Source organism: Protopterus annectens, chromosome 12.part0 (assembly GCF_019279795.1).
Source record: "Protopterus annectens isolate FY-2018-M chromosome 12.part0, PAN1.0, whole genome shotgun sequence".
Classification (NCBI taxonomy): Eukaryota; Metazoa; Chordata; order Ceratodontiformes; family Protopteridae; genus Protopterus; species Protopterus annectens.
Genome location: NC_056746.1, coordinates 1,394,432,725 through 1,394,576,903, shown reverse-complemented (window position 1 = coordinate 1,394,576,903; position 144,179 = coordinate 1,394,432,725). Strand labels below are relative to the sequence as shown.

At 40.2% G+C, this 144,179-nt stretch overlaps 1 long non-coding RNA gene across 2 annotated transcripts; it reads right to left on the bottom strand.

Annotated features, from left to right (window-relative positions):
- Positions 1 to 51,093: 51,093 nt before the first annotated feature.
- Positions 51,094 to 113,675, bottom strand: LOC122817235. Of its 2 annotated transcripts, XR_006367172.1 has the most exons (3): positions 111,549 to 113,675; positions 111,163 to 111,372; positions 51,094 to 51,848 (listed from the first exon to the last, which is right to left on the bottom strand). It is a non-coding gene; the product is annotated as an uncharacterized LOC122817235 (long non-coding RNA). The 2 variants fall into 2 exon arrangements; XR_006367171.1 differs by having other exon boundaries at positions 111,163 to 113,675.
- Between the last annotated feature and the right edge of the window lie 30,504 nt (positions 113,676 to 144,179).

Genomic DNA, 144,179 nt, shown 5'->3' with positions numbered 1-144,179 from the left:
TCTGAAGTGGGTTCCTCACTGTGCCATTGTTACATTGGTCATTAGAAATTGCATCAGTGCTACTTAACAAAGTGAGTCAAAGCTTACAGGTTGCCAGAATACATGCAGCGATACAGAGACTGGTAGCATGAGTCAAGATTCCAGAAGCAGATGTACACGAAAATGATTCCTCTACAGCCATTAGTTGCATTGCCCACTGTAGCACCCTGACATATAGACAAGACAAAGGAATGCTAAATACTGTCACAACCACTGGCCACAGTAGATGCAACACAGTGCAAGACATCACCCATCTCTGAAATGCTAGTCAAGATGCCAGCTTTCTTATTTCAAGGGATCTCCACTGGGGGTGGAACAGTGAAGAGCATCTGGAATCATTCATAAGAATACATGTACAAAGACGGAAGCATGAAGGACATCTGCTAACAATAACTAGTCATTGAAACAATTCCTAGTAATTAATAACTGGGCAAAGCTCAGCTAAGGCCAAACACAGTCACTCCTGGGTGTGGACTGTCATCAACTAATGATCTAAGTATTAGAAACCAGAAGAACATTCTCTTGTAGAGCCCACTCCACAGTTGAGAGACTTGGAGTAGAACAAAGATTGCATTAGTTCACCTGGCTTCTAAGGCAGTTCATTTTACTAGACATTATTCCACTGAATTTATAATCTTATCTACATTTTAATTAATGTTTTTATATTTCAGTTTTATCTGCAGTATGATTAGACTTTAAGCATGTAAACTAATTTGACATAAAGTAACACTTTGTAATCAAAATTGATACCCCCCCCAAAGCAAAGTACAAGATCCTCCCATACAGTTTCCACACTGACACACCAGCCAACATCTATCATGTCCAGGGACACCATCCAAAATCCCTACAGAAACAGGGGCATTAGATACTGAAAAAGTAACCACAGAAAACTTCATATAGGTTATGACAGGTGATACAACTGAATCCAGTACTGGTCTGAAATTCAAACTTTTTAGAGAGAATGAGGACATGGGATTTAGTTATCATTCATTGCCCTACCATAGACACTACTCCAAGAAGGACTACACCAGCAGACCCAGCGCCACAGATTCCTCTTGCACTGGGGAGTACTCAGCCATTTCATTACATGGATTTTATCAATAATATCTAATACCAATTTGCCCTATGTAATGACTATTCAGGCTGGGGTGAACCCAGACACTCTGTCTGCCACAGACTGCTGTAGACCATAGTCAGGAGTGTTTTGGGGAGGCTTGGAAAATGGAGCCAGTGGGAGCCATGTTAACTAACACTTGTCTGGTCTCCTTGGACATGAGAAGGTTTCCTCTTCTTGTGGAAGTAGGCAGGTCTAGAATAAGATGTAGAAGGAAGAAAATTCCTTTCATAACAATCAAGCCCTCCTCTAGAGAAGGTTCACTGAAAAGAACCACCTAGACATACGAAACATTCAGGATGCCTGGAGAAGCTCTTTATGGAAGCAGAAGTCTTAATAAAGTTGTCTTCTACATGTAACTGCAAAACATATTCTAGTCAAGGAATCCATACCATCAAAGATACATTGAGCATCACATCCCATAATGATAAATTTCTTCATCCTTCCTTCTTATTAGATGTCAAGAATTCTAGGAATTATTTTGTAGAGCTTGTTCTACAAGGCTTCCAGTAATGCTCACATCACCTGAATTCATATCCCAGCTGCTTGGACATCAGAGCCAAAGATGGCAGTTACTTGTGTCACAGCTGTCTGACCTGTACCTAAGACTGTAGTACATAGGCATTAGAACTCATTGGGCAATCTGATCTTGCAGTTTCCTGCAGAAAGAACAGGACAGGACAGGATTTACACTGCCTGCCAGTGATCTCTGAATGATTTTGAACTTACAGCAACAATAAAAAAAAATGTATGAATATTAACAGTTCTGGAGTCCAGGGGTACATATATGATGTTGAAAATTCTATAATGAATATTATTGACTATTGTGGTATCTCCATGGAAGAAGTTAGAACAGATATAGTATTTTGTAAATTAAACTGAACAATATATGTAATCCTACCAGTTAATTTCCTAGCCCTTGTTTTAGTTAAATTTCTGAAATCCTCTGATAGTAGCTTGCTAATGGCTGATGCCATAAAGAAAATAAATCAGTTCAATGGTGCAGATATTCCTATTTATCCAGATTTTCCTCCAGATGTGATGAGCAATCACAGATCATTCAGTACAGTTAAAAGAGTTTTATGGCAGAAAAAGATTAACTCTACTTGTGTGTTTCTGTGAAGCTTCATGTTCACGTTAAAGAAATGTAATTAGCCTTCAACTCATCACAAGCTGTTTCAGAGGTAGCTGCTTTGGGTGTATATTCATGATGTCAGGTGACTCACAACTCACCTGACATTGTAGCTATCTCTGAAACCTGGCTAAAACCTCACATAAGTGACTCTGAATTCCTTCTCCCCAGATTTCAATCACTTTAATCCGACCTCCTAAACACTCAAGGTGGCGCTATAGCACTAATCTACTCCAACCAGCTGTCCTTTACTCCATATCCTAATCCCATCCTTTCTTTCAATAATGCTGAACTTGTAGTAGGCCTTCTAAAAATTAACAATCATAAAAGCATCTGCTTAATTTCCCTCTATATTCCTCCAGGTAACAACACCAACACCCTGGAAGACATCCTCTCCTGGGTCTCCTCAAATATTAAACTGGAAACCTACATATTGGGTGATGTAAATATAGACTGGAACAAAGTCAACAACCCTAACCCCACCATGTCAATCAATATATTTAACTACACTCAACTTACTAACACCATCACTAGACCCAACAAAACCAACCCCAGGCTCCATACTAGACTGGATCCTAGTATCTCACCCCAATAAAGTCATGCAATCTGGTGTCATACCAGACTCATTAGAAGACCACCTCCCTGCCTTCACCCATCAAGCTTCCCTCACCTCCCCACACTCCCACCACTTCATCCACACTCGGAACCTCTCTAACTTTAACCCTACTACTTTCTCTGATTCATTTAGGAATACCAATTGGAACCCCTTGAAAACTCTTCCATTAGACTCAGCCGTTGACTTTTTCAATTCAACTTTCTTAAATGTCCTTAACTCCCTAGCTCCAGTAAGAACAAAAAGAGTAAAAACTAAGACCACCCCATGGCTTACCAAAGACACCAAAAAGATTATGCTACAAAGAGATAAAACCTGGAAAACATACCTCCAAACTAAACAACCAGACAATTTTCTTAAATACAAACAGCTAAGAAACCTTGCCAAAAAACAAGTTATCAAAGATAAAAAGTCCTATTACATCTAAATGCAAACAAGTCATGCAAAAAAAACCAAACAATTTTGGAACTCTATCAACTCCCTCCTTAGGCCCAGTACTAAAAACAATCCTGCCTGACACCAGCAAATCTGACCTTGAAATTGCCTCACTATTCAACACCTTCTTCACCACTTCTATTGCTGAGCTAACCAAAAACCTTTACCAACTACAACCCTCAACCCACCCCACCCAAACATCCTCTCCCTCCTCTCCCCCTACTTTCGAACTCAAACCCATCTCCACCTACCTAATAAAGTAACTACTCTCTAAACTAAAGCCTCGCTCCAATGCCCCCGACAACATTCCCTCCTCGTCCTTAAAAATATCCTCCAATAGTATTGCTCTCCCTATTAGCATCCTGATCAATAGATCCCTATTTGAATCCTATGTACCCAAACTATGGCACTCTGCATATATTCTTCCACTTCACAAGGGTGGCAAAAACTGTAACGTCACTAGTTTCTGCCCCATAGCCATCCCTTGCCCTCTCTCTAAACACCTTGAAAAATGCATCCACCTTCAGCTCTTGCCATTCCTTACCAAACACCAGCTACTCTCTCCTTCTTACATACTGTCAGTTCAGCCCATGACTCCAGTAATTTAGTATCCTCAGTTCTGCTGGACTTATCTAAAGCTTTTGATACCATCCCCCACACCCACCTTCTAAAGCATCTGTCTAATCTCAATCTCTCCCACAAAACTCTCTCCTGGTTCTCCAGCTATCTTTCCGACAGATCCCAGGCTGTCAAATGGGGACAGGGCACCTCCACCTTCCATCCTACTCCCACTGGAGTACCCCAAGGATCCATACTTGGCCCAGTGCTATTCAACATCTTTATTAACAACTTTCACAATGCCATATCCAATACTAAAATTGTGCAATATGCTGATGATTCTACTTTGATCTGCTGCACCTCCAACTTAACAGATCTCCAACTACTGACACAAACAGCCTTCTCAACTACCGAAAACTGGATGCTCCAAAATCACCTCTCATTAAATGCTAACAAAACTAAACTCCTTCTATTCTCTCCTTTTAAGCCCTCCCCTATTGATAAAAATTAATTCCAAATAACCAGCCATAACAACTCCATTTTAGAGGTCGTTCCCTCCGCCAAACTTCTTGGTGTAACCATTGATGAACACCTAAAATTTAATACTCACATCCAGCTAAACATAAAGAAAACCCACATAAAACTCAGCCTACTTTATAGAAACAACCACTTCCTCTCTACTGCTACAAGATTAACTCTCGCCACTACTTATCTCCTTCCCTTTCTACTGTATGGCCCTCTGCTTACTAATTTATCCTCCTCATTATCCTCCAAACTAGAAGTATGTTACAATGAAATCTCCAGATTTGCTATGAAAGCCAAATCTTCCTCTCATCACTGTTCCTCCCTTCATTCATTAAACTGGCTTGAACTCCATAACCAACTTGACTTTCTCCAAATCACGACTGCCTATAAACTACTATTCCAACCTACCAAGTGCCCTGTACTATCCAATATCCTACAACCATATACTCCCAATAGAACACTTAGATCTACCCACCAAAACCTAATAACCATCCATAAACCCAAGTGCCCAGCTGGTCAACTTCTGCTTTCCTTCACTTTAGCCAAAAAACGGAATGCTCTTCCCTCCACTCTTAGGACTTGTGACAACCTCGAAAACTTTAAAACTCTTATTCATTCTCACCTTTACTCGAACAGGAAATGCAACTGTACTCTTCACCCTATACCTCTCAAGGTCTCCTTCGCTTTTACTCCTGGCTAACCTGGCTCATTTGTATTTTGTATAAATAATATAATAATATACTGTAAAATTTAGCCACAAGGCCATTTGCTTGTCTTTTACACCTAAACAAAATTGTAATTGTTTCTTTATGAATGCTACCTGTTTATTAGTCAGTAATGCAAAGTTTCTTAGTAATTTTCATGTAACTATGTATTGTTGGAGCTTTTCTCCCCCTGCCTCCACTGAAAACGGGCTCCGCAAGCCCAGCGGACCTCCTCAATCATCAAACTGGAATAAATAAATAAATAAATGTGCAGTCTCTGCTCTTCCAGTCTTTCCTTACCGTTGTCAAAAGACATAATTTTTTTTTATGTCTGTGTGGTTTCTTATTTCTTTTTGTTAGCTTTCCCGGTGGATGTTTAATTTGACCAGCTCCCAGTATGCATCAAGTGAACCTTTTGCTCATATTCATAAACAATGATAAAACTGTGTGCAAATCTGAAATATTATCTGTTAATGAGAATGGTACACATTCATCTGTTAAGCAGAGAAAAGATTAATTTTTATTTCAAAAAGAGATCTTAATATTCTGTATTAATCAAAAATCCTATTTAAATGAAGATTAGATAATAATTACACAAAAGAAAAATGGGTGAATAAACACCATAATTTTTATTAGAGACATAAAATGTCCAGCCGGAGAGCTAATTATAAACAGAAAGATCTTTGTTTTCATGGTAAAAAAAACATAATATAAAGAAAAAAAGGTAACAATCAGTAATAATGGAAAGCAAACAGCTACTGGTTCTGATTAGGTGCCCTTCAACGTGGTTCTACAGTATTTGACTGACATATCAAATGGGATGCACTATTTAGATTCTACCTCTATACATCCAGGAGGAGACTGGAATCCTGTGAATCAGATAAGTCAATATTAAGTATGACAATGTCATATCTGAACAAGCATGGGATAATGTATAATATCATTGGTGAGGAAATCTTTGGAAGATATATGGAGAAGCAGGTATTAAATCAGAGCTCCTTTTCTAATATATACCTCACAAACATTAGTGTTCCACAAGAACAGACATGATTTTGTAACCTTGGATTCCTGTCAGTCAAACACTCAGGTATCATATAACTATTTCCAAATTCTGATCATTTTTATAGAATGTTAACTTTGAATACTTAGTGTACATGTCCAAGGCTGTGTTCCACAGGGCAATGGCTAGCCTGCAGAGTGGGTTCCCCCCTGCTTGTTGATGTACCACATAACTGTGGTGCTGTCTGTTTTTATTAGCAGGGGTCCTGGTGAGAGTAGGGATTTGAAAGCTGTCAGAGTGTGCTGAACAGCTAGCATTGCTTTTTGGTTGATGTGCAGATGAATTTGACTTGGGCTCCAGTGGCCCTGAATGCACTTGTCGTCCAGATGTGCCCCCCAGGCATAGTTTGATGGATCTGTGGTTAGGATCTGGGCAGCGTGGGATTGAGTAAAGGAAAGTCCCTTGTTGTGGTTGCATGCTGTTGCCCATCAAAGAAACTCTGTCCTTAGACAAGGTATGATGGTTTCCAGATCCTGAGAATGTTGGCACAAAGGTTTAAGTACCAATGAAGTTTCCTCATATACAGTTTGGCATATGGAATCAGTAGAATGCAAGAGGCCATGAATCCTCAGGCCTGCAGGATTTTCCTTGTGGATAGCTGGGGTCTGATGGCCATTTGAGTGATGTAGCCTGTCAGATAGGCTTATTTTTCTGGAGTAAGGAATGCCATCTGGGATGCTGTATCTAAGCTTGCTCCCAGGAATACAATCTTTTGACTGGGGACTAGTTTTGATTTATTTTCATTGATAGTGTACCCCAGGAAGGTTAGAGGGTTCTTTACCAATGTCAGGTGCTGCAACAGCTTTTCCTGACTGTCTGCCTGAATCAGGCAATCATCCAAATACGGGTAAATTTGAATATTTATCTGTCTGCAATAGGCAATGGCTGGAGCCAGGCATTTTGAGAAGACTCTGGGAGCAATGGATAAGCCAAAGGGAAGTGCAGAGAACTGATAATGCATAGATCCTGCCCTGAAGCGTAGGTATTTTCTGCATGAGTCCCTGATAGGGATGTGCAAATAGGCTTCTTTTAGGTCTAGGGTGGCTAACCAGGCATCTTTGGACAGCATAGGAAGAAGCTGCTGAAGGGTGAGCATTTTGAATTTTGGTACCACCAGGAAGCTGTTTAGAATGGCGAGATCTAGGATTGGGCATGAAGTGCCCTCTTTTCTGGGTACCAGAAAAAGTCTGGAATAAAACCCTTGACCTATTTCGATCTGCAGGAACAGGTTGAATTACCCTTATGGAGAGCAGGGATTGAATTTGGTTTTGTGCCTCTGCCCACTGGTTTGGAGGAAGGTCTGGGAACCCTTTTGGGGTTGGCAGTGAGTGGAAGTAAAATTTGTACCCTTGGGATAGAATGTTGAGGACTCGTCAGTCTTTGGTGATGGAGGCCCAGTTTTTTGCATGATGGGCAAGTTTTCCTCCTAGGGGCATGAGCAACTGGGCAGAGGTGAGGATTGGAGTTGAGAAGTCATTGTGAATTCTTTCTGTAAGGGGGTGGCTTAGCACTCCCTGTTTTAGAAATGGAGGCCCTCCATTGCTTAGATCTCTACATACCCTGAGACTGTAATCTGGGGGGTCTGTTTCCCTTGGGTCTAGTTTCAGATAGCCTTGAGGGGGCTGGAAAGGCCCAATGTTTTGAAGGGCAATGCCTACTGAATCTTGGTGGCTGCACTTGCAAAAATTCTTTAACTGTCTGTATAGACTTAGCTTTTTCTTCCATGTTTTTAGAACCTCTTCTGCTTTGGTGCCAAACAGATTGTCCTTGTTCAAAGGAGCGTCTAGTAATTTTGATTTGACATGGGCTGACAAGGTCTGTTCCTTAAGCCAAGCATGCCTTCTCAGTACAGAACCAGTGACTGCTGCCCTGCAAGAAGCTTCTGGGGCATCAAAGCCACATTGCAAGTTATGCTTGCTGACTTGGCTTGCAGAATGCATAAGCTCTTGTAATTCTTTATTTTCTGCACAGTCTGTAAAGGTAGATAATTTTTGCTTAATACGTTCCATAATATGCTGCTGGTATTTCAGCATCTGAAACTGGCAATTTAGTGCCCTAATGGCGAGAATTGCAGAGGTGTATACTTTTTTACCCCATCTGTCTAAAGCTCAGGAATCCCTGTCTGAAGGGGTGGGATTCTTAGCTATAGTTGCTTTTATAACTTTAGGCCCCTGGGAAATGACCTCTGGGTTAGCAGTAGGATTTGTGAAAAGAAATATGTGAGAGTCAGGGACACTGTAATACCTGACTGGTTTCCTTGGAGCAGGGGGTAAAGTATCAGGAGTTAGACTGGATTCCAGAAAGACATCATCCACAACATCCAGAACAGGAGGAATTGCTAAAGGTCTATGTTGAGGTAAATCTAAAAATTTTCTGAGTCACTTTTTGGACTGAGGATAATCCTGGCATTCCCAGTGGAAATGCTCTCAAAGTATGAAGGGTTTCACCAAAGGAAAAATCCTCTGGAGGGGAAGCAGAGGGAATGGATTCCTCTGCATCTGAATCCTCATAAGCAGATAAAGGCATGTCTTCATAATCAGAAACCTCAGAGTCATTGGACTCTGTCAGTTAAAGCTGTTGGGAACAGGTCTATTTTTCTCTTAGAAGGGGAAGGCTGGCTTCCCCTAATCAGCATAATCAGGTCTTCTGCCATTTTAAGCATTTGATTTTGTGGCAAGGAAGCAGGTGCTTGAGCTTCGGTCATCGTTTTTTTAAGCGTAGCTCGTTCACTTGACCTTAGAAACTCGGTAGTTTTAGACAGAACTGAAGACACAAAAGAAGTTGTCAGTTTGTGTTGAATATCGGTAATGCGAAGAACTTCCTCATAAGCTGGTGTCTGCACAGCGGCTCTGGACCCATCCAAGGAGAGACATCCACAGGTTCCATAGTCAAAGAAGAGTCTTGCATCATACCGGACCCTGAACAGGTGTCAGTAGCGGCCTGCAAATCCATAGAAGCGGGCATCAGGGGCTGGGAAAGATCCTCACTGCATACTGGCGAACTGTCGACTAGCTTAATGGAAGCATCATCAGTAGCTTTGAACCTGTGTGGTCTGTCTCTGTCTTTATCCTTGCATTTTTTCAGAAGATCGGTAGTCGGATGGCTTACCGAAGCCATTTTGGAATAAGGAGATCGAGAGCGAAAATATTTAGTGACAATAAGGGCCTGACGGCAAATAGTTTGGGAGTTCAACAAGGCACAAAACCAAAAGCGAGGTACGTCGTGGTCTGGGCCTAAACAGGTGACGCAGTAAGAATGGAAATCTCGGTGTGGTATTTGCTTTCCACAGGCGAGACAATTGTTAACTTTTTCTGACATCAGTTAGAGCAAGAAAAACTTAGCTTTAGAAGACTTCAGGATGATTGAATTCAGAAACGAAAACTCAGGTAGCGGCCAACTGGCACTCATGCAAACTGCTTTTGCTTCGGGCTCCTCGGCAAGAAAGACTGATGTAATGGCATCGGCTGCCTGTTTTACACCCCTGACGACCTGACGTCAGTACTGAAGTGACAGCAACTGATGCAGAAATACTAAGTCTCTGGTATTTGGGCCAACTGAGGGCTACCTGCAAGCAGATAACCCAAGTGTGATGACTGCAACAGTGAAACAAAAAGAACATCTTAAATATCTCTAGATAGATCAGCCACAATGAAAGGTTTAAATATATTTAATAATAAATAATAAAATAACAAAAATACTCAGTATATATTCACAGTGACATCAGAGTTCAGAATCACAGGAAATATTTAAAACAACACTGCAGGACAGTCTAAGATAAATAAAGAAAAACATCTAAACTATGCTTCACTATATTTCTGACTGAATCTAAGAGAATTACTATTCCCTAAGTAACTTACTTAATAGCAACGCAGATGTGGTTAATTGATCTTCTAGTTGTTGTCAGGTCCAAGATAGAATACAGAATGCTGTGTCTCACTAAGAGACTTCTTAAATTAATATCTCAAATATTACTGCTGGGATAGCTTGCAGAATGACATAATTTCTTGTCATCTAACTCTTTCCCAGGTGAAACCCCCCCAATGCTGGAAGCTAACAGTATTTAGCATCTTCCTATGAAAATACACAGACCTCGGATCTTTGGCAGATGCTAGAAGTCATAAAACAATTATATCCCTCCACATCTCAAGCCTAGTAATTAGTTCTCCGTGGACTGAAGTTAACCTCCTGTGTTTCAGTTTCCACTGTTAAAATATATACATTTCAACAGCTACAATAGTGCATGTACATTTCTGTTCTATTCCAGTAGGGCACACTGTGGATATATTTCAAGCACTTTGCAAAAATCTTTTTCAACACACGTCTGTACAAACAAGTTTGATATACACATAATATGCAGTTGTAACACAAGCAGCTTATATAAATCATGCTGATATTCATAAATGACACATAATTATTTACAAAATTCCAGATAGCTGTGCTGGCATTATCTCCCTTTATCATACTTAGTCAATACAATATGAGCAACACACAGAGAGTTTCCCATACATTGCTTAAAAGATGAGAATTTTGCACCTTCTGTACATGATAAATCAGTTAAATATTAGCAAAAGAATAGGAGAATGCCTGTTTCTTAGGCAATCACATGGACTGGTTTTAAAGTTGCAGTATTTACTTATATCACTACACGTCATTCATGGATCCTCATCATTATCTATAACAATTGAAGTTGGTGGAATGGTTGGAAGAATTTACTAAGTCATTACCTGCTTATTACTTTAACTATATATATATATATATATATATATATATATATATATATATATTTGAATGGAATAATAAAAGCTTGGAACAAAAAGAGACAATACAAACTTGATAAGACGGTTTCTTTCTAGAGTATATGCCATCATTTCAGACATAGAAAACAAAGGTAATCTAAATCTTGAGTCAGCTCAGGTAGCCCACCTGTGACCTAGAGGGTGACAGAATTAAACTGAAACAGACTATAAAGTCCAGATAAAATCAGTTTGGCTAACAGATCTAAGAGACCATCTTTCTCTGCTACCTCCCTGCAGGAGAATAAAGACACTTTTTGAAGTTGCAAACAGTTTATTCAATTAAGTAGGCAGATGGATAAGTGTTCTTGTTCTAATAGATTACATTCAACAGATCAGTTATTTAAAGACAGTAAAATACAATGGTAGGAGGTTCTGAGGTGCTGATTTGAGGAAAATCTGGGAGAAACAAGGAGCCAGTCATAGCCCCTTATCTGAATATTCCTGAAGGACCCATAATGATTTACCAGTTCAGCAGCTTGTGGAACCCCATTTTTAGTTAAAATGTTTATTTTTTTTACTTTAATTGTTAACAAACATAAAAAGGAGAATTCAAATATAACAACACACCATGAGCAACCATTATAGAACTAGATTTAAGAAAATATTTTCACCTGAGCTTCATCAGGTCCATCTAATAGAGTAGTTTACAGTTTGATTACTGAAAATGCCTGCTTTTATAAGGTTATTGACATTCCTTATTAACCTGTTTGTATCACATGTAATATGAAAGACTGTGCCTGCCTTTGTTGGGCTTATATTCTTTGAAGTACATTATGGAAACTATCACAGAACATTTTCCAGTCTGACTTGTCCTTATCAATGCTTATATGATATCACATGTAATATGACAGGATTTGCCCACTTTTCAGGAGCTCATATTTCTTGAAAGACTACTCTTCCAATTTGCCAAACAAAATTACACTGTTTGATTTTATGATGATCATACACATAATTAATGTGACTAGTCTCCATTCTTTTTCCTAATGAAGACAGATCTTTTTATATGTAGGGAAGAGTCACACTAGATGACTCCCATACTTTGAAAAATACATGCATCCAGAGAAATACCTTACAGTGGGAATAACTCACAGTGCTCATGTTTACACAGCTCATGGATGTGCCCAAGTAGGGTGATAAAGTAAGTAAAGTCTGGAACCTCAAAACTTTTTATATAGGTTTTTTTTGTGCCCATGAAGTAAAAATCCAGTAAGTTGTTAATTGCAGATTACACAAAACCTTTATAAAAATAAGTAGCTCAGATCATTTTTGTGCACAGACAAACCGTGTCTATGGTGTAGAGAATACAGCAGTGTGGAGTAGACACCTTGGATAACAATATTCACTGTACTGCAAATTACAGAAAGTTTGTTAAATGTAGGCCAAGTAGCCAGAACAACTATCTCTAGTGGTTGCAGGTTACTCACAGTGACAGGGAAGACTGGCCTGGTTTCAGAGCATGGATCTATAGTGTTTCAGTCTAGGGTGTCCACTATCAAGCATCTTCCTGGGTCTAGCAATTACCTTGCAGAAGGTGAAAAGTGTCCTTTTGGCATTTTAAAAGAATAAAGTTCCTAGCTCATATGGACAAACAGCAGAATTTTATCAAGTTTACATTGTGTAATTAGTTCCATATTTTCTTCAAATTTTACATTTTAGTGCATTCTGGAATGGAATGTTCCACAATCAATGTCTCAAGCATACATTGTGCTTACAAAAAAGTGAAAAGAAAATCAGGGTACGAGCTTTCACATTACTGCTCAATATTAATTTAGGCCATATACATCTTAAAACATGGTATGGATTCCCCCTGGAAAGAGAAAGGAAAGAAAAATAAACAGATACAGACAAGCAATAAAACATGGTATGGATTCCCCCTGGAAAGAGAAAGGAGGAAAGAAAAATAAACAGATACAGACAAGCAATAGTAATGGCTACACAAAATAAACCTTCATTAGAATTAGTATGCTGCAGCCTTATAAAATCTGAAACAATGTAAATATCTGATGTCATAAATAGGAAGCAGGTAACTGGAATGAGTTATTTTCAGTTAATTTAAATGTCTGAAGACTTCTACGATAATGCAAGGGTGCAGATAAAGTTGACTGGCGATTAATATCAGTGTATATACGCAGATATAAGAGTTAGACAGAGATGTCTCCATCAGTCACTTTGTTTATTTTGGCTATATATATATATATATATATATATATATATATATATATATATATATATACACATATACACACGCACACACACTCTCTTTTGTACTACTTACATCAAAATATGCAAGAAATAAGGGTGATAAATGATAACACTGCTGACAGTGCTTATGCTAATGAGTTGTTTTGTGTCCATGTAATTAATGCGATTATTTTCTTGAACACTGCAAGTTTTAAACATAAAAAGCCTCCCTTCACGTAGGGGGCTGCGTTTCCACACCCCCTGCTAGTTATGTATATTAATTCCAAGATCATACAATCCAAGGCGAAAGGAATATTCCCCTATCCAGGGACTGTCGATCTCATACACCTACTATTTGTATACTCAACCAAATGCAGCTGGTTATACAAATGTCAAACAAATCTCACTGTCAACCAAACCAACAGAACCTATTTATACATATACACACACATTTAGATATATTTCCTTTAAAGCTTATTTGTTTTAGTCTCACTAGCTGAGAAGAGAGTTTTAAGCCAAATGACACCTTTCTCCTTTTGTCCAGTATCTAAGTGAGCAGACATTGTATTAATTGTTTGTTCAATCTGTAAGTTTAAGGAAGAATCCTTTATTCTTTATCTAAAATATCAATTCTCAGTTTTCAATACATCCAGAACTCATGCATGGTGCACAATTCATACCCTACTGGCCCAAACCATTTTAGTGCAATAAAGCAAAAGCAATTTATACTAACATATACTACTATTCTTTATACATACAATTTGGCATAAGAAGGTTTACAATATAAGATCTTCATCTATACTTTCAGAGTAACATGTAAGTACAATACAAAGGGAGTCTAAGTCCAAATCTTCTGTTGACATACATTGTTCACTTTTTACATTTCCTTGCAAGAAGGGTTACCTCTATTACTTTTATCTTGCTTGTGCATTTATTCTGGCTTACTGTGAGCAAAGGTTGACATTTTCAAGTATTTACATCTCCCTTATTTGCACACAATGACTAGATCAGTCTTGATATCTCATTCTTGTCTAATGTATTCCTATTAATATATCTTCTTAAGGCTTGGTGCTTCCTGCCCTTGCTTCTTGCATGGTTTTTATTTTCCTGCAAGTATTGCGCCCATTTAACCCATGTATTTACAATATGTTTACTCCTGGCCAAAGTGATATCCATTTAATCTAGCTCAACTTGTTTCATTCTTTCCATAATTTCCTTCAGTTATTCTATTTTCAGGTACTTGTGTAATTTCCATTTCCTGATATTACTTTTTTTAGCTGCTAACATTGCAAGAGAGATTAAGGCCTTTATGTATCCAGGCTTTCTGGTTTCCACCCAACTAAGCATCATGGTTTCCCTAATTACACCAGCTCCTCCCCTCCTACCACCTTAACCATTTTTTGATCTCACCTTTATATTCATCTGAGTTTTCACAGTCCCAAAATATATGTTCCCATGTTCCCCTTTCCCCCGTTCTTAAATCTCTAGCATATCCCTTCAACCTGCAGGAACATCCTTTGAAGCCTAGTAGGTGTGTAAAAATATATGTAAGTATCTCCACCTCAATACTGTATATATCCTAATCTTTGCTGCTACTCTAGGAGCTAAACATACTTTTTTCCATTGATTGTGTGTGCACTCTCTTTGAAAACTTTTGGTCCACCCCCATCAAAATCTCTTCTCTTCAACTTTCCCCAAAATTTACTTCAACCTTCTTCAGTTGGACTGAATTCTCTATTCAAGGTCATAATTTTTCATTTTGATCTAGGCAGTATGGCCTGATAGTACAACTTGAGGTCTAATAAGAAAATTACACTTTCAGGAGTACCAAAAACAAAATGACTTCATAATAACAGTGATACCCTGGGTCTATAATACACAATAAGCTCCAGAGTCAGAAAATGAAAAGAATCTTTAGTAAAACAATAAATGTTAAACGCTTTTGTCCCTTTTAACTACTTACAGGATTTCATCAGAAAGTACAGTTGTGTACCTACCATAAATGTAGATGTTCGAGTGTATTCACTGTTGCAGTCATTACAATTGGGTTATCCTGCTGGCAGGCTACCCACAGTCGGCCTGAATTCCAAATTCTAGGTCTGGCATCGGTTGCTGTTGCCTCCTCCCTGATGTCAGTGCACCAGGGGTGTAAAAGATGCAGTCGACGTAATTTTCTTCAGTTTTTCCTGATGTCAGGTGCCCCTAAAATGGTAGGCTAAATTATGCCAATAAGCATGCATGCACAAAAAACTATTTTTCCTTCATCTGCAAGCAAATACACCACATAGGTTGTATAGAATAGAGAAATACAGATAAGTCCCAGCCAAGGAAAAGGGGAATGGTGGGAGGGTAACCTGGACTGCAACAGTAAATACTCTCTAACATCTACATTTATGGTAGGTACACAACTGTACTATGTTCATCATGTTTCACTGTTGCAGTCATTACAATTGGGTTGAATCCCAAAGCTAAGGTTGGGAGGCTGGTGCTAAATAGGATTAGGAGAGGCTATCAGGCCCTGCAGAACTGCAGTGGCAAATCTTGCCCTGGATTTAGAGTAGAGAGGTAAGTGATAGTGCTTTGTAAAAGTATGCACTGAACTCCAAGTTGCAGCCTCTAAGATGTCTTTGGTTGGTACTCCTCTGAGGAAGGCTGCTGAAGTGGCTGCTGCTCTGGTTGAATGTGCCCTAATGCCCTTAGGCACTAATTTTCTATGCTGTGAATAGCAGAAACAAATGCAGTGGCCTATCCACTTTGAAATAGTCTGCTTTGAGATAGGCTTTCCTTGTGATCCTGCAGCATATGCCTGTGAATGTCCAAAGAATGCAGAATTCTCTCACCCTTATTCTGTGGGTTTGGATAAAAGGTAGGCAAATTAATTGTTTGGTTAAGTCCACACTGGACACTACCTTAGGCATAAATGTAGGGTTTGTCCGCAGAGAAACTCGCGTCAGGATGGAAAATGATAATTAACTCTGAGACTCATCTGGCAGAGGTTATTGCTAGGAGCAGAGCTGTTTTCCAGGATAAGAATTTTATATCAGCTGCAGAGGCTGGTTCAAACGGAGGCAGTGTGAGTTTTTCCAAGACATAGTTGAGGTCCCATGCAGGTATTGGTGCTCTCCTTGGAGGTCTTATGTTTTTGGCCACTCGGAGGTACTGCCTTAGTAATGGATGAGAAAAAATAGGTGGTTCTGTATTGTAATGAGCTGAAATGGCAGAGGCATGAATTTTAATTGATGAAAAGGAAAGGCCTTTATCAAGCATCTCAGTTAAGTATTGCAAAATCTGAGGAATATTTGGAACAATCATGTCAAAACCTTGTGCCTGGTTCCAAACACAGAATCTCTTCCATTTTTCTGCATAAGATTTTCTGGTGCTAGGCCTCCTGGCCTCCAAAATAACATCCATCACTGCTTTAGAGAGAGGTGTGCCTTGACTGGCTACATTATCTGCCATGCTGCCAGGTTTAAGGTCCTGAGTTGGCTGTGCAGTATCGGACTGTCTTGTTGGGTCAATAAGTGAAGAATTTGAGGTAATGTCCAAGCTGGGCATTGAGATAAGCTCTTTAGGATTGGGTACCAGTGCTGGCGGGGCCAGTCTGGGGCAATCAGTATCATTTTTGATTTCTCTTGTCTGACCTTGAGGAGTACCTTGGGGAGGAGAGGCAGAGGAGGAAAGGCATATACTGTTAGGTCTTTCCAGCTGAAAGACAGAGCATCCACTTTCCATGCTTGCTTGTGATAAGTCCTTGTGCAGAATTTCTGTAGTTGGTAGTTGTGAGGGGATGCAAATAGGTCTATGTCCAGGCATCCCCAGTTCCTTGTTATCATGCTGAAGACTTGTGGATCCAATTTCCACTCGTGGGGATCCATTAGGTTTCTGCTTAGTTCATCTGCCAGAGTATTTGTCCTTCCAGGCAGGAATTGTGCTTGTAGATGTGCTTGGTACGTCAATGCTGTGTCCCACAAGTTCATGGCTAGCCTGCAGAGGGGGTAGGAATGTGTGCCTCCCTGCTTGTTTATGTACCACATGACTGTAGTATTGTCCGCCCTGATCAGTAGTTGTCCTGGATGAAGTAGATCCTTGAAGGCTGTCAGGGCGTTCTGAACAGCTAGCATCTCTTTTTGATTGATATGTAGATGCATTTGACTTGTGGACCATGAGCCCTGAATACATCTTCCTACCATATGGGCCCCCCAGGCATAATCTGATGCATCTGTTGTCAATGTCTGCCTGGCTGTGGGTAGGGTGAATGGCTGTCCCATGTTGTGGTGACAGGCTTTTGCCCACCATCGAAACTCCTGTTGCAGGCAGGGAATGAGGGTAATTATTGTTTCCAGGCTGTGGCAATGTTGAGTCCAAACACTTTTTAGATACCACTGAAGTTTCCTCATATGCAGTCTTGCATATGGAATTAGCAGAATGTAGGATGTCATGAAGCCCAAATCCTGCAGAATTTTTCTTGCAGATAACTGGATCTTTGTTGCCAACATTTTGAAATAAGTACTCAGTTGTCTGTGTTTGTCTGGCGTGAGATAAGCCATTTGGGCAGTTGTATTTAAGCTTGCACCCAGGAATATTATCTCGAGAGGGTACTAGTTTTGATTTATTTTTGTTTATTGTGTACCCTAGACCTGTTAGTTAATCTTTTTACAAATGCCAGATGCTGTAATTGAATGTCCTTGTTCTCTGCTTGAATAAGGCAGTCATCCAAGTAATGATATATTTGTATTCCTCTTTGTCTGCAAAATGCAATCACTGGTGCCAGGCATTTTGTGAAGACCCTGGGCGCAGTAGATAAGCCAAAGGGCAGTGCAGATAATTGGTAGTGCACTAAGCCAGCTATAAATCTGAGGTATCGTCTGCATGATTGTCTGATTGGGACATGCAGGCATGCCTCTTGTAGGTCTAAAGTCACAAGCCAAGCCCTCTTGCCCAGCATGGGCAGAAGCTGCTGCAGTTAACATTTTGAATTTTGGAATATCCAGGAATGTGTTTAGGATAGACAGGTCCAGTATTGGTCTCCAGGCTTTGTCCTTTCTTGGCACCAAGAATAGCCCTGAGTAGAATCCTAGTCCCTGCTCTTGCTGTGGTACTAGCTGAATAGCTCTCATGTCCATGAGGGATGAAACTTGTTTTTGTGCCTCTGCCCATTGATTGTGTGGCAGGTCTGGCATACCGTTTGGCCTTGGCAGGGTGTGAAAGTGGAACCTGTAGCCTTGTGATACAATATTTAGGACCCATTTGTCCTGGGTGATCATGTGCCAATTTTGTGAAAAAAGTGCTAGTTTTCCCCCCAAAGGGGCTGCCAGAAGATAAGTGCTTGGTGCTGGCAGGGGAAAGTCATTGAGACTGTTTCCTGTATGGCTGTGATTTTTCCTCTCCACTTTTGGAGGTAGAAGCACCCCATTGTTTAGGGGCCTGTATGAGCCTTGGGGCTGTGATCTGCCTCTGGGGCATCTGTATCTGCCTCTCTGTGGCCTGTCTGACACTGGAAAGGACCAATTCTTTGTAGGCCAGTTCCTGCTAAATCTGGGAGGCTGTACCTGCAAGTAATCCTTGACTGTTTGCACAGATTTAGCTTTGTCCTCCATTTTCTTCAACACCTCTTCTGCTTTAACACCAAACAAAGTATCATGCTGTAATGGAGCATCTAATAGTTTTGCTTTAACATAATCAGGCAGATTCTGTTCTTTTAACCAAGCATGCCTCCTAATGACAGAACCCGTAACAGCAGCCCTGCAGGAGGCCTCTAGAGAATCAAAACCACATTGCAAAGTATGCTTTCCCACTTGTTCAGCTGCATGCAATAAATCCTGCATTTCTTTGTTTTCTGCACATTCTGAATTTGTCAACATTTTCTGTTTAAGCAGTGACATAAGATATTGCTGATATTTAAGCATATGAAATTGGCAATTTAAAGCTCTTACAGCCAAGGTAGCAGAAGTATAAATCTTTTTCCCCATCTGTCCAGGGCCCTAGAATCTCTATCAGAGGGGATAGGGTTTTTTGCAGTGGAAGCCTTGACCCCTTTGGGACCTTGAGAGATAGCTTCTGGGTCAGCAGCAGGGTTTTTATAAAGAAATTTATGTGACTCAGGAACCCTGTAGTATCTGTCTGGCTTAACAGGAGCTGGTAGTAAAGAGTCTGGAGATAGACTGGACTTTGAAAATACATCATCTACAATGTCTAAAACAGGTGGGATAGCAAGGGGCCTGTGCTGAGGTAACAAAAGGAAGTGTCTGAACCTTTTCTTGGAATCGGAGTAATCTTGGCTCTCCCAGTGGAAATGCTCCCTCATACTATGCAGTGTCTCCCAAAAGAATAATCCTCAGGAGGGGAGGCTGAAGGGATAGATTCTTCAGCATCAGAATCCTCATAGGCAGGAAGAGAATATTCCTGTTCAGAAGAGGAATCAGAGGAAATGGAAACCTGATCTGAAGATTCATATTCTATCTCTTGCCTAGGCCTCTTATCAGGAGGGGGATGGGAACCCCTGATCAAAGTAATTAGGTCTTCGGCCATTTTAAGCATCTGTTTTTTAGGCATGGTGGCCTGTCCAGGAGAATGCTGTACTTGTTTCTTTGTCTTTACAGCTGCTTTAGTCTTTGCCTTTGAAGCTGAAGTAGGTTTCACATATAACTGTGTAGGCCTGAAAACACCCTCAGAAGCTGATGCCTGCTCAGCGGCTCCAGATCCATCTGAGGGATTAGTTTCTGAGTGTCCAATACCTTGAGTTTCCAGCGGCCTAGTCAGCTCCACGTGGGAGTCGGAAGCGGCCTGTGGCTCTGAGGTAGTGGGCATCAGGGGCTGCGAAAGCGCCTCACTGAGAACCAGCGACAGGCCTAGTGGAAGCCTCGTCATCGGTTTTGGACCTCGGATACCTGTCCTTTTCTTTTTCTTTGCGCTTTTTATAAACTCCGGTAGTTGGCTGTTCCGACGGCATTATATAATTGAATCTTCTGCCAAAGTAATGAAATGCAAAATCGTACCAACGCTTAATAGTGCATCGGTTAAATCTAGCACAAAACCGACAACTAGCAATGTCGTGGTCAGGGCCTAGGCAAGCAATACAGTAAGAATGAAAATCCTTATGAGGTATTTACTTCCCACAAGAAATACAATTATTAACTTTTTCTGACTTCGGTCCGGAGCAAGAAAAAAGTTTCCCCAACGGGGTACTTAGCTTTAATGAAGACTTCGGATCTGAAATTCGAATTTGAAAATCTCAGGAGTCGGTCAACCGGCACTTGCGAACTGCTTTTGCTTCGGGCACCGCGCAGCAAGAAAGACTGAAGAAAATGGCGTCGGCTGCATCTTTTATACCCCTGGCACACTGATGTCAGGGAGGAGGCGACAGCAACCGATGCCGGACCTAGACTTTGGAATTCAGGCCGACTGTGGGTAGTCTGCCAGCAGGATAACCCAATTGTAATGACTGCAACAGTGAAACACTATGAACATCAGTTAACTACTAAAACACAACTCTTATATACAGAAACTACCACAAATCAATCTCCTTTGTTAATTGATGTTTAACAATGTTAAAATAAACTTTTACAACTCTTTCCTAAAAAACAGTTAAAAACATTTCAAACACATTCTTGTTATGTAATAAATATAATACTTATAAATTTAAATCCCTTTTCTTCAAAATAGGTAATAGAGAATGAAGAACGTCACATTTATTTAACCCCGGGGGGAAAGGGAGTTTAACTTAACTATCCATTGGAATTATTTTACTTCAATATCTAATTCTTACCAACCACCACTAACATTAATAGGCACTACCTCCCGGATCCCAAACTGAAACTTATTAAACCCTTGACATGCTAAAGAATGTTTATACAAGGAATTGTTCATATTTGCCTTGGAAATGGCCTGTGTTTTTATATTCTTTTTCTAAACAATCTTTCAGTTTTTCCCAACATAATACAAACCACATTTAGCACAGATTGCAATATAAATCAAACCTTGGGGGGCACAATTCTCTTTACCTAATTGGAAGTGTCTAACAATACCTTTAACATCCACAGAATCATCTTCCAAAACATATGGGGATTGTTTATATGAACCACACCTTCTAGTACACTTCATAGCTAGAGGGGGTTTAATGTAAGTTTGTTAAATATTTTTGAAATTTCTTCCAATTTTGTGTACAAAAAGGGGTCTTTGCCCCAAAATTTCCAGAACATCTGGATTCCCTTTAAGAATTATCCAATTTTTTGCTGTAATATCCCTAACATCTTTGGACCCAAAATCATAAGGGACCACCATACTATTGGAAAAATCTTTGTTAGAAGTAGTCTCAGCCTTCTTTGGCATCATGCCTGCAGTTTTGTCACCTAGGAGGGGTTTGCACTTTGTTCCCCACCCTGATAAAACTTCATCAACCATTTTCTGCAACTTATTAACTGGGTAGCCTCTATTTTCAAACATTCCCTTAATTTTGACTATTTCTGTTTTAAAAACGTCCACCTCAGAACACATCCTAGCAACTTGGACCAACTGGCCCTTCATTTTTTTTTTCATATGCTTAGGATGATTGCTATGAAAATCCAAATAGTGATTAGAAAATGTTTCTTTTCTAAAAATTCTTGATCCAAAACAACGCCTCACCTCATTCTTCTACAGGGTAATGTCAAGATAATTAATAGAAACACTATTTGTGGTGGAAGTAAACTTAAAATATGTACAAATGCTGTTTAAACAATCTACAAAATAATAATCTCAGTGGTATCATTCCACAAAATAAAAATGTCATCCCAAAAACGATAACATGCTACCCAGTTCTTAGAATATGTGGAACAAAAAACATGCCTTTTCTCCCAGGCATAGAGAACTAAATTAGCATAAATGGGTGCACAGCTGGCATGTATAGCTACCCCTGAAATTTATAAATCAAACAAAACAGTAGCAAAGGTCTAGCTCCAAAATATCGGAAAGGCATAAAAATTAAAAGAGAATCCAATAAAGCTGAGCAGATCTATTTTAATCAGCAATGATTAAAATAGAGCTGTTCAACTTTACTGGATTCTCTTTGAACTGTTATGCCTTTCAGATATTTTGGAGCCAGACCTTTGCTACTGTTTTGTTTGATTTATATCTTTTCATGTTTCAGCAAAGGTATCCAGTGCTTTATAGGTATAATTTTGTTTTTTCAAGTTGTACCCCTGAAATTTGTTTGAAAAATTCACCCTTGAAGGTGAAAAAAATATTAACTAAAACATATTCCATAGCTGACATAACAAAATTAATCAGCTCTTCACTAAACCTTGTAAGACTCCTAACCACTTCATAAAATAAGTCTAAGCCTTCTTTATGGGGGATAGATGTGAATAAATCAAACACACTGATGGTAGAAATAGAACAAGTTTCACTGTACCAATTCATATCTAAGTAATAAAATACCAAGAATATTTTAATAAATAGGGGACCAAGTCAGTACAATTTTTAAGAATCCTATCGATAAACACCTCCAGAGAGTAAGTGGGGCTATTGTGAGCTGAAATAATACCCCTAAAAGGTGGATGTTCTATGTCTTTATGGATTTTTGGAATGCCAAAAGCGACTGGAATCAGGGGGCACTTGTTTCTCAGGAAAAGAAATAGATCTTCCAAAATAGCTCCCTGCAAAAGGGAATCTTCCAAGAAAAACTGTATTTTTCTATGAGCTAAAAGGACTTTATTCTATGAAGCTTCATGATATCTAGTAGTATAATGGAATAATAATAAAAGATTGTTATAATATATCTTATCAAATATCACTATACCCCCTCCCTTGTCCAGCTTCATCATTCTTAAGGTTTCATTTTTCCTTATTTCCTGCATTAAACTAAATTCATCCTTGGTTAAATTGAAAAATCTATTTTTGTTACAAGCCAAAGCTTGATGAAATTCTGATAAACATGCTTTTTTGTAAGCCGAAATAACAGGATGCAAAGGGGAATTAAAACCATTCTTCCTCTTCAAAGACATATCATAGCCGACCTTACCAGTTTTATATGTTATTCTTTAAACATCAGTTCAAATTTTAACTTTCTCGTGAACAACTTAAATTCAGTTATGACATCCACAACCCCCACTCTAAAAGAGGGTACAACTTTAAATCCTTTCTTAAATAGTGTAAAATGAGTTTTATCTAGTACTGTTTGTGTAATTGAAAATATTAAAATCCTGAAAAGTATTAAGTTTACAGTCATAAGCTGTTAATATTTTATTTGAAAACCTATTTCTATGATTGTAAAATATTAATTTCCTCCAAATTTTCCTTCTCCCCTGCCTTGTGCTCCCTTCAGAGTATAGGCTTGGGGTAAAAATTCTGCTTTTTCTTATTTTCAATTCTTTCCGATCTTCTAACGGGTGGATAAATGGCTGTCATATTCCCTAGCAGCTTCATTAAACATCACTCACAGCTGTATAGTCATTGTGCCAAACTTGGTCATTTCCTTCACTGGATACACGCTGCTCCCTATCTTTATGGTTCCCATGATAAGATTCAGGCAGGGGATAAACTCTATTTTTACTATATTCATTTTCATTGTGCCACCCGAGGTTTGATTTATATTGCAATCTGTGCTAAATGTGGTATGCGTTATCTGGAGAAAACTGAAAGATTGTTTAGAAAAAGAATATATGAGCACTTACATGCCATTTCCAAGGCAAATATGAACAATTCCTTGTATAAACCTTGTTTAGTATGTCAAGGGTTTAATAAATTTCAGTTTGGGATCCTGGAGGTAGTGCCTATTAATGTTAGGGGTGGTTTGTGGGAATTAGACATTGAAGTAAAAGAATTCCAATGGATTGTTAAGTTAAACTCCCTTTTCCCCAGGGTTAAATGAATATCTTTCTTTATTACCCATTTTGAAGAAAAGAGCTTTGAATTTATAAGCATTATATTTATTGAGCAATAAGAATGTGTTTGAAATGTTTTTACTGTTTTTTTTTTTTTTTTTTTTTTTTTTAGGAAAGAGTTGTAAAACTTTTTTTAACATTGTTAAGCATCAATTAACAAAGGAAACTGATTTGTGGTTATTCCTGTATACAAGTCTTGTGTTTTAGTAGTTAACTGTTCTGATGAAGTCTTGTAAATAGTTAAAACAGACAAAAGCGCTTAATGTTTATTGTTTTAATAAATATTCTTTTTATTTTTCTGGTTCTGGAGCTTATTGTGTATTATAGATTCAGGGTATCACTATTACTTTGAAGTCATTTTGTTTTTGGTACTCCTAAAAGCGTAATTGTCTTATTTGGTCTTGAGAACATTTTGCAGGTCTTTTTACAATGTTTGGGTTGGAACGTGCATTTACTTTTTATTTATTACTTATTCACCACCTACTTTGTGCTGAGTTAATGAATTCACTTTTATGGAGCGGGTCAATAAAGGTGGTGTGCATCACAATGGTTGCATTGTTAATTTTGAGCCCAGTATTGAAAGCGTGCCTGAGTCGCAGACACAGAATGGGGAATTAACACAGTTTATTGGACTTTAACACAGCGTGTTACCAGCCTGGATCAGAAATTGGAGAAACTACAATCCCTTGAGCCAGTTCAAAGGAAGGAAGTTACAAATCATTCATGTTTGAGACTTAGTAATCAAGGGGATTTCTCAGATTACAGCCAAACGCATGAAAACTCAGCAAGGCAGGGTTCACCTAGAGAGGCTGAGCAATCTACTTATACTACAGGAAATACTACCTTTATGGATTGGATTCGAAGGGAGGTTTCATTTCCAGTTGATGAAACCAAGGTTCAGCAAAGACAGGAACCAAAATCTTTCAGGACTAGTTTGGCAGAACTGGAAAAAAAGTTGTTTAAGGTATGAAACTTGCAATGTGACAATCTTTATTTAAGTAAAAGTTTAAGAAATAAGCAAGTGACCAAGGGACTAAGGATTTATAAGTTTCCAAATGCAGCGAATGTTGAACTGACTGAGATGTTTGACCAGTTTGGTTTTCAGCTTCTGTCTTTTATTATAAAAATTAATAATGCACATATTAAAGGTTTGTTAGATGATTTGGAGAAATTGAATTCAGTATTGTCAAAGATTTAATGTTTGAGTCAAATAAGTTCAAATATAAGAATCTTTTAAGAAAGTTGAGCTTAATGCTATTAATTTGAATCATAAACAGAAAAAAAATAGTTAGGGATGAAAATGAAAATAGTAAAAATAAAGTGTATCCCCTGCCTGAATCTTATCATGTGAACCATAAAGATAAGGAGCAGCATGTATCCAATGAAGGATACAACCAAGTTTGGTACAATGACTATACAGCTGTGAATGATGTTAATGAAGCTGCTAGGGAATATGACACCCATTACCCACCCCCCTTAAAAGATTGGAAGAATTGAAAATAAGAAAAAGCTGAATTTTTTACCCCAAGGCCATACTCCGAAGGGAGCACAAGGCAGGGGGAGGGGGGAAAACTTGGAGGAAATGATTATTTTACAATCACAGAAAGATGTTTTAAATAATAAAATATTAACAGCTTAAGGTAACCTTAATACTTTTCAGGATTTTAACATTTTCAATTACATAGACATGGTACTAGATGAAACTCATTTTACACTATTTAAGAAGGTATTTAAATTTGTAACCTGTTTTACAGTGGGGGTTGTGGATTCTATAACTGAATTTAAGTTGCTCATGAGAAAGTTAAATTTTCAACTGTTTATAGAACAACACAATAAAACTGGTAAGGTTGGCTATGATATGTTTTTTGAAGAGGAAGAGTTGTTTTAACCCCCCCTTTCATCCTGTTATTTCGGCTTACAAAAAAGCATGTTTATGAGAATTTCATCAAGCTTTGGCTTGTAACAAAAACAGATTTTTCATTTTAATAAAGGAATAATTTAGTTTAATCAGGAAATAAGGAAGACTGAAACCTTAAGAATCATGAAGCCGATCAAGGGAGGGGGTATAGTGATATTTAATAAGATATATTATGTTAACAATCTATTATTATTATTCTATCATACTACTAGATATCACAAAGTCTCAAAGAATGAAGTATTTTTAGCTTATAGGAAAATACAGTTTTTCTTGGAAGATTCCCATATACGGGGGGCTATTTTTGGAGATCTGTTTGATTTCCTGAGAAATGAGCACCCCCTGATTCCAGTGGCATTTGGCATTCCAAAATTCCATAAGGACATGGAACAGACACCTTTTGGGGTTATTATTTCAGCTCACAATAGCCTCACTTACTCTCTGGGGGTGTTTAACAATAGGATTCTTAAAAATTGTACTGACTTGGTCCCTTATTTACTGAAAGATTCTTGGGATTTTCTTACTAAGACAAATATTAATTGGTACAGTGAAACTTGTTCTTTTTCTACCATCGATGTGACTGATTTATTCACATCTATCCCCCATAAAGAAGGCTTAGACTTATTTTATGAAGCGGTTCAGAGCCTTACAAGGTTTAGTGAAGAGTTAATTAATTTTGTCGTGTCAGCTATGGAATATGTTTTACTCAATAATGTTTTCTCCTTAAAGGGCGAATATTTTAAAATAATTTCAGGGGTAGCTATAGGTGCCAGCTATGCACCCATTTATGCTAATTTAGTTCTCTATGCCTGGGAGAAAAATCATTCCCCCCCCCCACATATTCTAAGAACTGGGTAGCATATTATCGTTTTTTGGATATGTTTATTTTGTGGAATGACACCACCGAAACAGCTGACTATTTTGTAGACTATTTAACCAGCATTTGTACATATTTTAAGTTTACTTCCACCACAAATAGTGTTTCTATTAATTATCTTGACATTACCCTGTAGAAGGACGAGGTGAGGGGTAGTTTTGGATCTAGAATTTATAGAAAAGAAACATTTTCTAATCACTATATGGATTTTTATAGCAATTTTCCTAAACATATGAAAAATGATATTTTTAAGGGCAAGTTGGTCCGGGTTGCTAGGATGTGCTCTGAGATTGACATTTTTAAAACAGAAATAGTTGAAATTAAGGGAATGCTTGAAAATAGAGGCTACCCAGGTAATAAGTTGCAAAAAATGGTTGATTAAGTTTTATAAGGCTGGGGAAAGACGTACAAACCCTTCTTAGGTAACAAAACTGCAGGCATAATGCCAAAAATAGGTTGACACTACTACTTCTAACAAAGATTTTTCCAATAGTATGGTGGTCCCTTATGGTTTTGGGCCCAAAGAAGTTAGGGATATTATGGCAAAAATTGGATAAATTTTAAAGGGAGTCCATATGTTCTGGAAATTCTGGGGTAAAGACCCCATTTTGTACATGTGATGCTCGTGCACTGGCCCAGTAATCAAGGAGCCTCAATCCTATATCAGTGAGGGACATGCACATTGGGAGGATGACAGTTAAATGTACAATTAAGTTCAATTTCCCTTTAAAGCAAACTGAGATCACAGTCAATCTGGGGCTGGTTCCTCCCCCTCTCTCCAGGTCCCCAGTAAGACTTCCCACTGGCACAGCTATAGGGTTAAGATCTCAGCTGAGTGATCAAGCCAAAACCTCCAGCACCCTCTATGTCCAACCAGCACTTCGTGCCCCTGCACAAGTAGCTGACACACACACACTTTGAGATTTGATTTATTTGCAAATGCACAGACACTCCAGGGGAAGGCTGACACAGGTTTACTAGCTCTGCCCCCTTTTGCCCAGTCTATGAGGTAGTACCAGCTGCCACCAACCACCCTTATCAGCTACTAAAAATGCCCTTACCAAACAGTGCCCGATCTTACTGTGTAATGTTACTATTATCCAAATGGTAAGTGTGACTAAGACTTGAAGGCTATTGGAGTGGCCTATACAGTATCACCAAATACATGTGCAAGTACCCTAAGACCATACGTATCACTAACAAAACAGCCACAATTAAAAGATTTAAATATATATAATAAATAATAAAAGCACAAGACAATACTCCATAACTTAACACAATGACAGCAGAGTTCAGAATCACAGGAAATACTTTAAAACAGCATTGCGTGACAGCCTCATAAATACAGTAAACATTTAAACTAATCTTGCTGTATTTCTATCTCTAAGAGAAATCACTGTACCTAAATAACTTGTTTAGAGGTTCAGAACAAGATACAAAATGCACTGACTTTCTCTCTGAGATAGTTCTTAAGTTACTCACAAAGCATTTCTGCTGGGTCATATCAGATTACATCATTCTTGTCAATTATTTTAGTTTCCAGGCTAACAGGAACTTAAGATATAATGCCTCAGTGTCAATAATACTTATCTCTTAGAAGCTGACACTTATCTCTTAAAAACTTGCCTGGAACTAGAAATCGTAAAACCTTTAAACACCTTTTACATCTGAAACCTGCAATTACCTCTGTTTCTAGACAACAGAAAAACATTCTAGCTGTAGACATTCTGTCTTCTGCTATAGTAAACACCATTGTAAAACATTTTACTTATTTTCTCAGAGTTTGCAAGTTAACTTTGTATGTCCCAACTTCTACTATGAAAACATATCTGCATAGGCATATAGTTTAGAAACATTTCTGCTCTTTTCCATCAGAGTGCACTGTGGTTACAATCTTGAAGCTCAGTACGGAACATATAGTTTTCCTACATTTCTAAGGCAAGCATACAAATCATATTACTATTCACAAATGATATTGAATTATTTAATAAAATTCTAGCTAGCTAGGCTGGCAGCCTTCAAAGTACATAAAACTGGAAGGAATTTCAAAAATCTTTTTGAACAAACTTACACTGAACCCCCTCTAGCTTTAAAGTGTACTAGAAGGTGTGGCTCATATAAGCATTGCCCCTATGTTTTGGAAGCTGATTCTGTGGAAGTTAAAAGGTATTTCTAGACATATCAGATTAGGTAAAGGGAATTGTGCCACCAAGGTTTGATTTATATTGCAATCTGTGATACATATGGTATGTATTATGTGGGGAAAACTTAAAGATCATTTAGAAAAAGAATATATGAACACTTGCATGCCATTTCCAATGCAAATATGAACAATTCCTTGTATAAACATTCTTTAGTATGTTAAGGGTTTAATAAATTTCAGTTTGGGATCCTGGAGGTAGTGCCTATTAATGTTAGGGGTGTGTGTGTTGTCTTTTTTTTCTTTTTAGTTTAGGGAAGACAATCGACTCCTTCCTATTAATGTTAGGGGTAGTTGGCGGGAATTAGACATTGAAGTAAAATAATTCCAATGGATTGTTAAGTTAAACTCCCTTTTCCCACAGGGTTAAATGAATGTCTTTATTTATTACCTATTTTGAAGAAAATAGCTTTGAATTCATAAGCATTATATTTATTGAGTAATAATGTGTTTGAAATGTTTTTAACTGTTTTTTTAGGAAATAAATTGTAAAAGCTTATTTTAACATTGTTAAGCATCAGTTATCAAATACAATTGATTTGTGGTACTTCCTGTATATAAGGGTTGTGTTTTAGTAGTTAACTGTTCTGATGAAGTCCTGTAAATAGTTAAAAGGGATGAAAGTGCTTAACGTTTATTGTTTTAATAAAGATCCTTTTTTATTTTCTGGCTCTGGAGCTTATTGCATATCACTATTGTTTTGAAGACAACTTCAGGTCTGACAATGCAAATGCCCCACCACCACCACCACCACCATGCTACTGGGATCTCCAAGTAATCTGATCTAGTCCTGGCCTTCCTGCCTTCCTGTATAAACTCTTATAACTTTTTATTAATATTGCACCAAATCCCATCTTCTGGAATAAAGACGTATGCCTGCCTATATACAATATCAGGGGGACCAAAAACATTTTCACTTATTAAATCTTATTGTCCATATCCATGAACATTGGCCAGCTTTGTTGTAATTTGTTTAGTACTGTATGCATTGTCTCTACCTGCACTTTTTCGCTGCTTGTTGTGAATACCTCATTATCCAAATTCCTAAGTATCTCATTCTCTGATGTTCCCATGGAAAAAGGAAAACATTATATTAAATCATTGGTCAGCAGATAATTAACTGATATTGCCTTTGTTTTGGATATATTGACTTAATAACCCACTAGCTTACTGTATATCTATCAAGGATGTTAAATATTCTATTAACCTCTATTTTTGGCAGAGCTAAGTATAATATTACATTGTCTGTCAATAGGGTATTTTTGCAGTTGCATCTCACCATGTGTACCCTTACAACTCTGAATTTCTTATCTCTTCCGTTAACGGCTCCAAATATAATGCAACTTGGAGTGGTGAGAGGGGGCACTCCTGCCTGGTCCCTCCCTGCAGTTCAAATCTTTCTGTCAAGCTTCCATATTTTATTTTATTTTTTTTTTCAAAATTACCCATTCATCTGGAAAATTCAATTCTTTTAGAGTTATAAATAGAAATCCTCTCTCAGTTATAAATAGAATTTCTCTCTCAGTCCCCCACTTGCTGAATCCTTGGCCATTGGCCACATCTGCAGTGGAGAAACCAGCCACAAGGACTCAAGGGCTTTGGAAAGAAGATAGGTTACTGTAAGTGTCTAGCTACGTTTCTCTCTTAGCCTGCTACTGTAGAAAGTACCTGGCCTAAAGCAGTAATAACTGGCTCTACCCATGGCTAGTGATGGAGCTACACCATCACCCCCATCTGCTGTAAATACATTCCCCAGTTAACTTTTTCTTTTTAGTTATCAGTAAACCAAGATAAAGCTTTAGGTGAAAAAATGTAACCTAGTAGATACACTGGAATGGCCCAGTTGTAAAATAGTCAAAAAGGTACCTAAACTGCCCCTTCTTGTCTGCTTCAAACTAGGTGTGTACATAGAAAGGACCCAGCTGAAATCATGTCTATAGATTGTTTTTCCCTAATAGAATCTAATAACCCCTAACAATGTTGACACTTACCCTGCAAACTTTAGCCTGGGGAGGATCTAGCCCACTCCCTGCCCCCTATTTCCACCCACCCCCAGTACCTCTACATTTATTTTTATCCTTAACCCCACCCCTAATTGCCAGCAATTAGGCTACACCACTACTCACCCCCTCCCCCTACATACAAAACACAATCATGCTACTACCTAATATAATAACAATCCTAACCTGCATATTTATAGCTCACATTACATTCTACCAAGGCTCCACAGTCACATGCCCCAACAACTTCCACTGTACTCTCTCAACACTCTCCCTCAAACATTTACACTATAACTACACAACCCCTGCCACCAAAACCATCCTCCCAATACACACACTCCATTACCAAACACCTAACACACTCAAAAATAAATTATCCATAAGATACCATAAGCAATTGACTATGTTGTACTGGAAAATATTAGGGTTCAACCAAACACCCTAATAATGGTAGACTTGGACTACCCCACCATTAACTGGGAAAACTACTCGTGTACCAACTCTTTAGCTCAACCCTTTCTGGAATTCATAAACTCCAATGCCCTGGATCAACTTATCCACACCTCCACCTGGGCCAACAGTATCCTAGACCTAGTCATTACCAACATGAGTGACCGGTGTTCCACACCTGAAGTCAACTCCTCTTTGGTTCGATGCGACCATAAGCTAATCACCCTTAATATCCACATCCTGCCCCCACCCCCATTATGGAAACCATGGTAAAAAATTTCCCCAAAGCCAACTTCATGCTTCTTAAGGCAGAAATGGTGAACTTCATGACACCCATGCAGATGGACAATACAGTTACGACTGCTGAATCCTACACAAATGCACTCTATAAGCACTTACACGAGTGCATGGATTGTGCTATCCCAAACAGAACCAAGATGCTATCCTCCAAAAAAAGGAAGCCAATCTGGTGGTCCCCTGCCATAAACAAAATGTACAACAGAAGGAAGAAACTGTTGCAAAAGATAGTAAAATTCCTTGTGTGGAGGAGCTCCCTGGTCAGCCTTAGTAAGAAGCTGAGATCCCTTATAAGATCCTCCAAAGCTTGCTATGAAAACAAAATCACCATTAATTCTAAGGACAACCACAAAGCATTCTATAGGTATGTCAAGAATCTTGATGGCAACACCCAGATCTTCTCTGAGTTACAGCACAATGGCACAAAAATTACAGAACCAACTGATATTGCCAACATCCTGGCAGATAGGTTCAGTGCTAACTTTAAACCCCCGCCCCCTATTGCCAACATCCTGGCAGATAGGTTCAGTGCTAACTTTACCCCCTCACCCCTAAAGGGCCCATATCTATACAGGAAGAATGCAGAGTCCCTGTAATCACAACTACGCAGGTAAAAGCTGCACGCTCAAGCCAAAAACACAGCATCCATGGGACCGGACAACATCCCAGGCTGCATTTTACACGAACTTCAGAACAAACTGGCTCCCCACTTAAGCACCATGTTCAATAATAGCCTTGCATCAGGCTTTGTGCCCACTGAATGAGCACAGCAACAGTTATCCCACTCCACAAAGGGGGAGCCACCACTGATCCCAGTAACTATCGACCTATTAGCCTGACGAGCCTGCTCTGCAAGGCCATGGAATGTATCATCATGGAACTCATTAACAAAGACATTGGTAACCTTCAAAGTCTGGATCCCACCCAGTTTGGGTTTGTGAAAGGCAGATCATGCCTCCTGAACCTGATCAACTTCTTTGAGGCAGTCACCAAAACCGTAGATGAGGGTAAGGTGGTTCACATAGCCTATCTTGACCTCACCAAGGCTTTCAACACTATCCCCCATTCTGGAATTATAGCTAAACTCACTAAACTAGGTATAAATCCCTATGTCACAGGACGGGTTGCCAACTGGCTCACTGACAGAACCCATACTGTAAAAGTTGCAGACTCCAAATCTGACCTCAAAGTAGTGACAAGTGGAGTACCACAGGGTTCCGTCCTGAGACGTCTCCTGTTTGGTATCTACTTCTCTGAAGTACAGGCTAACACAGAAGGCCTCTGGCTAATGAAGTTCGCAGATGATTGCAAACTAGGAGCCATAGTCAAGTCCCCAAATGATGTTGACATCCTACAGAAGGGCCTCGCAGAGACAGATGCCTTGTGTCAGAGCCATGGCCTCAAGCTCAATGCCAAGAAGTGCAGTGTCATCCCTTTTGGTAAAAACTCTGTACCCATGAACTACCACATAGGCAGAAATCTATTTAACACTGAATGTGTCATAAGAGACCTTGGGACCCAGGTGGACAGTAGTCTCTCCTTTGATAGTCACATCGCCACAATAGTCAGGAAGTCCTTCTAAGTGGCACACCTTATCATAAAAGGGTTCTCATCCAGGAAAAAAAGAGGTCATTGTTCCTCTCTACTCGACACTCATTAGACGCATTATAGAGTACAATGCCCCTTTTGGAATGTACCTCATAAGACATCTGCAGCAGCTGGAAAGGCCACAGAAGTATCTCACAAAGAGGATTACTGGCCTCAAACAAATGTCCTACACTGACCATCTCAAAAAACTCCAGCTTTACTCCATAGCATATCACCTCCTCCGAGGTGATCTCTGCCTAACATATAAAGCTATGTCAAACCCAGAGCTGTTGGACATGCTACACCTAAAGAAATCCCAATCCATCTGGGCTTCAGGCTCTAGCGACCTAAACCTTGTCACCACAATAAACAGGACATGCTGGGGGGATAGATTCCTGTCCCAGAGACTTCCCATACTCTGGAACAGGCTACCCATCTATGTCAAGCAAGGTTCTTCATTAGCACTCTTCAAGAAAAATCTTGATGAGTGGATGGGAAATAGGAAATACATCCCGGGGATCACTTCTGCATCTCTGCTCGACAGTGGCACAGGAAAATAACTTTCCTGGGTGGCATAAGCCAGGGAATCTTGTTGGCTAGGCTTACATAGGCTCTTCAGCTGATAGCCTAGTACCTACCTACGAACCTATGTATATAAAACATACCTAAACACCCTCTATAAACTATTCCTCACTGGAGACATCCATCCAAACCCTGGTCTTCCCAAATCCAACCCAACCACAAACCCTAGTCCAAGCAACCCCCCACAACTCAACTCCTAGCCAACAAGAAAACACCAGACCTACTTATAATGTCCCTAAACATCAGAAGCATATGCTATAAAATCCAAGATCTACACGCCAGCATAAGCATATATTCCCCAGATATTCTCTTCCTAACTGAAACCTGACTCAAACCTCACATCAAAAGTGAGGAAATACTTCCACCTGAATACATCCTTCGCATAGACAGATTGTCCAAAAAAGGAGGTGGTGTAGCATTGATATTTAAACACCACCTCAATATTCAACTCCTGAACTCATCTGCCCCTCACCACAACAAAGAAGAAATCCTTTATGCCAATCTCAAACTAAACCCAAACAAAACAATCAATATCATAGGATGCTATTTCCCACCAGGGCAAAATATCATACCCGTAGAAAATCTCCTGAGCTGGGCTACTCTATCTCTACCCCAGGAAACCATCATTCTCGGTGACTTTAACATCAACTGGCTATACTGTAATAACAGTCTCCCAACCATTCACCTTAATCTCCATGGTTCACTCAACTCATTCAATCCCCTAACCGAATCAACAAAAACCCTAACAATCATACCTTACTTGACTGGATCCTAGCCAACAAAGCCCCTCACACTCTTACCTAGCAGGCTGCTTACCTGACAGTCTTAGTGACCACTCCCTCACTTTCTTAATTCGACACCACACAAACAGTCTGAAGCCCATTATCCACAGACAAATACGGAACAAGTCCAACTTCAACCCCAACGCCTTCATCTCCTCCCTGCAAAAAATTAACTGGTCACCACTAAAATACCTCAACCTAGATGAGGCTGTCCACTTCTTCAACAGTACCTTCCTCCCCATCCTAAACACCCATGCTCTTGTATGAAATGCCAAAGTCAGATCCAGACATGCCCCATGGTTACAGAAGACCAACAGAACCCTAATGAAATCCAGAGATAAGGCCTGGGAGCACTGGCGACTAACAAAAAATAACTCAGATAGGCAATCATTCCTTGAACTGCACAATAAAGCCAAAAAGCATATAAAATTAGACAAATACTTCTTCTTTAAATCCTCCCTAAACTCTACCAACCACAACCCTAAGCAATTCCGGTCCACTATTAACAATATCCTCCACCCTGGGAAGGTTGATACCTCCCAGCCATCCATTCCCCCCTCCTCCAGCAGTATTGCTGAATCCTTCAATAAACACTTCACTGAAACGATAACATCTCTAAACAAACTTCCCAACAGACCCCCAACTCCTAACCCTAACCCTCCCACTCCTCTTTTCTTCTTTACCTCAGTACCTACCTCCAACATAAAAAGACTATTATTGTCAAAACTTAAACCCACCAAACTTACAGCTGACAACCTCCCCTCTGAATACTTGAAAATTGCATCTGATACACTAGTCTACCCAATTTCAATTCTAATCAACCATTCCATAACAGAAGGCTATGTTCCCTCAATATGGAAAATATCCCACATCAATGCCCTGCACAAAGGCACCCCCTCCACTGACCTCTCCAATTACCGCCCCATTGCTATCCTCTCCCCTCTCTCCAAGATACTTGAAAAATGGATCAACACTTAGGTCTCCAACTACCTCCTAGCTAGTAATCTCCTCTCCAAAACCGAACATGGTTTCAGGCAATATCACAGCACTACCTCTGCTCTGGTCTCCTTCACCAACACTATACTTCATCACAAAAATAATGGCCTCTTCTCTACTGCTGTATTTCTAGATCTCTCAAAGGCCTTTGACATGGTATCTCATGAGCTACTACTCTCTACTCTCCTCAACCTCTCCTTCTCACAACCAGCCTGCAACTGGTTCCACAGCTATCTACATGGACACCAGAAATCAGTAATCTGGGACAATAACACATCACCTCGCCTCCCAGTTACTCTCGGAGTTCCCCAAGGGTCTATCCTTGGCCCTCTGCTATTCTCACTTTTCACTAACAACCTACATACTGCCACCACACAAGCATCTCTTATACAGTACGCAGATGACTCTACTCTCATCTGCTCTGTCCCCACTCTACCAGAACTACAACAAATCACACAGGAATCATTCTCTTCTGTAGAAAGCTGGCTTTCCAATGCTCAGCTCCTACTCAACCCAAGTAAGAGAAAACTTCTCCTGTTCCAACCTTCCCACGTCACCCAAAACACTCCCACTTCAACATTCTTGCCAAAGACAATACCCTCATCTCTCCATCAGAACACACACAATTACTTGGTGTGGAAATAGACAATAAACTTAGATTTGACACCCACATATCTCTCACAATAAAAAAAGTTCACAAGAAACTTGGTGCATTATATCAAAGCCACCAATTCCTAACCAAGGCGGCTAGAATCTCCATAGTCAATTCCCAGCTAATCTCCACCCTACTCTATGCACCCCCCATACTTACCAACCTTAGACAGACCTACACAAGTTGGATGCTTGTTACAACAAAATTGCTAAAGTTGCCACTAGAACCTCCTACCGCAGCTATCATTGTATCTCCCTTAAAGAACTAAACTGGCTAGAACTCCCACAACTCCTTCACTTTAATCAACTCACCCTCACTCATAAACATATTAACCACCCCCTTAACATCCCTTCCCTTCAAACCCTTCTCCAACCCTCTCACTCCACTAGGCCCTTAAGATCAAGCAAAAAAATCAACTCACTGTTATCAAACCCAAAAACTCAGCAGGAGAAGCCATATTTTCATGTACCATATCTAAACTTTGGAACAATCTTCCACCCTCTGTAACTACTCTACCTTCCAGCAGCCTTTTCAAGACTGCACTCAAATTCCACTTAAATTTGCACTGGCTTTGTCCTTGTTCTAATCCAGACTTACCCCCCCACCTAGACTCTTAACCCAACTATACTATTGCCACTACTAACCACAGTCAGAAATAGCTAGTTGTCTTTACATACTTTAACATCTTGTCTGACAACTTTGTTACTAATATTATAAATGACAAGAAACTATTTTAACTTGCAACTTTTTCTGTATATACTGTTGATAAACAATATCTTGTTACTGTATTAAAGCCAACAACCTGTAATGTTGTTTACTATTGCTGCAACTTTGCATCTTTATCATGCACATGATGTAGAGCTTTTCTCCCTGGGCATCTGCTGAAAAAAAAACCTGCATCCAGTCGGAATTTCCTGGTAAATAAATAAAATAAAATAAATCCTCATCTAGTCCTGCCAAATGCCTTCTCTGCATCCTTTTGCAATATAGGTTCATAGGTTAGTACTAGACTATCAGCCCTAGGGCCTATACAAGCCTAGCCATAACAATTCCCTGGCTACTTCTTCCCACACTATTTACTTCCCTGGACCCCTGTCTAGCAGGGCGACTGACGTGATCCCCAGGTTGAATTCCTTTTCTCCCATCCAATCATCAAGATTCCTTTTGAAGAGGGTCAAACAGGTGCTCTGCTTGACATGTATGGGCAGTCTATTCCAGAGTCTGGGGAGTCTCTGGGTCAGGAACGTATCCCTCCAGCATGTTTTGTTTATTGTGATGACAAGATTTAGATCCATGGAGCTTGTAGCTCTGAGGGATTGGGATTTCTTTAAGTGTAGCATGTCCAACAGCTCTGGGTTTGACATGGCCTTGTATGTTAAGTAGAGATCTCCTCTGAGTAGACAATATGCGACAGAGTATAGCTGGAGTTTTTTAAGGCAGTCAGCGTAGGGCATCTGCTTTAGGGCTGTGATTCTCTTAGTGAGGTATTTCTGCAGCCTTTCCAGTTGCTGCAGATGTCTTGAAAGGTACATACCAAAAGGGGTGTTGTATTCTATAATGGGTCTAATGAGGGATGAGTACAGTGGGACAATGACCTCCTCTTTTCTGGATGAAAAGCCCTTAGTGATGAGGTGTGCAACATAGAAGGATTTCCTAACTGTTGTGGTGATGTGGTTATCGAAGGTGAGACCACTGTCCACCTGTGTCCCCAAGTCTCTTATCATACTTTCGGTGTTTAGTGAAGTGCCACATATGTGGTAATTCAGGGGTACATGTTTTTTCCCAAAGGGGATAACTATACATTTCTTGGCAGTGAGATTGAGCCCATGGCTCTGGCACCAAGCATCTGTTTCTGTAAGGCCCTTTTGTAGAGTATCCACATCATTTGGGGATTCAATAATGGCTCCCAGTTTGCAGTCATCTGCGAACTTTGTTAGCCAGAGTCCCTTAGTGTTGGCCTGTACTTCAGAGAAGTAGATGCCAAACAAGAGCGGTCCCAGGACTGAACCCTGAGGTACTCCACTTGTCACTTGTCTGGAGCTGGATTTGGAATCGGTTACTTTTACAGTGTGGGTTCTGTCAGTAAGCCAGTTGGCAACCCATCGAGTGACATAGGGAGTAAAGTCCAACTTAGTAAGTCTATCTATGATTTCAGAGTGGGAGATGGTGTCAAAGGCCTTGGCGAGGTCCAGATAGGCTGTGTGGACTGCCTTACCCTCATCCACAGTTCTGGAGACTGATTTGAAGAAGAGAATCAGGTTCAGGAGACAAGATCGGCCCTTCACAAACCCAAACTGGGTGGGGTCCAATGTTTGAAGGCTGCCAATGTCTTTGTTTACAAGTTCCATGATAATATGTCCCATGGCCTTGCAGATCAGGTTCGTAAGACTGATGGGGCGGTAGTTCCTGGGATCCAAGGTGGATCCCCCCTTGTGGAGTGGGATAACTGTAGCTGTGCACCATTCAGTGAGCATGAAGCCTGAGGTGAGGCTATGATTACACATGACACTTAGGTGAAGTGCCAGTTCATTTTGTAGTTCATGTAATACACAGCTCGGGATGTCATCTGGTCCCATGGATGCTGTATTCTTAGCTTGGGAGAGTGCATTTTTTTACCTTTGTGGCCGTTATTACTGGAATTTGGCAATCTTCTGGTATTGAGATGGGCCATTTAGGGGGTGTGAGGGGGTGAAGTTGGCACTGAATTGATCTGCCAGGATATTGGCAATATCCTTGGGATCAGTATATTTAATGCCATTCTGTTGTAGCTGAGAGCAGATCTGAGCATTGCCATTTAGATTCTTGACATAGTTATAGAATACCTTGTGGTTGCCTTTGGAATCTTTGGCAATTTTACTTTCATAACTAGCTTTGGAGGATTTTATGAGGGATCTCAGATTTTTACTGAGGCTGGTAAGGGAGTTTTTTGCATCCTGGGATTTTCCTATTTTCTGCAACAGTTTCTTCCTTCTGTTGTAAAGTTTGTTTATGGCAGGGGACCACCAGATTGGCTTCCTTTTTTTGGAGGAGAGCATCTTGGTTCTATTTAGGATGGCATGATTCATGCATGAGTGAATGTGCTCGTACATTGCCTTAGTGTAGGATTCAGCAGTTGAACGTTCAGTTCCCGTCTGTGTGGGTGACATGAAGTTTGTCACCTCTGACTTGAGTAGCATGAAGTTGGCTTTGGAGAAGCTTTTTATGGAGGTTTTCTTACTGGGGGGTGGGGGTGGGATGTGGATGTTAAGGGTGAATAGCTTATGGTCAGACCTGACCAACGAGGGGGTGACCAAAGGTGTGGAGCATTGATTTCCCATGTTGGTAATGACCAGGTCTAGGATATTGGAGCCCCTGGTGGAACTATGGATTAGTTGAACCAGGGTGTTGGAATTTATGAATTCCAAGAACCATTGGGCAAAGGTGTTGGTACATGAGTAGTTTTCCCAGTTAATGGCAGGGTAGTTGAAATTACCCAGTGTTAGGGTGTTTGGTTGTATCTTAATATTTTCCAGTATGTTTAGAAAGGTGTAGTGAGAATCTTGGGGCATGGTGGGGGATCTGTGGCAAGCTACAATTTGGATTATAGTTTTACCTAGTGTTAGTTGCATCTGGAGAATTTCAGATGCATTATGTTGGGCAACTAGCCTGGTGATGTGAATATCTTTGGTGAATATGGACACTCCTCCACCTTTAGTGTTTCGGTCCTGGTTTGGTGGCTGAAAAGTATGGTAAGAGTTGTAGCCTGATATTGCAGGGGTGCTCTCTGGAGCCTTGAACCAGGTTCTCAGTTACTGCACAGATATCGATGTTCTCCATTTTTAGGAGTGCCTCGAGAGAGTGCATTTTGAGGTTTAGACTTCTAGCATTGAGTAGCATTACCTTCAGAATTTGCATGCTTGTACCTGTTACAATGGTGGTTTTGTCCTTTGAACTTTGCCTAAAAAAGGCACTATAGGGGTGGCAAGAGTCTTAGCCAATAACCTGAATCTCAGGGGCTTATCACTATATTAATATCACATGCATTCCCTGTATGTGGGGAACACATGGGGAGCTACAATGGTCACTGCTGGCTATTCTTTTCATTATTCCCACCAGCCTTTTCACTATAATTGCCACAACAACCCTATACTCACAGTTAAAATCTAATATGGTCCTATAAAAACCACTCCTGTCATTTTTTATGTTAATCTGTCATCACTTTCTTTCCTTTTATGTACAATTATTTTATGTTAATCTGTGACTGTGTTTCCTTTTATGTACAATTGTATTCTATATTATTGATGTACCTGAATTCTCTATTGCAGCTTTTCTCCCTGGGACTCCGCTAAAAAGGGGCTTTGCTCAGCTGGACTTCCCTGGAAAGCAAAAGCAAGTACAATAAATAAATAAATAAATAAATAAAATCTCACATATTGTACTTCTGCAGAATGGCAGTTATTAGCAAATACAGTAGTAAGTGAAAAACACTTAATGCTTCATGTGTTCCTGACGATCATGTCTTACTGACACTTAAATGCATGTGTTTTAACATAAGGGATATGAATTAGTAATGGTACTGTTTAAGCTCTGCTGTTTCATGCAGTTGCTAATAGCATTCAATTAATGGAAGAGTTAGTTACGCATGACAATGATTAAAATACATAACTACTGTTTTAAACTTAATAATTTACCTTTTAGTGACTGTCACACTGCAAATCTATTCCAACTCTATAAACAACTACAAGAAACACTAGTGCTTTTTCCTGCTAATGATCACCCCTCCCTCTATTACACTACATGCAGTTAAGTGTCAGCTTTATGTTCTAATGACTGTCGTGCCTTACCAAAACTTCATTTAATTGTATACATTGATGTTGGGATCATTACCAAAACAACATATATTTAAGGATCTACTGCATTTGGTCGAATTTCATTTGGTCGAAAATGATTTCAGGCAGCCCACTTCACTGAAAGCTCATTTGACTGAAAGCCCATTTGATCGAATTACATTTGGTCAAAAATGGAATATAGCCCCTGCCCCAGTGCAGTGCGACCCTGGAGTGAGAATATAAAGTAAGGGGGATGTGGGGGCATAACCCCCCCACATAATTTCAGTTTACGTACTATTATATACATGTGAATCCATTAAAAATACATTGAATATATAACGTCAGTAAAAACTAGTTGCAAAATGTGGGGGTTATGCCCCCCATACCCCCTAACTTTATATTCTCACTTCAAGGTTGCACTGCAGTGGGTCAGGGGCTATAGTCCATTTTCAACCAAATTTAATTTGACCAAATGGGCTTTCAGTCAAATGAGCTTTCAGTGAAGTGGGCTGCCTGAAATCATTTTCATCCAAATGTAATTCGACTAAAAGCAGCAGACCCCTATTTAAATACTACCATTTTGTGCATTTTTTCCATCACAGTAGTTACAAAGTACTGGTTTTCATTTAATACTTTATGTTTTAATGTCTGTCATGCTTACAGTCTCTCATTTGCTTTAACTTCTACACTTATCCATGGGTCAGTCGATGTTGACAGATTGTTGGATTCAAATTTGTCCCCTGATTTTTCCACGAGACTGACCTATACATAAGTATATTCAGTAAGTGATAATGCACTGGCAAAATTTGCCATATCTGCTTGCTAAAGCACAAATGCTCCTGTCACAAAAAGATGTCAGGGCACTGTTTCATGGCAAGGCCTGCCTCAACAGCACCTGTTTAACATCCGCTACACAAACATGTTGCTGATGTCACAATGATGTACATCTGGGAGGTCGTCTTTTATGGCACTAATGGCAAAAAAAAAATCGCCATTATTATCGGTATCGAGGGGAAGGGTTGGCTTTATATTATTATCCCATAGCTGGCCTAACTTATTTATTATTGTCTGTTAACCCCAATGGCAGTTGTGGATCTAAGGTTTGGGGCTGGGCATTTGAATTCAACAGTACTCGATATATGGTCAACAGCTACACTGGCTGTATGGTGAAGTAATGCTTTTTTAATAGAGTGGATGATTATGTTTGGTCACACAAAGTCCAGAATACTGCTTAGAAGTTGTGTACTGAGTCTGGTCATTACAGTCATTTGCCATTTACAGCATTCATTTCACACTGCCATCCAAGACTTGCAGAACTTTCTTCCTCACAGCATATAAATAATTTTGTTTTAGACTGCAGATTATGCATTGGTCAAAGAGGTTGTATAACTGAGGTGGCATTCACAGGCACAGAAGGTGCTTGAAAAGTCACCCATGGGAGATTCTTGGGTATGCAACACAGTACCAACATATGTTCTATATTTTAATCATGCCACAGGCACCTGGACAATACAGAGAATTGGTAGGGGTATTGTAATCAGCACAATGTACCCTCTGGTGTAATTACGCATTATGCATTAAAGTGGCAGAGAGTGTTAAACATGATGCTTGGGGAGCATGGAAATGCAGTACTAAGTGCCTTCAGCGTAATCAGGTGCATATCATTACATGGAAGTAGGTCTGTTGGAAAAAAGGTTGATGTTGCACATCATGGAATGTCAAAAAAATTCTTAAAAAAATAAACTGCATTTTTCTACAGGACAGCAAGCCACCACTAAACACCCACGTACCTCTAAATATGCAAAGTCCAAGACTGCATTACAACAAGGATAAAGAAAAAGTTCCTCAGCATGTCATGTGATCTTGCTCTAGCCATAGAAAAAGTTTTCAACAAAACACAGGAATTAATGAAATATACTTGATTACAATTTCTTCAAAAATCTAATTGACAACAACTGCGTTACCCATCTCAACATGTGCCATACTGTCATGGGGACGACAGTGTTAAAATTATGCCTAGGTTGCACAGTAATGCAACATTAGTACTGTCCAATGTAATTAAGCACCCTAAGATGCATTCTATGTTGTCCCATTTGAATATAACTTGACTGCGTATACAAGCTTTAAGGATGACTGACACCTGCAGAACAAAACGGTAACCCTTGTTGAAGAGGGAGGCAAGTCTCTCACATCCCAGTAAGGGATTTCTCTCTCTGTGCCTCTTACTTTAATACCTTCCAATGGTACACTGCATTAGGGAAAGTAAGTATAGTTACATAAATATCTTAGCCATTTTTTCAGTGTCTATATCATAACATCAGCAGCTTAGGTTGTCGAATCCAAAATCATCGACACCTAAGCGTCAAAAGCTAAAAACAGCAAACAGCCAAATCATTGAATTCTTTCATAGGGAAAGAATTCACTTGGTCATTCGCAAACAAAATAAACAAACACACCCAAACATAGTGGGGGGGGCCTCACACCCCCCATGTGGGTGCTGTGCCCCACCCCTAACTTAATAAACCAACTCTGAGACCACTCTACAATGGGGCAAGGGCAAATCCCCAAGAACGGCCATGGGAATTCTTTCCCGAGGAAAGAATTTGATGATGTGGCCATTCGCTATTTTAACCGTTCAACACTTGGGTGTCAATGAATACGCATTTGACAACCTTAGCTGTTGACAAATCAATAGGAAACCATTTTTGACATGTTACATTACACAACAGACTCAGAAACTCAGGGTGGGAGGTTGGATGTTAATCCTGCTGCTAAAGTGCACAGTACTACAGTAGTATATATTCTACAGGGTAACAATTCACCATATGATCACAGCTGTGAGGCTGTTAAACATGATGCTTAGGGTGAGTAACACTACATACCCTACAGTATAATTATTCAAGATGCTCCCATGGAGCAACAGAATTTTAAATACAATGGATATAAAAAGTTTACATACCCCTGTTAAAATGCCAGGTTTTTGTGATATAAAAAATTGAGACCACAATAAATCATTTCAAAACTTTTCCCACCTTTAATGTAACCTATAACCTGTACAATGCAATTGAAAAATAAATCTGTTAGGGGAAAAATATAAGAAATAAAAACTTAAATAAGCTGGTTGCATAAGTATGCACACCCTTAAACTAATACTTTGTTGAAGCAACTTTTGATTTAATTACAGCATTCAGTCTTCTTGGGTACATACCTGCCATCAATTAAAGAGACCGATTAACCCCAAATAAAGTTCAGCTGACCTAGTAGGATTTTCCTGACATTTACTCAGTTGCCTGCTATAGCAAAAGCCATGGTTCGCAGAGAGCTTATAAAGCATCAAAGAGATCTCATTGTTGAAAGGTATCAGTCAGGAGAAGGGTACAAAAAAATTTCCACAGCATTGCATATACCATGGAACACAGTGAAGACAGTCATCAAAAAGTGGAGAAAATATAGGAACTGCAGGAATTTCTGGCAAGTACTGGTTGTGTACTACGTGACAACAATCTCCCGCATTTTCCATATGTCTGGGCTATGGGGTAGGGTTGCAAGATGGAAGCCTTTTCTTACACAGAAAATCATCCAAGCCCAGCTAAAAATTGCAAAACAATGCATCAAGTCTCTCAAAAGCATGTGGAAAAATGTGTTATGGTCTGATGATACCAAGGATGAACTTTCTGGCCACAATTCCAAAAGGTACGTTTAGCATAAAAACAACAATTTACATCACCAAAAGAACACCATCCCCACGGTGAAGCATGGTGATGGTAGTATTATGCTTTGGGGTTACTTTTTGTCAGCTGGAACTGGGGCTTTAGTCAAGGTGGAGGGAATTATGAACAGTTCCAAATACCAGTCACTTTTGGCCCAAAACCTTCAGGCATCTGCTAGAAAGATGAAGAGTAATTTCACCTTTCAACATGACAATGACCCAAGCATACATCCAAATCAACAAAAGAATAGCTTCACCAGAAGAAAATTAAAGTTTTGGAATGGCTAAGCCAGAGCCCAGACATAAATCCAATAGAAAATCTGTGGGATGACCTGAAGAGGGCTGTATGAAAGAGATGCCCTCGCAATCTGACAGCTTTGGAGCGCTTTTGCAAGGAAGAGTGGGCAAATATTGCCAAGTCAAGATGTGCCATGCTGATAGACTCTTACCCAAGAAGACTGAATGCTGTAATTAAATCAAAAGGTGCTTCAACAAAGTATTAGTTTAAGGGTGTGCACACTTATGCAACCAGCTTATCGTATGTTTTTTATTTTTTATATTTTTTTCTCCTAACAGATTTGTTTGTTTTTCAATTGAATTGTACAGGTTATAGGTCACATTAAAGGTGGGAAAAGTTTTGAAATGATTTATTGTGGTCTCATTTTTATATCACAAAAATCTGGCATTTTAACAGGGGTGTCTAAAGGTTTTATATCCACTGTATGATGCTTATGGTTGTACACTGGTGCACCACTCTGCACCCTAAATTCATAGAGCATAAAAGTTGGACCACATGTGGTTTAGTAAGAGCATAAGGATGCAGAGAAATAGCACTATATACATTCCATTTACATGGTATATCCCAAACATCTTGTATCAGAGGCACATGGGATATATACAAATGATCTTTATGAACAGCAGGTGTTTCAGCTAATTGGCAATTCTGAATGCTCATGACTTGTTTTGTCATTCTAATGGACAATTTCAGGCCAATAAAGCCAAACTCCACTAGCTGTGGATATGCATATTTCGGCTTTGTTATGACCTCATCAGCACAGCGCAAGCAGAGTGTTTGACTAAGCATTAAAAACACAGGGCTGTTATACCCAGCTGATGTCTATTATCATTAGGGTCACTGCAAAAATATCCCAAACAACAAACTAAAACAATGAGCGAGAAGGTCACTGAAAAAACAATCAGTAAAAACAAAATGAAAAATCCAACAAAGCTTGAACTTCCAATAGGTGACCTCTCAAACCTCTTGTATCAGAGGCACATGGGATATATGCAAATGATCCTTATGAACATCAGGTGTTTCAGCTAATTGGAAGTTCTAGCTTTGCTGGCGTTTTCATTTTGTTTTTACTGATTGTTTTTTCAGTGACCTTCTCACTCATTGTTTGTTTGGATATTTTTGCAGTGACCCTAATGATAATGGACATCAGCTGGGTATAACAGCCCTGTGTTTCTAATGCTTAGTTAAACACTCTGCTTGTGGTGTGCCGATGAGGTCATAACAAGACCAAAATATACATATCCACAGTTAGTGGAGTTTGGCTTTATTGGCCAGAAAATGTCCATTAAAATGATGAAACAAGTCATGGGCATTCAGAATTGCCAATTAGCTGAAATACCTGATGATTTGAGAGGTCACTTATTGGAAGTTCTAGCTTTGTTTTTACTGATGGGTTTTTCAGTGACCTTCTCACTCATTGTTTTAATTTACATGGTACATTAAATATTCAAAGATCAGCACAACAGTACCCTCATGTTGACCATGAAGCAGCATGTGCAGTTGACAGTAATTCACCGTACCTGACCACACAGCTTCATATATAATGGATTAGTAACTTTATGTTGCATTCAGCAGCAGCCCTGCATGTCACGGATAATAAGGTCACAACACCTGCATGGACAGCTTCACATCCGAGGGTCAGCACAGCAGTCCCACTGTCTACCACAGAAATTAATGGCACAGTACCTGTCGACATAGTTTCACATTACAGCATTAACATTATTGTGAACTGCACACTAACACTGTGTATCACAGCCATTAATCACACAGTACCTGTCCACATAGTTTAACAAGACAAGAGTAACATTTTATTTATTTTACATTTGTTTACCAGGAAGGTCCGACTGGACACAGGTCCATTTTCAGTGGAGGCCTGGGGAGAAAAGCTCCAAAATGATAAGCACTGAAATACAATACAAGACCATATAATAAAATTAAAATACAATGTAATACATGGGAGAGAAGTGAGAATACAATACATACCAGAAAGTAAACAACATTAAAAGTTGGCAATACATAAAGTACATAACTCAGATATGCAAAATGTTTTTGGAACCAAGTTTGTTATTGTAGGATGTTAGGTGTAGGGAAAATGTGACATTTCCAGTTGTTAAAGAAGACAGATATTAGTAGTATAGATTAAGTATTGACAGATTACCAAGTTTTCAAGTGAACAACTGGTGACCCTTAGCAGAATCCTTGCAACAGTGCATTCATATCACTTAACCTGGGGTGTAGCATGAGCAAAGCCAAGTTTAAAGATAGTGGGTTTTCAAGACTTTTTTAAACTGGATGGTACAGGAAGTAGAGGTTATGTAACTTGGTAGTGAATTCCAGATTCTGGCTATGGTGTAGTCAGAGAGAGATTTGCCAGCAACATTTTTATATTTGATGACAGTTATGAGGTTCTGGTTACTAGATCTTAAGGCTCTTGTGGTAGTGTGTGGTTCAATAAGATGCTGGGGTTTTCTCTGGAAGGTAATATAGATTGTGGGCTATTGAGAGTTGATTGAGTAGGAGTAGTTGAGATAACTCAAGCCAACTGAGCTGCTTAAGGGAAGTACAGTGATGGGTCCTGTACGAGGCTTCAGTAGCAAACTTGGCTATCTTGTTGTAACAAGATTCCATTTTCTTTAGTTCTGTGTGATGGTGATTAGTTAAGATATGGAAAGCATAGAAGAGGATGGATAAGAGATGGGTCCTTGCAATTATGGCTTTGGTATGTGAAGTGATGAAGTGTTTGTGTACCGCACATTAACACTGTATGCCACAGACATTAATTGCACAGTACCTGCCCACATAGTTTCAAATAATAGCAGTAGCATTATTGTATACCACCCAGTAAAACTGTGTGCCACAGACATTAACTGCATAGCACCTGTCCACACAGCTTCACATAGCAGTAGCATTACAGCGTACTGCACAGTAACACTGTGTTCCTCAGACATTAATGGAAGAGAACTTGCCCACATTGTTTCACACAGCAGTAACATTATTGTGTACTGCAAAGTAACAGTGTGTGCCACATACACTAATGGCACAGTACTTCTTTGCATAGTTTCACATAAGAGCAGCAGCATAATTGTGTACCGCACAGTAACACTGTGTAGCACAGACATTAACAGCACACCTGTCCACATAGTTTAACCTAACAGGAGTAACATTACTGTGTAGCGCACATTAACACTGTGTTCCACAGACATTAATGGCACAATATCAGTACAGGCTAATACACAGGAAATATACAGCATATTTCAGAAACATACTGAACAGCATTGTCCTCACTATCTGTTTCTGGAACTAGCCACTCACTAACATGTCACATGGACTTCTTGCTATTTAACTATAATCTCAAAACTGAAAAGTTCTGCCAAGTCATAGGAATCATGGGAAGGTCAAGGCTGCAAAGTCTTGCAACCAGCACGCCTTGTTTGTTCCCACCATAGACTGTACCTCCCTTCTCCTGGAAGGCTAGGCCAGTCAAACCAGGAATGAACTTATAAATACCCATCCAATTATCCAGGTCCCCATTGAATAGAGTAAGTGTATCCCACTGCTTTATCTGCAGTAGGAGTCTATTCCAAAGGTGAGGGAGATGCTGAGTCAGAAATACAAACTAGGCTGTACTGCTGTTAGTACAGTCCACCACTGAATGTGGTCACAGCTGTGTAGCTGAAGCAGTACAACTGCAGTGCAATTACTGTAGGGACAGTATTATGGCAATCCAACATACTCTGTGAGCTACATCTTTGTGCTAGTCTGTGGCTTATGAATATAGCACCTACATTAAACTTGGGGTTGCTAGCTATGCATATATATATATATATATATATATATATATATATATATATATACATACAGACACACACACACACACACACATATATATATATATATATATATATGCACACCCAGTGAACTTTCCGCTTTTGTTACATTTCTCTGACTGCAACATACTACAATTTCAGTTAACAGATTTGGTACACAGTAGTACTTGTTTTCATGCTACACAGCTCATTTGCATATGTCTTATGCAGTACCTGTCCTACTGATGTACAGAGATATATTGATTTTGCAGCAGTACTTTACAATCATTTCTTTATCTATTTTAGTTGTCCCTGCTATAGCTGCCTGCCATCATCCTGGCTGCCATGTCTAAGAACTCCCTTCTTGGCCTTCTGTCCTGACACCCAAGGCAGCGGACCAGCTTCCTGCCTTAGACTAAGAACCCACAAGTAAGCAAATCTGTGTGCAAACGAATGGGTATTGGGTGAACAGGAGATCAGGACATCCTACTGTGTCACCATCCTGATAGTTATGAAGTTTTTTTATTTTTTTTTTATGAACGACCTACTGTCCCACCCGATACCCAGGGGTATGGAGGTGGGAGTAGGGGCATGTACAACTGTTTCTTTATTTTGGGTGTCCTTGCTATAGCTGCCACCATCCTGGTTGCCATGTCTAAGAACTTCCTTCTTGGCCTTCTGCCCAGACACCCAAGACAGCAGACCAGCTTCCTGTCTTAGACTAAGAACCCACAAGTAAGCAAATCTGTGTGTAAACAAATGGGGATTGGGTGAACAGGAAATCAGGACATCGTACTGTGCTGCCATCCTGACAGTTATGGAGTTCTTTTTTTATGAACTACCAACTGTTTCACCCATTACTCAGGGGTGATAAGGACTGAATGGTATTTTTGCTGGCTCATCTATTGTAGGGTGGGGTTTCCCACACAAAAGACTAATAGTTTTTAGTGTAGACTGAGCACTTTAATCTAGCATCACATAAAATATGATAGCATATAATAATTTCTGAATCACTTGCTGGTCTTCATTCTGTATTTTACAGCACACCAGCCTTCAGCAGTGTGAGTCATGAGCCATGTCTCTGTCTGACTCTCAGGCTATATCGAACATTAGTAGCAATCCTTTACTACTTCTCAGATATGGCCCCTACTCCCCCACAGATGTTTGATGATTATGCTCTATAATACAATCATTGACATGCATGAAGGTTATGTACTCCAAAATGAAACTGCAAAATGCTAAGTTACAATTTAAAATGGAAATACAACATTTAAAAATCGCCATATGCAAATTCCTTGTGGTCTGGAAAGTAACTCAATCTCCCTGAAGCACACACAGCTTAAATCCCTTTATAAATTGTTCAACAGTCCATTATCTTTATGCATGCTTGTAATATAACATTCTGGAAGGTAATATTTTGATTTCTAACAGAAACGGGACTTACCTCAAAACAGTTGGATTTCCAGCTCTGTTGTATCAAATATCAGAAAGCACATTCTTTGTCCTACTCACCTGTGTTACACTCCATTGTGGAAGATGAGACTGATTTTTCTCAAAAGACAGCATTCTTCAAAACAGTCAAATGTCCTGTTCTGTTGTACCACGGCTCGGAAAACACATGCTGTCCTGTCTCTTTTTTTTTTCACTCAGAACTTTGAGGTACAAACATGCTACCTTTTGGGTGGTTTCATCTTACCAAAATAAATACATTAATTAAATAATTTGCACATGCACATCTCTGAACAATATTCCATAAATATATCTTCCCAAATTCACCTGCTGTTCACTTGTCAAGTTTGTCACGGTTATGTTCTAGACTGCTGTCAAGTTAATAGCAGCTTAAGAAAAGGCTTCATTCTCACAGTGTTGAATGGTGCTGGAATTTTCCCACGGCACTACTGTCTGTCTGACATACCTGTGTAAACTGAGCAGCGTTGTTTGCTAAGTTCCCCAGGCAAATTAGACAACTATCCTCACAGACTCAACAAAATAATTCTGTTTTTTTTTAATATAATTTTACAAACAAACACAAATAATGCTTCATATTTACTAGAAGCGAGTTTACTACTTCCTATTAAATCAAAGAACAATGAATTTTACAAAAATAATTTCATATCTCTATTGCCAAGTGTTACATATTTTATTATACATTTTACTTACACCTTCATTTAATTATTGCGTAAAGAGCCACTCTGCTGTCAAGCCTGGTTTCCAGGCACTTCTAGAAACAAATGAGATGATTCAAAGATTTAAAGTGTTGCAAGAGAAAGATGAAAGCATCAGGTCCAACATCTTCATGATGTCCCTTGTTTGCTGTTTATTATTACCATGCCGCATTATTCTGTACTATTAGTTTACAACCAGAGATCTAAGCAACCCTGGTGTACATTAAACTTAAGCAATCTAAAACACATCTTTTCAGTAATTCAGCAGCTTTGCCTTAAAATAATTTTCTGTTGCAGAAAATGGTTGTTCATTAAATCTTGACTAACAGCTATCCTGGTATTACATTTACTGATGAATTCAAGCAGACTCATCAGCAACAACAATAATAGCGAATCCCAATCAACAGAAGCAGGTCTGCTGAAAAACACTTTCAGTGAACCAAAAACAAAAACATTTTTTGCAGGGAGGAAACTCCGTTCCCCCTGGCACTTGCTATAGAAGATGCAAGCCCACCTCCCCACCCCAACTTTACATCTACTAAATCACTCTATCATCACAAAAAAGTAGAAAAAGGACAAATGCAGGTTCAATAAAAGTGGTTTTCAGAGGAGTTGTTTAGCTCGTTTGTGATTCGCTGTTAACGAGTTGGCCAGCAGTCAGTTTCTCTTATTGATCATTCATGATATACTATTCAGTTTACATCACAGCAGCTAGATTCGGTAGAAGAAAAAAAGGTATTTTCATTAGTCATATACAGTGAACAAATTGCTCAACAAATCAGACTTTTTTTCTTATTTTCAAAGATGACTATTTGTCATTTACATACACAGAACAAAATCAACTTTTGGATAAGATATAATAAAGACAGTAATAACAGCAGAGAAGGTTAAGCCTATGAAATTCCAATAAGCTCTGTAATAACATCACATAAGGTTGTCTATGAAATGCAAAAAAGCACTATACAGAAGACCCAGGTTTGAGTCTCATAATTGTTCATTTTGACCTCTTAAGGTACTTTTGCCTAGAAATTTTTGCCAGGTTAAAAAAATTTAGTCCACCCAAGAAGAGCATAGCTTCCAAAAAAAATCTTTTATTGTATTACTTCTATTCTAGCACTTTCATCACACCATTATCAGGCAATAATAAACAAATCTACTATACCAATAAATAAATATCATTCTAAGAAGAGCCTGATTAATACTACCAATACAAGTTACGTACACATGTGGCAGCAGTTTGAACTGCCCTCTTGCAAAATTAGAAGTTATGTACTTACCATAACTTGGCATCTGTGTTGTCCATTGTCATTCTTCCTCACAAATGGGTCCAGGATCCAACTCGGCTGCATATACAAGATTTTACTTCTAATTATTGAGCTCTTCCCTCTTACCCATAACAATCTATTCCATCCCCAGCTCCTCAGATCAAGTTTGCTGCCTAATTTCCCACTTTACTATGGAGACAGAAACAGATATAAGAAAAAGGTTGAGGCTCAAACCAAGAACTGAAAGGTTCAAATACCATCCAAGAGATCCTTCTTGGAGTGACAGGGTTGGGATGGATGAGAGAGATGAGGAAGAATGAAAATGGACAACACAGATGCCAAGTTATGGTAAATACATGACATCTAAATTTGACATTGTCCTTTTCATTCTTCCTCACAAATGTGAGTCCCCAGCTACATAGCTCTAGGGAGGCCTTATGGAAGGACATGCCAGAGTACTGTAAGCTTTGCTTCTGGAAACAATGTCTAATTTGTAATGTGTAACAAAAGTATGAGTCTGTGACCAAGTGGCTGCAATGCAAATATCGTCAATGGAAGTTCTCGACAAAAAGCAGATGATGTAGCCATAGATCAAGTGGATTGAGCTCTAGGGGGTTGAGGCAATTCTAATCCTTTCTTAAAAATAAATAAATGAAATCCAATCAGTAATCATTTAGCCACAGAAACCTTAGAAACTGCCTGACCCAAGTGGCTAGGGACAAATGATACAAACACTTCCTGAACTGTTTTGTTCCATGAAGATAAAAACGTAATTATCTGTGAACATCAAGAAGGCGAAGCATGTACTCGCCCTTATTTGTAAATTTTGGAAAGAATACTGGTAATTGAATGGACTGGTTAATGTTAGTCTCTGTTGCCTCTTTAGGAAGAAAGGAAGGGTTGGTCTATACAGACACCTTGTCCTTATGAAAAATAATGTAAACAGGCTTAGCTGAGAAGACCTGAAGCTCAGAAATTCTCAGCTGAAGTGATAACCATTAAAAAGATCATTTTCAAAAAAAAGAAACTTCATATCACATTTGTCTGCTGGTTCAAATGGTTTCTAGGTTAAATAATAATATGCAACAAAAACAAAAAACAAGGCAGTAGAAGCAACAATACGACCACATACAAAGATCCAACACAGTTTATTTCTTTCTCTGGCGCCACCTTGTAGGAGAATGAATATTCCAAACGATTACAAATTATTTATACCATTCAAAAACCTTAATTACAGAAACTAATAAAACAATTACACAATCAAACAATCAGTTAATTTACAATAAATGTCATTCATAAAAATACTCTCCAATTGCATTCTACGTTAATACCCATAGGTGTCAGTGTATTATACTTCAATATAAAAACTGTCTCCTTATATAGCAGTTTTTGTTTAACTAAATTATCATCAGTATTATAAACTTTTACTTGTTCCAGAACTGTTGCTAATAAACCTTCAGGTGAACTATTATGGTAGTCTTTAAAGTGTACTGCTAGCGGACTTTCTAATTTTTTATTTTTTATATCTCTTATATGTTCTTGAAGTCGGACCTTAAATGCCCTTTTACTTTCACCTATATAAAACAGTCCGCATGGACATTTAATAGCATACACTATCGCTACTGAATTACAATAAAAAGTCCCACAAGATCTAAAAATCTTACCATTTATACATTCAAATGTTTTACTTATGTATTTACATGAAATGCAATTCCCACATTCAAATGTTCCCAATAAAACTATCTCTTTTAATAAATCAACATTAGGATTAGAATACTTAGCATGTACCAAAATGTCTTTTAGATTTCTCCCTCTTCTATAGGAAAATGTAATATTTATTGGAATAATGTCTACTAGATCACCATATTTAAATAAAAAAGGCCAATATTTCAATACTGCTTTTTTAACTTCTTCTGTCAATAAATCATATGACAGTACAAAGAACATCTGTTTATCAGTATATTCATCTTTTTCTTCTTTGTTTACTCTAGTTCTATTATTTTTTCTATTTATCTGAACTCCTTCATTCTTAGCTTTTTGTAAGGATAGCTCAACTTCTATAATTTCTTCTTACAAACAAATCTACTGTTTTTTGTAATTCTATTTCCAATTCACTGTCATTATTGCACAATCTCTTAATTCTAATGAATTCCCCATACGGTAAAGATTTCATAAGGTGAGCAGGATGATGGCTCAATCCATCTAAAAAGTGTAAATTTTCAAATTTTCTATAAATTCTTGTAAGTATTTTACCATTGCTTATCCCTTCTAAAGTCAAGTCCAAAAAATTAACTTTACTACCCACTTGAAAATCATCAAATTCTAATCCAAATTGATTTGTATGCAAGTCTCTTTTAAAAGCCTCTAACTCATCTATACCGCCCTACAGATAAAAATTAAATCGTCTATATATCTATAATAGCTTATTACATGTTTCCTGTAAAATTGTAAATGATACAAAAATCAAGTTCAAAACTATTCATCAAAATATTAGCATACATGGGGGCAAACTTGCCCCATGGCTGTGCCCTTTAGTTGGTGAAATAACTGACCATCAAAATAAAAATAGTTGTTCTTAAGACAGAATTCCACTAACTCCATAATATAAAATGACTGTGGGTTGTCACCTAAGGTTCGCCGTAAAGCCTGCAAGCCATGTTCATGTTTTATGCTTGTATATAAGCTTTTTACATCAGCTGTGAACCAAAACATTCCTTCCGTCCATTTTATTGGGGTAATCTTGTTCAAAAAATCAAAACTGTCCCTAATATATGATGTCTGTTTTTTCACATATGGATACAAAAAAAGTACAGTTTTGTACCTACCATAAATGTAGATGTTCGAGGATTCCATTGCTGCAGTCCTTACTATTGGGTATAGTCCGCATCCAGTCGGCCCGAATACCAGAGTATAAGGCTGACGTCGGTCAGGGCGCATTAGACTGACGTCAGTAGGGTACTAATGCGCATGAATATCCTCAGTCTTTTCTTGCCCCAGATGTCAGAAGACCCTAAAAAGACAAGGCCCAAATACCTGCACCAAAACATGAACAATATATACAAAAATATAAGCAGGTAAACTCACCTACACTACCACCCCTAAACACAGAGGGGAAGGAGGGAGGACTGCAGCAATGGAATCCTCGAACATCTACATTTATGGTAGGTACAAAACTGTACTATGTTCTTCGTTTTCCATTGCTGCAGTCCTTACTATTGGGTAGAATCCCAAAGCAGAGGTAAGGGAGGCTGGCAAATCATAAAGAAGCAGGAGCTGACAACATGCCTTGCAAAACAGCTGTGGCAAAACCAGCCCTAGACTTAGAGTAGATAGGAAGGTGATAATGCTTAGAGAAAGTATGCACTGAACTCCAAGTAGCTGCTTCCAAAATATCCTTAGTTGCCACCCCGAAATGCTGTTGAAGTGGCAGTAGCCCTAGTGGAATGAGGCCTAATCCCAGCTGGAACCTCCTTGCCATGATGGGAATAACAAAATGCAATGCAAAAGCCAATCCACCTAGAAATAGTTTGTTTTGACACAGGCTTGCCCAACTCAAAGCAAAAGAAACAAACAACTGCTGAGACTGCCTAAAATCCTTAGTCCTGCTTAAGTAATAACGCAATTGCCTGTGTACATCTAAAGTATGCAAAATCTTTTCCCCTTTATTTTGGGGGTCTGCATAAAAAGTAGGCAAATGAATAGTTTGGTTTAAAGCCACACTAGAAACCACCTTAGGCATAAAGGAAGGATTAGCGTAATGATACCCTATCCTTATGGAAAATCAAAAGGGCTCGACTGCCATAAGGGCCTGCAACTCAGACACCCTTCTTGCAGAAGTAATAGCCAACAAAAAAGCAGTCTTCCATGACAAATATTTCAATTCAGCAGTAGCCGCAGGCTCAAAAGGTTGTAGAGTAAGTTTTTCCAACACAAAATTGAGATCCCAAGCAGGAGTAGGAGCTCTACGTGGGGGTCTTATATTCTTTGCCCCTCTAAGAAACTGCTTGAACAAAGGATCACGAAAACAAAGGTGGGTCACAATCATAGTGAGCTGAAATTGCTGCAGCATGAATCTTAATAGAAGAGAAGGACAACCCTTTGTCCAATAACTCGGTAAGATATTGAAGAGCCACACTCAAATTAGGCTCAGAAATCTCCAAATTCTTTGCTGTACTCCAAAATAAAAATCTCTTCCATTTTGCTTCTCCTTGTACTAGGTCTTCTAGCCTCCATAATCACATTTAAAACTTGTTGAGGAAGTTGAGACCTGCTGTGTTTCAACACAGAATATGCCAGGCTGTTAGATGAAGAGAGTGAAGCTTGACATTGAGCAGATGACCGTCCTTCTGAGATAACAGATGAGGAATCAGAGGTAAAGGCCATGGAGGCTTCTTTACCAGACTCCGTAGTAGTGGGTACCAGTGTTGCCGAGGCCAATCTGGAGCTATCAAAATCATCCTTGGCTTGTCTTGTCTGACCTTTAATAGTACCTTTGGAAGAAGAGGCAGAGGTGGAAAGGCATACACATGAAGATTTTCCCAACTGAAAGACAGAGCATCCACTTTCCAAGCTGTGTGATGAAACCCCTTTGTGCAATACTTTGGCAGCTGGTGGTTTAGTGGAGAAGCGAACAGATCTATGTCTGGAGTTCCCCATGACACTGTCAATGTCTGAAATACATGAAGATCCAGTTTCCACTCGTGGGGATCCATGATTTGTCTGCTTAACACATCTGCTAAGGAGTTCTGTGCTCCTGGCAGAAACCTTGCCTGAAGAGTTAGTTGCAAGCTTAGCGCAGTCTCCCATAAAATCATTGCTTGCCTGCATAGAGGATAAGAATGTGTTCCCCTTGCTTGTTGATGTACCACATGACAGTTGTGTTGTCTGTTAGAATCAACACCTGTCCTGGAAGAAGTAACTCCTTGAAAGCCAGTAAAGCTGGACTGCTAACATCTCCTTCATGTTGATATGTAGATGCTGTAGTCTGGCAGGCCACTTGTCTTGTATCCACTTTCCATTTAGATGAGCTCCCCAAGCAATGTCCGAGGCATCTGTCGTTAAAATCTGACTTGCCTCTGGCCGGGTCACAGAGAGTCCCTTGTTTAGGTGACATTCCTGAGCCCACCACAAAAATTCTCTTTGAAGGCAAGGTATTATGGGAATGACAGTGTCTAAATCCTGGCAGTGCTGTGTCCATACATTTTTGAGATACCATTGTAACTTCCTCATATGCAGTTTGGCATTGGGAAGCACCAGAATACAAGATGCCATGAACCCTAATGCTTGAAGGACTGTCCCTGCAGTCAGGACTGATGAGATAGTTGCTGGAAGTAAAGTGATAGACTCATTTGTTTGTCCGGGGTTAAAAGGCCATCTGGGCTGCTGTATTCAGTCTCACACCCAGAAAGCACATGTCTTGAGAGGGTACTAGACTGGACTTTATTTCGTTCACAGAATACCCTAGGCATCTTAGCACTGCTATAACATATTCCAGATGCTGTAGAAGGTCTTCCTTTTCTTGAGCCAGAATCAGGCAGTCGTCTAAGTAAGGATAGATTTGAATTCCTTGTAGCCTGAAGTAAGCTATCACTGGAGCCAGAACCTTTGTGAATACTCTGGGCGCAGTAGATAAGCCAAAGGGCAATGCAGAGAACTGATAATGAGAATTTCCAGCTCCAGATACTTCCTGCAACTTAGCCTGATAGGCACATGAAGGTAAGCTTCCTTGAGATCTAAAGTTACCATCCAGTGATCTTTGCCCAGCAGAGGTAAAAGCTGTTGTAACGTCAACATCTTGAACTTGGGAATGTCCAGATAAGTGTTGAGGAGAGATAAATCCAAAATTGGTCTCCACGTGTTCCCCTTCTTTGGTACTAGGAACATGCGAAAATAAAATCCTAGGCCCCTTTCTGATACAGGGACTGGCTGAATGGCCCCATTTGGAGTAACTGAGAAACTTGCTTGTGAGCCTCTTTCCTTTGTGGAGGAGGTGGCATGCCTTTGAAAGGGGCATTGTATGGAAATAAAACATGTAACCGTGGTGAATAATGTCCAACACCCATCTGTCTTGAGTAATTAAATCCCAATTTTCTTTGAAAAGAGACAGTCTTCCTCCCAAAGGTGCTGCCAGCGCAGAATCTACTGGCAGCTGAAAAGGCAGGTCATTGGGTCTGCTTACGAAGGACTGACCCCTGCCCTCACCAGAAGTTTGAACAGGTGAACTTCCTGTTCTAGACCTAAAAGAACCTTGAGCCCTGCCCCTACCACGTCTAGACCTACCCCTAGACTGGGAGTCATAAGCAGGATATGTCCACCCCTTAGCAGGCCAATTTCTACTAAACTTGGTGGCTGTACCTGCAAAAAATCCTTAACAGTTTGCATAGATTTAGCTTTGTCCTCCATTTTCTTTAAAACTGCTTCCACAGGCGAACCAAACAACACATCAGACTGTAAAGGTGCATCCAAAATCCTTGTCTTAACATGCTCAGCCAAATTCTGATCCCTCAACCAGGCATGCCTAAGAACAGAACTAGTGGCAGCCACCCTCGAGGAGGGCTGCACAGCATCAAAGCCACATTGCAAAGAATGCTTGCCCACTTGTTCAGACACATAAACCAAATCCAGCAACTCTTTACACTCAATACCTTCCGCCAAAGCATCCACCTTAGACTTTAATTGTGAAAGGAGATAATTTTGATATTTCAGCATGTGAAACTGACAATTCAATGCTCTCATGGCTAGAGTGGAAGAAGTATACAGTTTCTTACCCCACCTATCCAAAGCCCTTGCCTCTTTGTCAGTGGGAACAGGATTTCTAACCACAGAGGCTTTAACACCTTTAGGCCCCTGAGAAACAGTGTCTGGGTCCGCCCTAGGACTCTTAAACAAATACTTATGAGCTTCGGGCACCCTATAGTACCTATCAGGTTTAACAGGAGCAGGAGGCAAAGAATCAGGGTTCAGGGAAGCCTCTGCAAAAACATCTTCCACCACAGTCAACACAGGAGGTATAGCCAAGGGCCTATGCTGGGGTAAAAACAAGAATTCCCTAAGCCTCTTCCTGGAATCAGAGTAATCCTGGCCTTCCCATTTAAAGTGCTCCCTCATGGAATGCAGAGTCTCTGAAAATGAAAAATCCTCAGGAGGAGAAGCCGAAGGAGTGGCATCATCCACATCAGAATCAGAATAAGGAGGATACTCCTGCAAATCATCAGAAGACTCAGAAGCCTCTGAACCCTGTTCAAAACTGGCAAACTCCGGTTCCACCCTAGGCCTCTTATCAGGAGGGCCCATAGAACCTCTAATCATAGTAATCAAATCTTCTGCCATTTTAAGCATATGTTTCTTAGGTACAGAACCGAAAAGCTAGGAGAAGCCCCACTGAAGCTGAAATTGGCCTACCTCTAAAAGAAGCTTTAGCAACAGAAGGAGAGGCTCTAACTACTTTGGGAAGAGAGGGAAGAATAGGTACCTGAGAAGCCCCCTCAGCCTGGCCTGCCTCCTGAGATGGGACATCCTGCAACAGTAAAGTTTCTGCCGGAGACTCCATAGAAACTCCTGGCAAAACCTCTGGCTCCACTGAGCCTCCTAAAGAACCGTCGTCCGGGACTGCGGTTCTTCAACCCTCTGTTTTGTCCTTGAGCATCCGGCGGCATTTTATAATTCCAAAAACTAACCTGGGACAGTCTAACCTCCTCTTAATAGTGCGTTTGTTAAACCTAGCACAAGAGCGGCAACCAACAACGTCGTGCTCAGGCCCTAAACAAGGTATACACAAAGTATGGAAATCCTTATGCGGTATCTGTTTCCCACAAGAAATACAGTTATTCACTTTTTCTGACATCCGGTTGAATACTGAGGCAAGAAAAAACTAAAATGTTCAACTCTGATTCGGTCTGAAACTGAAATATCTCAGAACGCCAACCTGCACTCGCAAAACTGCTTCTGCATCGGACCAAAAGACTGAGGATATGACGCCGGTCATGCGCATTAGTTCCCTGACGTACTGACGTCAGTCTAATGCGCCCTGACCGACGTCAGCCTTATACTCTGGTATTCGGGCTGACTGGATGCGGACTATACCCAATAGTAAGGACTGCAGCAATGGAAAACGAAGAACATCTATGCAGAAATATCCCCATATTGTGCAAAAAATATTTACATGCTGATACAATGGGGCGTCCCGGAGGACAATCCATGTTTTTATGTACCTTTGGTAAACAATAAAACAAAGCTATTTCATTGTTATTAACCTTAAATTTCTTCATTATATCTTCTTTTGAAAAATATCCTAATCTCAGTCCCTTGTAAAGTAATTCTTCATGTTGTGGTTTCTAGGTTAAACCCTGAAGGACCACTGTGAGATCCAAGGAGGAGATGGATCCTTTATTGGGGGTCTGAGGAGAAAGACTCCCTTCATGAAAGCTTTACATAATCTGGACAAAGCCAGAGAGAAGGATTTGTCTCCAGAGTGGAAATTGGAAATGGCTGCTAACTGAAGCTTAATAGAAGAGAAGCTAGCTCCTTCCATAAAAAGAGTAGTTAGAGAAAGAAGAATGGCTTAAGCAGATGCTGAAAAGGAATCAATATTCTGATTGGAAGCCCAAATAGAGAATCTTTTCCATTTGTTTCTGTAGACTTTCTTGGTGGAAGCCTTCTAGGAGGTCAAGATAATGTCATGAAATGGGGACACAAGCCTGGACTATCTAACTATTAGTGGAATTGGAAAAGCTATGTGGTTAGCTTGAGGGCATCAAGATTGGGAGGCTGAACTCCCCATGGATGAGAGAGGAGATCCTGAGTAGGTTCCAGTATCCATGGGGGATACTTCATGTGGCACCAGGCGAAGGGGAAACAAGGGGCAATGAGGATGATTGCAATCTTCTGCCTATGCACTTTCTATAAGAATTTGGGAATCAGAGAAAGAGGAGGGTAAGCAGAGAGGAGACCCAGGGGCCAGTTGTGAATCAAAGCAAGTGTCAGTGATTCCCCTTGGGGGGATCATGCTGCATTTGTTGTTGAGGGGTGTGGCAAACAAGTCACAGCAAGCTGAAAATTATGTTTGCTACTGACTGAGAGACCACTCATGGGGAATCAGAATGGACCTGCTGAGTCTGTCTGCCAATGCACTGGTTTTCCCTGGTATGTGCATTGCAATGAAAAAGCATTCCAAAGAGATCACCCATTCCCAAACCCTCATGACCGCTCTGTACAAGGGATAAGAATGGGTGCCCCCTTGTTTGTCGATGTACCAGGTTATTGACATGTTGTCTGTGAACGTCCTGAAAGGCTTCTAGTGCTAGAAGAACTGCTCTTCTCTCTAATATGTTGATATGCAACTTGGTCTCCAAGGGGTGACCATGTGCCTTGGTCTATCTTTCCCAAGAAATGCCCCTCCACCCTAGTTGGGAAGCATCCGTGGTCACTGTGGTGACTGGGGGAGGAAGGGAGAATGGCCTGCCCAGAAACAGGTCAGACTGGATCCACCAACAAACATGACATCTTCAGTTTGGAGTGAGTCTTATGGGAAAGAATATGGGCTGTAAGGTATGGACCATTGTACCGCCAATGTCCACTGAAGGATTCACATAAAGAATCTTGCTAACGATACTAGAAGAAAGGCAGCTGACATTGACCCAAGAGCTTGCAGTAGTAGTTTTGCTGGAGGGGATGGATGAGACAGTATAGCCTGCACCTTATTTCTCAACGATGTGATGCAATGATGAGGTAAGGATGCCATCTGAGTAGCAGTATTTAAAATAATCCCTATAAATTTGGGGGTCTGTATGGGGACCAGATCTGATCTGGCATGGTTTATAGAGATGTCTAAGGTGTGTTGGAAATCTAAAGCAAGTAATCCCTGGTTTGTAGAAGCTGGTGACTGGATGGGGTGGTAAGGAGCCAACTGTTGAGGTATGAACACACTTGGAATCCTTTGAATCTCAAGTGAGCTGCTACTGCTGCCATGCATTTGGTGAACACTGTGGGGGCTGTGGTGAGACCAAAGGGCAGAACACTGAATTGGTAATGACTGGCTCCCAGCTGAAAGTGTAGGTATATCCTGGACTGCCTGTCTACTTTGATGTGATAGTATACATCCTGGAGATCTACAGAGCACATCCAATGGAGTATGGACTGAAACATAACCATCTGGAACTTTGTCTTTACATACTGGTTCAAGTTGCTTAGATCCAAAATGGGTCTCAAGTCACCCGTTTTCTTTGGTACTAAAAGAAGCAGAATTAAGTTCCAAATCCTATTTGTTTGGGTGAGACCTCCTGGATGACTCTTTCTTGTAGCAGCTTTCATACTTCTTGAGCTGCATCTTCCCTCTGACTAGGTGGAACATTGGAAAGTTTCTTTTTTGGGGGAGGAGGAGGAAGGGAAAATGGTATGTAGTAACCTCTGAATTCCTTATGATACTTGTCCAGACATCTAGGTGCAAGGAAAAATGCCCCCCAACTGCCTCCGTAGGCAGGCAATTGGGAAATGCTTCAGGTGCCATGATAGAGCCTGTCAGAAAAGGAGTCTTTGAAACCCTGATTCTGCGGACCCCCTCTGCCTCTGGAGTAATGTCATCCATTGAAGCTTCCTCCTCCTCCTCTGCCTATGAAGGAAGTGTCCCTGCGTGAATCCTGAAAAGGTCCCTCAGATTTTTGGAACCACATCTTCTTACCACCCATTGGCTTCTACAGAATGTATACTGAGGGGTAGAAAATTTGATTCCTGTGGCAGACAGAGGCTTTCCTTCCTGTTCGCTGTGGGTGAGTGTATCCTTAACTGATGGCCTGAACAAAGAAGAGCCATTAAAGGGGGCAATGACAAAAGATGCCTTGAAGGGTTCCACAAAGCTGCACGGCCTCATCTAGGCTTGTCTCCTAATAGCTATGCCTGAACCAGCAGTTAGTGACACATGGGAGATCAGTCTCATCGATGCATTAGAAATGGACAGAAGAGTGGTCAGTTGTGGAGAAACCCTCTTGAGATCCTCTGTAGACATGGACTCAGAGTATCTGAAAGTTCCTTTGTCAAGTTTCTCTGCAGACAAGAAGTGTGCCAGGTAGTTTAACGACCACGGCACAAATGTAGCTGAGGCATACATATGCTTTCCAAATAAGTCCATAACTCTGGATTCCCTGTTCAGTGGATGGACAGAGGAGTTTTGTTCAGCTAGCTCCTTCCTGGTGGCCACTGCCACAACTATGACATCAACCGGGATTTCTTGCTCCAGCGTGGTCTATCAGAAGTGGGATAGGCTCAACAGTGTCTGGGTCCTTCCAAGGCCAGCGGGAAACCAGGTCAATACATTCATCCATCGGGGGGGTCACACAAGACGTGGATGGTCCAGCACCAAAATCCTCCAGAAATACTGATTCCTCAGGAGAAGGAGATTGGGAAGACCAGCCACCTTTCTGTTTCAGGATTTCAAGGATGTCTCCAAAGGGGTTTACCTTCATAACAGTGAAACAGTGGTGCGATTGCTCATACGAGCGAATTGTAACCACGAAACTTAAAAGAGCGACAGCTGTAAATGTTCGAAAATCAGCAAATCGAAAAGCCGATTCGCGGATTTTTGAACGTTAATGTCGAAAAAAAAATTAGATAAAGTGTAATGCAGGGGGGCTGCTCCCCCCACACCCCCCTACTTTATTCTAACTCTGAGATCACACTAAAGTGGGGAAAGGAACCATTTTCCGATCCCCACTATAATGCAATCTGCCCCAGAATGTCGAATGTGCAATGAGCGAATCTCACTGTGCATTCGCTCATTGCACATTCAAACCTTTTTCCATTCAGCGTTTGCAAACTTTGCAAACTACCTTTCGGAAAATTGCTTTTCCCCCTTGTGCAATACGCACACATAAAGGTAAACCCTCCAAAGGAGACGTCATCAGGTAGTGATCAGGGGGATCCTTCTCCCTCATCAAAACAAGTGTCTTCCATGAGGAACTCCATGGGCAAGTCTATGTGCCTCCTCTTACATGTTCTCTTTCAAGGGACCTCTTCCATGGGGTGTTCAGCAGAGGTATCAGAGGTGGGGGGAAATCCCTCTAGGGAATATGTGTGGAGGCTTCCCAAAGCTGGCTGACCCTGAGGAGCAGGTCTGATGGGCTTAGAGCTCAGACCCAATGAGGGTTGGTAGCTAGCATCTGAGGTGACAGAGGACGGCTCTCTGTGCTAAAGAAAGTCCTTTCTACCACATGAAAACTTTCCTCCCTTCCTCAGACCCAAAGCTGCAGAAGATGGGAGGTCAGGGCTGACCCCACATCAGAGCCTTATATGGATAACTGGAGCAAAGCTGTCCAGGCCGAGACTCTGAGGGAAAAGAATAGATCCAACAAAGTAGGAGTCTATCCCAACACCTCAGCTCTGACACTGAGCTCGCTGGAATAAGACCAGCTCTGTTCCAAGGGTATTGCAGCAGGACTGGTCAGGGACACTAAGAATGAAGGAGATAAGCTTCTTCAGATCTGATGCTGAACCTCTCGAGGATCTTGCATTGTGGGACTCTGAAGCCATGGGTCAGATTGGAGGAGAAAGAATTTGCTGGGTAGGTGCACTCACAGATACAACAGGGGATGGAGCTGGCAGGACTCCCGTCTGGATCTGAGCCCTTTGAAATGTCTGCATAATCCTGTCAACATCTGCCTCTGTCAAACTCTTTGAAGACCTGGATGATGCTGTGAATGCTGGTCTGGAATGCTTCCTCTGTCTCTGGAATGGCTGTGTAGGTAGGATTGGAGATACTGGTATCAGAATGCACTCTGGAGTACCTCTGCTTGTCAGATCCAAAGGCTTTGGATTTGAGAAAGAGGTAGAAGGTAATGAGGAAGCCATCATTGTAGCAGAGCCTGTCAGATCTGAGAAGGACTGTGGATCTGAAGGCAGCCTGAAGGACTTCAGATCCGAGAATATTGGATCTGAAACCTTCCTCATTTTTTCTAATGGCTCCAAAGAGGCATTTGAAGAGCACATTTTTTAGGATCCAAGGAAGAAGTCCTTGAGTTGTTTTAAGGGGGTTTGAACCACAGAAGAAGCTGGTAGTAAACTTTCAATATTAATTTGTTGCACTTGTCCAACAGAGCCCGAGGGTTAAAGGTGGTGCAAACAGAACAAGCAGAATACAAGTGTTCAGCCCCCAGGCAATAGATACACTTCTTGTGGGCATCAGAATTGGGACTCTTATGCCCACAAGAAGTTCACTTCTTAAAACCACTACGTTTGTAGGACATGTTGGTTAGCTAAGTTCAGAATATAAAACATTACTGGATGTCAGCTGCTAGCAAAAGAGATAGCATACCCCAAGGAGACAACGGGTTTAACACAATCCAGAAAAAAAATAATAAGACAGCACAGGTTTTTTTTTTTTTTTTTTTTGAAAACCTAACAGGGAGGAAAAAGGAAACAAACACCTGACTACTAGTAAATTACCAAGAACAGCACCAAAGTTGGAAAAATACAGAAAGAGAAACACCCCTGTTGCCACAGTAGCTAAAGAGGGAGGAAAGAGAAGATAAGAAGCTTAAGAGGAACGTTTTAGTAGAAACTTTACGAAAAATTAGCCTTACATGCTCAATAATTGGTAACCTCAGCCTTACCACGACGGTGGCAAACGAGATCTGGGGAGTTGGGGACAGAGTATTATGGGTAACAGGGAGGAGCTTGAGAATTGGATCTGAAGTATTTTATATGTGGCCGAGTTGGATCCGAGGGTTGGATCCTAGACCCATTTGTGAGAAAGAATGAAAAGGACATCAGATAAATTACTTTATTTATAAAGTAGTAATTATTTTTCAGTTAATTCACCTCTATAATGCTTTAAGTAAAATAATGCTTCAGCATTTAAGTAATGATTAATCTCATGTGGATGTAGTGTGTCATGTTTCATTACTCAGATTACTTCCTTGAATTCAAATCTCTTCTAATGCACCTCCCAAACTAAAATGTTGATTTGTTCCATCACCAAAAACTTTTAACAATGTTTCATATTAAAATATACATCTACAGGGCTTAACATCTTTAACCTTTGACTTGCCTTCCAAGCTATTAGGTACACAGTAGTCCAGGATCTCCTGTACCTTCGCAAATCAAAACATCCCACAGATACTAGAACAAGGAATCAAAACCTGTTTTAGCAGATCAACAGAACGTGGTGGAGACAGATTCATTACTCAGCACCTCCCTCACATTTGGAAATACTCTCCGAGCAGACCAAGCAGTGTGATACACTATCTTCCTTCAGAAAGGGCATGGATAATGGCATGGGCATTTATAAACTCTCCCTGGGCTTGACTGGCCTAAGTCTCCTTGACAGAGGAAAAATGTTTTTGTGAACTGGCAAGGCATAATTGTTGCAAGGCTCAGTAGCTCTGAACTTCCTATTATTGTTGTTAATAAACCACAATTTCTCACTCAGTTGTGCTCTTTATTTTATGACTTATTTGGGGGAGGCAAAACAGAATTTACTACAGTCTGCCTAGACTGCATAGATATCATACCAGCATTGAGTATATGAGAAACTAGTATACTATGTAATTTAATTTTATATCCACAACAGACTGATCTAACTTTAAACTCTAATTTGCACTGCTGGAATTTTTTAATTAATTCATTTTAGCTCTTGTCATGACTACTCATAATGTAACTGTTCTATTTTATCTTTAAAGCCACTATTTCTTCTGCACTAACATGTAGATATTTTACCCATTTTTGTGCTCAGCACCTGTGCATCTCTTTTACATTTATCTGTATTCATCTTTAATATGTGCTCCAGACCTACTCACGATTTATAGTATGTATTCTGTATGTCATACACTTAGTAGGCTCTGAATACTTGCACAATGTGCTTAAATATATATATATATATATATATATATATATATATATATATATATATATATATTATTGTTTTGTCTACTGCAATCCCGGCACTGCATTTTATACAACTCCACTTTTATAACCGGACTGCATTTTTCTGCATCTTTTATTGCAAGTCAGGATTATCTTCATCGTAGTAAGTGATTTTCTGGAAAAGCCTTCCACAAACTAAAAAAGATGATGGTTATAACTCAGCGGTATCTGAGTGGTGTAAAAGCACCCTTAGTTAGCAATGCTGAAAAATAAAGATTCACCAAGTCTGTTTTACCACAATTTGATAAAATGCTTCAATACTCTGTATTGCAGTGTGTCCATAATTAGCCAAACTCAAACTACATTTAATATAAAGGAATACAGTCTATCTATAATTAGCCAAACTCAAAATACATTTAATATACAGAAATAAATTCATTTTATAATGATCATGTCATTTTTGCACAAATAAAAAATACTACTGAGAGATTTGTTTCAGAGTCTAAAGAAATTATAATAATTTGGATTTCAGACTTGCATAATTGTTCCATTAAAATGACTATGGCAGTTTGGTTTCCTACATCACACTGAAAATTTATAAGAACAGTTAGCCTGATTAAGTTAGTTAAAAATGGTCTGAATCTTACAATAATCAGGATCATCTGTGTAATGTGAGAACATTTGTAACAACATAACACTTATTAATTTGAAACAAATTAAGCAGAAATGCAACCATAACAATCACCAACAAATACTAGCTTTCTTCTTCCATGACTGAAATCACAAACAGATAGGGACAGGGACAGAAATAATTAATAACAAAAAACAAATCTAATAAGTTTGATGAAAAGGGTTTTATTTCTCTAGCCTGTTTACAGAAACAATGGCATTGTTATAACTGCCAGAAAAGTTCACTAATTTCTGGAACATCAAACACAGAAATAGAATCAAAATTTAATGTAAAGAAATATAATCAAAAGTTACTGTTACAGTTTTAGCTTGACGAACAAATGTTGCCTTCTAATCTTAAAAATTTTAAAACTTCAATACATTCACATGTTTTACTCACTCTATATAATGTTTCACTTAAATACCTTTAATGTCTTCCCTACTCTCTATGTAAGTTTCATCGTGGCAGTGATATCAATAAATATACTTCCTTTTACTGAAAATACTGCTGCCACCCCTTTACTGTCTTCTTGTAATACTGCTCCATAATTCAAGTGAGAGCAACATATATTTTTTTCTTATTTCTTCATAAATTAAATATTCTGTTGTAATATGGAACATCTTCTGTCTTCTAATACAGCAGACACAGTTTTCACCCTTTGAGCTATTACTAAGTCTTTCTCTTTCTATGAGTAGCTTTCGTCTTTTACTAACCTATACCATTGCCTTTTATATCTCATGTTACTTCCTGCCATCTTGCCTCCTTATCCAGTTCCTAATACTTTTGCAATAAATCCTTTCTTCTTATCACATTTCCCAACATACCATGTGTCCCACCTTCTTCTACCCGGATTATCTCACACTATATATCAGCTTGCAAAGCTGATCATTGGGTCCCCTGGAAAGCTATGACTCCTTGTCTTTCTACCCAATTTCATGATTTATATATGACTCACTCAAGTCCCTTTAAAGCAGTTATTTTTTTCCATTCACTGTGAATAAATAGTGGAACACAGTAACTGACATTATCCCTGCCATTAAACTACAACTCTGCTTACCTTCATTACTGATATTTTTTTCCCCCAGCTCTTACCTCCTAGATAGGGCTCTAGATCAGGTTTCACTACCATCCCCCCACTGAATATCTTCCCTCCCCCAATTCCCCTGGAAGGCTATATTAGATACATTTAAACTGTGACGCCATTTTGTAAAATAGTCCAGGATTTGCTGCTTTAACTGTCTCTACCCACCAGGTCCCCTGAGAAGTGTGCATGCATGCTGGTATAGTCTTTGTACATGCTTAGTTTTTGTTTGACAGTACTGCTTCTGTGTTGTTGATGCAATTTTACAGTGCACTGGTTTATCCTTTGCTTCTAAATGTGAGCATTGTGTTGAATGTATTTGGCATAGGCATACAGGTATTTTTTTTATTTATATTTGCTTAGTTTTTGTTTGAAAGTACTGCTTCAGTTTTACTGTGTACTATTTTAACCATTGCCTCTGAATGTGAGCATTGTGCTGAATGTATTTACATGCATGTAGAGTGCATTTTTGGATTATTGTAACTGTTTTGTAGAACTTTTGGTCAACCATTGGGACATATGTTACCTGTATACCCTCCCATGCTTGTTAACACAATGATGTAATTTCAACATATATTTCATTTACTAGGGCAATGGTAAATCTGTGAACTATTCAGCATTTCCCACTGTGGCTGCTGGTATTTATTGAATAAACTGCCTGAATATTTGTTGATATCCTGTAGGTTGTGCCTGGTCACAAGTGTGAATTAATGCTGTGCTCACTTACCTGGCATGTACCTTACCTCATAATACTGTAGTATATCCTTCCCTTCCACATTCTCCACTCATATGCACCCACAGCTTTCCTCGAGACAATACTTTGCTCATATTAATTTGTTTACTGTTGTCTACCTACAAAAAGTCTTTAACATCTCTTTTTGTCTCTTGTTTTTCATACAGCTCTAGCTCTACTTCGCTCGTGGCTGCCCCCCTCAAGTGAAGAATTTCTGATAATTAATTATCCCGCAAACAACTGAGGGCAAAAGGAGTCACTACTGGGAGTTTCACTATCTGAAATAGTCTTATCTCAAGGTCTGCTTCACTCATAGCTGCCCCCCAGTAAAGAATTTCTGAAAATTATTTTGCAAACACCTGAAGGCAAAGGGACTCACTACTGGGACTTTTACTCTGCAATATTCTTATGTAGGTGTATTCCCTGTTAACTAATTTTTGCATCTAGTTCTTAGTGCTTTTACTTAATTTTATTATATTGGTGTAGCATGCACACTTACAAGGTCTCCCCCCTCCTTTTCCCAATCCCTGCCATTGAAATGAACTGCCACTAGCTAGCAGCAGAACACCACTAAACAGCTGAATCTTAGCCCAGATTAGCAGCTCATCTTGTAAGCAAAACAGTGCTCTACACTTATTTAAATTTTCCAGTATTACTGTCTACTGTAAAGTCACCCAAGTCCCTTCAAAGCAGTTATTTTTTTCCATTCACTGTGAATAAATAGTGGAACACAATAACTGGCATTATACCTGCCATTAAACTACAATGCTGCTTACCTTCATTACTTAGACTCCTGATACTTTTTCCCCCAGCTCTTACCTCCTAGGTAGGGCTCTAGATCAGGTTTCACTACCATCCCCCACTGAATATCCTCCCTCCTCCCCTTCCCTTGATAGTGTCACATTAGGCTTCCCCATTAGTACTGTGCCTAAACAAACAAAGTACTCTGACAATACAGGTTAAAGCTATTTACCTGCACCCACATACACAAGGTGGTCTGATATTATATATTAAAACTGTACAAATTTACTCTCAGTCACTACCTGCTCTGGAAAGGGCATACTGATTACCTCTGCAGTCTCATGATCTGTGTGGGCCCCACTCTGTTCACCTCACTATGCTCGGCCCACTCCACTCCCCTACCCTGCCCCCATTTCCCACACACCCCACTATACCCACAGTTATTTCTAACCTCTCATCACCTGACCACAGCCAAACCAATCAGGTACCTCATAATAACATCTTTAGTCACACCCTACCTGACTCACTACCTATATCTGACACATTATTCCTACTAACCACATCCCCACCTTCTATTTTATTCCTTAACCAGCTTACTACCAACACCCAAGCATCATTTACATACAACATGCAAATCACTCTAGTATCAATCTCACTAGCTCTCACAGCACTAGCCTGCATCACATCCATCCAAACTAATATACCACTAGACAATTCTACATTCCATACAACATTTACTTCCATGCCTACAAAAACCCACAAAAATGTCTTTATAAATTCTACAATATTTAATGATAGCACCATATATATAAATATATATATATATATATATATATATATATATATATATATATATATATATATATATATATAAATATATATATATATATATATATATATATATATATATATATATAGATATATATATAAGTTCCACACACCAAGATGTAACACTATAAAAGTATCACCTAGATCCAAAAAAGAAGTCACACACACAATCACCTACTATCACTCACAAAGACACTTTCCTCAGACGACATACACCCAAACCTAAGTCCACATAACACACCGTATCCAAACAATGGACCTATTAATTCTTAACATCAATGCAAGAAGCATAGCAAATAAACTACCTGACATGCATGCATTCATGGGCCACTACACTCCTGACATACTGACCATTACTGAGACATGGCTTAAACCAAATATCCAAAATGAAGAAATCCTCCCACCAGGCTATAATATACTAAGACTTGATAGAGTAGGTAAAAAAGGAGGTGGAATAGCAATTCTCTTTAAAAATACACTAAATCTCCAACCTCTGCAAACCCCTCTACCTAAATTAAAAAATGCTGCAACACTAGGTTCAGTTCTCTACATAAACAAAGCAGAAAAATCAATATCCTCTGCTGCTACATCCCACCAGGAAACAAACACTTCCATAATTGAGGAAATCTTACAATGGTCTAGAGATAATCTACCACAAGAAAGTATTCTGCTAGGTGACCTAAATACTGACTAGTTATCCTGCAGTTCCAACTGCCCCTCTAACTACATAAATCTCTATGGGTTCTCACAACTCATTGATGAAAATCACAAAAACAATCCATACTTGATTGGACACTGGTCAACTGCTCCAAAGAAAACTACCAGACAGGCTGTCTACCAGATAGTCTTAGTGACCACCTCCCCACATTCCTATTATGCAAATGCACTAGCTTACCCAAGCCCATAGTTCATAGGCAAATCCGACAAAACGGCAACCTAAATCCTCAGGATCTTAACTCAATTCTAAGACAATGCAACTGGGAACCTCTACTAACCCTTGGACTAGATCAGGCAGTCAGTTACTTTAACAGTACTCTTACCAATGTCCTCAACAGTATTGCCCCAACTAGGAATGTCAGAGTAAAAGCTAACTATGCACCATGGCTAAGTAGGGCCACTAAAGCCATACTAAAGTCCAGAGATAAGGCCTGGAAACTCTGGAAGAGAGAAAAAGTACAGTTTTGTACCTACCATAAATGTAGATGTTCGAGGATCCACATTGCTGCAGTCATAACCTGTGGGTAGTCCGCTGTCCTCGGTCGGCCCGAATACCAAAGTGTTAGGCTGGCGTCGGTCATGGGCACTCAGAACTGACGTCAGTACGCAGTAGTACTTAAGCGCATGACCAACGCCATATCCTCAGTCTTTCTTGCCCCAGATGTCAGAAGGCCTAAAAAGGAAAGGCCATAGCCAAAATAGAAAATACCCAACAACCAACATAGAGAAAATAATAATTATCCCAAAAGAAACACAGCAACCCCAAACTATAGAGGGGAAGGAGGGAGGGAAAATTGGACTGCAGCAATGTGGATCCTCGAACATCTACATTTATGGTAGGTACAAAACTGTACTATGTTCTTCGTCTCACATTGCTGCAGTCATAACCTGTGGGTAGAATCCCAAAGCAAAGGAAAAGGGAGGCTGGCAAAACTAAAAAGCATTAGGAGCTGCTAACATGCCCTGTAAAACTGCAGTGGCAAACCCAGCCCTAGACTTGGAATAAAGAGGGAGATGGTAATGTTTAGTAAAAGTGTGTACTGAACTCCAAGTAGCTGCCTCCAAAATATCCTTAGTAGCTACCCCCCTTAAAAAGGCAGTAGATGTGGCAGTAGCCCTAGTGGAATGAGGTCTGATCCCAGCCGGAACATCCTTTCCATGATGAGAATAACAAAAAGCAATACAATGGCCAATCCACTTAGAAATGGTCTGCTTTGAAACAGCTTTCCCCTTGTGAACCCAAAGCAAAAGAAATAAATAACTGTTGAGTCTTCCTGAACTCTTTAGTTCTGCTCAAATAATAGCGTAACTGCCTGTAAATATCCAAAGAATGCAAGACTTTTTCTCCTTTATTTTGGGGATCAGCATAAAAAGTAGGCAAATGAATAGACTGGTTTAAGGCCACATTAGAAATAACTTTAGGCATAAAAGTAGGGTTAGTACGCAAGGACACCCTATCCTTATGGAATATCAGGAAGGGTTCAACTGCCATGAAAGCCTGAAATTCAGATACCCTCCTAGCAGACGTAATGGCCAACAAAAAAGCAGTCTTCCAAGACAAAAACTTCAAAACTCAGATGTAGCTGCAGGTTCAAAAGGAGGTAAAGTAAGCTTTTCCAACACAAAATTGAGATCCCAGGAAGGAGTAGGAGCTCTACGTGGGGGTCTTATGTTCTTTGCCCCTCTAAGAAATTGTTTAAACAAAGGGTGAGAAAATAAAGGAGGGTCACAATCATAGTGAGCAGAAATGGCTGCAGCATGAACTTTCACAGAGGAGAAAGACAAACCCTTGTCTAATAATTCAGTAAGGTACTGTAGTGTAAAACTCAAATTAGGCACTGAAACATCAAAGCTCTTTGCTGTGCTCCAAAGAAAAATCTCCTCCATTTATCAGCATAAACTTTTCTAGTACTAGGCCGTCTGGCTTCCAAAATGACATTCAAAACTTGTTGAGGAAGCTGAGACCCCCCAGGATCTAAAACAGAATATGCCAGGCTGTCAGATGCAGGGACTGTACCCTGACATTGAGAAAATGATTGCTTGCCTGGGACAACAGGTGTGGAATTGGTGGCAAAGGCCAAGGAGGCTCCTGTATTAAACTCCTCAGCAGAGGATACCAGTGCTGTTGTGGCCAATCTGGTGCTATTAGAATCATGCAAGGCTTGTCCTGTCTGACTTTCAAGAGTACCTTGGGAAGGAGAGGCAGAGGAGGAAAAGCATAGACGTGAAGGTTGTTCCAACTGAAAGATAGAGCATCCACTTTCCAAGCTTTTGGGTGAAACATCTTTGTGCAAAATTTTGGCAGTTGGAAATTTAGTGGAGAAGCAAACAGATCTATGTCTGGAGTTCCCCAAGCCACTGTCAACTGTTGGAATACATGAGGATCCAATTTCCACTCGTGGGGATCCACAAGTTGTCTGCTCAAAACATCTGCTAAGGAGTTCTGTGCTCCTGGCAGAAACCGTGTTTGAAGAGTGATGTGCAACCTCAGAGCAGTCTCCCACAAAATCATAGCTTGTCTGCAAAGAGGGTAAGAATGGGTTCCCCCCCTGCTTGTTGATGTACCACATAACAGTTGTGTTGTCTGTTTGAATCAACACCTGTCCTGGTTGAAGTAGATCCTTGAAGGCCATCAGGGCAAATTGGACTGCTAACATCTCCTTCATGTTGATATGCAAATGCTGTAGTCTGGAAGGCCACGTGTCTTGAATCCATTTCCCATTGAAGTGTGCTCCCCAAGCCAGGTCTGAGGCATCCGTCGTTAAGATCTGACTCGCCTCTGGTCGGGTCACAGAGAGTCCCTTGTTTAGGTGACATTCCTGAGCCCACCACAAGAATTCCCTCTGGATGCAAGGTAATATCTGAATGACAGTGTCCAAATCGTGGCAGTGTTGAGTCCATACATTTTTGAGATACCATTGTAGCTTCCTCATATGCAGTTTGGCATTGGGAAGTACCAGAATGCAAGATGCCATGAACCCCAAGGCTTGAAGGACTGTAATTGCAGTCAGCCTGGACATTAGGGATAATTGCTGGAAGTACAGGTGAAGATTTCTTTGTTTGTCCGGGGTCAAAAAGGCCATCTGAGAGGCTGTATTCAGTCTCACACCCAGAAAGCACATGTCCTGAGAGGGTACTAGACTGGACTTTGTTTCGTTCACAGAATACCCTAGGCACCTTAAAACTGCCATTACATACTGTAGATGTTGAAGTAACTTGACTTTGTCTTGAGCAAGAATCAGGCAATCATCCAGATAAGGATAAATTTGTATTCCTCTTAGTCTTAAGAAGGCTATCACAGGAGCCAGGACCTTTGTGAACACCCTGGGCAGTAGATAAGCCAAAGGGCAATGCAGAGAACTGATAATGAAAAGTACCAGCCGAAAATGCAGGAATCTCCTGCAGCTGGGCCTGATAGGAATGTGAAGATAAGCCTCTTTGAGATCCAGAGTTACCATCCAGTGATCTTTGCCTAGCAGAGGCAGAAGTTGCTGTAAAGTTAACATCTTGAACTTTGGAATGTCTAGGTATGTATTGAGAATGGACAAATCCAGAATTGGCCTCCAAGTGTTTCCTTTCTTTGGCACAAGGAATAGGCGAGAATAAAACCCCAGGCCTACTTCTGACGTAGGTACCACCTGGATCGCCCCCATTTGTAAAAGTAAAGAAATCTGTTTGTGAGCCTCCAAGCCTTTGCTCAGGAGGTACATCTGGCATGCCTTTGAAAGGAGGCAAGGTGTGAAAATAAAACTTGTAGCCTAGATTTATAATGTCCAGCACCCATTTGTCCTGGGTGACCAAAAGCCAATTTTGCTTGAAAAGTGCCAACTTTCCTCCTAGAGGAGCTGCCAGACAGGCAGAGTCTGGCAGCTGGAGATACAGGTCATTGGGTCTGTTTCACAAAGGCTGACCCCTGCCCTCACCAGAAGATTGTGCAGGAGAACCATGGACTTAGCTTTGTCTTCCATTTTTTCAAAACTGACTCCACAGGAGAAAAAGAACTTCAGATTGTAGAGGAGCATCCAAAATTAACATGCTCTGACAAATTTTGATCCTTAAGCCAGGCATGCCATAACTGAACCAGTGGCAGCCACCCTGGAGGAAGCCTGAAGAGCATCAAAGCCACATTGCAAGGAATGCTTACCAACCTGATCTGAGGCATGAACTAAGTCCTGCAATTCCTTACCCTCAGCTAAAGCATCTACCTTAGATTTCAACTGACCTAACAGAAAGTTCTGATACTTCAGCATATGAAACTGGCAATTTAGAGCCCTACCTCACCTATCCAAAGCCCTAGAATCTTTATCCAGAGGTACTGGATTCTTAACCTGACACCCTTAGGTCCCTGACTAATAGTTTCGGGTCAGCTCTAGGACTCTTATACAAATATTTATGAGCCTCTAAGAATCAGGATTAAAAAACATCCTGAACAACATCTAAAACAGGGGAATAGCCAAAGGTCTGTGTTGTGGCAAAACAAAATTAAAATCCTGACCTTCCCACTTGAAATGCTCCCTCATGGAGTGCAGGGTTTCAGAAAAGGAAAAATCTTCTGGAGGAGAAGCAGAAGGACAGGAATCCTCTGCATCTGAATGTCCTCAGCTGAAGACTCAGAATAATCTGACCTAGGCCTCTTGTCAGGAGGGGCATAGAACCCTGATTAAAGTAATCAAATCCTCTGCCATTTTCAACATATGTTTTTAGGAACAGAGAGAACTAGGGCTGATGCCTGTACCAGAAAGACCAGGTTTAGCTTTAGCAGGGCCCTTAGTGACAGAAGTAGAAGGCCTAATAACCTTTTGTAATGATGGAACTACAGAAACTTGAGAAGCCCCCTCAGCCTGACCTAACTCCTGAGAGGCCAATTCCTGTAAAATTAAAGGTTCCCCCTGTGATTCAGCCGAGACCTCGGCTGGATCCACAGATTCAACCGTAGTTTCCATAGAACCGGCGTCCGCAACGGACGACTCATCCTGTTTAGACTTTAACGATTTATCTTTTCGCTTCTTTGCGGTAGCGGGTGTCGGAGGATCCGACGGCATGTTGTAGTTACACCGCTTACCGAAAACAAGCCTAGCACAATCTAATCTGTGTTTAATGGTGCGCTTATTAAATCTAGCGCAAAAGCGACACCCGACTACGTCGTGCTCAGGCCCCAAGCAAGGAATACAGAGAGTGATAGTCCCTATGAGGTATCTGTTTCCCACAAGAAATACAATTATTAACTTTTTCTGACATCTGGATTAACTGAGGCAAGAAAAGACAAAAATATTCCCCAACGGGGTACTTAGCCCAACTTGGTCTTTGGTCTGAAACTCGAAAAATGAAAATTTCAGGACGCCGAACGGCACTTGCAAACGCTGCTTCTGCTTCGGACCATGCGGCAAGAAAGACTGAGGATATGGCGTTGGTCATGCGCTTAAGTACTACTGCGTACTGAAGTCAGTCCTGAGTGCCCATGACCGACGCCAGCCTAACACTTTGGTATTCGGGCCGACCGAGGACAGTGGACTACCCACAGGTTATGACTGCAGCAATGTGAGACGAAGAACATCACTGCCCTATCCAAACAAACTTACCAACAACTTAGGAACCAAGCCAAAGACAAACCAAACTTGACAAACAGAACTATTCCCTTAATGCCCAAACAAAACACTTAAGAACCCCACAAAAATTTTGACAAGACATCAACTCTTTAATGAAACCAGGCAAAACTACCACTCCTACTCCCAACTCAGCCAATAATGGCATGGATATAGCCTCTCAATTTAACCACTATTTCAGTGTCTATTCTAGCCTTATCTAACCAATTATCCAAAAATAACCATTCATATTCACCAAGCAAACATCCAAACAATATTCCCCCCCTAACTCTCTCAGCTGTTCCTATCTCATCAATTAAGAAACTCCTTCTGAAACTTAAACCTACCACCCTTGCAGCTGATAATTTACCTGCCAACTTCCAAAAAATGGCTGCTGAATCCATATCCTACCCTGCGTCCATCCTCATTAACCGCTCCATACAAGAATCCTATATCCCTCAACTGTGGAAAGTATCAGACATCATCCCTCTTCATAAAGGTGGAAATTCTTATGACTTCTCAAATTACTGTCCAATCGCCATTCTATCTCCCCTATCTAAATTTCTAGAGAAATGCATTCACTTTCAAGTTATGAAGTTCCTGGACACACACAAACTCCTGTCCACCATACAACATGGCCTCCGGCCACATCACAGCACAACTACTGCTTTTCTTTCCTTTACTAACATAGTTAACCAACACAGGAATAATAATAACTTCACATCTGCCATATTTCTGGATCTCTCCAAGGCATTAGATATAGTCTCACACACCATACTACTAGATACTCTAGCCTCCCTATCCTTTGCTGCATCTACTATTGTCTGGTTCATTAATTATCTGACAGGCAGCAGTCTGTCCAATGGCAAGGTATACTTTCCCCTCAACTTCCATAGGTGTACCACAAGGCTCAATATTAGGCCCACTTCTCTTCTCTATTTTCACCAACAACTTGCATACCACAACCAAGCAGGCCTCACTTATACAGTATGCAAATTATTCCACTCTAAATCTGCTCAGCCCCTTCCCTCCCCTCCCTTCAACAACTCACCCAAGAATCCTTTAGCTCTGTGGAAAAATGGATTACTGGCATCCAACTCATCCTGAATCCCAACAAGACTAAATTATTGTTATTTACCCCCAACAAATCAAAAACTACTCCTCTTTCCTTTACTATCACTTCCAGAAATAGTACCACCATTTCCCCTTTAACCCACACCAAACTCCTTGGTATCGAAATTGACAAAAACCTTCACTTTGATGTCCATATATCCCAAACTATCAAAAAGGTTCACAAAAAAATGGGTACACTCTATAGGCTCAAAAACGTCCTCTCAGATCAAGCTAGAATCACCCTAGCACAAACTCACCTATTGCCCACACTAATGTATGTAGCACCTATTCTTACCCATATCAGAAAAACAGACCTGGATAAACTTGACTCATGCTATAATAAGATTGCCAAGTTTGCTAACAACAACTCCTTCAGAACACACCACTGTATAGCTCTTAGGGACCTACAATGATTAGAATTTCCACAACTTCTCAATTTCCACCCGCTAGTCATTACTTACAACATTCTAAACTATCCTGATAAAACCCAATCACTAGGGCAACTACTAACTCAATACACAGCAAATTGCCTCCTCCGCTCTAATGACAAATCACTCCACAGTATCTCTAGAGCTAATAATAACACAGGAAAAGCACTATTCTCCCACACAGTTGCTAAAAACTGGAATACCCTCCCCCTTCAATAACATAAGCTCCTCTAACTCACACTTCAAAAACACCCTAAAAGCACACCTACTGAATACTTGGTTATGTCCATGTATTACATAAAAAAATGCTTCCTACCTCTCACCCTCCATTGACAATGATGTCTTCTAATTAATTCACTGTAATGCTCTACAGTACTAACAGTTGAGCTACCGCTAGTCAGTAGCTCATCAACCATGATCACTGCTGACATAATCTGCGTGTATTCATATTTCTAGCCTGAAAATGTGAATAATGTTGCTTTAATATGTCTTGTCTGTCTAAAAATTCCTACATGTAAATATCTATTATGTCTTGTCTGTCTATAAATTCCCACATCTAAAGATCTATTAGTGTTTTCACTTCTAGCTTGTTCTTAAAATTCTGTATAAAATATGTATTATTGTTATAACTGTGGAGCTTTTCGCCCTGGGCCTCCGCTGTAAATGGACCTAGTCCAGTCAGACTTTCCCTGTAAACAAATGTAAAATAAATAAAATATAAAATGAGTTACATAGATTACCATTTCACATATATTTCTTTATAATCAGACTTACTTGTTTATTTGTGGCATCTTTATACACGGTTAACTTTAACACTATTTTCCTGTTGACTACATTTCTCCATGTAGAAGGAGATGGTCATGCTCTGCTCAGACATTTACATTCAGTGTTAAGTGTCTCATTTCAGGAGGCGTGATAAGGCAGTCGATGGCTGATGCAGTTCTAGATGCCATACCAACATTATCTGCTATTGTTGCCAGAGATGTCGGAGCCACTTACTATGCACAGCTCGAGCATATTTATTACGTTCAGTAGCCAATGCCCATTACTACCCATGGAAGTATTGTGAGATTCTCTCACTTTTACAGTGCGCAAGTCTTTCATAAGCTTTCTCTTGGTCTTTTTTACCACCACTATCAATCATAAGTTCCCTACAGTCAACTGGCAAATTCATTCTCAATCACTAGGGAAAGGGTTGGCTAGGAAACACTATTTAGGCAGCCATTAGGGGTGGTTAGTGATTTTCTGCTTAGGTCCAGCCACCCCACACACACACACACACACACACACACACACACACACACACACACACACACACACACACACACCTAGTAAGGTGCCAGGAAGGGGATAGGCAGTGGGTTGTCCCTTCACTTCTGCAAGGGATATTCCAACCAGGTAGCCCTGCCACTCACCCGAAGCACTTAACAGTAGTTTTTCCAATCTCCATGCTTCACCTTGCTAATATCTGCTAACCCTGCACCTTACCTTAGAAAAACCCTTTCAATAATGCTACCAATAAACAAAATAGGCTCAGACAGACACATCACAAGCACCAACACAGCACTAACTCTATCCCCTTATCTAACCCTAACCAACAAACTAGCAAACATCAATACAGCACTAATTATATCCCATATCTAACCCTCACCAACAAACTAACAGACACTCACACAGCACTGACTCTATCCCCTTATCTAACCCTAAACAAACTAGCAAACACTCACACAGCACTAACTCTATCCCCTTAACTAACCCTAACCAACAGACACTCACACAGCACTAACTCTATCCCCTTATCTAATCGTAACCAATAAACTAGCAGACACTCACACAGCACCAACTCTATTCCCTTATCTAACCCTAACCAACAAACTAGCAGACACACACAGCACTAAATGTGTCCCATTACCTAATCATAACCCACACAAGATCACATACACTCAGTCTCTAATGCCAAAACTTTCAGTATATCTGAAAGTTTTAGTATTAAGAAGACATTAAGAAAACACCCCCAATCTATGCACACAATACTATTCCATTCAGCAAGCTCACACTCTAACATGTACATATGCAGACCACAACATTCAACCACCTTCATACCCATTATAAATATTTGAAGAAAATGCATTTCAAGCCCACCCACCACAAACAAACTGCATGCACACATATATTATCTATTTGTTAACCAAGTAAGTCCGCTCCCTTGACAAACTATTCCTTTTCAGGGGTGACATAGGTGACTTGCTTGGAGTCACAAAGTAGGTAACTACAGGAAGTAGCTCGTTAATACCTGCAAACTGCCAGACAACTATTTTGTCATGTTGTGTTTATAAAACTTGTAAAAAGTTTTGTGTCTTCAGAACATTGTATTATGTTAACTTTATGAAAACTGTATAAAGTGCAGTAAAATACATATGTAATGCAATATTAGTGTAAATGATAAGCAATATTACTTTAAAATGAACTGCATTTGAGTCCAGTAGCCTGTGATTTTAAGGAATGTATGACCTGACTAAAGTAATGATTGAGCAGGTGCTGGTAAAAAACTTATGACTGAGCTATATGATAAGGTTAAGGAAAGGCCACAGCAGAAAGCATTCATCCTTGCTAAGGGAAATGTGAGACCACAGCACTGACTGTATGGTGGTCTGTTTACAAGGGAAGGAGAAAAGAGTTTGAAATTGCTCCAGTGAGAAATAGGAAACAGAGTCTGTTACCAGACCATTTTCTCAACAAATTTTGAACTGTGTCTAAGTGTTTAAAGTACTTTGTAAGAAATCTACAAAACGTTATATTATTTGAAAGTAAATGCAATTTGACTGCTACTGTATAGAATAAACTGTTTCATTTTGCAAAGCTTAGTGCCTTGCTGCAGTCCTTTCCACATTATTAGAGAATGCTGGCAGGCTGGCCACAAATGTTTATGCCTGAGCCCACAGACATATTCACTCGCTGCCTAAGTGAATATGATACCCCACAGAAACTGAAAAATTGTGATACTGTGGTGATGGGAAGCCGAACCAAAGCTAAGGCAGGGGAGAGGGGGAGGCTGCTTAGGGTGCAAGTTAAGGGGGCACAATCCAACTGGCAATGCATTGCCAGCATAAAGTGAGGGTCACAATTCGGCATACTATTCATTCAGGTTAAAAGTTGCAGTTATGCAACTGTTTAAATGAGTTTATTTATGCAGTAATGATTCTGAATGTACTCCTTGTATTTGCTTGGGCTTCTTTGGATGCTCTGGTTTCCGCACACATACCAAAGACATGCAGTAGGTGAAGTGGACACTGTAAATTGGTCACAGGTATGAATATGCATGCATGTATGTTGTATGGAACCCCTCTACGTGTATCTATTGGAGTCCCTCAAGGCTCCATTATTGGTCCCTTACTATTCTCCATATTTACAAATCAGATAGCTGCTTCCTCTCCTTCTGCCTCTATAGTGCAATATGCTGATGACACTACTATCATTTGTGCTGCCCCTACCCTAAGCAAGCTACAAACAATAACACAACACAGCTTCACTCTGGCTGAAGCATGGTTTTCTACCATAAAACTTTTACTCAATCCCAAAAAAACAAAACTAATTCTCTTCAGCCCAGGTAGATCCCCTGCACTCAATGATTTCATCATTAACTCCAAGGACAATACCTCAATCACCCCAACAGCACACACTAAATTCCTAGGAGTAGTAATCGATAAACTTAAATTTGATATATAGCCCAAACAATCAAAAAAGTTCACAAGAAGCTAGGTTTCTTGTATAGGAATAAGCAATTCATGACCAATTATACCAAAGCCATCATTGCTAGAACCCACCTATTATCCACCCTACTGTATGCCTCACCAATCCTGACTAATCTTCGCCACAGCGAACAAAGCAAAATGGTATCTTACTACAACAAGATTGCCAAATTTGTCACAGGTGCCTCTAATAGAGCCCACCACTGTCTTTCCCTCAAACAGCTCAACTGGCTTCAGCTGCCTCAATTACTTCTTACCACTCAACACTCCAAAGCCCACAAACTATATTACCTCCCAAATAAAATCCCTATTTTACAAGACCTAATACAAACCTACACCACCACCCGGGCCTTAAGCTCAACAGACCAAAATCACATAAATGTCATCAAACATAGGAATGAGGCTGGCAAATCTCTTTTTGCCTGCTCTATAGCAAAAGTCTGGAACTCACTTCCAAAACACAACTTCTACAGGTTCTGCTCCACAATTTAAGAAACTACTCAAAACCCACTACTTTAACAACTGGCTATGCCCATGTGACTCCCCAGGCTAATCCACTACATTTGCAGTGATACAATGATTCTACCAAGGATCACCTAATACTGCCTAACCTCTGTATATTAATTCTTAACTAATGATGTTCTATTCTGTTGGTATCTACTTATTCATCTCTGAAGACAGTTAAACATTTACCTACATACAAGTGGTATGCTTCTGGAATACAATAATTGTATCTATACATATATCTGAAGAAATGTAAAATATGTTCTTGTATAATATTGTATCCATTTACGAGAAAGTGTTGTAATTCATAAAATCGTTATTTGTTAGATTGTTTTTTAAGTGAAACTTTTCTTCCTGGGCCTCCGCTGAAAATGGACCGGTGTCCAGTCGGACTTTCCCAGTCAACAAATGTAAAATAAAAAATAAAACAAAATGGAAGAACAGCCAAGGCAGGGCTAGCTACCTGGTGGTGTGCACCTTGGTTCTAGATTATTGCCACTGTTGAAATTACTTCCTGACCCCATGCAGAAAAATGGGAAAAGGAGCTGTGGCTGGATGGATGGATGTCACAGTGAAAATGAAAAAAATAATGAGCAGAACTACTTTGGAGAGGAACATTTTTTTTTGTTCTTCAACTTTATTTTCCAGAGGAAGGATGTCAGGTTAGGGACTAATTGTCCAGGATATCAGTTTAGCTAGCTACAACTCTGCTCTGCTGGCAAGCTCTCTGCTTTGACATACTGCACCTATAGTACTGAGGAGTTTTGCTTTGTGCAGCTATGTTCTCCTGCTGAAGGAAATTAGTGCTGAGTTTTTCATTTTGGAAATGATGCCCTTGCAAAATTCACTAACCAACTGTAAACAAATGAACTCTTTGCAGCCATTAATCATCTGAAACATTTACAGTCCTTGCTAGTGATCTACAACTAGAGGATAGGCCACTGATGAGAGTTTGATCTGCTCTGAATTACTTAGTTGTTTTTTTGTTTCAGACTGTAAAACTCACAGCATAAAGGCTGAGAAATGTTTGCTTCCAGAAACCTTCACTGAATTCGCACTTGTGACATAGGCAAACTTACATTTATATAAAAGTAATCAAACCATGTTAACAGCTCACATTACAAACGCCATACATCACATATATTGTTCTGTACATTAAAACAATCCAACATTATATAAATTAATTCCTGTCTTCTCTTAAACCCAAATCCTCCTTCAAAAAATTTTTGCATGTATTATTCTTATATTTCTATTTTTTCTATGCAATTTACCCCTACCCTTTTTGAGAGATCCCACTTCCAGTTCTTGTATCTCTGTTACAATATACACTACTTTAAGTGTGATTGGCTTAGACTCATTTCCATTTTCTAGTAATTGCTTTTTTTTTTTTTTGGCAGCCATCAGAATTAAAATTAACATGGTCTTACTAATGTCTAAGCAATTCAGATCCTGCATCCCAGCTCAAAAAAACAAAGTCCTTAATTGCACTCATTTGCTCACTTAGTATTTATGACAGAGTACTCCGTAGGGAATTTTTAGTCTCCCAACTAATTACACTCTGAGAACATATGCTCCCAGGTACCTCTTTCTTCCCCATTATACCTTCAACATTTGCCATCTACCTGAGAAATAATTCTTTGAGGCCTGCTCGGGGTATAAAAGTACCCATGTAAACATTTCTAGGAAAAATCCAAAATCTTCTAGTTTGTGTTGCTTATTTGGGAGTGATAGTATGTCCTTCCATTGTTTCTTTGATTGCTTATTAATTTCTCTTCCCAATCTTTTCTGGCCTCCACTGATTGATTTCTATAGTTATTGTACAATATTTTATATGCTCTACTAATTATCCCTTTTAAAAAAAATTTAACTGACAGTTTGCAAAGGACTGATATTAAACATTTGCTTTGGCATTGCTTAAATCTGTAAGTTAGTAAGACTCAACTAAAAACTTAACCAGTGGAAGTCTTTCCCTTTCTGTCTATACTCTGATATAACTCTCTGATAGGGAAGGCAATCTCTAGCTTGCAGTCCAGATGTCTTCTTGGCCTCTTCCCATTCTATTACCTTTTCCTCTCTAATTACTTGATCTCAATACCTTGATTCCTTTGTAGGCTTCCTCCAGTAAACTCCAGCACCCTCTTGCCTATTGTCTGTATCCCTAACCTCAGTCATCTCTATTGCCAGAATCTTCTTTCTCCATTCCCATGTTGGCTTAGGTCTTAGTATACTTTCTGCTACTTTATGAGTATAATATTCTGTATGACTATTATTCTTCTTCTTAAGGATCTGTGTCCAAAATCCCTTTTTTCCCCTATTTGTTTAATTACCCTCCACTTCATTATCATCCCTTTCCACTTTGAATTGTAGCTTTCTGCTTGTGTTATGTACAGCAGCCTTAGCTGTGTAGCTCTAAAATACCCTTCAAATCAAGCAATCCCAAACCACCTTGTTCTACTGGAAGGATCAACTTATCCCACTTGACTCTTACCCACCTGCCCTCCCGGACACAATCCTTTAACTCTTTATTAATTACTATTCACTGCTTTTCTTCTGGTTGATAAAATATGCCTGACTTGTGTATAAATCTAAAGGGTCTAAAAACATTTTTACTGCTTTTATCTTCTTATCCATATCCAGAGGCAAGAGATTCCACTTTTACAGTTTTTGCATTATCTTGTGTTTGGTCTCTTCCCATACATCCTTAGCTGCCATAACAGCATAATTTTTAGCCCATGCTCCTAAATAATTCATTTTATCACATCCCCATAAATATGGGTATTACTGAACCAATTCATGTAAGACTGCGGTGGTGATGCTGCGGTAGCATTGTCACCTCACAGTAAGATGTTGTCCTGTTCGATTCTCAGCTAGAGCATCTTCTGTGCAGAGACATGCGTGAATGGGTGTACCTTCATTGAAGGTTGTGCATCAGGGCCGGCAACTTGGCACATAAAAATCTACTGCCAATCATTAGCAGACCAGAGTTCCGCTGTGGCAACCCCTAACTGGGAAAAGCCGAAAGATACAACAACTGAACCAATGTGTGGGTACATACAGTAGATATAAAAAGTGCACACTACTGTTAAAATGCCAGGTTTTTGAGATATAAAAAAAATTAGACCACAATAAATGATTTCAAAACTTTTCCCACCTTTAATGTGACCTATAACCTGTACAATTCAATTGAAAAACAAACAAATCTGTTAGGGGAAAAATATAAAAACTAAAAAACGTACAATAAGCTGTTTGCATAAGTGTGCAGACCCTTAAATACTTTGTTGAAGCACCTTTTGATTTAATTACAACATTCAGTCTTCTTGGGTAGAAGTCTATCGGCATGGCACATCTTGACTTGGCAATATTTGTCCACTCTTACTTGCAAAAGTGCTCCAAATCTGTCAGATTGCGAGGGCATCTCTTGTGCACAACCATCTTCAGGACACCATATAGATTTTCTATTGGATTTAAGTCTGGGCTCTGGCTAGGCGATTTCAAAACTTTAATTTTCTTCTAGTGAAGCCATTCTTTTGTTGATTTGGATGTATGCTTGGGGTCATTGTCATGCTGAAAGGTTAAATTCCACTTCATCTTCAGCTTTCTAGCACACACCTGAAGGTTTTGGGCCAAACGTGACTGGTATTTGCAATTCTTCATAATCTCCTCCACCTTGACTAAAAGCCCCAGTTCCAGCTGAAGAAAAGCAATCCCAAAGCATGATACTGTCCCAACCATGCTTCACCATGGGGATGGTGTTCTTTTGATGATGCAAAGTGTTATTTTCGCACAAAACATACCTTTTGAAATTGTGGCCAAAAAGTTCAACCTTGGTCTCATCAGACCATAACACATTTTTCTACATGCTTTTGGGAGACTTGATGTGTTGTTTTGCAAATTTTAGCTGGGCCTGGATGTTTTTCTTTGTAAGAAAAAGCCTCCGTCTTGCAACCCTACCCCATAGGCCAGACAATATGGCGAATACAGGGGATTGTTGTCACATGTAGTACACAATCAGTACTTGCCAGAAATTCCTGCAGCTCCTTCAGTGTTGCTGTAGATCTCTTGGCACCCTCCCTGACCAGTTTTAGTCTTGTCTTTTCATCAATTTTGGAGGGACATCCAGTTCTTTGCAATGTCACTGTTGTCCCATATTTTCTCCACTTTTTGATGACTTTCTTCACTGTGTTCCATGGTATATCCAGTGCTATGGAATGTACCCCTTCTCCTGACACCTTTCAGCAATGAGATCTCTTTGATGCTTTATAAGCTATCTGCGAACCATGGATTTTGTTGTAGCAGGCAACTGAGTAAATGTCAGGAAAATCCTACTAGGACTGCTGAACTTTATTTGGGGTTAATCAGAGTCTCTTTAATTGATGGCAGGTGTGTACCCAAGAAGACTGAATATTGTAATTAAATCAAAAGGTGCTTCAACAAAGTATTAGTTTAAGGGTGTGCACACTTATGCAACCAGCTTATTGTACATTTTTTAGTTTTTATATTTATTCCCCTATCAGATTTGTTTGTTTTTCAATTGAATTTACAGGTTATATGTCACATTAAAGGTGGGAAAAGCTTTGAAATGATTTATTGTGGTCTTCTTTTTTTATATCACAAAAACCTGCCATTTTAACAGAGGTGTGTAAACTTTTTATATCCATTGTATTTAAAATTCTGTTGCTCCATGGGAGCATCTTGAATAATTATACTGTAGGGTATGTAGTGTTGCTCACCCAAAGCATCATGTTTAACATCCTCACAGCTGTAATCATATGGTGAATTGTTACCCTGATGATTTATTGTGGTCTCATTTTTTTATATTACAAAAAAATGGCATTTTAAAAGAGGTGTGTACACTTTTTATATCCACTGTGGTTTATAGCTATAGCCTTAGTTTTATCTTCATTAATTTTATATCCCAAAAAAATGGAACTGTCTCAAAATATTCCACAACACTGAGCTGTCCTTTTTTTTGGCACCATCGGGTACAAAATAATGTAATCTGCAAATAAAGCCGATTTTTCTTGAATACCATACCAATTATATCCTTGAATTTCTGAGTCCCTTATTTTCTTTCCAATGGTTCTTAATATAAAGCAAATAATAAAGGAGAAAGAGGACACCCATGTCTTGTTCCACTGTTCAGACACAACTTATCAGAGAGAACCCCTCCCACTTTTATTTTTGCCACTGATCACTCATATATCCTCCTAATTAGCCTTATTATTGTATCAGGAAATGCAAATGATTCCATTGCCCTACTCAAAATCCCAGCTTACTCCGATGAATGCTTTCTCTGCATCAACACCAACAGCAGCAGCAGTATTTTCTTACATTATGATTCCCTCTGGATCATCATTGTTCTATTAATGTTGTCAAATATTTACCCACATCTACAGAACTATACTGATCCATCTCTATCAGTGTTGGCAACATCTTTGCCATTCTTTTAGCCATTATAGACATAAGTGCTTTATAATCATGGTTTAAAATTGAAATGGGCCTATATGAAGGTGGGTCTTTACCATCTTTAGGTACTGCAGCCACCACAGTTTTTTTTTTCTAGGATGTCGGTGCTTCCCCTCTTAAAATAACATTAAACAAAACCTTCCAGATCTTTATCACTTTCTTTCCTCCTAGCTTCTAAATTTCCACTGGAATACTATCTATTCCTGGAGACTTTCCTGCAGATTGGTTATACATCACCATTTTTATCTCTTCTCCTCGTATCTTAACTGTTAATTGTTGAGCCTCATCTACCTCTAACTTTGGCATATTTAAGTCTTCCATAAATATTTCTATTTGTGCTTTTTCTTGACTTCCCTGCTTCTCTGCTTTATACATTTTTCATAAAATTTCTAGTATATGTCTTCAAAACTTCTACAGGATCTCTGATTATTGTTCTTTTTATAGGTGCCCTAAGTTTGGCAACAACCCTTTCTACTTTCTTTTGCCTAAGTCATTGCACTAGAGATTTCTGCACTATTATCAAAAAAAAAAAAAAACAGTTGCTTAATGTCAGTGTTACTAACCATGCATGTTATCCAGGTGCTCCCTTATTTTCTCTTTAGCACTCTGCAAATGCACTTCTTGTTCTGTGAGATTCCCCTTATTCTGTAATACTTTAACCTTTGTCAGCAACTCTAAATAATTCATATTACTTCTTAACCATGTCTTTTTTCTTTTATTTCTACCGTATTTTGAATCTTTGCTTTCCTTTTATCCCACTCACTAGGTATAACTTCTGGAGTACTTTATCTATTCCCTTCTTTTTCTTCTTCTTTCAGCTTCTCCCAGTTAGGGGTCACCACAGTGGATCACCTGTCTGCTCATGATTGGCAGTGGAGTTTTACAGTGTCGATTTGCCAGCCCGGTGCCCAACCTTCCACAGAAGGCACACACATACACGCACTCACACCTAGGGCCAATTTAGAGTATCCAATCCACCTACAGCATGTCTTTGGGATGTGGGAGGAAACCGGAGCACCCGGAGGAAACTTTATCGATTCCCTAATAACTCCCAAATAATTTCCACTGCCCATTCCTTAAAGTCTTCTCATTTTAACAGGTTGGTGGGGAAGCAGTAGTGTCTCATCTTTACTTCATTATCCTGCATTTTTACCTTAGTAATTACTGTTGCATGATCTGAAATAGTTATTGGATATGTGCCAAAGTTGTCAATTAATTGAACATTCCTGTGAAATATAATTTCTGTCTATTCTAGCTAGCTCAGTTATTATACCTTGGGGAATATGTAAATTCTCTCCAAGTTCCTACTATTGAACTCACATCTCCCATACCAAATATTTTCATAAATTTCTTTAGAAATCTAATCTTCTTTGTTATATTTCCCTTCTAAACCACCCAGATACAGCCTCATTGTTGCAAATCAAATTCCATTTCCCACCTATAAGTAATATTCCCTGCTGAAAGCTGATTATTTCTCCCAACATTTTCCAGCAAGTTCCAGCAGTTTTAGGTGAAATATAAATACATACCAGCATAATTCTCATCCCTTGCCAGAAGCCACTTACTACCACAAATCTGCCATTATCTTTTTTCCTCTTATATCACTATTGCAGCTCCTCTGGCAATTAATATATGTATCACACTTTTCCTTTTTCCATGATACACTGCTGAATATCCATCCTGAAATTCTTTCTTTATCAAATTCACATGCTCCGTTCTTTCTAATGTGTTTCCTGTAACACTGTAATTTGCACTCTGCATTTCTTATTTTAATTAAATATTCTTTCCTTTTTGTCTATACCTGTGAGACCACTGACATTCCAAAATAATATGTAAAGTGTCACCATTATGGAAAGAAGTCAGTTTTCTGACTTATTATATATGACAGCTTTTTAAATGTGTAGTTGCAGCTTTTGTGATACATACATCCACTAATACTTGGCAGGTTGATCCTTTATACATTTTTTTCTTATCATTAACATTGGAATCTCTGTCACATTTTACAAGAATTTTTGTTTAATTAAAACTCTCCAGCAGAAAAAAAAGAAACATAACCCCAGAATACCCACCTGTGAACTTAATACAAACACTCAAAATATGTACATCTTCAAATAATGAAGTTTATACATACACACACACACACACACGCACCATGGGGAAAAACTGTCCCAAATAGACAGCTACAAAACAGGCCTTAACTAACCTAAAAGTGAGGTTATCCATGCCAAGATGCATGTTATTTCCTGTGCTTCTACTTACACTAATTGGTGTGTGTTCTTTTTATATTTATTCCCCTCCCAGATGTGAAAAACAATGTGCATGCCTTCAGAAAACATTAACTGCTTGTCTTAAAGAAACCAATATTCTGACTTTTTATTGCCCTATTACCAGCTTGACGCCATGGAAACATAAGATAAAAAATGTAGTCTACAGCTGTAGGCTTCTAAAGACAAGCTGAAACATTTAATGCTAATAGAAAACCTTGCATTATATTAGTGTTCTGTTATTTAATTGTTTTCAGTTAAAACTTATTAGATTAAGCAAAGGGTCTTAATTCAGAAATTCACCTACGTAAAAGTTAAAGAAAACACATTAGCTTTACATATATTATTATCTATGTATTTTTGCTCCCCCATCCCTCACTTCAACAAACCAATATTACAGTCTATTAACTTAAACATGCTTTTGCTTTGACCTTCTTTCTCTTTTTGTATTGTAATGCTCACATTTCTTAACACTAATGAAGAAGAGAGAGGAAGAGAGAGAAAGAGAGAGAGAATGCATCTGTTAACTTTAGTTTATCACATTCAAGAATAACTAAAAATGCTTTACTATAAAACATGTAATTTATATCACGAAAAAAGTGTCATAAAAATACTGTTAAGAACAGAAATTATGTTCCTTACAGTTACGTTTTTCCTTCATCTTCACCCCTCCAGTGTCCTACCAAATTGACATGAAGTAAGGCAAAATGCCTTTCAGTTCCGCACAAGTTTAACAAAGTCAACAAAAGTCCACTCTTTCCATTTTTTCTTATACACCTGTATTTCACAAATTCAATTAATGCTTTGCAGTCTCACATTTATTCACTAATTTCCATGTTGCTGGTCTTCTGCTTGTTCATCTCTATTTCCAAAATCCAGGCTCTGGTTCAATTCCAAGGTACTCCTGGTTCTACCAGTCAACTCCTGGACCTTTCTCTGTCTCAGATATTTTCCTTCAGGGCACTGGAAAAAGGTTTCACTGGCAAAGTCTCTCTATGTGCTTTATTATCAGAAGAATGAGAAGCAGAGCCCCCATCTACTTGATGGCTCACTTTTTTCTGAACAGACTTTTGTAGTTATCAATTAGCCTGTTCTACATAAAAAATGACTTTGATCCTCCAGGAAAAATATTCTATAGACAGCTGGATAGAGCAGCTTGAATCTCACACCTGCCTTTTGACATTCCATGATTGCTGGAATAAATTTGTTTCGCTTCTGCCTGGTGTACAGTGAAAAATCATTTTCAAAACACTTTAATGTCTCCAACTTTTAATACTTTGCCCTTTTGTCACTGTTTTGTCAGGATCAACTGTTTTGGCTTGTAGGTTTTGCATCTTTACTAATAAAATTCTTGGCTGCTGTCTCATTGTCAGATTTACAACATATACATGGCGTGACCTTTCAGTTAACAGTTCCTCCTTGAGAATACCAGACCAGTTGCTTATTTTTGCCTTTATAAAATCAATACAGTTTGTTGCTTCTAGTTTTTCTGGAACAGCAGAAAATCTCAGATTTTCCCTATGTGCTCTGTCTGGTCCCTATCATTTCAGCAAATGGCATTTTCAGTGCCCTTTACATTAAACATGCCATTTGTCGAACTGTTCATACTGAGATCATGGTACAGTAAAGATTACGAAATTTGCCCTTTCCCTACTGTAGTGCGATCTCGGAGTTGGTATATATAATTAGTGGAGAGTGTGGAGGGCACAGCCTCCCACATGAGGGGAATTCAATGAATGGCATTTCCAATGAAATGCCGTTCACTGAAGTGACGGTTTGATGTAGTGATATAGACCTGTGCCCTGTCATATAATTACACCATTTTTTGAAACATCCTTTCTTGAACAGTCTCATACTTAGCCAGCCTTTTTTTCATTCTGACCTCTGATTTTTACAGTTTTATCAGTTCATCTAAATATCTGTTTAAAGCTTCTTCCATTTTTTACAGCCTTTGGTTATTCGAATTGATACTGTATACTTCAGTGTTGTTTATTTTAATCAGCTCTGAGCACATTTGAATAATTTTTCCTCTAGATTAATGGAAGCCAGGTCTTGCACCAAAGCTGGAGCTTGAACTGCTTTTTGCTGAACAGATGCAGGATTCTTTCCAGTCAGTGTTTTTTCTTCAGCTTTTCTAGTCGACTTTCTTTCAGTCTTCTATTAGTTTCTTCTTTGTCAGGCAGTGTATTTACTAGCCAGTAACTGGCCCTTATCTTTCAGTTTCTTGTTTTTTTTTATGCTGGGAGAGCTGAAGTTAAGCTGTTGATCAGTGTGCAACCATCTTAGAAAGGCCAAGCTCTGTAAATCTTGGTACAAAAAAAGAAATGCAGTAACAATGTTAAGTAACATGACACCTAAATGTTATTTTTTTTTCTGTTTAAAAAGAGGGGTGTGTGATAAGAACCAGTATAGGGATATATTCTAATCTGTGTTCATTCAAAAACTAATAAATAACTTATACTAAGATTATTAAACAAAGTGTGGAAAATAAAAGTACATTCAGTGTTAAGCCTACATATAGTAAAACTGAATGCAAACCAAATGGAAATACAGTTAAGGGGAATATTAGAGCAACTAGAAATGTTGCGACAAATACTACCTGGTACTGACAAGGAAAAAGAAAGCAATAAGACTTACTTAAAGGTATGTGCCCTGAAAAGCAAGATGGAGGAGGCAGTGAAATGCATTATCAGATACACCTACTAATAGTGAGGAACAAATGGAAGCATACTGATGAGGGTCCCTAACAAAAGTAGTAAAAACTTATCTGGCGACTAAAACATTCATTTGGTCAGAAAATTTAGAAGTTTTAACACAAAGAAAGAATTCTAGTTTAGAATCAGAAAAGAAAGAAGTATCTAGAATGGAAGAAGATATCCTTTTGATATACCAGCCCATAAGTGTGGGGAGAGAGACCAGCAAAAGAATAAGTCTACAGATACACCTTTACCCAGCACAGAGAAAAGAGAGACAGACAGAGAGGGCTGCAAACATAAAAGACAGGCATTGAAGCACATGTACCGAATAAACATTGAAGTATACTGTTGGAAAGCCATAAAGGAACAAAGATTAGGTTGGAAGCACAGATAGAGAGACAGTATGCATGATTTACAATTAAATAGGCATGTGAATGTATGTCTGTAACAGGGCAGCTTGCAGGAGCAGAATCAGTAAAAGGAAATAATTCACACACTAATCTACAGCCTGATGTGACAGAACAGCCTAGAAGAGCAAAATCTGCAGAAATAAGGGATCCAGACATTAAAATATTACAGTGTGATGAAATACAGCAGCAAGTAATAGTAAATGAAGTAGAAGGAAGAGAGTCACATACTAAGATAGAATGGGTTAAAGTACAGGAATGAGGAAGGTCATTGCAACCTGAAGGTGCAAACCAGGGAAAGTAGCAGATTATGTTCATGCATCCCACCAATACCAATTTATTACGGATTTAAAATATGGATACCAATAAATTCACCTTGAAAGCAAAGCACAAGAGGTGAATTTCATGGTATCCATGTTTTGTAAACACATGAGGATTATTATCAGTGTACTAGAAGTTACAGAAAAAAGCATAGGAACATGAAGTACTTCACCGTCTTCTGCTGTTCTTCACAGTTGAACAAAAGTTTAGTGTTGCTTATGGTGAGTCTACTTGCATTGTTAATAGCACAACAGGTAGTATACTTGCTTTTGATGCAGAAGGGTGTAGGTTCTACTCCCACAGTAGGTAGATGCATTGCTGATACTGTGCTGCCTTCAAAAGACGGTGGATGCTGCAGTCCTTTGTGGCAAGATACCTAGTAACTATAAACCTGTTATCAGTTTTTATCCATTCCCTATTGCAATATTACTAGCTTATCATTTTTTTAATGCAACATAGGCAATTTATTCCTCAAGGGCAACAGGCACTTTATTTATAGATGAAGCAATAACATATAAAGTTGTTTGCTAGCAGCAACCTCTTCATTAGTTCCAGATTTCTTTAATGTGGAATTATTTAGATGGCTTTTACTTCTTCAGAGATTGTGCATATTTACTGATACAGGTGTACTGTAGAAGTTTGAGTAGACTGTTATCATGGAAATGTTCTGAATTGGGCAGTTTTGTCATTATTAGTGCATGCGTTTTGTTTCATTGTTTACTGGAAAAATGTTCAAAACAAATTTAAAATGCCGTCTAACAACTGTACTGTATTGTACAAGGTCAAGAAGGTGTATCAAATAGCATGTGTATGTTTCTTGTTCAAGGGGCCTATGATTTGAAAACAGCCCAAAGTTAATCTTTATCTGCCACTGGCAAAATGTATTTTCTTTGAATGTGGGTTTCAATGCTGTTTCAATTAATGTAGTTTCAAGGGCAGAGAAGTATTAATGCTAAGTCTATTTTCATTGTGAGACTGCATTGCTTTGTTTAGCAGATATCTATTAGTGTTTGTGATGTAAAATGCAAAATAAAACTTTCAAATGAAATCCAAATCATCGCAGAAGTAAAGCAGTATGCACATTACAGTGTTTATGGTAAATGGGGCGAAATAACCAAGGAGTGGGACATTGGAATGGCTGCAGAGGGGAAGCTCCATTCGACCATGAGTTTGTGAGGGGGGAAAGGGCAGCAAACTCAGGCAGCCCCAGCTGAACTATACCTCTCAACTGTCCAAATTTTTGCAGAATGAATAGATTTTTGCTTCTCATTTTTGATTTGTTCCTCATAAAATTTGTGGTTTTCTGGCAAATCATTTAGGAATGAAGTCACTAAATAATGACAGACATTGAGTTTCAGACATCATTACGTTCAGAAAAATGCATGCTAAAGCAAGACCTTTTATTCTATCAACTGTCTTAAGTTTATACAAGAGTATTTTTTAGTACTGTTTCTATGTTCCCCCAATATATTTGGCCTTGTCCAGATTTCTTGCATTAAGAAGTTGAGAGATATGTGCAAATAAATTGCTTTATAGAATTATGAATATCCAAACCTCTCAACCGTCCCCAATTTTGGCTCAAAATGTTGCTCTCCCCCTAATAATCCCTCTGCAAAATGGCAATTTTGGAAGAAAACGTGGAGGGTTTACAATTATAAATAAGTGCAGTGATCAGAGTTATAGCTTGCTTTTATTTCAGAAATGCATGTAGATGCTCTTATTTTGTCAGCTCCTCAAATTAACAGTACTAATATTAAAAAGGTGTCCCTTCTTTGACAGGATCCCAGCTGTATTGTGTGGCAATTTTATATTTTTTGCATCACAGTTTTGGTCTGTTTTTTATAAAATTGTAGTTTTGTGGCAAATCATTAAAGATTGAAGTTAGAAAATAATGGCAGACATTTGAGTTTCAGATTTCATACCCTTCAGAAAATTCATACTAATGCAAGACCTACTACTATTCTATTATCTTTCCAGGTTTATAAGAGCAATATTTAAAAATTGTCCTTAATTTTGGGCCTGTGTCCCACTTCTATGTATGGCTTTATCCAAACTTCTTGCTCTGAGGTTGAGAGGTATGAGTGTCAGAGCCATCACCGTCAGCCAGAGACATTTCAAATTGTGACATACTTGTTGCACCCCACTCCCCATTGTAGTGGCTCTGTATGTGTCCACACAAGGCAAGGAGCAGTTATGCAGTTAAGTGTGCAGAGTATTCCCCCATCCAAGGTAGACCACAAGTACGACTGTGACTTTTCATCTGTCCTTGAATTTGCAGAATGTTCTGGTTTTCTGTCATATTTTTATACTTTTGATTTATGCTTCTTCTTATTCAGAAAATGCATGTTGTCGCAGTGCCCTGTTGCTCTTTAAGTAGCAATGCTTTAATGACCATCAGGTAAGCTTGTCGGAGATTGTAAGATGCAAGCAAGCCTTAATAAGCATACTGTTAAAGAATTACCAACATTGAAAGCCTTTTCGTTGTTGCCATGCAGAGAATATTTACATAACTAGATAATGTATAAGCCTTGGGTATTGAAATGCATATGAAAGTATTTGTAATAAAGGACGGGAAATACACGACACCCACCATAACCCTATCTTCGGTTTTAAAAGTCCAGATCATAAGCACTGACCTCTTTCAGGAGTTGGCCTGTTATTGATATCGAAGTGCCACTGCTGCTGTTTCGAACATCTCTTCAATATAAAAGCTCACTATTAGTTGATGCTAAGGATACACTTAAAGGTACTGGTACTTCCAACATTCACCTGGGATACCTCAGACCTAGATGAAAAACAGCGATACCATCACTTCCGATATTACCCTGCTTAGACTTATGAATAACAATGAGACCCGAAAAATAGACAGAGAAAGCCCAAAAATATCATCCAATCTGGTCTGCAAGTTAAATGCCCAGTCAGGTGAACACAGCAAATTGGAAACAATGCCTGGCTTGTTCCAAACTGATGTAGCATTAAGTAATACAGCCCAATAGACAGTCTCTATAAGACAGGTCCTGTCATAAGGTTGGAGCATACTGTTACCAAGCATGACAAACCCCTCTGCAGATGATATTTCTCCTACAAGCAGTGATACACAGTCCACACTCTGGAAAGGTTCAGAGATCAAAGACCTCCTACCTCATGGCAGAAACTCTTGGCAGTCTCCAGTTTCCCACAAATTGAAAGATATGAATGTGCTAACAATTGGAAAATCAAATGGGGGTAGTACAAATAGGAGGTCCTCAAAATAAGGCAGAATAACAGCCACACAGCTAATTACAATAAAATATAACATTCACACATATAGAAAAAACAAGGAAAAACAACATCAGGAAATAAAAATAAAATCATCTTTCAACTTTTTTCATTCCAACTTTGGTGAATTTAATTTCTAGTGTGTTTGGTTTATATGGCTGTAATTGTTTTTGTGGAGTCTGAATATATATTTTTGTATTTTTTTTTATGTAAGTGGAACTTAGTTAACAATGACTGACTACCTGGACAGAATACTGAAGAATGGCTGATGACATGAACAGATATAGAAAGAAAGAGAGAGATGGATATATGTGTGAATGTGTATATATTTACACAAACACTTTGACTAAATCACTATATCTGATAGCAGTTAATACTTGTTTAACCATCCCCACTGACCATCACTCTAATGATTCAGATCTTTGCCTTAACTGATGCAACAAGATATCAACTGTGCAGGTAATAAACAGGCTAATTAAACAGATTGCACACATGAAATACTATAAAAAATTATGTCTTCTCAAAAGGCAGTAGTGATGACAGGAATCCCTTCCCGCCGAGTCTAGTGAGATTCAGAATATTAAAGCATCTCAATGCAGTAGTTCCTTTAGGAAAAAAATAATAGCATGACATAAACTCAAGCTATTACATATTAATAGACTCAGAAAAATAATAAAAATATACAATATTTCTAAGTCAATCTGCAAAAATCCAAACTTGCTACAAGATTTTTACACCAGCATCCTCTGATGTCAGGGGGACCCCCCCCCACCCTAGCATCCTCTGATGTCAGGGGGACCCCCCGACACACACACATTACAATGTATACATAATAGCTCCCAGACTGACGACGAAGCAGAGGGAATTTTCCAAGACCCTGAAATTACAGCCTTATTTAAGTATACAGATCACATTAACTTAGGGATCAATTCCAAAAAAACTTGCTCTCGGTTTTAGTGACGTACTCCAGTCTGTAAGCCTGCTTTACGGATAGTCACTTACACTGACAGCAAGTATTTTGGAATCTGGGCCTTGGTCCCTAGGTTACTGATGATACTCTTGGCTGTTAATTTTGTAATCCAGCATTCCTGCTTGACACCCAAAAACATAAACTGCATTAAAGCTCTACCTAGAACTAGGAAAAATATACATATTTTCATCATATTGTGATTTTCTATGCTGTCCTAAAGCATCAGCATCTCGAGTTGTTTATTATTACTTTGTTATACCACAAAATGAGGACAGGGCCAGCCTATACGTATTGCTTTCTTTGCTTTCACAATGCATTCTGTTAACATGACACAGCCTAAATACACTAAATCAAGTAGTTTGTTCTGTGTTTACTTAAAATGACTGTTGACAAACAACTTTTAGCCTCTTTTTGGAACCTGTCAAATATTTTTATTGAATGGCTCTTTACTAAATGTAAGCTGCTAAAAAGACTTTGAAGGTGTATTTAGGTCTTATTATCCCAGACAAACCAGCATTTTTTTATGGCTCTTGTTCAGTTACCAGTGGTTGACAGTGTAAAGACCTGATCAAGCATCTTTAAGCGACTTCTCTTATTTCATACTGTCCACAGCTTTTTACAGCTGATGCAATGGAAAGAAAATGTAACATACTCAGGAATGGCAATAAATACACTAGAGGGTGCAGGCAACTTTTACAGCTCAGTATGACACAACATCAGGCCAGGCTAGCAATCTTATTTACAATGAGTATATTTTGAAGGGGAGTGTGCCATTTTTTTCAACTTTTTTCTCTTTTTGGTTGTGTCCATAAATACAGGACCAGAATGATAACGGTTTCTGTTTTAAGAATATTTTAGTTAAGTTTAGGATTCTGATATTTCTGATTGGGAGGTATGGGGTTTTCATCTGTCTTATTTGTTTTGTAAATACATTTTCACTACAGCGATTTTATGAATGGAATGCTGTTTTCCATCCCACTGTGTCTACACTCTTATTAGTTGCTAGAGCAACTGTGGCATTTAGTATACTTAAGTAAGGGGAATGCTGTCAGTACAGTGGAGTAGCTTGTCCCACTACAGAAACACATATTTTGTTTTTAGTGTGTTTTGACTACTGATCAGTGGTGGCTGGTGACTTCAAATTAAAGGGGGGCTACAGGAGACAGCTGAATGGGTGGGGCCAACTAGAAAAAGGTGGAGCTATACTCAAAACCACAACTGGAACTTTAATTAAATACGCTGCCCTGGGTGCCAAACCATCATTACGAGAGTCCAATCAAGACAAAATGAAGTGTAGAAGAAAAACTATTTCAATGCATTGGCTACATGACAACTTACTTAATATCCAGATGGAAACACAAAGGTTGTGAGGCGGCTACATGATACTTAATATCCAGATGGAAACACAAAGGTTGTGAGGCATGAAAAAATAAATTATTTTTTAACTACATTACTGGAATGCCAGTCAAAATCAAGTATAAAAAAACAAGCACCCCTCAACTCAAGCCACTTCTCCTTGCACTGCAGTTCTAATTATAATGTATATTCAACTTTATAAAATTACCAAGTAAGATGCTGAAAGTAGCAATCTCTGTGATACCCCCACTTGTAAAAATGTTTCTTATCCAAAAATGACCTGCTGTCTGACAACTATCTACTTGCTTCATGGGGAAGACATGATCAAAGTAAAAAATGAACAGCAAACAAGAAACAAGCTCAAGATAAATTGCTTAAAGGATTACTGCACAGGTTATGGGCCACACATGATAGACTGGCATTCTGTTTAGTTTACGGGTAAAGCCTGCAAAGATGACAGCAAGTCTCCAACAAATGTAATGAGCTTCTGAAAATACTGTAATCCTGTCCTTTATTACAAATACTTTCATATGCATTTCAATACCTAAGGCTTATACATCATCTAGTTATGTAAATATTCTCTGCATGGCAGCAACGAAAAGGCTTTCAATGTTGGTAATTCTTTAACAGTATGCTTATTAAAGCTTACTTGCATCTTACAATCTCCGACAAGCTTACCTGATGGTCATTAAAGCATTGCTACTTAAACAAAGAGCAACAGGGCACTGCGACAACATGCATTTTCTGAAGAAGAAGCAGCATAAATCAAAAGTATAAAAATATGACAGAAAACCAGAACATTCTGCAAATTCAAGGACAGATGAAAAGCCACGGTTGTACTTGTGGTCTACCTTGGATGGGGGAATACTCTGCACACTTAACTGCATAACTGCTCCTTGCCTTGCGTGGACACATCCAGAGTCACTACAATGGGGAGTGGGGTGCAGCAAGTATGTCACAATTTGAAATTTGCTCTTATAAACTTAGAAAGATAATAGAATAGTAGTATTTCTTGCATTAGCATGAATTTTCTGAAGGGTATGAAATCTGAAACCCAAACGCCTGCCATTATTTTCTAACTTCAATCTTTAATGATTTGCCACTAATTTGCCAGAAAACCACAATTTTATGAAAAACAGACCAACTCTCTGATGCAAAAAACACAAAATTGCCACATAATACTGCTGGGATCCTGTCAAAGAAGGGACACCTTTTTAATATTAGTACTGTTAACTTGAGCAGCTGACAAAATAAGAGCATCTACATGCATTTCTGAAATAAAAGCAAACTATAACTCTGATCATTACAGTTATTTATAATTGTAAACCTTCCACATTTTCTTCCAAGATTGCCATTTTGCAGAGGGATTATTAGGGGGAGAGCAACATTTTGAGCCAAAATTGGGGACGGTTGAGAGGTTTGAATATTCCTAATTCTATAAAGCAATTTATTTGCACATACCTCTCGACTTCTTAATGCATGAAATCTGGACAAGGCCAAATATATTGGGGGAACATACAAACAGTACTAAAAAATTCTCTTGTATAAACTTAAGACAGTTGATAGAATAAAAGGTCTTGCTTTAGCATGCATTTTTCTGAAGGTCATGATGTCTGAAACTCAATGTCTGTCATTATTTAGTGACTTCATTCCTAAATTTTTTGCCAGAAAACCGCAAATTTTATGAGGAACAAACCAAAAATAAGAAGTAAAAATTTATTAATTCTGCAAAAAATCTGGACAGTTGAGAGGTATAGTTCAGCTGGGGCTGCCTGAGTTTGCTGCCCTTCCCCCTCACAAACTCATGGTTGAATGGAGCTTCCCCCTGCAGCCATTCCAATGTCCCACTCCTTGGTTATTTCGCCCCATTTACCATAAACACTGTAATTTGCATACTGCTTTACTTCTGCGATGATTTGGATTTCATTTGAAAGTTTTATTTTGCATTTTACAGCACAAACCCTAACAGAGGCAATGCAGTCTTACAATGAAAATAGACTTGGCATTAAAAGTTCTCTGATCTTGAAACTCACATTCATTGAAACAGCACTGAAACCCAAATTCAAAGAAAATACATTTTGCCAGTGGCAGATAAAGATTAACTTTGGGCTGTTTTCAACTCATAGGTCCTTTGAACACAAAACATACACATGCTCTTTGATACATCCTCTTGACCTTGTACAATACAGTACAGTTGTTAGATGGCATTTTAAATTTGTTTTGAACATTTTTCCAGTAAACAATGAAACAAAAATGTATGCACTAATAATGACAAAACTGCCCAATTCAGAACATTTCCATGATAACAGTCTACTCAAACTTCTACAGTCCACCAGTATCAGTAAATATGCACAATCTCTGAAGAAGTAAAAGCCATCTAAATAATTCCACATTAAAGAAATCTGGAACTAATGAAGAGGTTGCTGCTAGCAAACAACTTTATATGTCATTGTTTCATCTACAAATAAAGTGCCTGTTGCCCTTGAGGAATAAATTGCCTATGTTGCACTAACAAAATGATAAGCTAGTAATATTGCAATAGGGAATGGATGGCAAACTGATAACAGGTTCATAGTTACTAGGTATCTTCACCAAAAATGACTGCAGCATCCACCCCCTTTAAAAGGCAGTACAGTATCAGCAATGCATCTACCTACTGTGGGAGTAGAACCTACACCCTTCTGCATCAAAAGCAAGTATACTACCTGTTGTGCTATTAACAATGCAAGAAGACTCACCATAAGCAGCACTAAACTTTTGTTCCCCTGCAACTCTCAGCTCCTTGTAAAATCTACTCAGCACTCAGCTGTATCTCTGAACTTTGCAGCATAAGAAATTTGGAAAAAGCCAAAATTTATTGGGGGGGGGGTCAAAACCCAGGGACACATTTTAAACACTGCTTGTATAATGTTGGAAAGTTGCTAGAACAAAATGCTGTGTTACCACCATACATTTCACTGCGAAGTCTTGAACCCAGGGGACCCAGTGCAAAACAGTCAGAGCAACATATCACTATGCCAAATCAGCTGTTTTGTGAAGGAGAGGAATACAAACTTAACTGGATACCATTTAGTGAATTCAGTTCTCACCAAAAAAAAAAAAACACGTGGACGAACCCAGTAATGGGGGAATACAGCCCCCCAAACATATTCAGTGAATTCAGTTCTCACCATAGCTCTCAACCTGGACGAAGCCAATAATGGGGGAATACAGTCCCAAAAATAGTGACAAATTTCAAATATCCATGTTATAAACTTAGAAAATTGCTGGAATAAAAGGTTTTGTGTTACCATGTACTTTCTGAAGAATATGAAGTCTGAAATTCAAATGCCTGTTATTTTTATTTAACATTTGTTAACCAGGAAAGTCTGACTTGGAACAAAAGCCAATTTTCAGCAGAGCAGGGACAAACACTCCAGACACATGTCTTTGTAAGATGGGAGGACATGCAGACGTCACACAGAAGGCACTACAGCCAAGAATCAAACCAGAGAACTTGTAGCTGTTAGGCAACAATGCTACTAGTGCACCACCACACTACTGACTTTGCAACTTAAAACAAACATACAGAAACCACAGTTTTTATGAGGAACAGAACAAATATCAGGCAAAAATCTGCAAACTTTTTACAAATGGTGGTGGGTAGGGAATTCAGGCCCTTGCTACCTGCATCCAAGGTACAGGGTTCAAGCCTAAGTTTTCTCTACCCACCACCATGTGTTTTCTAGCCACCAGTATATAGCAACTGGGGCATTACACAGACACACACCACTTCTCCATAGCCTGCAGTCCTGAATAATCTACAGCCCTGGATTCACACACCTTAATCTGCGGCAGCAGAATCAATGGCTGGTTTCCTTAGCCCGCTTGTGCAAACTAATGGCTGGTTTCCTGGCTCCATGAGAGAAGGCTGCAGGTGATGCAGTCCAGTGTCCTTCTGTTCTGTGCGGCTGTCACTGCACAGACTTCTGGGGCTGAAGAGCAGAAATACCTTTCTCCCCTATCCAGACTGCCAATCACAGCAGTCTCCCCTATCCGGACTGCCTATCACAGCAGTCTGTAGTTCTGAGTACCAGGACTTCCAAGCAAGCATGTGTGGAGTTCCGGGACTCACATTTTTTTTTTAATTTTGTATTTAATTTTTTATTTCTTTTCTTCTACAGGTGGGGGGGGGGGCTGCAGTCCTGCAGTCCTATTGCACGAGCCACCCCTGCTACTGATTGATGTTTTTTTAGTTATAGCTTTAGTAGACATGTTGTTAATGGCCTTGATGTATCATCATGAATTTTTTTAAAGGAAAGTTCCTTGAGAATCTACTGTACTCTGCAGTGATGAAGTTATTCTCTAACAGTTCAGGAAAAATGATATTTGAAAGAAAAGTTATTTCTATAAAATAAGGCGAAAACAATACAGGATGCCTCTTACTTATACAGAAAACTAAAATATAACTACTATTAATAGTGGAAACTGCTGCTGATAAATGAGAACACACCTGCCACAACAAGAAGCTTTTAGCAAAGCAATAATCGGGTACGGACTTCAGGCAGAACAAATAAGAAGGAAAGCCATACACAACAGAGCCTCCTTCAAAGAGGTCATTAAGTGTAGATGACAGCAATGTGTACATCCACAGGTTAACAAAAAGACTGCACAAGAACCTCTAAAAGGGGTGACCTAATTCCTCACAGTTTTTCATTCATGATGTACGGGTAAAACAGTGATGCCAGCAAAGCAGTTCACTCCATTTACAAATGACAAAATTGTCAAAATGACTAGAGCTATAGCCCTCCCTATATCCTTTCTGACCAACTTCTTTTATTTTACTTAAAATCATATCTCTAGAATAGCTAGAAAGTACAGTTTTGTACCCACCATAAATGTAGATGTCCGCTAGATATGCAACTGCAGTCATAACATATGGGTTGTCCTGCCTCAGGCAGCCCTTGGTCATCCGGATTCCAAAGTCTGGGTCCGACGTCGGCTGATGTCGCATTTCTCTCCGACGTCAGAGCGGCTGGAGTATATAAGCATCAGCCGACACCATCTTCTTCAGTGTTTCTTGCCCCAGATGCCAGGTGCCCTCCAAGGAAGGCTGTAATCAAATTGGAAGACAATAATAGGTTTCCATACAAATAAATAAGCAATAAACCGATACACCATAACAGATATCCCCAGCTAAGGATAACAGGGAGAAGAGTGGATCCAAGGCATAGAGGGGAAGGAGGGAGGGAAAACCCGACTGCAGTTGCATATCTATCGGACATCTACATTTATGGTAGGTACAAAACTGTACTATGTCCTTCAAGAATGCAACTGCAGTCATAACATAGGGGTTGAATACCATAGCTTAGCTGGGGGAGGTGGTATGCTCTAAGAAAGGGATGGTGTAGCTATCAATCCCTGCAGGACTGCCGAAGCAAAGCCTGCTCTGGATCTGGAATATAAAGGGAGATTGTAGTGTTTGGAAAATGCATGCACGGAGCTCCATGTAGCAGCTTCTATAATGTCTTTTGTAGGCACCCCTCTTAAGAATGCTGTAGAGGTGGCTGTAGCTCTGGTGGAGTGTGGTCTGACATTGGCTGGCACACTCTTTCCATGAAAGGAATAACAGAATCTGATGCAATGTCCAATCCATTTTGAAATTGTCCGTTTGGAAATTGCTTTTCCTTGTACTCCAGGGGCGTAAGCTACAAAAAGCTGATCAGACTTCCTACTGGTCTTGGTTCTGTCTAGGTAGTAGCGAAGTTGCCTGTGTATGTCCAAGGTATGTAACAGTCTTTCCCCTTTGTTCTCAGGATTGGGAAAGAAAGTAGGCAGGTGAATTGCTTGATTTAAAGAAACCCTAGATACCACTTTTGGTAGAAAGGTAGGGTTGGTTCGTAAGGAGACCCTGTCTCTGTGAAAAGTTATGAATGGTGGTATTGCCATTAGGGCCTGTAATTCCGAAACCCTTCTTGCTGAGGTAATGGCCAGCAGGAAAGCTGTCTTCCAGGAAAGAAATTGTAAATCCACAGAAGCTGCTGGCTCGAAAGGAGGTACAGTCAATTTTTCTAGGACAAAACTGAGATCCCAAGCTGGTACTGGTGCCTTTCTTGGGGGCTTTATATTCTTGATTCCTCTAAGAAATTGCCTTAACAAAGGATGTGAAAACACAGGTGGATCAGTGTTGTATCTAGCTGAGATAGCTGAAGCATGTATTTTTATGGAAGAGTATGAGAGTCCGTTATGTAGCATATCTGCCAAATATTCCAGAATGAGTGGAATGCTCAAAAGTGATGCATCATGACCCTTGTTGGGATTCCAAATGCTGAATCTCTTCCATTTGGCTGAGTAAGCCTTTCTGGTGGATGGTCTGTGGGCTTCTGTTAGTATCCACTGAACTTCCTTGGAGAGAGGTAAATTGAGGTTATTTATGGGATCTCCCAAGCTGTTAGCTGTAGCGTCTGGATGTTGGGATGAACTGTCCTGAAGTTGTGTTAAGTCAAAAGTTGGGGCCATTGGGGAAGGGCCCACGTTTTGTTGCGACATATACTCCGTAGTAGTGGGTATCAGTGTTGTCTTGGCCAGTCTGGAGCTATTAGGATCCCCTTCGGCTGCTCTGCTTTGATCTTTAGTAACACTGTGGTCATCAGTGGCAGAGGTGGAAATGCATAGATTATTAGGGAGCTCCAGTTGAATGAAAGAGCATCTATTTTCCATGCTTGTGGATGATATGTCCTTGAGCAGAACTTTTGTAGGTGATGATTGAGGTGGGAGGCAAATAGGTCTACGTCCGGCCTGCCCCATGTCGAGGTGAGTCGTATAAAGATGTCTGGATGTAACCTCCATTCGTGGGGGTCTAGGAAATTCCTGCTTAGACTGTCCACCAGAACATTGTCTTTGCCTGGAACAAACTGGGATTGTAACTGTATGTTTAAACTCAGTGATTTTTCCCAAAGATTCATTGTCAGTCTGCAAAGGGGGTAAGAATGAGTGCCCCCCTGCTTGTTTATGTACCACATCACAGTGGTGTTGTCTGTCCGTATTAGTAGGTGGCCTTGTTGAAGTTGTTGTCCGAAGGCCTCGATGGCATGCATTACTGCCAGCATTTCTTTTCGGTTGATATGCAGATGTGTTTCCTTTGGAGACCATTGTCCTTGAATACATCTGCCCTCCATGTGCGCCCCCATCCAAGGTCTGAGGCGTCTGTGGTCTTGGTCTGTGTTATCTGAGGTTTTTTGAACGACATACCTGTGTTTGACTGGCTTACTGTGGCCCACCATAGAAATTCCTTTTGAAGACATGGAATGAGCGGTATAGTTGCTTCTAGGTTGTTGCTGTGTTGAGACCATAAGCTTTTTAGGTACCATTGAAGCTTTCTCATGTGTAGTCTTGCTAGTGGAACCAGGAGAATGCAGGATGCCATGTAACCCAGGGCCTGTAGGAAACTCCTTGCAGTCATCTGGGTGAGTTTTGCTAAACTTTTGAAGTAATGAGTTAACTTCTTTTGCTTGTCTTCTGTCAGGTAAGCCATTTGAGAGGCTGTGTCTAGTTTGGCTCCTAAGAAGGTTATTTGCTGGGATGGCTGAAGTCTTGACTTTTGAAACTTGACTGTGTATCCCAGAGCCTGTAGCAAGTGTATGACATAATTCAAATTTTTTGTCAAGGTTAGTTTGTTGTCCGCTTGTATGAGGCAATCGTCCAGGTGCGGGTGGATTTGAATCCCCTGGAGCCTGCAATGAGCAATTACTGATGCCAGGCATTTCGTGAATACTCTGGGCGCAGTAGATAAGCCAAATGGCAATGCTGAGAATTGATAATGCTCTTGCCCTGCAAGAAATCTGAGGTATCTTCTGCAACTGTGTCTGATAGGGACATGCAGGTATGCCTCCTTGAGGTCCAGAGTAATCAGCCAAGACCCCTTGCCCAGCATGGGAAGGAGTTGCTGTAGAGTCAGCATTTTGAACTTTGGTACTATGAGAAAAGTGTTTAAAGCGGACAAATCCAGTATTGGTCTCCACTGAGTTTCTTTTCTTGGAACAAGGAACAGTCTTGAATAAAACCCCTGACCTTGTTCTTGTAGTGGAACTTTTCTATTGCTTTGATCTGAGCAAGCAGAGAAATTTGCTTGATAGCCTCTGTCCTCTGATTTTGTGGAAGGTTTGGCATGCCCTGTTTTCTTGGCAAGGTATGAAAATGGAACCTGTAACCGTGGTCTATAATGTCCAAAATCCATTTGTCTTTTGTCAGTTTGTGCCAATTGTTTGAAAACAAAGATAATTTTCCGCCCAAGGGAGCTTCTGTTTGCTCCTTGGTCAGTGGAACTAGAGGAAAGTCATTGAGATTGTCCCTGCGGGGCAGGAGAAACCCCTGTGTCACCTCTTTGGTTTGCTGGTTGCCATTGTCGTCCCCTGTAGGATCCTCTGTATTGCCCTCTTCCTCGGGCACGCCTGTTTTTGCCCCTTTGAAATCTTTCAGGATTAGGAAAGGACCAGTTTTTAGAAGGCCAGTTCCTGCTGAATCTGGGTGGCTGAACCTGGAGGAAATCTTTGACTGTCTGAACTGACTTGGCTTTTTCCTCAATGGACTTTAACACATCCTTAGCATTAGCACCAAAGAGCTTGTTCTTTTCCAAGGGTGCATCAAGAAGTTTTGCCTTAACATGATCTGGTAAAGGTTGTTCTTTTAACCATGCATGTCTACGAATGACCGCCCTGTCATAGCTGCCCTACATGAAGCTTCCAATGCATCATATCCACACTGTAGAAAGTGATTGCTAACCTGCTGAGAATTATGTACAGCCTCTTGCAAAGACTTCCTATCTAAAGGTTCAGGAGAGGCTAATTTTTTTTGTAAATCATCTAACAGGAAATCCTGATATTGAAACATGTGAAAGAGACAATTGAGAGCTCTCATAGATAAAGTAGTGGAGGTGTAAACCTTCTTCCCCCATCTCTCTAAGGACCTTGCTTCCCTGTCGGAAGGCAAAGGATTTTTGGAGGTGGTAGCTGAAACCCCTTTAGGCCCCTGGGAAATAGTTTCTAAATCAACAGCATGGGCCCTAAAGAAATGAGAATGGGTTTCTGGGACCCTATAGTATCTGTCAGGCTTGACAGGAGCAGGAGGAAGAGTATCAGGGGTAACACTGGAGTCAGAGTATAGATCATCCAAAACATCAAGCACAGGAGGTATAGCTAAGGGTCTGTGCTGGGGTTTTTTAAGGAATGTTCGAATGCGCTTTCTGGAATCTGAATATTCCTGGCCGTGCCACTGAAAATGCTCCCTCATGGAATGCAGAACTTCCCCAAAAGAAATATCCTCAGGAGGAGAGGCCAAGGGAATGAAGTCTTCTGCATCTGAATCCTCATAGGTCTGGAAGGGCTCCTCCTGGCTTTCGGAGTGAACAGAGTCCTCAGAATCTTCATCTGAAGAAAGAGGGTCAGAGGGTTCAACCCTGGGCCTCTTATCAGGAGGAGGCTGGGATCCTCTCTCAGGATGGGCCTGGGAACCTCTGATCAGGGAAATTAAATCTGCGGCCAAAGACATGATTTGAGTGTCAGGAGTGGGCTGAGGTAAGGTTTTAGCAGTAAGATGCTTGGTCTTGCTGGCTGCCTTAGCACGTGTGTAGGCCTTGATAGACATGGACATGGGAGGCCTAGCCGCTCCACATGCAGGAGTGACCTTATCAACAGCAATGGTCTCGGGCATTTCCTCGGTTTCAGTATCCGGAGGAAAATCAATAACTGGCGTCGGAGTGGCCTCCGGTATCGGAGGTATCGGTAATACGGTGTCTTTGGTTCGAAGCGGTGGAATAAACGCCTCCGAGGGAACTGGGGCACTCGCGGTAAGTTTTGGCATGGTGTCGGTGGAAGACGTGGGCCGAGGGTGTCGGTCCCGGTCTTTTCGTTTCTTAGGAGTATGCGTTGTCGGTTGTTCCGACGGCATTGTATAATCAAATTTTTCGCCGAAAAAGTCTTCAGCAAACTCCGCCCGGCGCCTGAGAGTGCGCTTATTGAAGCGAGCACAGGCGGCACGGGCCGAGACATAGTGGTCTGGGCCAAGGCAAGGGAGGCAGTAAGAATGGAAATCCTTATGAGGTATTTGTTTACCACAAGACAAACAATTATTTACTTTTTCAGTAATTTCTGACATCGGCTGAGGCAAGAAAAGGTCCCCAACGGGGTACTTAGCTTTTTTGATGACTTCGGTTTCGAAGAATACAGGAGATGACCGACCGGCACTTGCGAACTGCTTCTGCTTCGGGCACCGCACGGCAAGAAAGACTGAAGAAGATGGCGTCGGCTGATGCTTATATACTCCAGCCGCTCTGACGGAGAGAAATGCGACATCAGCCGACGTCGGACCCAGACTTTGGAATCCGGCCAACCGAGGGCTGCCTGAGGCAGGACAACCCATATGTTATGACTGCAGTTGCATTCTTGAAGGACATCATTCCTGGATCTTAAGGAACACTGATGACTGACTGCTCTGACACCCACCCCCCCCGCCACACACACACATATCCAACAATCTATCAGCCTGCATAATTCAGACAGCTCAGCTACCTTACAACGGCACTACATTTTTACCATTTCTCTGTTTTTGTCATGCATCTCTAAGCATCCCTATGCATTTTTCCTGCTACTGAGACAAGACTTTATAGAAGGAGGTCCTATAAATGGCAATGACTTGCACAAATCATGCAAAACAACTTGCCAATAAGGAAGGCCCAAAATCTGTAACATTAATACAGTTTAGAAACATAGGCATTTGTATTCCTCATTGTAATGCCGCACACATAAAATGCAGACCTCGTCTGCTTTTGCACTTGTACTTTTAAGACGCAAGAGGCAGTTTAAGGCTTCCTAATTCTGAAGTGCGTGTACATGTGTATGCAAGTGCGTTTAACCTCAGACTGGTAATATTATATGAAGAGCTACAAAACTAAACTGAATGCTTGTCATGCCAGCAGCTGACACCTAAATGAATGTATCATTTCACTACGAACATCAGTTTCATGTATTTAAGTAGAATGGCATATGCTTACTCCATCTGAGATTCCACCAGCTTGCTCCATCAGCATGTCTGTTCTGAGCTCTGCCATCCAAAAAGTGCAGCGTGTCAAGATTCTGTTGGCCTCATTCATGCAGGCACAGGAATTTCAGTCTTTGTAACAGATATCAAAGACAAAGCCAATGTGTTAAGGCTACAGGAGGAAATAATGCCTACATGCATTACTGCATACTCAGTGAAATGCCTACAATGGACCAAAACATTAATTTCAATTATTTTATGTACATTAAAATCAACGTTGCTTTAAAACAGCATGCTGTTAATTGCTGCATAATGCCTACAGTTTACAACTGGTAAAGTTACACTGACATAAATTTGACCTATATTTAGTTAGTTGTACGCGACATCATTTTTGTTCACCTCTTTGACAAGAAGCACATTGATGCAAAAATGGATGTTCGCCTGTTAAGGTCACCCAGGGTTTATTCTGCACAGAAAACAAAACAGAGTCACAGCATATCAGGGTCACAAACCACAGACATTGTGTACTAAAACACAGATTATTGCTGACACATCACTGATTGGGTGACGTCTCTGCTCTGAAACATTTCACACAGCAAGAAGGCAAACATTTATCAAACATATGGGGTTGTGGCAAAGTCTATCACATTACTGTGGTCATGCAATAAACGTCTCATACTTAGCATGAAATCAGCACCGGGCTTCTGCCTGTTGCACACTGCATGTTGTCAGCTTCAGGTTTACATTTTCAGTACACTTTGCTATAATAAATCATGTGCTCTGCATAGATGACCAAACAAAATTTTCATATATAAGAATATCCTCAGTATAATTTTGTTGTCACTAAAATATCTGCATCTTGAAGACAGTCGTAATGTATTTTCTTCAATACACCCTTACATCATAACAGCTGCACATACACCAACTCATGTTATAGAGTTTCATTGTTTATTTGCACCATATTAATAAACCATTTCAGTTTCTGGAAAAGTTTAAACTAAAAGGAAATAATCAGATATATGACAAAGAACTTGGGAGTGTAAAAGTAATGTGCGTGTATTGGGAGTGTAAAAGTAATGTGCGTGTATTGGCAGTGTAAAAGTAATGTGCGTGTATTGTGCTATCATTTTTATTTTGTTACACTATCATTTTCATTTAAATTGTACCCCCGTCAACCTAGTATTTTAGTATCTCTTTATTACTCTATACTTTAGTACTGAAAACCGACCTTGTTGCTACTTTTGTATACTTATATCTGCCCTGTTTTTTCACTATTGTGCTTATAGACAAAGGGTGAATGGGTCTAATATGGATCAGTCTACTACCCAGGTAAAAAGCATCTGTCTAATCTCTGTATACCTAAATATGTTTATCCATATATGTAAGTTAAGAAGCGATTTAGAGTAAGACAGCAGTTTGCAAAGGTTCAGGCTGCTTGGTACATTTGTTTGGGGTCGTATGGCTGAAGTAAGATTCAGCTGCAGAGATATATGGGTGCTACAGGCTCACTACAGAATCGCACAGCACCATGGCCGTGCCCACAGCTTCAATAAATAAGTGCAAGGGGGCAGGGTAAGTAATATGCATTAAGCTTGGTGTACAGTGTATATTTATATAACTTCAACATATATAAGTATGCTGTGCCACGAAGGAAACCTTGCATATTGTGTGATCACTCATATGCTCCAGTATGTGTTTTGGTTAATGTGCCACAGACGCTGCAAAGGGGGAAACAATCCATACACACCATTAATAAAGGCATTGTACACTGCATTCTCACTGCTACCGACTTGCCCTCTGGGCATCCTGCTACTGATCCCTGCTGTCTCTACATGCCTTGGAGGCCATGGAGATTATTTTTCCCACGTGCACTTGGTTATTGAAGCTGTGGGCATGGCACTGCATGCTTCTACGTGTCTGAAGTGCATCTGTGACAACTACATGTATTTGCAGCTGAATTTCACTTGAGCCATTGGTCTTCAGACAAATGTACCACAGGAAAATGTCGCAGCATCTCACACCTTGAAACTAGACTGCAGAGTTCAAAACACCCCTAAAGACAGAAAAGTGCAAAACAGAAACTTACTGTACCCAATGAGACTGCCCATGAAGTCAACCAGCTGGAGCCAGATGTCTAACATAGGGAACACTCCTCTCTCCCTGTCAGCCTTAAATGATCAGCTGAGACTCACACAGTTTGTTAGCATCCTTGAAGCACTAGTTAGGATGAAGTAAATGGTGCAGAACTGGTATTAACTGCCTCATATTCAGACCTGCAGGAATCTATGTGACTATTGTTATTTTTTTGTGAGGTTGTGATAGTTCAAAGAACACAAACCATTTGCTCTGCAGTGAATGAAGGGTGAAAATATGGAAGATCTTTTTAGGAATGAAGGTACAATCTCAAGTCTAGTGTGCACATGAGGCCATTTTTCTTCTTTATAGCTAAAAATAAGGATAATATGAGCTACGGTGGTGGTGCTGCGGTAGTGTTGTCGCCTCACAGTAAGACGCTGTCCGGTTTGATTCTCTAGCGTCTTCTGCGTGGAGACATGCGTGAATGGGCATACCTTCGTTGAAGGTTGTGCATTAGGGCTGGCAACTCAGCATGTAAAAATCTATCTGCCAATCATTAGCGGACCGGAGTTCCACTGTGGCGACCCCTAACCGGGAAAAACTGAAAGACACAACAACATTAAAATTCCTTGCTGGTTATTAGAGCTAGCTCATGTGAGGATCTTTTTCGTTGCCTTTTCACTTTTTCCTTTGCCTATTTTTTTTTTTCTATCAAGATATACAGTCTAACAAGGTTGTTGCAGGGGCATGCGGGGGGAATGGCAAGTCAACTAACTGCTAAGAGTTGTCACTTCCTTAATCCATGCATCTGTGGTAATGGTGGACTACTCAGAGACACAAAGGGAGCACAACCACAGATAGTGGCTGGATTCAGATTCAAGACTGATCTCGACCACCCTAATGGCAGTAAGAACTTCAGTCTCTGGGCCACTGTCCCTGTCAGATCCATGAAAGACAGGATAGCTGAGATAAAGACATGTCTTTCTATTGCAACTGTAGGTTCTGATGGAACCAAGACATCTGCTGACTTCTCTGCATCCTGATACAGGTATGCTGTGGAAGGTAAAAAGTTAAACTTGTACCAGTAAGAGTCTGACCCTTCTCCATATTCTTCAAGAAGTCAACATCTCTGTCTCTAATAACTGAGTCAATAAAGGACAAGTTAGAGTCCACAAGAAAAAAAGAGTTAAGCAGATACAAGAGTGCCATTGGATGGCAATTCTAGATACTTTTGCCCTAGCAGCACCATTTGTAGTAGTGTAAGACACCTAGAGCACAGAGTTGAATATATATTATATATATATGTATATTATATAAATAAAAATAGAATGACAGTAGTGTAAGCCATAAGCATCTTGCACAGCTTCTCGCACTTATTTTCAATTTCAGTTTTATTTATTTTTTTGGTGGGGGAGGGGCAAAAGGCCAAAAACCAGGCAGGGACACATTTTAAGCATTGCTTGTATAATTTTGGAAAGTTGCTAGAATAAAATGCATCACCACCATGCATTTCACCGCTAAGTCTTGAAACCAGGACCCTGTCCACTACAGTCAAAGCAGCATATCATTGTGCTAAATCAACAGTTTCCTGAAAGATAGGAAGACTGAAACTTAAATGGCTATCATTTAGTGAATTCAGTTCTCACTTCTCACCATAGCTGTCAACCTCTTAGCACAAAAAACCTGGACTAACCAATAATGGGGGAATACAGAATTCAGTTCTCACCATACATAGCTCTCAATGTCTTAGCACAAAAAACCTAGACAAAACCAAAAATGGGGGAATACAGCTCAAAAATAGGGACACATTTCAAATACTGATCTTATAAATTTAGAAAATTGCTAGAATAAAAGGTTTTGTTACCACTGATTTTCTGAAGAATATGAAGTCTGAAATTCAAATGCCTGTCATTATTTAGTGAATTCAATCCCTTCAGTGATTTGCCACAAAAATCATGAAAGCCTGAGATTTTATGAGGAACAGAACAAAAATATGAGGTATAAACTCACAAGTGGTGGTAGCTAGGGACTTTAGGCTCTTTTTACCTGTACCCAATGTACAGGGTTTGAGCCAGAGTACCTCTAACCACCTGGGGCATTTTCACACACACACCTTGATGGAGTCATGCAGCCATCTTGAACACGTTTAACATAAGATTCAGGCTGTACACATAATCACTCCTCAAATGCCAGGATTATAGTTCACATCAGTGGCAGTTCTGGGACTATTGTAGTAATTTCCATAAGGTGTTTAGGAGTGTATGTTTATAAGAGTTTACATTTGGCTACGTCCCACCCTCTTTCACTCCCCCCCCCCCCCCCAAAAAAAAAAAGGTTGTAGACCACACTGATATAGTGCAAGTACAAAGAGTTGATCCAGTGTGCCATAATGAAGATACTACTCCCATGATGCATAGTAAATCAGACATTCAGCTAGTGGATGAAATCATCATTTGAGTGTTAGTTTACATTTTCACAGGAAGGTTGAGAAATCTGATCTCACCATAACTGATACCGTCTCCACTGAAAATTGGCACCTCCACCTATTTTAAGAGCTGTTGCTGAGCCTTCCAGTAAAAATTGTAAAAGATGCATTAACTACACCATCAACAATGTCCAGTACCTTCATTTCTAGCCCTATCTCATGTATTTCATCCATTGTTTCACCCTTCTCATAGCACAGTTGAGTCACTGTAATGACTTCATTTTCTAAAATAGAACTCTCTCTATCCGCTTTTAGTACTTCTAGAGAAAGACATGCATCTGCTAGAGTTCAGAGCTGCACAGTGTTCTTTCTAGTCTTAAAGCAGTGATATCACAAATGTTTGCATTTCTTACACCTTACTGAAAACATAGTGGGCAATATCCAGCCTCCTCCTCTTGTGTTGCTAGACAGTTTGGCAGAGGCTTTTAAATGCTATCCAGAAGTTATATTCCATGGTCTATTTCCCTCAATAGCAGGGGCTTCAGTTCTGTGATTGCTAGCAAAAAGCAAGGAAAACGATAGCTGTAATAATTTTCCAAATCTAGATTTCCCCCTCCCCATACTAGCATTGCAAGAAAGGCCTTTTTCCTTAATCTTAGTTTTCCTCACTAATAGTTTACAGCTGTGTGCACTAGTTACCATTAGAAGTTCCAAACACCTTTTTTACATACATTGGTGGTGCTGTGGTAGCGTTGTCGCCTCACAGTAAGACGCTGTCCGGTTCGATTCTCAGCTAGAGCGTCTTCTGCATGGAGACATGCATGAATGGGCATACCTTCGTTGAAGGTTGTGCATCAGGCCTGGCAAGCCGGTACGTAAAAATCAACTGCCAATCATTAGCGGACTGGAGTTCCGCTGTGGCGACCTCTAACGGGGAAAAGCCGAAAGACACAAACAAACAAACCACCGCTTCAAGTACTGTGTTTTGAACAGGGTCCATTCAAATTTAACATCCCCAGCTTTCACTTTCAGCTTCGAGACTTGCAAAAAAAATAGCTTAAAAAGCATCACACACACCAGACGTTTCCTTCAATAATGGAAAGTCAATACTTGCGACTTGCAAATAAATAGCATAGAAGCAACAGTCGTTTCCTTCCTTCAGGAATTAAAAGCAGCAGCCATTTCCTTCCTATACCTTGAAAGCCAAACAGTGAAGCCTACTTGCAAAATACCTTAAGCTGTAGTGAAGCCTAGCCGGAATTAAAAGCAGCAGTCGTTTCCATAGAAAGGCAATCACTGAAACCTAAAACACTTGCGACTTACAAAATACAGCCGGAATTAAAACCAGCAGTCCGCAACTTGCTCCCTTGAAAGCCAAACAGTAGCAGTGAAGCCTAAAACACTAATTAAAAGCAGCAGTCAGATACTTGCTCCCTTGAAAGCCAAACAGTAACAGTGAAGCCTAAAACACTCGCAACTTGCAAAATACAGTCGGAATTAAAAGCAGCAGTCGTTTCCAATACCTTAAGCTCTATACCTTGAAAAAGCAGTAGCTGACACACTCCTGAAACTGTTCACAAGATTAAAAAAATACTTGCAAAAAGACGATAAAGCAGTACCCACGCTTGCAGAATTTGTAGTCCTTTAAAAACAGTGAATCCATTAAATTGTAGTCTCCGTTCATGAGAAGATAAAAAAATACCTTAAAAGCAGTACCCATGCTTGCAGTCATTTCCTTCAATAAACTGTAGTCCTTCATTATTCAAACAGTGAAGCAGCCAGCCATTCCTGCTCGCAGATCCATTCAAACAGTGAAGCAGCCAGCTGAAAATGTGTGCACGTGAGCCCTTGAGCTCAACTCCGACAGACTGATAGAGCTGACGTTAGCGCACACGCGATGATGTCAGCTCAAAAAGCGAAAAAAAAAAGTTGTGAAAAATTCGGAAATGAAGGGGTGCCACTCGGGAATCGTGGCACCCCATTATTTGGACCCCAAAACTCGGTAAAAAGAGTAATTCGGTACGGTTGGGAGGTATGGTTGAATGTAGTTTTTCCTTGAAAGGGTAAGTCCAGTATTCCTTACAAAAGATGTTGCATTTTACACTGTAGGTTCCTCTGTACATTTAAGATGTGCATAAAGTAGTTCAACCACAATTAAAAACAAAGTAGAAGGTACAAACATGTGCTTTCCAAACCTGTTCAAAGCAGTAGAATCTTTATCAAAGGTAATGGAAGGCTAGAACCTGAGAAGTGGGGCTCCAGTTAAGGACTGCTGCTGAAACAATTACATTGTACATAGGGTGTGTGCCTACAAAAAGAATCCTTAGGTGAAAAGAACCGATAGCTTCCTACTGTCATTTTTTTTGTTTCTTAAGGTTTTAATATAACATGGCGACTCCACCAAATAAAGTCCTAATAAGTAACAGTAGAAAAATAATTTTAATGAACAGATTTTTTTGTGGGCTAGTAGAGTTGTATTTGGTAATGGTTAGGGGAGATGGTATACGAGGAAACCACTCCTGAGAATTTGAGTGGTCCCTTTACCAAGTCATCAGATGTCACAGCTTAATGTCAAACTGCTGAGTACCTCTGCTTTTTAAAGACCAGAGAACGTTGATTCTTACAGAAGTCATTAACATTATGGACCCAGAGGAGTCTGGAGGTGTTCCAGATAGACAGACACTGACCAAAGTTTTGGTATCAGAATACTGGAACTGTCTGAACTGGAGAAGTGCTGGTAAAGACTTTGAGTGATTTACTACTGAACTCCCCCAGGGGTGGCAAGAAACTTTGTACGGCTTAATTCTTAGTTTCCAAGAAGAGAGATACTTTTGATCTGACAGACTTTTGTACTCAAAAAGACTTGGAGTTGAGTGATCAGAAAGACTCTTGATTTAACTTGAACTGTTTTACCAAAAAGTGCATTTTAAAAGATTGTCAGCCTTGGAAATTATTAAGCACACAAAATGAAACACCTGCAACTGATGCTGTTGCCGAACTGAACTGTGCGTTTCTGTAAAGTGCTTTACTGGTCTCATTTCACTTTGTCATTACTTTTCTATTACAATTAAGCCAAAGTCAGCCTATTTTTATGTACCTAATGTTTTGAGAAACGCTGTTTGTCTGTTGCTTAAAAACATTAAAAGGCTTAAAGAGGAATGTATGGAAATGGAACACCCCTCAAACTTCTGTTGCAAGAGAGGAAGTAAGCAATTGTTTTTAAGCTCTATGAGGTCCCTGCTCCAACCAGAACAGCTTCTTAGTCATCAAATAGTTCTTGATTTTGTTTTATAGTGTCACTAAATCTCACACAGATACAGTAGAATTTAGTACTTTATTCTGAACCTAGACAGATAAGGCAGCTGATGTGTTGAGCGTCTTAATATTCTCAATGTTTAATGTAATGCAACCTCTGAGCCTCAACAGAAACTATAAAAGAGTTTTCCATCTATCAGGAAACTCCATATATTTTGACACCAAACTATTTGTCTAAACTGGCCTTGAACTTTTCTAGACTACATGCCTTTCTGATTCCTAAAGGCAATTAATTTCTTAATTTACTACCTCTATGATGAAAATATTGTCTCCCCAAATTTGTTCTGTAAACTGAGTTACTCACAACTCATCTGACTGTACACGTTCCACAAGAGCTAGAAACAATTACTGCACTGAAAGCTTTTATACCTCTAAAAAGAACTGAAAGACATCTTCATTTCACAGAATGGTGGAGTCAAAAGAAGATCGGAACATGGACTGTATGCCCACTTTGTAATGGCTTTCAAATGTGAGTGCCAGCCCAAGTAGCGCTGCACAAATGTCACCTTATAGAGGCCCAAGGAAAAAAGGCAACAGAAGTGATGACTGGCCTAGTAGGATGAGTTTTAGATTTGCCTAGTAAAGGAATAGGTATAGTAAATACAGTCAGAAAGCCATCTGGGTACAGTCACTTTTGAGACAGGTTTGCTAGTTGAGATTTGGAAATAGATACAAAAAGTAGGGTCAGACTTCCTAAGGTTCTTTGTTCTATCCATTCTCAATTGTTGATGTACATCCATGCAGTGAAGTAATTATTCTCCCTTGTTACTGAACTTGGGGAAGAAAACTGGTAAATACAGAGACTGATTTAAGTTTCAGTCCAAAGCTACCACAGGAAGAAAAGGAATCTTGGTCCTAAGGGTAATTCTGTCCTTAAGGAAGACCAGATAAAGGTAGAATGAAATATGAAGTCTGAAGCTCTGAAACCCTTCTCATTGAAGTAATGGCCACCAAGAAGAATGTTTTCTACAATAATATTTTTAAGGAAGCTGGGATAACAGCTTCAAAAAGTGGTCTGGATGAGAGCTTGCAGAGAATCCAGGGGAGGAACTGGATCCTGCAGTGGAGGCCCAAGCAGGAAGGTACATTTCAAGAAAGCTTTAATATGTTTAAAGCCTACAACTGGTTTATTGTCCATTCCAGTGTGAAAATTGGAAATGGCCAAGTGAACTTTAACAGTTGAGTAACTTACACTAGAGTGGAAAAAGATGGGCTAGAAATTCCAAAATTGCATCCAAGGGAGCAGAAAAAGGGTCTCGGCCCTTGGAGGAGGCCCAAATAGAAAATCTTTTCCACTCACTCACATACACTTACCTGGTGGAAGATTTCTGGGAGGAGGATACTACATGAATAACCCTTTCTGCCAACTTGTGATATCTGACCATCATTCGAAATGAAGGAACCAAAATGTCATTCTGAGGGGCTCAGCATTTTGGTGAGGCTGGTCCAAAAGATGGATGGGAAATTACCACTCAACCCAGGGAAGGTGCAGTAAATAAAGCCACGGAAAGGGGAACAAAACTTGTGCCAAAAGGAGGCTATGAGAATCCCAGTCACACTGCAGTGAGGTGCCTTCTGGAGAAACTTTATTATCAATGGAGTTATTAGACAGGTATGCAGGAGACCAGCAGTGGGCCAAGCATGCAGAAGAGTGTCCCTCTGGGGGAATCAGGGTGAAAAATCTGCTGCATTTGCAGTTGGACAGGGATGCAAAAAGGTCTCAGCTTGAGAAGCCCCAATGGATGAAAATGCATTTTAGGGACCACTCATGAGGCAGGAGGATATTTCTGCTCAGACTGTCTGCCAGAATGCTGGACCTTCCCAGGATGTGCACTGCTACCACAAACTGTTGAGAGGATGCTGCCCACTGCCACACCTTCATAGCCTCCCAGCACAGTGGGTAGAAGTGGTTCCCTCCTTGTTTATGTACCACACTACTGACATACTGTCAGACTGGATGGCAATCATACCCTTGGGAAGAAGATCCTGAAATGCATGCAGTGCTAGGAGGACTACTCATCTCCACAAAACTGATGTGGAGATTGGCCTCTAATTGAGGATGAGGAAGAGCAAACTGTCAGCCTGCTGAGACTAGAGGTAGGTCCAGCCACCAAATAATATGTTAATTGCAAATGTGTGCTACTAAGCATATCAGAAAATCCATGTATTGAAAGACAGGTGACCACTGAATAGAGAGGGTTCACTGAAGAACTTGCATGTGAAATCTGGCCACAGGGATCAGACAAACAGATGTAGCCATCATCCAAATAGCCAAAGAATTTGAAGAGCTGAAGTTTTCTGAGAACTCTGGACCAGGGAAACCTGTAGCCAAAGAGCAGTTAACCTGAAGAAGGAAGTTTGGAAATTTGGCTGACTGTATCCATAAGGCAGCCTATGAACTCTGTAAGCTGAAATGGATCTAAACTGGACTTGTCGTAGTTTCTGGTTTTGACTAAAGATGTCTTTGTGGATGCTGTGAGGAGCCAGTTGTCCAGACAAAGAAAGACCTGGAACCCCTGCAGCCTGAGCCAGGATGCCACTACTGCCATGCACTTGATGAACACTCAGGGGGATGTGGTGAGACAAAAGATCAGAGCGTGAATCTGGTAATTACTGACACCCACTTAAAAGCACAATGACCTCTTTGATTGCCTGGCTATTTTTTTTTTTGTGATAGTAGGCATCCTTGAAGTCCACCGAACACATCCAGTCATCCTTCCTCAGAAGAGGGATGATGGACTGCACCTCGACCAAGCAGAGCTTAGTCCACGTGATGTATTGATTTAAACTGCTAAGATCCAGGACTGGTCTGAGGCCCTTTTTCTTCTCTGGTATTAAAAAAAATCTTGAGTGGACCCTGAATCCTCTTTGGTCTGGTAGGATCTCTTGGTTGAGAAGTACGTTTCTTTATTTCTGCTGCTGCACGTCTTGTCTGATAGGGTGAGGTGTCAGAAGGGAATCTTTTCTTCCTCTTTGGGAAACTGTATAACCTACGGATATGACTCTCAAAACTCAAGCATCTGAGGTGATGGCCTCCCAAGCTTCGAGGTGATGAGACACGTAGTCCCCAACTGCCTGCAGAAAGGAGCAGCTGGGCAAACCTTTAGGAGCACTGGAAGGGCTTACCAGAAAAGGGTCCAGAGATGCCCCAATTCTGTGGACCACCTCTGCTCCTTGGGACACATCTATTAAAGTACTCCCAACCCTAAAGTGAGCCATCACCAGGAGCATCTTGAAAAGACTTCTGCAATATTCGAAAGAAGAGACACCACTCCCCTCCCCCACTTCTGTTTCCTGGAAAAGGACACCAGCGGAGTGGAGAGACAAACTCCAACAGCAGACAGCATCTTTTCATCCTGTTCATTCCTGGTAAGTGTCTCTTTGACCTTTGGACCAAAAAGGCAGGCTCTGTCATATCAGGCATTAATAAAAGGTGCCTCAATACAGGCTGTGAAATTTCACAAGCATATCCACTCATGACTGCACATATCAATGCCAGTGCCTACAGTGCAGACAGTGCCATTGGCAGAACTGGACAGCAGACTCATGGACACATTGGTTATAGGCTGCAACGTGGATTGCTGAGCTTCCAGATTCTTTTGGGCAAGGTATACAATTTACACAGAAACTACGCACTATACAAGACAACAAACTTCTATGAAACTTAAATAACTGTAGATAGAATGTTTTGTTTTTGTTTTTGTACAAAGGAAAAAAGAAAAAGGGGGAAAAAGCAGCAAGACTGCTATGCTAAGCTAATCTAGAAAAACACAGCTGACAAGCAAATAACTAACAAATAAAACACAGTAAAAAAACAGACCAAAAAGTAGACTGAAATAACAGAGAAACAATGAACTTATGTATAGAGCTTGCAGGAAATGAGGATATATTGTAGGGCAAAGCATTATGGATAGAAGAGACAGAGCTCTAAGACCGCAGATCAGAGTCAGATCTGGTACACCCCTCAGGTTGAGGTGGAAGAAAAAGGCAATATCAAATCTATTGGTAAACACACAAAAAATGAATGAAATCTCAGCCTAGCAACAGAATACAAAAATCAACAAAATGTAGCCTTAATGGCTTATTGAGGCAGCCTGGTGTCAGCTGTCACATCAGAAAGTTTCACAGCAGCAAAGACAGGAGTGGCAGGAGGAAGCAAAGCATTATGGGGTCAAGGAAGAGGAATTAGCAGACTGATTACATTCTGTGCACTGAGCAGTCCTGACAATTGTGATGCACTACTGCATCCTATAGCCAGTTCTCTATAGCACCGGCCTTCAATTTATTATGGCTTCCCTAGCAACTGTTCTATGTATGCTGCATGGTTCATAGGTGTGTACTAGGTTAATGGCCCTGGAATCTTTTCAAGCCTAGCCCATAGAAGTGCCCTGGCATCATGCTGCTTGACGTTAGTTCCCAGTGCCTCTATCAAGTAGAGCACTGGAGTGATCCCTGGGGTGAACTTTCTATTTCCCATCCACTCATCAAGATTTCTCTTGAAGAGGGACAGCGAAGTGCTCTGTTTGACATGTATGGGAAGTCTATTCCAGAGCACGGGCAGTCTCTGGGTGAGGAACCTGTCTCTCCAGCATGTTCTGTTGATTATGGTAATGAGATTGAGGGCTCTGGAGCATGTGGTGTGGAGGGATTGGAATTTCGTTAGATGTAGCATTTTTAACCAAGCTGGGTCAGACATGGCTTTGTAAGTCAAGCAAAGATCGCCTCTAAGTAGGCAGTATGTGAAAAGCTGGAGTCTTTTGAGGCTGTCCGTGTAGGACATGTGTTTAATGCCTAGGATCCTCTTCGTGAGGTACTTCTGTGGCCTCTCCAACTGTTGCAGGTGTCTAGTGAGATACATTTCAAATGGGGCATTATACTCAATAATTGGTCTAATGAGGGAAAAGTAGAGAGAAAGACGATGACCTCTTTCTTCCTGGATGCAAAACCCTTGGTAATGACGTGCCACATAGAAAGACTTTCTGACCACTATGGCAATGTAGTGGTCAACAGAGAGGTTGCTGTCAACCTGCGTCCCCAGATCTCTTATAATGCATTCAGTGTTCAGTGGGCTCCCATCAATGTGCTAATTAGTGGGAACTGAGTTTTTACCAAAGGGGATGACGACACATTTTTTGGCATTAAGCTTAAGGCCATGGTTTCGACACCAGTCATTGGTGTCAGTGAGGCCTTTCTGTAGGATGTCTGCATCACTTGGGGAGTTAATAATGGCTATCAGCTTGCAGTCATCTGCAAACTTTGTCAGCCAGAGTCTCTTTGTGTTGGCCTGGACTTCTAAGAAGTAGAAGTCAAACAATAGAGGACTCAGGACCGATCCCTGTGGGACTCCACTCGTGACTAGTCAGCAGTCTGACTTGGAGTTTACTTCATCTGTGAGCCAATTTCCAACCCACCAAGTGATATAGGGGCTGATGCCTAGTTTGATGAAGTACTGAATACATTTCGATGGAGAAGACTGTTGAGTATGGAATCATGCATCTGTAAAACTCTTACTGTGAAGTTATAAAACCGTTTCATTACAAGACTTGCAAACCTACCAATTAGGGAAAATGATTAAGTACTTAATAAAAATAAGTAAGTAGCAATGCAATCATTCATTCACTCTCCAGCTGCCTGCTTAATACAATACAGGGTCATGAGGGTGCCAGACACAGCCTACCTTGCTTTGTCAGATTCCTTTATACAGTAATCCCTCTATTGTTTCTTTTTTAAACAAATATAAGGTAAGTTTCTGTTTCTTTTACTTTTTTCCATCTTTGGTTGAAGCCCCATTAATATGCAAAGACACACAATACATGATAACAGAGAGCATTTGTGCCCTTGTCTTCTACTTTCTGAAGCAATTATGAGGCAAACTTGCTACCACAAAAAAGCATGTAATCAACTAAACAGGCAGTCTACATTCTCACAGCTAATCAACATTTCCTCACATTCCCAGTCAAACAACATGACAACCCGCTAGATGCAAAACAAACATTAGTGGCAAGCAGCCACCATGGGCACATTGTGTAACACCAAAAAGATAAAAAAAAAAACAATAAAGAACTCAACTTGAGAAGTGTTCATGGCAAAAATAGACAGCAGTAACTCCAGAAACTGTATGCATAGTCTTTGGCTTGAATGACTTTACCTTATTTATATCACCAGTAGCCTCGATACTTTATCACGCAGGAGGTGCAAATTTTAAATTCCACCCAAAAAGATTTAGATCAATCTAAGTGGAGAAAACTTCTGTCTAGTGATGAACAGACTTTTATTGAAATTAAAACTGCCAAAAAATTATTAAATGATTGCAAGAAAAGACCTCCAGAACCTCTGTCAAAAAAAACTGTCCTTCACTGAACTGTGTGTAGCTACCTCCTGCAAAGTACATAGCGACACTACCAGTATCTAACTACTATCAATAAGCATGTGAACTATATTTCACATATATTTGTATAAGGCAAATTTCTGTTTTCTTTACTTTTTTCTGTGTTTGGTTGAAACCCCTTTAAGTTGCAAAGACACACAATACATAACAACAGAGCATGTGTGTGCTTTCTTGGCAAATGGTCTACATAGCAATTCATTTTGTTTTCCACTTTTTGAAGTAATTTATCAGGTAAACTAGACTACCGCACAAAAGCATGTACTCCTCTAAATAGGCAATCTAAGAAATTAAAACTGCCAAAAAATATCTAAATGATTGCAAGAAAAGCTGTCAAGCACTTCTGCCAAAAAACTCTTTCACTGAACTCCGTTGGGTATTCACCCCTCCAAGGTACATATTGACACTATCACCATTCTCAGTAAGCAGGGGAACATTATTTCACACATGGCAAGAGTGTTTTAGTACATGGTCTGAAAATCCTGTTAAAACCTACTGTTCATGTAAATTTCAGATCGACTCTTGCCAGAACTGTCAGCCTGTCAGAAATGATTTAACAGAAAAAAAAACTGCTTGCTCAAAACTACCTTGTAGGACAAACAAGGCAGAAGTAGGAATGACATAAGAACAGCAAAAAAACTTTTGAGGACATTTTTCCTTGCTGTATATTCTGGACGAGTCTTATTCATGCAATATTCTGCCTGCAGGTTTGCTATATAAAGGAATTTCACAGTCCAACACAGTAAAATAAAGTAACAGCAGTGTCTTCAGGAGGCTAAAAATGAAAGGCAAACCATTGGTTCAAGATATGGGATAACACAGGCAGAATTAACTGAACTATTTTGTCACTTTCCATACAATTTAAGAGAACAATGATGAAATTCTTAATACCAATGCATGTAATGGTTTTCTAGGGTTTAGATTACTAATGAATAAGAACATCTGGTACAGTTATAGCACTGTTTTCATACCTAACAGAAACAGCTGCAGACTACAAGACAAATGATGGTTCATGCAACAGCAATACTTAGATTGTTTCCAGCTGCAAGCTACAAGCAAAAGGCAGTTAAAAGATGCCTCTCTAGGTTCACAGAGAAAACAGGTGGGTTTCAAACTCAGGTTTGGAGATAATCTAGTGCCTTAACCTCTGCCAGTGCTACACAGCTGCCACAGTAATCATATTAATTCATATAAACAAGTTTTCATATCATGCAGTGTTAAACATTACATCTCTCAATTTATAACGACAGCAGGCCAATGTCTGACCAGTTCCGTAAGAGCAAAGAGGTCACTGTACCATATGGTAATCACAAGGTGTGAAGTGCATGTCCAGTGAGAGAAAAAAACAATCACCTCTAGTTTGTGTGCATTCTTGGCAGACCCTGAACATGTGGTTTAGATGTTTTAAATCAAACAGAACTGTAACCATGAACATGTCATACAAAGGACACACTTGTAGTCTCACTTACATAAAAATGTATCATATAACCTAAAGTTGGCAGTAAAGATACAGTGCTCATAGACATAAGGCTGAAACCTGAAGAAAACACACACAAAAGACACTGCAGATAGTCAATAAATTTGAACTAAAATAAAACAAAACAAAAAGTGTGTGCATTAGCTACATCCAAGATTCCCTGGATAATCAGGAACAGCTGTACTTCATTCTTTTGTTGAAATATCACATTGTAGTAGGACACAACTTTATTATTTATTAATCTTTGTCGACCAGGTAGGCGGGCTGGTCCTGGGACTCATTTCAGCCAGAACATGGGTGGACTCTTCCCAGTTTTCACACGATAGTTATTATTTTTTTAAAATCTGCAATGCATTATGGGTACTTGAAAAGTTAAATTTACTACTTCCTGCCACAGCAGAAGCCATGCTGTGCCACCCCAGCAGAAGTAGCATTTTCCCTCTTCTCCTTTGCTGAAATAGGGTAACTCCTTGACTCTTCAAATACTTTGCCTCTCAAGTTCCAAGCCACTCACAAATGGCATGGCTCTGTGGTGTAGATGGACACATCCTGATTACAAGCCAGATGACCCAAGTACGCACAGTGACTCAGGCAGTAGAAGAGCCATGCGCAGGAGCAGCGGAGTGCGCAGCTTATGTCAGCTCTCCATGCTGGAGGAGGAGGAGATGGGAGACGATTTGCCAACCTGCTCCCATACAAGTAGAGGAGCAGGCAATACAATGGCCATAGGACAAGGGAATGTGGGCTTAGCGGTCACAACCTGGGGATGGTAGTCTTTGTAGCTAACCATTTCAAATGTCGTGACATGGTACAGCATGTCCCAAAATGTGCAGACTGAATGGCCGAAAGAATGGACTCACATATACTGAGTCGGAGATGTCATTTCTCAGAACATTCCCTTTTCCTCCAAGGTTTGGTGATCTCACAGTTGCCATATATAAGCTTGGTGGGTGCAGCCCCCCCCCCCCCATAAAAAAGTTTTAAGGAGAAAAGTGATTTTTGAGATTCATTCTTCTCCTGGTTTTCATGTTTTCATCTCTTCAGCACTCCGCATTTCGAGTGATGACATTTCAACAGGGAGCCATCTTTGTAGTGTGTGCTGGGACTAGGAGAGCATGCACCCATATGAGGGGGCATAGGGTGTTATTGAAGAAATGAGGGTGCTCACATCTGCCAAAAGAGGCTTGGTTAAGACCATACATATTCTACCCTCATTGTAAGGATGCCAATGAGGGCATAAAACACTGCCATGACTGCTTCTATGCCCTGGTCAGAATGTATCCTAACTGGTGAGTTCTCAGGACAGGAGAATAAATGGATAGGGTTGATAGGGAAGGATTAACAATCAAAAGGCATGGCAACAAAGAATCCACTCAAAAACATCTGCACTATTAACCATGACAAATTTAAATGGCAGGGAAGGTTTCAAGATTACCAAAGCATTTCTCAGAGTGCTCTGTTACAGCCTGCATCATTTCAATGTGTGGTGAAGGACTGCATTTTTGGTATATTTAATTAGTACACCGGAAAAATATTCCACATATCCAGGGAAAGTATGCGACATCATGTGCCTTAAGATGAGTGGAGAAACGGGGCCAGATTTAACTATGGCCATTAAATTAGGCAGACAATGACTTTATTTTTGTTTGCTGACTGGACTAGAGCTAGACCCCATTCAGCTACTGTCCAGGCCATATGGCAAATACGAGACATGTAGAGAAACATAACATAATGCAGTAGATAATGCAAAATACACCTAAAACATAAGGCAGTGCAATATATACAAGCAATTCAATAGATGGACAGAAGCAGATAAGTTCATAGCAATAAAATATAATATGCAAGTTGCGAGTAACTAGTTTTTCATCAAAAAGGAAAGATAATTAATTTAATTCTGCTTAAATGTTTACGTTACACTTATAGTGACCTATGTCGTGATACTTCTTTGTACTTTTCTGCTTGTTTCAACATTTTTGCCAAAAAAAGTTATCTGTTTGCATTTTTTAGTTTGTTCTGGGACCATACCTCTCTACTGTGCAGATTTTTGCAGACTTCCAGATTTTTGCCTCGTCATTTTGGTCTCCTCCTCACATTTGTGGTTTTCTGGCAAAACACTAGAGACTGAAGTCATTAAATAATGACAGACATTTCTAGTGCGATTCCATCATAATCCATGTATGTGTAAATGACCTGAGATGCATCTCCCTGGACGATATGAACAGAGCCATTATGGAGCTTTCAGACTACGTGTCTCAGGCTGGTATGAGCCTAGCATTTGTCAGCTTAGGGAGGACATGGTGAATAGCCCATGTTGCTTTGCCAATACGGTTGGCATCTTTCCCCTCTTGGCTTTCGAATACTGGCTTTATCAACCCCCATAATGCCTTTTTTAGGCAAGGACAAACTGACAAACCTACAGACATAGCAAACTTAACTCAACTGAACCTCAGGGTATTACTGCTGAATGCCAGGAGCCTAAATAAAAAAAAACTGCACTCCCTCCAAGCCCTCCTCGCACTTGAAAATATAAATATCTGTTCAGTTACCGAGATATGGCATAGAGTACCCCAGCAGTGCAAGGTTTCAGTACCTTCCACACTTTTAGACCACTAGCTGCACAGACAAGAGCTAAAGATGGAGGTGTCTCAATATACATCAATAACAAGAATACCTATATAGTTGTCAGCCAGAATGACATGCTGTTGTTCCTCCATGTACAGACCACCATAGAAAAAACTTCAGGTCACCATTCATGTCCCAGGAAGCTGACAATGCAAACTTGGACCTACTGGAGACACTTACCATCCAACCAAACACTCTATTCATTACCCCTCTATAGACTGGAAATCCTACACGGCCTCATATCTACAGACAGAGATTCCTGGAATTTGTAAATACACACATCCTTGACCTAATAGCGAATATGCCCACATACTGAACCTCATGCTCACAAATATGGCAGAATATTGTAACCCCACACACACACACACACATACACACACACACACACACACACACACACACACACACACACACACACACACACACACACACCATCCTTCCTGGTAAGTTCAGAATATAAAGCTGTCTACCTTGAAATCAAAATCAACTCCATAATTCCATTAAAACCAAAAATAGTAACTATTTCAAGGCAAATTGCTTTTTATTAAGTGATGGCTTGTCAAAATTCAGTGCCTATCCGAACCCAGAGAACACAGCAGCTTATGCTAAATTGCTCTCAGAAACTCTGTTACAACCATGTCAATGGCTGCATAGAGGCTGCTCTACCTAACAAAAGTAAGCCCAGGACTATCTCTGGAAACAAACTGTCCTGGTGTATCCCAAATTAAACAAGATATACAACAAAAGGAAACAAACTGTGGCAAAAATTAGGAAGGGTAATTTCCATAAAGATAAAAACTCTGTCATCAAACTAAATAGGCAACTAAGTGGGCTAACTAGGTCAAGCAAAGCCAGCTCTGAGCTTAAGATGGCCTCCCAGATGAAAGATAACCATAAGGCCTTATTTCAGCTATGTCAGAAACCGCAAGGGCAGCACACAGCAATGTGCTGAACTGGTGATTAATGGTACCACATTCACTCAGCGTGGTGACAGTGGGTCTATTAGTGGACAGATTCAGTTCCAACTTTACCCCCTCTCCCTCCCAACCCAAAAATACCCTGAAACACAACCCTTCCAGCTACAACTAGGGAGCATGTTCTGGCTGTGCTCACTAAACCCAAGAATACAACTTCAGTGGGCCCCGACAACATCACAGAATGTTTCCTAAACAGTCTAAAATATGACGTATCTGGACCCCTGAAGTCATTATTTAACTGTAGTCTTAAAACACACTTTGTGCCATGTGAATGGAGGACTGCAATGGTCATCCCACTTCTTAAGGGAGAACCTATGACAGATCCTGGAAACTAAAAACCCATTAGTCTGACTAGTCTTATTTACAAAGCCATAGAAAGACTTATCATGGAAATTATCAACAAGGACATAGGACTCCTCCAAACATTGGCTCCATCCCAGTTTGGCTTTGTTAAAGGAAGGTCATGCTTACTGAATCTGCTGGACTTCTTTAAAGGGCACTCAGGCAAAGAGTAAGGAGAAAACAGTGCATACCACCTACCTAGATCTAGCTAAAGCATTTGATACAATAATCCACTTGGAAATTGCCAACAAACTTAAGGAACTAGGTATAAACTCCTTTATAACACACTGGATAGCTATCTGGGTCACTGATGGGACCCAGGAGGTTAGAATTGGTGAAGCCACCTACACAAAGAGGCTGGTCACCAGCACACTTTTTTCTTTGGCATCTACTTTTTGGATGTCAAAGCCATCATCAAAGGCCTCTGGCTAACCAAGTCTGCAGATGATTGCAAACTGGGAGTACTCACTGAATCCCCCAAGATGAGAACACCCTTCTGGAAGGTCAAACACAGACAAACGCTTGGTGACAAAGCCGTGGCTTAAAACTCAGTACCAATAAATGCATTATAGTACCTTTTGGTAAGTCAGCCACCCCAGGGAACTATGTCATCAATAAAACACCCCTAAATGTGGAAGACCAGCAACACTAAAATTAGTGAATACACATCAGGCTATAAGCATCAATCACATCTGTGAAATATGGCTTTACAAGAAAAACAGGCTGACAAAGAATGGATTTTTGTTAACGTTGTTAAACTTGGGGGGCTAACAGGTATGTGTCCCAATCTCACTGATGTTTGTGAGTGCACTAAAAGGAAAACAACATAGAGAGAGAGAGAGTAAAAAAGAAACTGTAAGTGAAACATTTTGTTGTTTGTAACAGTATTTGTATAAAGCATTTCATGACATGCTTTGAATGTTACAAAGTAAAGCATTTTCATGTTGTGTAGACAAAAGCATATTTGAGTTAATGGTCTGTAATCTTGGGCCGTTGGGATGGGGGGGGGGTGGAGTGTCATATATGTACAGTTGAAATGTTTTCTTTTATGTAGGCAAATGTCTGGATTAAAGCCCTGGGTTTGATATAATGACAAGTTTTTTGTTTAAGCAAGTTTTTTTTTTTTTTTTTCAGTGAGATACAACAATGTTATAAATAGCTTTCCTTAGCAGAGAAGAACATTCTACTCTTATGTTTCCATAGAAACATGTTCACTAAAGGTGAGGGCAATAAATCAAGAGGTTTGGGCATTGTTTACGGTAAGAAATGTTAAAACTAATAGGTACAAGTACAAGCAGCTCCGTAAAAAAGAAAGTTTGAAATTACTGGAAGTGAATCAGAGACAACAGCTTTTCGGGTAACCAGCTACTTTAATGCATTTACTAGAACAATGTATAATTTATTTTTATATAAAGATATCCAGTGCACTTTTTCTTAAGGCTACAAGTTAGTGTTTTCTGAAAGTATATAAGCTGTTTTTCACATGTGGGAAGGGTATAAAGATGAGACAAGTACAGACAGCAATTTGTGTAAACTGGAGCATATTTATTTATTTATTTTATATTTTTTAACCAGGAAAGTCCAACTTAGAATGAGCCAATTTTCAGCAGAGGCCCAGGGAAAAACGCTCCAGATGCATGTCTTTATAATGTGGGAGGAAACCCACAAGAACACAGGGAGGACATGCAGACTCTGCACAGAAGGCACCTCAGCCGAGAATCAAACTAGAGAGCATCTTGCTGTGAGATGACAACACTACCGCTGCACCACTGCGCCATGCATATTTTATAACACGAACTTTAGCATGGAAAGCCTTTAATCCCCGTCTGGGCAGCTGTCAACAGTGGACAATTGTGCCTATCAGGAGAGTTAAACTTCATTATTTGAGGATGTACATAGTTCTACGCAAGTTAATAGGTTGTGAGGGTGTTCTGTGGGTGTGTTTGTGTGTGTGCTTTAGAGGGTTTTCAGTAAAACAAAAAGTCTTGTAAAATGTGACATCGGTTCAAATGGAGATGACAAAAAAATGTATGAAGGATCACCCTGCCAAACATTAGTGGATGCACGTAAAAAGCACAGTTGTGTAAAATCTTAACCATAACAGTAGGTGTTCTTGCCTTCACCGCTGCAGCATTCATTACAAATGGGATTCCCTGCCATGAAAGCCAACATCTGGTCAGTTTACCAAAGTCTAACTTTGCTTTAAGGTATGCTGAACATCACCTGCACACTCCTTGCATAGCGTAGGGCATAAAGGTAACATTTAGGCGTACCATCCTCAGAACTGATTGCCCCAGTAGGAACAGCAAACCAAGGAGAACCTGCACATCCAGGAAGGAAAAAAAGGGTCTATATTATATATTCGAAGCTTCAAAATTTCGAACCGCTTATATGTTCGACAACATATGAGCGAAACTTGAATCTTAGAATATATATAATAAAAATGTAAAAAATAAATAAATAAATAAATATAAAAAACACTTACTGTAATGCTCTGAGCAGCCCCCTACTTAAATATACCAACTCCTAGACTGCACTTCAGTGCAGAATAGGGAAATTTTTCCATTCTGCGAGTACGGAGCCATTGCCTTTCACCTTCGAACTTTTCAAAGTTCGATCATATGGTGTAGGCTATATGACATTCAAACTTTGAAATGTTTGATAATTCAATAGGGACTCGAAAAAACTAGGGGATGGAGGGAGGGAGTGAATACTGCAGCAGTGAAGGCAAGGACATCTACTGTTATGGTAAGATTTTACACAACTGTACTGTCCTTACATTCACCGCTGCAGTATTCATTACAAATGGGAGCGGCCAAAGCTCAAGAAGAAACTTGGGAGGAGGAAGCAGCAGTAGAGCCCTCTAAGAAGCCATAATGAATGGCATTAGCAAAACCAGCTCTAGCTCTGGAGATACCATCCAACTTGTAATGTTTGGTAAAGGTATGCACAGAAGTCCAGGTAGCTGCTTCAAGAATGGAATTAGCATCTAAGCCTTTGAAAAAAGCACTAGAATATGCCACAGCTCTACTGGAATGAGCCTTTACAAAAGAAGGAAGGCTCTTGCTATGAAAAGTGTAACAAAAGGAAACAGCCTTTGAAATCAAAGTGGAAATAGTTTGCTTGGAAACAGCCAAACCTAAAGACATAGGATGAAAGGAAACACATAACTTGTCAGATTTTCTGATAGCTTTAGTTTTTTCCAAATAAAATCTGAGCTGTCTATGCACATCTAAGGTATGCAGCACCATCTCACTTACAAGATTGTGGAGATGGGAAAAAGTAGGCAAATTAATAGACTGATTAAGTGACAACTCATTAACCACCTTGGCATAAAAGGATTAGTACGCAAGAACACTCTGTCTTCATGAAATATCAAAAAAGGTGGACAAGCCATAAGGGCTTGCAACTCAAGACACCCATCTGGCAGAAGTAAGAGCTAAAAAAAGAACTGTCTTCCAAGACTAATGTTGCAAGGAAGCTGAAACAGCAGGGTCAAAAGGAGCCTCAGTCAATTTTTCCAGAATGAAATTAAAATCCCAGGGGGAGGAATAGGCTTCCTGGGAGGTCTAATATTAATGACACCTTTAAGAAATTGCTTAGCCTCAACTCTAGAAGCCAACGGGAGCGTTAAAGGCAGACAAGCAGAAAGAACTGATAAGTGGGCCTTAATAGAAGAATAGGACAAACCAGCACTGAGCAACTCACACAAGACAGACCCAAAGGAACATCCACAGAAAGTGGGTCCAGGTCACTAGAAAGACACCAAACAGAAAACCTCTTCCATTTAGACAAGTAGGATTTACTAGTAGTAGGTTTCCTGGCCTCCTGCAGAAACTGCAGCACATCCTCAGAAAAAAGGTGTCTATGAGGGATCAAAACCCTACCACCCACAGTGTCAGTTGAGGCATGAACAGGTGGGGATGGATGAGAGCTCCCTTGTACTGTGCCTTGTACTGTGTGAGGAGATCCACCCTGGGAGGTAACTTGTGATGATTGCCCTTGGCTAGCTGCAGTTGTATAGGGAACCAGCGCTGTCGTAGCCAGAAGAGAGTCACCAATAAGATTTTTGGAGCATCCTGTTGAATCTTGAGCAGGACTCTCGGAATGAGAGGAAGGGGAGGGAATGCATAAAGAAACATCCCCTTCCATGAAAATGAGAGGGTGTCCACCTTCCATACCAGAGGATCTGGGGCTCTGGCACAAAACAGATGAAGTTGTCTGTTCAGAGATAAGGCAAAGAGATCTACTTAAGGAGTACCCCACTGGTGAACAATGTCCAGAAACACATCCCTATGAAACATCCATTTATGGGATCGAGTGAAGGACTTGCTCAGATTGACTGCCACAATGTTCTGATCTGAAAGAATACAAACTGCCTGAAGAGTCACTTGATATTGGATACCAGACTCCATGCCAGAAGTGCCAGATGGCAAAGACGGTAAGATCTCATAGCCCACTGTGAATACCTTGAGACGCCCTGCATAGAAGAGAGGATGAAAGGCCTGAAAAGCCAGCATAAGAGCCCTCATCTCTTTGATGTTGATGTGCTCCTTCTGCTGATGAGGTGACCACACTCCCTGAACCCTCAGGGAGCCAAAAGCTGCTCCCCATCCCACATCTAAAGCACCTGTGAACAGATCCTAAGAGGGAAGAGGAGGCTGAAAAGAGAGCCATGGATTCAGACAACTGCTGAGTCCACCACAGAAGTTATTTCATGAGACATGGGAGAAGAGGAACAGGAAAGTCTAGAGGATGTGCATGCTGAAGCCACACTGACTTCAGAAACCACTGGAACTTCCTCAAGTGGAGGTTGGCCAGAGAGAGCATTGGAATGGTGGAAGTCATGAACCCCAGAGCCTACAGAAAAGTACAGTTGTGTACCTATCATAAATGTACATGTTCGAGTGTATTCACTGTTGCAGTCATTACACTTGGGTTATCCTGCTGGCAGGCTACCCGCAGTCGGCCTGAATTCCAAAGTCCTGGTCTGGTGTCGGTTGCTGTCGCCTCTTCCCTGACGTCAGTGTTCCAGGGGTATATAAGATGCAGCCGATGCCATTTTCTTCAGTTTTTCTTGCCCCAGATGTCAGGTGCCCCCAAGAAGGTAGGCAATACATATTGCTTATAAAAACATACAATAACACTTCATCTACAAGCAAATACACCACATAGGTTGTATAGGATAGAGAAGTAGAGCTAAGTCCCAACAAAGAAAGGGGGATGGTGGGTGGGTAACCTGGACTGCAACAGTGAATACACTCGAACATCTACATTTGTGGTAGGTACACAACTGTACTATGTTCATCGTGTTTCACTGTTGCAGTCATTACACTTGGGTTGAATCCCAAAGTTGAGGTAGGGTGGCTGGGTCTAAATAGGATTAGGAGTGGCTATGAGGCCCTGCAGAACTGCAGTGGCAAAGCCTGCTCTGGATTTAGAATAAAGAGGTAACTGATAATGCTTGGTAAAAGTGTGCACTGAACTCCAACTTGCAGCCTCCAAAATTTCCTTGGTTGGTACTCCTCTGAGAAAGGCTACTGAAGTGGCTGATGCCCTGGTAGAATGTGGCCTAATATTCTTAGGCACTGATTTGCCATGCTGTGCATAGCAGGAATGAATGCAGTGTTCTATCCATTTTGAAACAGTCTGCTTTGAAATAGTCTTTCCTTGTGATCCTGCAGCATATGCTACAAACAGTTGCTCAGTTTTTCTGAAAGCATTTGTTTTGTCCAAGTAGAAGCATAGCTGCCTGTGTATGTCCAAAGAGTGCAGAAGACTCTCCTTTATTCTGGGGATTTGGATAAAATGTTGGCAAATGAATGGTTTGGTTAACAGCCACACTGGATACTACCTTTGACATAAATGTTGGGTTTGTCCTTAGAGAAACCCTGTCCGGATGAAAAATGATAAAAGGTTCCGCTGCCATTAATGCCTGTAACTCTGAGACTCTTCTTGCTGAAGTTATTGCTAGGAGTAGAGAGCAGTTTTCCAAGATAAGAATTTTATCTCAGCTGTATTGGCTGGCTCAAAAGGAGGCAGTGTGAGCTTTTCCAAGACAAAGTTGAGGTCCCATGTAGGTATCGGTGCTCTCTTTGGGGGTCTTATGTTTTTTGCCCCTCTGAGATACTGTCAGCAGTGGATGTGAGAAAATAGGAGGTTCCATATTGTAATAAGCTGAAATGGCAGAGGCATGGATCTTAATTGATGAGAAGGATAGGCCTTTGTCCAGCATCTCAGTTAGGTAATGTAAAATCTGAAGAATATTTGGAACAAGCAGTTCAAGTCCTTGTGCCTGGTTCCAAGCACAGAATCTCTTCCATTTTTCTGCATAAGATTTCCTGGTGCTGGGCCTCCTGGCTTCCAAAATGACATCCATAACTGCTTTAGAGAGAGGTGTGTTCTGAATGGCTATATTATTTGCCATGCAGCCAGATTTAAGGTTCTGAGTTGGCTGTGCAGGATCGGATTGTTTTGCTGAGTCAGAAGATGAGGAATTAGAGGTAAAGTCCAGGCTGGGCCTTGAGACTAGCTCTTTAGGAGTGGGTACCAGTGCTGGCGTGGCCAGTCTGGGGCAATCAGAATAATTTTTGGCTTCTCTTGTCTGACTTTTAGGAGTACCTTGGGGAGGAGAGGCAGTGGTGGAAAGGCATAAACTGTTACGGTTTTCCAGCTGAATGATAGAGCATCCACTTTCCATGCTTGTGAGTGTTAAGTCCTTGTGCAGAATCTCTGTAGCTGGCAGTTGTGAGTGGAGGCAAATAGATCTCTGTCTGGGCATCCCCATTTCCTTGTTATCATGCTGAAGAGTTGAGGTTTCTGCTTAGTTCGTCTACCAGAGTAATTTTCTTTCCTGGCAAGAATTGTGCCTGCAGATGTACTTGATAGGTCAGTGCTGTGTTCCACAAAGTCATGGCTTGTCTGCAGAGGGGGTAGGAATGTGTGCCCCCTTGCTTATGTACCACATGACTGTAGTATTGTCCGTCTTTAGCAATAGTTGACCTGGGTGTAGTAGATCCCCGAAGGCTGTCAGGGCATTCTGTGCAGCTAGCATCTCTTTTTGATTGATATGAAGATGCATTTGTCCGTGGGCCACATGCCCTGAATACATTTTCCTGCCACGTGTGCCCCCCAGGCATAATCCGATGTATCTGTTGTTAGCATTTGCCTGGCTGTGGGTAAAGTGAAAGGCTGTCCCTTGTTGTGGTGACAGGCCAGTGCCCACCATCGAAACTCCTGTTGCAGGCAGGGAATGAGAGTTGTTATTGTTTCCAGGCTGTGGCAATGTTGAGTACAAACACTTTTTAGATACCACTGTAGCTTCCTCATATGCAGTCTTGCATATGGAATTAGCAGGATGCAGGATGCCATGAAGCCCAAAGCCTGCTGAATTTTTCTTGCAGGTAGCTGGGTCTTTGTTGCCATCATTTGAAAGTAATGAGTCAGTTGCTTTTGCTTGTCTGGCATGAGATAAGCCATCTGGGCAGTTGTATTTAAGCTTGCACCCATGAATATTATCTCTTGAGAGGGCACTAGTTTTGATTTCTTTTCATTTACTGTGTACCCCAGGCAAATTGGCAATCTTTTTACAAACGCCAGATGCTTTAGTAGAATGTCCTTGCTCTCTGCTTGAATAAGGCAGTCATCCAAGTAGGGATATATCTGAATTCCTTTTTGTCTGCAAAATGCAATTACTGGTGCCAAGCATTTTGTGAAGACCCTGGGCATAGTAGATAAGCCAAAGGGCAGTGCAGAAAATTGGTAATGCATTGAGCCAGCTATGGAATCTGAGGTATCTTCTGCAAGATTGTCTGATTGGGACATGCAGGTATGCCTCTTTGAGGTCCAAAGTAACTAGCCAAGCCTTCTTGCCCAGCATGGGTAGAAGTTGCTGCAGTGTCAACATTCTGAATTTTGGAACGTCCAGGAAAGTATTTAGAATAGACAGGTCCAGTATTGGTCTCCAGGCGTTGTCCTTTCTGGGTACCAAGAAAAGTCTTGAGTAAAATCTTTGCCCCTGCTCTTGCTGTGGTACTTTTCGAATAGCCCTCATGTCCATGACAGCAGAAAGTTGTTTTTGTGCCTCTGCCCATTGATTGTATGGCAGGTCTGGCCTACCTTTTGACCTTGGCAGGGTGTGAAAGTGGAACCTGTAACCCTGAGAAACAATATTCAGTACCCATTTGTCCTGGGTGATCATGTGCCAATTTTGTGAGAAAATTGCTAGTTTTCCCCCTAAGGGTGCTGCCAAAAGGTAAGTGCTTGGCATTTGTAGAGGAAAGTCATTGGGACTGTTTCCTATAAGGTTGTGATTTGTCTTCTCTGCCTTTGGGGGCTGAAGCACCCCATTGTTTAGGTCTGTATGAGCCTTGAGGCTGAGATCTGCCTCTTGGACGTCTGTATCTGTCTCTTTGTGGCCTGTCTGACACTGGAAAGGACCAATTTTTAGAAGGCCAGTTCCTGCTAAATCTAGGTGGCTGAACCTGTAAGAAATCCTTTACTGTCTGCATTGATTTTGCTTTATCCTCCATTTTCTTTAACACCTCTTCTGCCTTAACACCAAACAAAGTATCATGCTGTAATGGAGCATCCAATAATTTTGCTTTAACACGATCAGGTAAACTCTGTTCTTTTAACCAATACCTTCAAATGACATAACCTGTAACTGCAGCTCTGCAAGAAGCCTCTAATGAATCAAAACCACATTGCAAAGTATGCTTTCCCACTTGTTCAGCTGCATGCAATAAATCCTGCATTTCCTTGTTCTCATGACATTCAGAGCTTGTAAGCATTTTCTGTTTTAGCAAAGACATTGGGTATTGTTGATATTTAAGCATGTGAAACTGGCAGTTTAAAGCCCTTACAGCTAAAGAAGCAGAGGCATAAACTTTTTTCCCCCATCTGTCCAGTGCTCTAGAATCCCTATCAGAGGGAACAGGGTTTTTTGCAGTGGAAGCCTTGACCCCTTTGGGACCCTGAGAAATAGTTTCTGGATCAGCAGCAGGGTTTTTATAAAGAAATGTATGAGAATCTGGAACCCTGTAGTACCTATCTGGCTTAACTGGTGCAGGGGGTAAAGAATCAGGAGACAAACTGGATTCAGAAAATACATCAACAATATCTAGTACAGGGGGGATAGCAAGAGGCCTGTGCTGAGGCAATAAAAGAAAGTCTCTGAGCCTTTTCTTGGATTCTGAATAATCCTGGCTCTCCCAATGGAAATGTTCCCTCATGGTGTGCAGGGTTTCCCCAAAAGAGTAGTCCTCAGGAGGAGAGGCTGAAGGGATAGATTTATTCAGTGTCAGAGTCCTCATAGGGAAGAAGAGAATATCCCTGTTCTGAAGAGGACTCAGAAGAAATAGAAACCTGGTCAGAGGAGTCATAGTCAGTGTCTTGCCTAGGCCTTTTATCAGGAGGGGATGGGAAACCCTGATCAAAGTAATTAGGTCCTCAGCCATTTTGAGCATCTGTTTCTTTGGCATGGATGACTGTCCAGGAGAATGCTGTACTTGTTTCTTTGTCTTTAAAGGTGTTTTAGACTTTGCCTTGGCTGCTGAAGTGGTCTTGATAGTAAGCTGTGTAGGTCTGAAAACACCCTCAGTAGCCGATGCCTGCTCAGCGGCTCCGGACCCATCTGAGGGAATAGTTTCCGTAGGCCCAATACCTTCAGTTTCCAGAGGCCTAGCTGTCTCCATGTGGGATCCAGAGGGGGCCTGTGGCTCTGAGGTAGCAGGTGTCAGATGCTGCGAAGGCGCCTCACTGAAAACCGGCGACTGGCCTAGAAGAGGCTTCGTCGTCGGTTTTGGACCTCAGATGCCTGTCTTTTTCTTTGTCCTTGCGCTTTTTATGGACTCTGGTCGTCGGTTGTTCTGACGGCATTATATAGTTAAACCTTCGGCCAAAGTAATGTAAAGCAAAATCAAACCGACGCTTAATAATGCGTTGGTTGAATCTAGCACAAAACCGACAACTGGCAACGTCGTGGCCAGGGCCTAGGCAAGGAATACAGTAAGAATGAAAATCCTTATCAGGTATTTGCTTCCCACAAGAAATACAATTGTTAACTTTTACTGACATCGGTCTGGAGCAAGAAAAAGTTTCCCCAACGGGGTACTTAGCTTTATTGAAGACTTCAGATCTGAAATTCAATTTCGAAAATCTCAGGAGTCGGCCGACCGGCACTTGCAAACTGCTTTTGCTTCGGGCACCGCGCAACAAGAAAGACTGAAGAAAATGGCGTTGGCTGCATCTTATATACCCCTGGCACACTGACGTCAGGGAAGAGGCGACAGCAACTGACGCCGGACCTAGTCTTTGGAATTCAGGCCGACTGCGGGTAGCCTGCCAGCAGGATAACCCAAGTGTAATGACTGCAACAGTGAAACACGATGAACATCTCCCTGGCTGTAATAGGGGGCAGGGGAAGAAGAGTTTGAAAGAAAGAAATGAGAGTTAATGCCTTTGGAGGAGGCAGGGATGCTAGCATTGGCAGCGTTTGAATCCTACAACCCAGAAAGACATGATCCTGAGAAGGAGTCAGGAAAGACTGTTTGAAGTTTATTGTGAACCCCAGGGTCTGAAGAAAAGAAATGAGAAAATGAAGATTTTTGCAAAAGGATCTCTGGAGAAGACCCGAATCAGCAGGTCATCCAAATAAGGAAAGATATGGATCCCTTAAAGCCTGCAAAAGGCAATCACAGGAGTAAGGCATTTGGTGAATACCCTTAGGGGAGTAGAAAGGCCAAAGGACAAAGCAAAGAACTGAAAATGCCAGGAAGCAAAAGAGAAACGCAAAAATCTCCTGAAAAGAGGATGGATCGGAATATGGAAATAAGCATCCTTGAGGTCCAGAGACAGCAGAAAGGCCTGAGGGAGCAAGAGAGGAAAAAAGGACTGAAGAGACAATATCCAAAAGATGGCACCTTCAGAAGGTGTTTAGCTGGAAGAGGTCTAGAATAGGTCTCCAAGTACCTTCTTTTCTGGGCGCAAGACATTCTTGAATAAAATCCTTTCCTCCTTTGGGACACAGGCACCTCTTTAATAGTACCCTGAGACAAGAGGTCTCGAAGAACCTCTGGTAAAGAAGGAAGTTGTTCCCAAAGAAGCGGAGGAATGCATATAAAAGGAGGGTGGAAAATCCAGACCATGAAGTACCCCTGCCGAATGATTGACAGAACCCAAGAATCCTGGGTGAGAAGAGAAAGGTGAACAGACAAAATAATGTGGCTGGGAACAGGTGGATAGTCAGACAGCACCTGGTTTGTCAGGAAAGGAAGGCATAAGACTCCCTGCAGTCTGAGTGGCCTTAGCAGGAGGAGTCAGTTTACTACCCTTTTTTACCTTTAGAAGGAGGGCGAGATTACCTATGAACAAAGGCTGGCTTAGAAGTGTAGTTCTGCTGAAATTTAGGCACAGGAGTAACAAAGACATGCTTAAGTTCCTGTAAATCCTTCCCCTTGTCCTGAAGAGACTTAAATAAACCAGCAACCTTTTCACCAGGTGGAGAGGCCACAAAAGTTCCTCACCAAAAGGATAAAGGGTCTCAAACATCTGTCCTATGCTGCCCGACTGAAAGAACTCCAGCTCTATTCAGTCGCTTACGCTTTTGCTCAGGGTGACCTTTGATGAATATGCTTCACCTCAAAAATCTAGATCCAAACCTCGACACGGCTATTAATATAGACGCTGGGAGATAGAGATTCATCACCCAAAGACTGAATAAAATCCCGTCGATATGTGAGGCAGAGCAGAAATCTTGACCAATGGATGGATTACCTCAGTGTCACTGCTCAACAGAGGCACAGCAAAATAATGGGTATAGTTCCCCATACTAGATAGCCTAGTATGAACCTATGAACCTATGAACCAAATAAAAGTTTATTATCCAGTGTACCATCCATCAACTTAGCCTTAACATCATCGGGCAAAGGTTGAAGCCTAAGCCAAGAATATCTCCTCAGACCTGAACCAGAAGCAGCAGCCCTAGAAGAAGCATCTGCTGCATCATAACTACATTTGATAGAATGATGAACTACCTGAGAGGAAGTCCCAAGCAAGGAAACAGCAGAAGATTTACTCAGAGTCTGGAAGATCAGAAAGAAGCTGACAAGCCTGAGAAACAAGAGCCAAGACATACCTAGAGATATTGGTCTGATAATTAATAGCCCTAAAAGCTAGGGTAGCCAAAGAATACACCTTCTAACCCAGCCTATCCATGGTTCTACTGTCCTTGTCAGAAGGCAGCAACTTAGATGAAGGAAGGAATTGAGAAGGCTTATCAGAGGCTACACAGGACATTTAAACAAAAAGGAACAATCCTCAGGCACCCTATAAAACCTATCAGACCTCTTGGGAGCAGGAGGCAGAGAATCTAACACTGTAAAGGCATTGAAAAAAACATCAAATAAAGCAGCCAAGACAGGAGGAATGGCCGCAGGTTTAGGAGATTCCATCTGCAGTAACTCATAGTAAATCTTATGGATATCCAAAACCTGGGCACAATCCCTCTTAAAAAATTCCATCATCCTAGAGATTGTGTCCCCAAAGGAAATTTCCTCAGAAGGATTATCTAGAGTATGATAGTCTTCCTCCTCAGACTTGTAGTCTAAAGCAGAAGGAATCTCATCAGCAGAATCCACCTCTTCCTCAGAAGAATTCAATACTCTGGGCCTTTTAGGGGAAGAAGAGGACCAAGGAGGAGCAGGAAAGTACACCTGTGTACACTTAGCATAAATGTAGATGCTCAAGTGTATTCACTGTTGCAGTCACCAGATTTGGGTTATCCCTGCCAGGGTAGCCCTCAGTCGGTCCAAATACCAGAGGCTTAGTATTTCTGTCTCGGTTGCTATCGCTCCAGGACTGACATCAGGTAGTCAGTGTTATAAATTAAGGCACCCAATGCCATTACATCAGTTTTTCTTGCCCTAAGTGGTCAGAAGCCCCCAAGTGGGAGCTTGGTTATGGTGGAAGAACACCACCAGTAGAAAGTAAATACCAAAACATCCTTGTAAGGATAGAGAGAGAGAGAGAGAGAGAGACATTGAGAAAGACAGACAAGGGGATGGAGGGAGGGAAACCAGGACTGCAACAGTGAATACAATCGAACATCTACATTTATGGTAAGTGTGCACAACTGTACTATGTTCTTTGTGTTTCACTGTTGCAGTCATCACATTTGGGTTGATTCCCAAAGCTGAAGAAAAGGGTGGAGGCAGTCAAAAAGACTGGAGGCTGGCTAGGATGCCCTGCAAGACTGCTGTGGCAAAGCCTGCCCTGGATTTGGAAAAGATAGGTAAATGATAATGCTTGGTGAAGGTATGAACAGATGTCCATGGTGCAGTCTCCAGGATGTCCCTGGTGGGGACCCCTCTGAGGAAAGCTGCAGAGATGGGGGTTGCTCTGGCAGAATGTG